Raw genomic sequence first — 144,179 nt, 5'->3', positions numbered from 1 at the left:
TCACTGTGATGGTGTGTGTGCAGAACATCTATGAGCCTCAAGTCGATGGACTGGTGTCTGTTTGACCCGCAGAGTTCAGAGTGCGTCACGGACTACATGGACGCCATGTTCCTCACTTTTGACAGGTGTGATGTCTGTTTGTCTGTTCACTGACAGGTGTGACGTCTGTTTGTCTGTTCACTGAGAGGTGTGACATCTGTTTGTTCACTGACAGGTGTGACATCTGTTTGTCTGTTCACTGACAGGTGTGATGGCTGTGTGTCTGTTGACTGACAGGTGTGATGTCTGTGTGTCTGTTCTCTGACAGGTTTGACATTTGTGTGTCTGTTGACTGACACGTGTGACGTCTGTGTGTCTGTTCTCTGACAGGTGTGATGTCTGTCTGTGTTCACTGACATGTGTGACGTCTGTGTGTCTGTTGACTGACAGAGGTCCAGAAATAACAGAGAGGAGGACTGCTTTCAGAGGTCCAGAAATAACAGTTGGAGGACTGCTTTCAGAGGTCCAGAAATAACAGTTGGAGGACTGCTTTCAGAGGTCCAGAAATAACAGTTGGAGGACTGCTTTCAGAGGTCCAGAAATAACAGTTGGAGGACTGCTTTCAGAGGTCCTGAAATAACAGAGAGGGGAGGACTGCTTTCAGAGGTCCAGAAATAACAGTTGGAGGACTGCTTTCAGAGGTCCAGAAATAACAGAGAGGAGGACTGCTTTCAGAGGTCCAGAAATAACACAGGGGAGGACTGCTTTCAGAGGTCCAGAAATAACAGTTGGAGGACTGCTTTCAGAGGTCCAGAAATAACACAGGGGAGGACTGCTTTCAGAGGTCCAGAAGTAACAGTTGGAGGACTGCTTTCAGAGGTCCAGAAATAACAGTTGGAGGAAATAACAGTTGGAGGACTGCTTTCAGAGGTCCAGAAATAACAGAGAGGAGGACTGCTTTCAGAGGTCCAGAAATAACAGATAGGGGAGGACTGCTTTCAGAGGTCCAGAAATAACAGTTGGAGGACTGCTTTCAGAGGCCCCCCCGCCCTCCTCCTGCTCCAGCTGGGCGTGGTGAGTCGCGAGCGGCTGTCGCCGGGGGAGCTGACCAGGGAGTACCTGAAGGCAGGCCAGCTGGACCAGGCCGTCAGTCTGCTCTCTGCCCTCAGCTGGGACACAGATGGCTCCACCTGCTACTCCTGCCTCTCCGCCATCGTCAACTTCCTTCTCCGACAGCCACTCAATGCCGACAGGGAAGGTGGGGACAGCATGGGGGGGGGGGGGGAGAGCAAGGTAGGGGAGGTGGGGGACAGCATGGGGGGGAGGTGGGGGATAGCATGGGGATGGGGGATAGCATGGGGGGAGATGGGGGATAGCATGGGGGTGGGGGATAGCCTGGGGGGGAGGATAGCATGGGGGGGGTTTGGGAATAGCATGGGGGGGGAGGATAGCATGGGGGGGTGGGGTGGGGATAGCATGGGGGAGACGGGGGATAGCATCGGGGAGAGGTGGGGGATAGCATAGGGGGGGAGGTGGGGGATAGCATGGGGGAGGCGGGGGATAGCATAGGGGGGGAGGTGGGGGATAGCATGGGGGTGGCGGGGGATAGCATAGGGGGGGAGGTGGGGGATAGCATGGGGGTGGCAGGGGATAGCATAGGGGGGGAGGTGGGGTATAGCATGGGGGTGTGTGGTGGGGATAGCATGGGGTGGGGATAGCATGGGGGGAGGTGGGGGATAGCATGGGGGGAGGTGGGGGATAGCATGGGGGTGGGGGATAGCCTGGGGGGGAGGATAGCATGGGGGGGGGGGGGTTTGGGAATAGCATGGGGGGGGAGGATAGCATGGGGGAGACGGGGGATAGCATGGGGGGGAGGTGGGGGATAGCATAGGGGGGGAGGTGGGGGATAGCATGGGGGAAGCGGGGGATAGCATAGGGGGGGAGGTGGGGGATAGCATGGGGGTGGCGGGGGATAGCATAGGGGGGGAGGTGGGGGATAGCATGGGGGGGTGGCGGGGGATAGCATAGGGGGGGAGGTGGGGGATAGCATGGGGGTGGCGGGGGATAGCATAGGGGGGGAGGTGGGGGATAGCATGGGGGGGTGGGGTGGGGATAGCATGGGGTTGGGATAGCATGGGGGGAGGTGGGGGATAGCATGGGGGGAGGTGGGGGATAGCATGGGAGGTGGTGGGGGATAGCATGGGGGGGAGGTGGGGGATAGCATGGGGGGGAGGTGGGGGATAGCATGGGGTGGTGGTGGGGGATAGCATGGGGGGAGGTGGGGGATAGCATGGGGGGAGGTGGGGGATAGCATGGGGGGGAGGTGGGGGATAGCATGGGGGGGTGGCGGGGGATAGCATAGGGGGGGAGGTGGGGGATAGCATGGGGGTGGCGGGGGATAGCATAGGAGGGGAGGTGGGGGATAGCATGGGGGGGTGGGGTGGGGATAGCATGGGGTAGGGATAGCATGGGGGGAGGTGGGGGATAGCATGGGGGGGAGGTGGGGTATAGCATGGGGGGGAGGTGGGGGATAGCATGGGGGGAAGGTGGGGGATAGCATGGGTGGGAGGTGATAATATTAATAATAATACATAGTTTTTCTATGGCGCGATATCCAGTACCAATGCTGCTCAAAGCGCCTTACATCATCCAGTTGACTATAAACATGCCTTAAAAACCACATCAACCACTATCTGACAATGGAAAACATCCAGTGTGTTCATATGAATGAAAAAGTACACTTAAGAGATGAATCAGATTATAAAAGCTGTGAAGTAAATAAGGCTTAGATTAAAACAAAATGCATTTCATAGAACACACACATACACACACACACACACACACACACACACACACACACACACACACACACACACACACACACACACACACACACACACACACACACATATATAGATGTCCCTCCCTTACAGACACACACACAGACACACAAACACACACACGTTGACATTAAATATCAACTGCACTAAAAACAAAATTGCATAAGCATTAAGATAAATCTTATTTTCTAACATAGAATTCTGTTCGGACATACTAACATGCCTACACACTTACACACACATACCAGAGCACTGTACCCTCACAAACACATGCACGCACGCACGCACGCACGCACACACACACACATATTAAAAATAACGAGGGACGCTCACTCAGTCTGGCTCCGCGACTAAGCCATTATTGTCAGTAGTAGGGGGCTTAGTAGGTGGTGTCCTAAGTACGTTAAAACAGAAAAGGCACCACTGAACACCACCGAAGTGACTCAGCAGCAGTGCAGGGTCTCTTCCGGTGTGTGGCCTCCTGGCGACCTAACATCGACAGTTCCCTGTGGACTGCCGACGCTAGAACTGCGAAGGACGAACCCGGGTGTGGCCGTGTATGGGGGAATCTAAATGAGCGGCGTGAGAGTAATGGCACTGAAACGGTGCAGATGATGGGGCAGAAAAAAAAAAAAAAAAAGAGATAGAAAAAATGCCATCACATCTAAGACCAAAACTACATAAAATACACAGTGCTTTAAAACAGGACTATGAAAATACTAGTACAAAGATAGTTGCTCCACAGCCCAGCTAGAGGCAGCCCTGGCCACGTTCTATGCCCCCAAGCCAGCCGTGTCAGAGGTCACCATCATGGAGTACCGTGACCCCATCTCCCGCCTGGCACGACGGTTCTTCCACCACCTGCTGAGGTACGCTCGCTTCGACAAGGCCTTCCTCCTGGCTGTGGACATCGGGGCCAGGGACCTCTTCATGGTGAGTCAGTCACACTTCTTCAGGGTGAGTCACGCCTCTTCATGGTGAGTCAGTCACACTTCTTCAGGTGAGTCGCGCCTCTTCATGGTGAGTCAATCACACTTCTTCAGGGTGAGTCGCGCCTCTTTATGGGCATTCACTCCTCTTCTTGTTGATGCGGGGTGTCAGACGTCTTCAGGGTGAGTCAGACCACTTCAGGGTGAGTCAGACTTTTTAAGGGTGAGTCAGACCTCTTCAGGGTGAGTCAAGGTGAGTCAGACCTCTTCAGGGTGAGTCAGGGTCAGACCTCTTCAGGGTGAGTCAAGGTGAGTCAGCCCTCTTCAGGGTGTCATGGTGAGTCAGACCTCTTCATGGTGAGTCAGGGAGTCAGACCTCTTCAGGGTGAGTCATGGTGAGTCAGACCGCTTTAGGGTGAGTCAGACCTCTTCAGGTGAGTCAGACCTCTTCAGGGTGAGTCAAGGTGAGTCAGGCCTCTTCAAGGTGAGTCAGACCTCTTCAGGGTGAGTCAAGGTGAGTCAGGCCTCTTCAAGGTGAGTCAGACCTCTTCAGGGTGAGTCAGACCTCTTCAGGGTGTCAGACCTCTTCAGGTTGAGTCAGACCTCTTCAGGTGAGCCAGACCTCTTCAAGGTGAGTCAGACCTCTTCAGGTGAGCCAGACCTCTTCAGGTGAGTCAAGGTGAGCCAGACCTCTTCAGGTGAGTCAAGGTGAGTCAGACCTCTTCAGGTGAGCCAGACCTCTTCAGGTGAGTCAAGGTGAGTCAGACCTTTTCAAGGTGAGTAAGACCTCTTCATGGTGAGTCAGACCTTTTCAAGGTGAGTAAGACCTCTTCAAGGTGAGTCAGACCTTTTCAAGGTGAGTCAGACCTCTTCAAGGTGAGTCAGACCTTTTCAAGGTGAGTCAGACCTCTTCATGGTGAGTCAGGGTGTCAGACTTCTGGTTGAGTCATGGTGAATCAGACCTCTTCAGGGTGTCAGACCTCTTCAGGTTGAGTCAGACGTCTTGTTGAGTTGGGTGAGTCAGACATCTTCAGGGTGTGTCATGGTGAGTCAGACCTCTTCATGGTGAGTCAGGCCAGACCTCTTCATGTTGAGACATGGGCCTACAATTTGAATGAGTTTTTAAAAATAATTCTTATACATTTTTAGAGACTTTCTGTTGAGATGATATCAGAGATTGGAGAGCTCTGTGTGTCTGTTGTTGTTGTTGTTACCAGGACTGCAGAGAAAAGACGCATACATGTGAAGTTGACATGGTGTGGAAAGATGGAATGGCACGCTTTGTTGATGTGGTCATGACTGCAAGTGATGTTGACATGGAGTGGAGAGGTGGGATGACGTGTTGTTGATGTGTCATGACTAAACATGACGTTGACCCGTGTTTTTGTGTGTCAGGATTACACGTGACGATGATATGGAGTGGAGAGATGGAACGACACGTGTTTTTGTGTGTCAGGATTACATGTGACGATGATATGGAGTGGAGAGATGGAATGACACGTGTTTTTGTGTGTCAGGACTGCATGTGACAATGACATGAAGTAGACTACACATGATTGACATGGAGTGGACAGATGGAATGACACGTGTTGTTGTGTGTCAGGACTACACATGATTGACTTGAGTGGACAGATGGAATGACACGTGTTGTTGTGTGTCAGGACTACACATGATTGACTTGAGTGGACAGATGGAATGACACGTGTTGTTGTGTGTCAGGACTACACATGATTGACTTGAGTGGACAGATGGAATGACACATGTTGTTGTGTGTCAGGACTACACATGATTGACAGGACTACACATGATTGACTTGAGTGGACAGATGGAATGACACGTGTTGTTGTGTGTCAGGACTACACATGATTGACTTGAGTGGACAGATGGAATGACACGTGTTGTTGTGTGTCAGGACTACACATGATTGACTTGAGTGGACAGATGGAATGACACGTGTTGTTGTGTGTCAGGACTACACATGATTGACTTGAGTGGACAGATGGAATGACACGTGTTGTTGTGTGTCAGGACTACACATGATTGACTTGAGTGGACAGATGGAATGACACGTGTTGTTGTGTGTCAGGACTACACATGATTGACTTGAGTGGACAGATGGAATGACACATGTTGTTGTGTGTCAGGACTACACATGATTGACTTGAGTGGACAGATGGAATGACACGTGTTGTTGTGTGTCAGGACTACACATGATTGACTTGAGTGGACAGATGGAATGACACGTGTTGTTGTGTGTCAGGACTACACATGATTGACCTGAGTGGACAGATGGAATGACACGTGTTGTTGTGTGTCAGGACTACACATGATTGACTTGAGTGGACAGATGGAATGACACGTGTTGTTGTGTGTCAGGACTACACATGATTGACCTGAGTGGACAGATGGAATGACACGTGTTGTTGTGTGTCAGGACTACACATGATTGACCTGAGTGGACAGATGGAATGACACGTGTTGTTGTGTGTCAGGACTACACATGATTGACCTGAGTGGACAGATGGAATGACACGTGTTGTTGTGTGTCAGGACTACACATGATTGACTTGAGTGGACAGATGGAATGACACGTGTTGTTGTGTGTCAGGACTACACATGATTGACATGGAGTGGACAGATGGAATGACACGTGTTGTTGTGTGTCAGGACTACACATGATTGACATGGAGTGGACAGATGGAATGACACGTGTTGTTGTGTGTCAGGACTACACATGATTGACCTGAGTGGACAGATGGAATGACACGTGTTGTTGTGTGTCAGGACTACACATGATTGACCTGAGTGGACAGATGGAATGACACGTGTTGTTGTGTGTCAGGACTACACATGATTGACCTGAGTGGACAGATGGAATGACACGTGTTGTTGTGTGTCAGGACCTGCATTACATGGCTCAGGACAAAGGGGAGACGGCCCTTGCTGAGGTGGCCAAGAGGAAGGCCCAGCAGGCACACGCTGAGGCCATAGGTGAGTTGTCCCCCCTGCCTTCAGGTAGTCATCCCACCTGCCTTCAGGTAGTCATCCCACCTGCCTTCAAGTAGTCATCCCACCTGCCTTCAGGTAGTCAATCGCCCTGCTTCAAGCGAGTCATCCCCCCTGACTCATCTGTAGGTTAGTTTTCCCCTCTGCCTTCATATGAGTCATCCCCGCTGTCTTCAGGTAGTCATCCCCGCTGTCTTCATGTGAGTCATCCCAGCTGTCTTCAGGTAGTCATCCCCGCTGTCTTCAGGTAGTCATCCCTGCTGTCTTCAGGTAGTCATCCCCGCTGTCTTCAGGTAGTCATCCCAGCTGTCTTCAGGTAGTCATCCCTGATGTCTTCAGGTAGTTATCCCAGCTGTCTTCAGGTAGTCATCCCCGCTGTCTTCAGGTAGTCATCCCTGCTGTCTTCAGGTAGTCATCCCTGATGTCTTCAGGTAGTTATCCCAGCTGTCTTCAGGTAGTCATCCCCGCTGTCTTCAGGTAGTCATCCCTGCTGTCTTCAGGTAGTCATCCCTGCTGTCCAGGTAGTCATCCCTGCTGTCTTCAGGTAGTCATCCCTGCTGTCTTCAGGTAGTCATCCCTGATGTCTTCAGGTAGTTATCCCAGCTGTCTTCAGGTAGTCATCCCCGCTGTCTTCAGGTAGTCATCCCTGATGTCTTCAGGTAGTTATCCCAGCTGTCTTCAGGTAGTCATCCCCGCTGTCTTCAGGTAGTCATCCCAGCTGTCTTCAGGTAGTCATCCCTGCTGTCTTCAGATAGTCATCCCTGATGTCTTCAGGTAGTTATCCCAGCTGTCTTCAGGTAGTCATCCCCGCTGTCTTCAGGTAGTCATCCCCGCTGTCTTCAGGTAGTCATCCCTGCTGTCTTCAGGTAGTCATCCCCGCTGTCTTCAGGTAGTCATCCCTGCTGTCTTCAGGTAGTCATCCCTGCTGTCTTCAGGTAGTCATCCCAGCTGTCTTCAGGTGTCTTCAGGTAGTCATCCCCGCTGTCTTCAGGTGTCTTCAGGTAGTCATCCCCGCTGTCTTCAGGTAGTCATCCCTGCTGTCTTCAGGTAGTCATCCCAGCTGTCTTCAGGTGTCTTCAGGTAGTCATCCCCGCTGTCTTCAGGTGTCTTCAGGTAGTCATCCCCGCTGTCTTCAGGTAGTCATCCCTGCTGTCTTCAGGTAGTCATCCCTGATGTCTTCAGGTAGTTATCCCAGCTGTCTTCAGGTAGTCATCCCCGCTGTCTTCAGGTAGTCATCCCTGCTGTCTTCAGGTAGTCATCCCTGCTGTCTTCAGGTAGTCATCCCTGATGTCTTCAGGTAGTTATCCCAGCTGTCTTCAGGTAGTCATCCCCGCTGTCTTCAGGTAGTCATCCCCGCTGTCTTCAGGTAGTCATCCCTGCTGTCCAGGTAGTCATCCCTGATGTCTTCAGGTAGTCATCCCAGCTGTCTTCAGGTAGTCATCCCAGCTGTCTTCAGGTAGTCATCCCAGCTGTCTTCAGGTAGTCATCCCTGATGTCTTCAGGTAGTCATCCCCGCTGTCTTCAGGTAGTCATCCCTGCTGTCCAGGTAGTCATCCCCGCTGTCTTCAGGTAGTCATCCCAGCTGTCTTCAGGTAGTCATCCCCGCTGTCTTCAGGTAGTCATCCCTGCTGTCTTCAGGTAGTCATCCCAGCTGTCCAGGTAGTCATCCCAGCTGTCTTCAGGTAGTCATCCCTGCTGTCTTCAGGTAGTCATCCCAGCTGTCTTCAGGTAGTCATCCCAGCTGTCTTCAGGTAGTCATCCCAGCTGTCTTCAGGTAGTCATCCCCGCTGTCTTCAGGTAGTCATCCCAGCTGTCTTCTTCAGGTAGTCATCCCAGCTGTCTTCTTGTGAGTCATTGTGAGTCATCCCAGCTGTCTTCAGTTAGTCATCCCAGCTGTCTTCAGGTAGTCATCTCTGCTGTCTTCAGGTAGTCATCCTGTCATCCCCACTGTCTTCAGGTAGTTATCCCCCTGTCTTCAGGTAATCCCGTCTTCAGGTAGCCATCCCCCTTCAGGTAGTCATCCCCCTGACTTAAGGTAGTCATCCCCCTTCAGGTAGTCATCCCCCTTCAGGTAGCCATCCCCCTTCAGGTAGCCATCCCCCTTCAGGTAGTCATCCCCCTGTCTTCAGGTAGCCATCCCCCTTCAGGTAGTCATCCCCCTTCAGGTAGCCATCCCCCTGTCTTCAGGTAGTCATCCCCCTTCAGGTAGTCATCCCCCTTCAGGTAGCCATCCCCCTTCAGGTAGTCATCCTCCTGCCTTCAGGCCTTCAAGTAGTCAAACCTGCCTTCAGGTAGTTATCTCCCCGCCTTCAGGTAGTCATCCCCCCTTGCCTTCAGGTAATCATTCCCCTTCAGGTAGTAATCTCCCTGTCTTCAGGTAGTTATCTGCCTGCCTTCAGGTAGTCATCCCCCCTTGCCTTCAGGTAATCATCCCACTTCAGGTAGTCATCACCCTGTCTTCAGGTAGTCATCCCCCTTGTCTTCAGGTAGTCATCCCTGTCTTCAGGTAGTCATCCCCCTGCCTTCAGGACTTCAAGTAGTCATCCCTGCTTTCAGGTAGTCATCTTCCTGCCTTCAGTGCCTTCAGGTAGTCGTCCCACCTGTCTTCAGGTAGTCATCCCCCCTGTCTTCAGGTAGTCATCCACTGTCAAACAGCCCAGCGAGTATTCCAGTGTTGCCAGGATTGTCTGTTTGCCTTGTTGATATTCCTGTCAGTGTTGACAGGATTGTCTGTTTGCCTTGTTGATATTCCTGTCAGTGTTGACAGGATTGTCTGTTTGCCTTGTTGATATTCCTGTCAGTTTTGACAGGATTGTCTGTTTGCCTTGTTGATATTCCTGTGTTAGTGTTGCCAGGATTGTCTGTTTTGTTGATATTCCTGTGTCAGTGTTGCCACGATTGTCTGTTTTGTCAGGTTGATATTCGTGTATCAGTGTTGCCAGGATTGTTTTGTCATGTTGATATTCCTGTCAGTGTTGACAGGATTGTCTGTTTGCCTTGTTGATATTCCTGTCAGTTTTGACAGGATTGTCTGTTTGCCTTGTTGATATTCCTGTCAGTTTTGACAGGATTGTCTGTTTGCCTTGTTGATATTCCTGTTAGTGTTGACAGGATTGTCTGTTTGCCTTGTTGATATTCCTGTCAGTTTTGACAGGATTGTCTGTTTGCCTTGTTAATATTCCTGTCAGTTTTGACAGGATTGTCTGTTTGCCTTGTTAATATTCCTGTCAGTTTTGACAGGATTGTCTGTTTGCCTTGTTGATATTCCTGTTAGTGTTGACAGGATTGTCTGTTTGCCTTGTTAATATTCCTGTCAGTGTTGACAGGATTGTCTGTTTGCCTTGTTAATATTCCTGTCAGTTTTGACAGGATTGTCTGTTTGCCTTGTTGATATTCCTGTTAGTGTTGACAGGATTGTCTGTTTGCCTTGTTGATATTCCTGTTAGTGTTGACAGGATTGTCTGTTTGCCTTGTTAATATTCCTGTCAGTGTTGCCAGGATTGTCGGTTTGTCATGTTGATATTCCTGTCAGGGTTGTCTGTCATGTTGATATTAGTGTCAGTGTTGCCAGATTGTCTGTTTGTCATGTTGATATTCCAGTCAGTATTGCCAGGATTGTCTGTTTTGCCTTGTTGATATTCCTGTATCAGTGTTGCCAGGATAGTCTGTTTTTCATGTCAACATTTCCGTGTCAGTGTTGCCAGGATTGTCATGTTCATATTCCTGCGTCAGTGTTGCCAGGATTGTCTGTAATGTTTATATTCCTGTGTCAGGGTTGTCTGTAATGTTCATATTCCTGTATCAGTGTTGCCAGGATTGTCTGTCTTATTCCTCTGTCAGTGTTGCCAGGATTGTCTGTCATGTTCATATTCCTGTGTCAGGGTTGTCTGTCATGTTTATATTCCTGTATCAGTGTTGCCAGGATTGTCTGTCTTATTCCTGTGTCAGTGTTGCCAGAATTGTCTGTCATGTTGATATTTCTGTGTCAGTGTTGCCAGGATTGTCTGTCATGTTTATATTCCTGTGTCAGGGTTGTCTGTCATGTTTATATTCCTGTATCAGTGTTGCCAGAATTGTCTGTCTTATTCCTGTGTCAGTGTTGCCAGAATTGTCTGTCATGTTGATATTTCTGTGTCAGTGTTGCCAGGATTGTCTGTCATGTTTATATTCCTGTGTCAGTGTTGCCAGGATTGTCTGTCATGTTGATATTTCTGTGTCAGACACTCTGGATCTGCTGGACAATGGACTTGTCCTGGATAATGGATACCCTCGTCACCATGGTGACCAAGCAGATGGACGACAGCCCCATCTTGAGGAGAACATTGTGGATCAGGTCAAGGCCAGGGTCATTTTGATTGGGTTATGTGGGGGTTCAGGGTCAAGGTGTCTGTGATAGGGTCATGTGGGGGTTCAGGGTCAAGGTGTCTGTGATAGGGTCATGTGGGGGTTCAGGGTCAAGGTGTCTGTGATAGGGTCTTGTGGGGGTTCAGGGTCATGTTGACAGGGTCACGTGGGGATTCAGGGTCAAGGTGTCAGGGATAGGGTCATGCAGGGGTTCAGGGTCATGTGATGAGATCATGTGGGGGTTCAGGATCAGTGACAGGGTTATGTGTGAATGACACAGGGTGTGTGTGAAGACGTGTCAGTGATACGGAAGACATGGATGTCAGTGTGTGAATGACACAGGGTGTGTGTGAAGACGTGTCAGTGATACGGAAGACATGGATGTCAGTGTGTGAATGACACAGGGTGTGTGTGAAGACGTGTCAGTGATACGGAAGACATGGATGTCAGTGTGTGAATGACACAGGGTGTGTGTGAAGACGTGTCAGTGATACGGAAGACATGGATGTCAGTGTGTGAATGACACAGGGTGTGTGTGAAGATGTGACAGTGATACGGAAGACATGGATGTCAGTGTGTGAATGACACAGGGTGTGTGTGAAGACGTGTCAGTGATACGGAAGACATGGATGTCAGTGTGTGAATGACACAGGGTGTGTGTGAAGACGTGTCAGTGATACGGAAGACATGGATGTCAGTGTGTGAATGACACAGGGTGTCTGACATTGTCATTGGCATTGATGCATGGTGTTGTGGTTTGTTGGAGCACATTGCCAGTGGTCTTGGGGCAGGAATATCGTAGCTGACCCTCATGTCCGAGATCCCTACCCCTATCCATCACCGGGGACCCACTGGGTTGGGGATGGTTGCCCTGCTACTCAAGTAGTTGTAGCCTGTTCCTGGAAACAGGGTGTGTGTGTGTGTGTGTGTGTGAAGGGTGAATGGTTGGTGTGTCAGTGTCTGAATTAAACAGGGTGTGTGTGTGTGTGTGAAGGGTGAATGGTTGATGTGTCAGTGTCTGAATTAAACGGTGTGTGTGTGCGTGTGTGTGAAGGGTGAATGGTTGATGTGTCAGTGTCTGAATTAAACAGGGTGTGTGTGTGTGTGAAGGGTGAATGGTTGGTGTGTCAGTGTCTGAATTAAACAGGGTGTGTGTGTGTGTGTGTGAAGGGTGAATGGTTGATGTGTCAGTGTCTGAATTAAACGGTGTGTGTGTGCGTGTGTGTGAAGGGTGAATGGTTGATGTGTCAGTGTCTGAATTAAACAGGGTGTGTGTGTGTGTGTGTGTGAAGGGTGAATGGTTGGTGTGTCAGTGTCTGAATTAAACAGGGTGTGTGTGTGTGTGTGAAGGGTGAATGGTTGGTGTGTCAGTGTCTGAATTAAACAGGGTGTGTGTGTGTGTGTGAAGGGTGAATGGTTGGTGTGTCAGTGTCTGAATTAAACAGGGTGTGTGTGTGTGTGTGTGTGAAGGGTGAATGGTTGGTGTGTCAGTGTCTGAATTAAACAGGGTGTGTGTGTGTGTGTGTGTGTGTGTGTGAAGGATGAATGGTTGATGTGTCAGTGTCTGAATTAAACAGGGTGTGTGTGTGTGTGAAGGATGAACGGTTGGTGTGTCAGTGTCTGAATTAAACAGGGTGTGTGTGTGTGTGTGTGAAGGGTGAATGGTTGATGTGTCAGTGTCTGAATTAAACAGGGTGTGTGTGTGTGTGAAGGGTGAATGGTTGATGTGTCAGTGTCTGAATTAAACAGGGCTTGTCAGTTCAGAAGGACTGGTTGGTTGCAGCTTCCGTTGTCACGACAACACCCCTGGCAACAGGAGTACTACAGTAGTCAGGGCGAGCGAGGTCTTTGTCCTACGACCTCTGGCAGGGTTAAAGGTCAGGATCGCACCAAGCCTCTCAGCTCTGTGGCGGTCACGTTTAACAATGGGTAAGTTACACATTGCATGAATGTATAGACTGACGCATATGTCACACACACACACACACACACACACACACACACACACACTTTCACTTACTCGCATGCATACACAGTAATTCCCCCCCCCCCCCCCCCTCCTCGACCCCCCCGACCCCCCCTGCTCTCCCCTCCACCCACTCGATTTTTTTCCTACCCTTGTCTAATATCACTTACAGTGAAAAGACGTTAAACTAAAGAACAAATGAATAGACTTACGCATCATAGAACTATTTATTGTCAGATTAATGTTGAGTTGTTTAAACACAACACACAACACACACACACACACACACACATACATACATAAATAAATATATTACATGTCAAATATCACTGAAAGTGAAAAGATGTTAAAGGAACACACACACACACACACACACACACACCACAAACACACACACACACACACATACACACACACGTCAAATATCACTGAACATGTAAAGATGTGAAAGGGAGAAAGGCACATCCATGCACACACATGCATGTGCATGTGCACGTACACATGCACACACACACACACACACACACACACACACACACACACACACACACACACACACACATTCACTCGCTATTACCCGCAGCTGATTTCAGTGCCCACGCTCCATTCTGGGAAAAGGACTGTAAAACTGTGGCAAGCAATAGGTTAATAGAAAATATTACTGACAGCCCCTTTTATCTTATGAATGATGGTAGTGTTACTAGAATTCCTGACATCTCTAAACACAGACCGACAGCAACTGACCTGACACTGATATCCCCAGAGCTAGTTCCATTATGTACCTGGGAAACACATAAAGACACATTGGGAAGTGACCATGTGCCTATCATCATTACAATAGCTGATGATGATAACCAGTTTGATAATAACGTCGACAGAATTCCAAAATATAACTATAAAAATGCAAATTGGGATTTATTGCAAAACATTCTTACCTCTCATGATTTTGAAAAACTTGAGAATGAGAGTGTAGATGTATTCAAATTTTACAGAAACTTTGTTATCAGCAGCTGATATGTCAATCCCAAAAGGTAAAGGCTGTGAAGTCATGTGACCGTTCAGGCAATGTCTGGTGGAATGATGCATGTGAAAAGGCAGTTAATTACAAGAAAGAAACGTTTAAGAACTACCTCGCGGACAGTGAGCCCCCCCAAACCACAAAGAAATGAAGAAAGCAAACACTCATAGTAATATGACTGTAGCACAAACTAAAAAAAATTATTGGTCATCATTTTGTTCACAAGAAATTTCAGATCATAAAGACTTGAACTCTATCACCGTGTACCTCAGCTGGGAGGATTTTCGCCTCACGCGAGGTGTTCAGTGGCTGTGTGTAGCCTGGAAACGAGCTATTTCTAGTACTTTTCAAGAGGAAATTTGTTACCTTTCATTACAGATTCAGCATTAGTGTTTGGTATCATTGGAAAAAATAATCTTTCATCTATCACACTGTTGTGTTTTTGTTACTGTTTTCTTCCTCTTTTCTATCAGCCATGCAAGGAAACAAAGACACCCAAAGTGGAACAAAGCAAAACTTATAATCTACACAAAACATACCGAGGAATGTGTCACTACATCAGATGATAATGTAATAAAATGTTTCACTCACCTCAAGCCTCCAGAGAGGTAATGTTGAAAAATAATGTAAGATTCAGCTTCACACACAATCACAAAACAAAAGAAGATGATGGGAAGCACACACTGTCACTTTCGGCGCAGAATTGTCTCCTCACTGAAGATTCTCAGTTTGTTTTGCTGTTCTGTTCAGTTTCTGTCCGTCCGAAAAAAGCCCACAAAGTCAGAATTATAAACTGAGTGTGTGTGTGTGTGTGTGTGTGTGTGTGTGTGTGTGTGTTTACTGGCTAACCACATCACAAAGACATAGTGTTATGGACTGATTCAATGATTGTTCACAGCACACATACACTGAGACTGACACACAGAGACTGACTGAACACACACACACACACACACACACACATGGTATGGTCAGAACGGTGCATGATCTAAATTCAGCACCTCACAAAGTAATAATGATAATTCATAACTTTTCTATGGCGCGATATCCAGTACTAATGCTGCTCAAAGCGCCTTACGTCATCGAGCCAGATAAGAACATAACATAAAACATTACGACAGCTCAATCCAGTGCGTTCACAGAATGAATAAAAAAACGTGATCCACCAAACAATAAAAATATCAAGTGAATAATGCTTAGATTAAAAAGAAATACATTCCTTAAAAACACGCATTTTTTAGACACACACATACATGCGCGCGCACACTCACGCTCGCACACACACACAATGACAACATCTTCAAATATATTGTCTTCATTTTCTCTGTCTTCATCTTCATTTTCTGAACAGTACCTTCATTGCCAGAGCCATTCTGAACAACTTCTTGAAGCACTTCTTCGAGTGACATGACCGTCTGACTCATCCGTTGTGACGCCATCCTTGATAGCAAAATGACTGTCTCGAGTCCTTTGTTTCAAGTTGGGGTTCGACCGGATAACGCTGACTAGGTCAGCAGAAACTGGTCTAAAAATAGACGGATGATTGTTATGTGGAATACCATGCGTTTTTTTCCCTCAGACCGTTGACAGGCAGTCTTTGTTTTGAAACAAAAATCAGCACGCAGATGTGCACGCCACATGTTTAACTACAAATGGCGCTACCACGCAGATATGCCTGAGACGTGCATAGCACAGCTTTGGCCTCCGTGCATATATACCTGGTACATTGTTATAGAGTTAATAAAGTTTGGACAAATATGAAAGAAATGGAATAAAGTTACCAAGTTGCCCAATATCAAATGACTCACAAAACAAGTTTCTTTCAAATCAGGAAAAGGCAGAAATCTTTGTTAAAATGTTTGCGAAAAATAGCAGATACGAAGGCTTATCACCTGTGTGTAAAATACACAGAGACAGAGAAGAAAATAGTGCTTTATACAGTGATCCCATTCTGCAAAATGACTTGTGGTTTAATTCTCCTATTACATATGAGGAGTTACAAACCGCTATAGCTTCCCTTAGCAATAAAAACATTCAGTTGGCATTGTTGCACTATCTAATGAGATGCTAAAACACATTTTAAAAAAATTGTATCGTTTTCCTACACAGAATGTTTGGATATCTGGAACTGTACCACAGATATGGAAAACATCAAAACCTAAATGTAATAAAAATAGCTATAGGCCTATTGCTTTGACCTCGCATATCAGTAAATTAATGGAAAAATAGTCCTGTTGAGAATAATCATTCCAGTGAACCAGGCTGGCTTTAGAAAAGGAAGATCAATGGTTAATCACCAAGTAAAGATTACAACTCAAATAAAACGTCAGTTTGCCCACAGAAAAAGTGTCCCAGCAACGTTTTTTGACGTAAAAAAAGCCTACAGTCAGGTTTGGCACAAACATCTGTCATACAAACTGGAATCAGTTGGAATATCAGGTAATCTCTATGGGCGTATAAAAAGCTTTTTATCTAATAGAATTATTCAAGCAAAGGTGGGAACACATTATTCTTTGCCACATAAACTTGACATGGGAATTCCACAGGGCTCAGTTACAGTCGCTATTCTCTTTAATATTCTTATTCAGGATCTCCCAAAGGCATTGTCAAATCGTGTAGTTTTAGTACAGTATGCTGATGATATATGTATGTAGATGGATGTCAGTCCCACAAAGAGCACAGAATTACATATGTCATTTGTATCAATTTGATCTTGATAACCTTGGTAACTATATGTTTGAAAATGGTCTAGCTTTGTTGACTGAAAAAACATGTATGATGTTGTTTAATTCAGGTGGTAACCCATCTAGCATACCCATTTTTAAATTACTTGATGACATCATTGATTATAAACAGGTGGTGACGTTTTTAGATGTTTATCTTACTTCAAAGCTGACATGGAACATTCACTTTGATTACATCTTAAAGGCAAGGAAAAGTATCAATTTTATGAAAAGTATAAGCGGCTTACCTTGGAGAATGGATACAAAAACATTGATTCATCTTTCCATGACCCTTGTAAGATCTAAGAGAGCCTATGCACAAGAAATATTTTTCAGTGCACCTAAATATCTATTACAAAAGATTCAAAGTGTAGACTGTAAGGCTATCAAAATTGCCCTCGGAGTGCCCTCTCATGCAGCCAACCAGGAAACATACAAAACAGCCGAAATTCTTCCCTTAAATGAACATCATGAGTTAGCAACAGCAAAATTTGCTGTGAGATACACTTCAGTGACAAAAAAATTCATTGCTGATGAACTGACAGTAACATCTGACATTGATTTTCCTAAAAGACTAAAGCCATTTCATCACAAGAAACAGTTGCAACTTACGTTTCAGATTTGTTTTAATAAAAATCTGATGTTAACATGAAAGAGTTAGCTGCAAAACCACATCATACTCCTGTTCCTTTTTGGGAAATGTTGAAAGCAGATTTTGATATCAGTTATTCTGAAACAAAAAAAAGAAGAAAACATCAATATCACGACAAGTACTGCCAGAATCCATATAGCAGAAAAATATCAGAATCATCTCCATATATTTACAGATGGATCTGTTTGTGATGACAAAAATGCTGGTGTGGCTTTCTATATTCCTGCCTTTAAAGTTGAAAAATCTTACTTTATTGGAAAACATCTTTCCATAATCACAGCCGAACTAATTGCTATTATACAAGCTCTGAACAACTTAGTGAGCCATCAAATAGTTTTCTCAAAAATAGTATTCTTTGTTGATTCCAAATCAATACTTTATGCTGTAGAATTATTTAGCCTTGAAACAAGACCTGACTTAGTTATTGAGGCAAATCATTTGGTACATTGTTTGAGGATTAAAGGGACTGAGGTCAGTTTTTGTTGGGTGCCTTCTCATGTGGGTATTCATGGCAATGAAACTGCTGATAAAGCAGCTAAAAGAGGAGCTCAAGATTCAGAAAAACTGACAAAAATATATGCCTGTCTTTCTGTAAAAGAGGCATACACTTTGTTAGAAAAATCGGCATGGGGTCAATTTCATAAAGGGACATTATTCCCGAAGAATACTATTAAAGAAAAGATACCAAATCCATCAGCTTGCTATACAAGATTGATAACCTCTACTTTCTTCCGTATAAAACTTGATGCGCTGAAGACAAAGGTTAGTAAAAATGTTACATGCATCTGTGGTAGGCAGTTCAGCTTGCATCATTATTTGTTTCACTGTCAGCAGTTATGTACCTTCTTGCCCAAGTATTTCAAAGAGAATAACTATTCTGCAGATGATTTTTGGAAAGTTATTTCTGACGAGGTTCTTATGGTCGAACTTTCACAGGCATTAGTTCATAGCCCTATTTCTACTTTCCTTTAATGTACTTTAGAATTGCGTTAATGTTTTCTGATTATTATTATCATTATTGAATTGTTACTGTTGAATGTAATTGCATGTTAGTTGTACATTTTTTGGTAGTTATCTACCTTTTCTGTTTTCCTCTTCCCTCTCTCCTCCTCCGTGCCCCCCCACCCCCACCCCCCCAACCACCCACTTTAATTTTTTTTTGTTTTTGTGGATCTAATGTCACTGATAGTGAAAAGACGCTAAACTAAAGAACTCACTCACTGGGCGGTGCTGTGTGTTGCAGGGACTATGCCAGCATCGGTGACATGGACGTGGGGGGAGATCTGATCAGTGACTACACAGCGGCGCTCATGGCCCCCCCACACCCACCTCCACCCCCACAGGGCCCGCCCACACACCCTCACCCCCAGGGAGAGGTCAGCTGCTTCATGCTTTCTTCACTGCTCCACACTTCTGTCATGTCTTCACTGCACCACACTTCTGTCATGTCTTCACTGCACTTCTGTCATGTCTTCACTGTACCGCACTTCTGTCATGTCTTCACCGCACTTCTGTAATGTCTTCACTGCACCGCACTTCTGTCATGTCTTCACTGCACCACACTTCTGTCCTGTCCTGTCATGTCTTCACTTCACCGCACTTCTGTCATGTCTTCACTGCACCGCACTTCTGTCATGTCTTCACTGCACCACACTTCTGTCATGTCCTGTCATGTCTTCACTTCACCGCACTTCTGTCATGTCTTCACTGCACCGCACTTCTGTCATGTCTTCACTGCACCACACTTCTGTCATGTCCTGTCATGTCTTCACTGCACCACACTTCTGTCATGTCTTCACTGCACCGCACTTCTGTCATGTCTTCACTGCACCGCACTTCTGTCATGTCTTCACTGCACCACACTTCTGTAGTCATGTCTTCACTGCACCGCACTTCTGTCATGTCCTGTCATGTCTTCACTTCACCGCACTTCTGTCATGTCTTCACTGCACTTCTGTCATGTCTTCACTTCACCGCACTTCTGTCATGTCTTCTTCACTGCACCGCATGTTTGTTCTTCTGTCATGTCTTCACTGCACCACATGTTCTGCTGTCATGTCTTCACTGCTTCACTGCACCACATGTTTGTGCTGCTGTCATGTCTTCACTGCACCACATGTTTGTGCTGCTGTCATGTCTTCACTGCACCACATGTTTGTGCTGCTGTCATGTCTTCACTGCACCACATGTTTGTGCTGCTGTCATGTCTTCACTGCACCGCATGTTTGTTCTGCTGTCATGTCTTCACTGCTTCACTGCACCACATGTTTGTTCTGCTGTCATGTCTTCACTGCACCGCATGTTTGTTCTTCTGTCATGTCTTCACTGCACCACATGTTCTGCTGTCATGTCTTCACTGCTTCACTGCACCACATGTTTGTGCTGCTGTCATGTCTTCACTGCACCACATGTTTGTGCTGCTGTCATGTCTTCACTGCACCACATGTTTGTGCTGCTGTCATGTCTTCACTGCACCACATGTTTGTTCTGCTGTCATGTCTTCACTGCACCACATGTTTGTTCTGCTGTCATGTCTTCACTGCACCACATGTTTGTTCTGCTGTCATGTCTTCACTGCACCACATGTTTGTGCTGCTGTCATGTCTTCACTGCACCACATGTTTGTTCTGCTGTCATGTCTTCACTGCACCACATGTTTGTTCTGCTGTCATGTCTTCACTGCACCACATGTTTGTTCTGCTGTCATGTCTTCACTGCACCACATGTTTGTTCTGCTGTCATGTCTTCACTGCACCACATGTTTGTGCTGCTGTCATGTCTTCACTGCACCACATGTTTGTGCTGCTGTCATGTCTTCACTGCACCACATGTTTGTTCTGCTGTCATGTCTTCACTGCACCACATGTTTGTTCTTCTGTCATGTTTTCACTGCACCACATGTTTGTTCTGCTGTCATGTCTTCACTGCACCACCTGTTTGTTCTGCTGTCATGTCTTCACTGCACCACATGTTTGTTCTTCTGTCATGTCTTCACTGAACTTCTGTTCTTCTGTCTTCATGTCTTCACCACACTGCACTCGTAGAAGAGACACACTATATCTTAGTTTATAACTAAAACCTTGTAGAACAGACATAGTATATCATCTATATTTTAGTTTATAACTAAAACCTTGTAGAAGAGACACAGTATAATATCTGTATTTTAGTTATAACTGAAACCTTTGTATTTTAGTTTATAACTAAAACCTTGTAGAAGAGACACAGTATAATATCTATATTTTAGTTATAACTGAAACCTTTATATTTCAGTTTATAACTAAAACCTTGTAGAAGAGACACAGTATAATATCTATATTTTAGTTATAACTGAAACCTTTATATTTTAGTTTATAATTAAAACCTTGCAGAAGAGACACAGTATATCATCTATATTTTAGCTTATAAATAAAATCTCATAGAAGTGACACTGCTTATCTATATTTTAGTTTATTGCTAAAACCTTGTAGTAGACACAGTATATCTATACTTTAGTTTTTCACTAAAACATTGTAAAAAAGAAACTTTATCAATATATTTCATTGTATCACTAAAGCATTGTGGAAGAGACACATGCACAGTTTACCAACAGTTCAGTTTATTACTAAAACATTGTAGAAGAGACACAGCATATCTATAATTCAGTGTATCACTTAAAACCTTGTGGAAGACACACAGTTTATCTACATTTCAATTTATAACTAAAACTTTGTGGGAGAGAGAGTTTTGTTTTCACATGTCACTGTTGTGTTGACAGTTTTGTTTTCACACGTCACTTTAGTGTTGACAGTTTTGTTTTCTGTTTTCACACGTCACTGTTGTGTTGACAGTTTTGTTTTCTGTTTTCACACGTCACTGTTGTGTTGACAGTTTTGTTTTCACACGTCACTGTTGCATTGACAGTTTTGTTTTCTGTTTTCACACACCACTGTTGTGTTGACAGTTTTGTTTTCACACGTCACTGTTGCATTGACAGTTTTGTTTTCTGTTTTCACACGTCACTGTTGTGTTGACAGTTTTGTTTTCATACGTCACTTTTGTGTTGACAGTTTTGTTTTCTGTTTTCACACGTCTCTGTTGTGTTGACAGTTTTGTTTTCACACGTCACTGTTCCATTGACAGTTTTGTTTTCTGTTTTCACACGTCTCTGTTGTGTTGACAGTTTTGTTTTCTGTTTTCACACGTCACTGTTGTGTTGACAGTTTTGTTTTCTGTTTTCACACGTCACTGTTGCATTGACAGTTTTGTTTTCACACGTCACTTTTGTGTTGACAGTTTTGTTTTCTGTTTTCACACGTCTCTGTTGTGTTGACAGTTTTTTTTCTGTTTTCACACGTCACTGTTGTGTTGACAGTTTTGTTTTCTGTTTTCACACGTCTCTGTTGTGTTGACAGTTTTGTTTTCTGTTTTCACACGTCACTGTTGCATTGACAGTTTTGTTTTCACACGTCACTGTTGTGTTGACAGTTTTGTTTTCACACGTCACTGTTGTGTTGACAGTTTTGTTTTCACACGTCACTGTTGCCTTGACAGTTTTGTTTTCACATGTCACTGTTGTGTCATGTCACTGTTGCCTTGACAGTTTTGTTTTCACATGTCACTGTTGTGTTGACAGTTTTGTTTTCACATGTCATTGTTGCATTGACAGTTTTGTTTTCACACGTCACTGTTCCATTGACAGTTTTGTTTTCACACGTCACTGTTGTATTGACAGTTTTGTTTTCTGTTTTCACACGTCATTGTTGCATTGACAGTTTTGTTTTCACACGTCACTGTTGCATTGACAGTTTTGTTTTCACACGTCACTGTTGTGTTGACAGTTTTGTTTTCACATGTCACTGTTGTGTTGACAGTTTTGTTTTCACACGTCACTGTTGTGTTGACAGTTTTGTTTTCTGTTTTCACACGTCACTGTTGTGTTGACAGTTTTGTTTTCACATGTCACTGTTGTGTTGACAGTTTTGTTTTCACATGTCACTGTTGTGTTGACAGTTTTGTTTTCACACGTCACTGTTGCATTGACAGTTTTGTTTTCACATGTCACTGTTGCATTGACAGTTTTGTTTTCACATGTCACTGTTGCATTGACAGTTTTGTTTTCACATGTCACTGTTGCATTGACAGTTTTGTTTTCACACGTCACTGTTGCCTTGACAGTTTTGTTTTCACATGTCTCTGTTGTGTTGACAGTTTTGTTTTCACACGTCACTGTTGCATTGACAGTTTTGTTTTCACATGTCACTGTTGTGTTGACAGTTTTGTTTTCACACGTCACTGTTGTGTTGACAGTTTTGTTTTCACACACCACTGTTGTGTTGACAGTTTTGTTTTCACACGTCACTGTTGTGTTGACAGTTTTGTTTTCTGTTTTCACACGTCACTGTTGCCTTGACAGTTTTGTTTTCACATGTCTCTGTTGTGTTGACAGTTTTGTTTTCACATGTCACTGTTGTGTTGACAGTTTTGTTTTCACACGTCACTGTTGCCTTGACAGTTTTGTTTTCACATGTCACTGTTGTGTTGACAGTTTTGTTTTCACATGTCACTGTTGTGTTGACAGTTTTGTTTTCACACGTCACTGTTGTGTTGACAGTTTTGTTTTCTGTTTTCACACGTCACTGTTGCATTGACAGTTTTGTTTTCTGTTTTCACATGTCACTGTTGTGTTGACAGTTTTGTTTTCACACGTCACTGTTGTGTTGACAGTTTTGTTTTCTGTTTTCACATGTCACTGTTGTGTTGACAGTTTTGTTTTCACACGTCACTGTTGTGTTAACAGTTTTGTTTTCACACGTCACTGTTGTGTTAACAGTTTTGTTTTCACACGTCACTTTTGTGTTGCAGGAGGAAGGAGATGGAGCCAGCGGCAACGTCAAAGTGATTCACTTTGGAATTGTCTGACCAACAAACGGCAACGTCAAAGTGATTCACACTGGAATTGTCTGACCAACAAACGGCAACGTCAAAGTGATTCACATTGGAATTGTCTGACCAACAAACGGCAACGTCAAAGTGATTCACATTGGAATTGTCTGACGAACATACAGCAACGTCAAAATTATTCACATTGGAATTGTCTGACGAACATACAGCAATGTCAAAGTGACTCACTTTAGAATTGACTGAATACAGCAGTTCAGTCCAGGATCATAATTTCTTTCCATCTGTAACGAAGAGAGAAGAGAGATCTGAAGGAAAGAATTTGGCAGAAAATGAATGAATGAAAGGAAGAATGAATGGGCAAGTGTGCATTTGTAAAAGTTTAGATATGGACACAGACTGGTTCCCAGTGGGCACAAGAGAGAGGGAGAACCATGTTGTGATGTCTGTGTTGGAAACAGTCTGCATCATCGTATTCAGGCCAACAGACAACAGAGCAGCTTACATTGTGCACCGAGAGAGAAATGTTCACATGGTCGTGACATTGTCAAGCAATATGTCACAGCCATATTTTGTGGAAAATGCATGTCTACAATTGTGCCGAACAGTCTGCTTGTTTGCTGATAAAGCTGATATCAAACCAGGTAGCCGATCATTTTTGGTTAATAGATAATAATGATGATGATAGTAATAAGAAGAATTATGATAATGATATTAATAAATAATTATGAATATATATTCAGCTTTCTCTCAGTTAGAGCTGAAAGAGTGTTACATGTACATAACTCAGTGAACTGACTGATCTGAACTGAACTAGCCTTTCTCCTTTAAAAAAAGTGTTTGTTTGTTTTTGTTTGTTTGTTGTTGTTGTTTTTTAAGGACAGGAGGGAAGCTGTTGTGATAAAGTATCAATTGAATGAAGAAGGTATTTGTCATGTCCATGTTTGTGAGGTTTTATGTATGTTGTTGTGATAAAGCATCAATTGAATGAAGAAGGTATTTGTCATGTCCATGTTTGTGAGGTTTTATGTGTGTTTATGTTGATGTGGTAGTGGTAGTGGTGGTGGTGGTGGCGGCAGTGTGTGTGTGTGTGTGTGAGAGAGAGAGAGAGAGAGAGAGAGAGAGAGAGAGTGGCATGCATATATGTGTGTGCATGTATTGTTATCTCATGGTTGAGCAGCTTGTGTTACAGAATATGAAAGGTGTTTGATAAGCATCTTATATTTTTTTCTTTGTTATTTTTTTTTTTAACTATTATTTAACTGTCCAGTGCCGTTTACTTTTTGAAACATTCCTGAGAATTCAGCTGAGTCATTCCTGTTCGTTTTGAAAAGATGGCAGCCGGACATAAGGGTGTGAGCTCATTTATTCCATATCATGTACAGGATTTCATCTATTGAAGTGAAATTTTACCTATTTCTATTCCATGTAGTGTATATAATTTCATCTGTTGCAGGAAATAGGTACTTGTGACTATTTCAGTATTTGACTATTTGAAAAGTGTGAGGATCAGGTGTTGTGAAAAATTGACTCTTTTAAAATGTGAGCAATAAACGTTTCATAGCTTGTTTCTTTGGTTATTTTATGTTTGTTTTTCTGTGTGTGTGGGCATTGGGGGGTGGGGTGGGGGTGGGGTAACTCTGTGTGTGTGTGTGTGTGTGTGTGTGTGTGTGTGTGTGCTTAATGTTATTGCAGTGAAGAAGAAAGAGTAACTTGTAGACCAGTGTCTTGTTTCATGAAGGCATTTCTCCCGTACTGTTGATCCTGCTCCACATCCCAGTCTTCATGTGTTTATGTCTGTCACACAGTGCAGGTGTTGATCTGTGTCATGTGTCACACAGTGCAGGTGTTTATCTGTGTCATGGTGTCACACAGTGCAGGTGTTGATCTGTGTTGGATGTGTGTCATGGTGTCACACAGTGTTGATATGGTCACACAGTGTTGATATGTGTCATGGTGTCACAGTGCAGGTGTTGATCTGTGTCATGGTGTCACACAGTGCAGGTGTCGATCTGTGTCATGGTGTCACACAGTGCAGGTGTCAATCTGTGTCATGGTGTCACACAGTGCAGGTGTTGATCTGTGTCATGTGTCACACAGTGCAGGTGTTGATCTGTGTCATGTGTAACACAGTGCAGGTGTTGATCTGTGTCATGGTGTAACACAGTGCAGGTGTTGATCTGTGTCATGGTGTAACACAGTGCAGGTGTTGATCTGTGTCATGGTGTCACACAGTGCAGGTGTTGATCTGTGTCATGTGTCACACAGTGCAGGTGTTGATCTGTGTCATGGTGTAACACAGTGCAGGTGTTGATCTGTGTCATGGTGTCACACAGTGCAGGTGTCGATCTGTGTCATGGTGTCACACAGTGCAGGTGTTGATCTGTGTCATGGTGTCACACAGTGCAGGTGTTGATCTGTGTCATGGTGTCACACAGTGCAGGTGTTGATCTGTGTCATGGTGTCACACAGTGCACGTGTCGATCTGTGTCGTGGTGTCACACGGTGCAGGTGTTGATCTGTGTCATGGTGTCACACAGTGCAGGTGTTGATCTGTGTCATGGTGTCACACAGTGCAGGTGTTTATCTGTGTCATGGTGTCACACAGTGCAGGTGTTGATCTGTCATGCTTTCACACAGTGCTGGTGTTGGCTGTGTGTCATGGTGTGACAGAGGAGCAAGTGGTGTTAGTGACATGTTGTCTGTGACACATTGACGTCTGTGACACCTGAGGTCTGTGTCACCCTGAGGTCTGTGTCACATTGAGGTCTGTGACACCCTGAGATCTGTGATACATTGAGGTCTGTGTCACTCTGAGGTATGTGACACATTGAGGTCTGTGACACCCTGAAGGTGTTGACACCCTGAGGTCTGTGACACATTGAGGTCTGTGACACCCTGAGGTCTGTGACACATTGAGGTATGTGACACCCTGAGGTATGTGACACATTGAGTTCTGTGACACACTGAGGTCTGTGACACATTGAGGTCTGTGACACCCTGAGGTCTGTGACACATTGAAGTCTGTCACACCCTGAGGTCTGTCACACCCTGAGGTTTGTGAAACATTGAGGTATGTGACACCCTGTGGTCTGTGACACATAGAGGTCTGTGACATATTGAGGTCTGTGACACCCTGAGGTCTATGACACCCTGAGGTCTATGACACATTGAGGTCTGTGACACTCTGAGGTTTGTGACACATTGACATCTGTGGAGGTCTGTGACACCCTGAGGTCTGTGACACATTGAGGTCTGTGACACATTGAGGTTTAACACCCTGAGGTCTGTGACACATTGAGGTTTGTGACACATTGAGGTCTATGACACCCTGAGGTCTGTGACACATTGAGGTCTGTGACACATTGAGGGCAGTGACACATTGACATCTGTGGAGGTCTCTGACACCCTGAAGTCTGACACATTGAGGTCTAACACCCTGAGATCTGTGACACATTGAGGTCTGTGACACATTGAGGTCTGTGACACATAGAGGGCAGTGAAACATTGAGGTCTGTGGAGGTCTGTGACACATTGACGGCAGTGACACATTGAGGTCTGTGACACACTGAGGTCTGTGACACATTGACGGCAGTGACACATTGAGGTGTGTGACACCCTGAGGTCTGTGACACACTGAGGTCTGTGTCACCTTGAGGTCTGTGACACATTGAGGTGTGTGTGACACATTGACGTGTGTGACACCCTGAGGTGTGTGACACATTGAGGTCTGTGACACCCTGAAGTCTGTGACACATTGAGGTATGTGACACATTGAGGGCTGTGACACCCTGAGGTCTGTGTCATATTAAGGTCTGTGACACCTTGAGGGCTGTGACACATTTAGGTCTGTGTCACCCTGAGGTCTCTGTTACCCTGAAGTCTGTGACACATTGAGGTATGTGACACATTGAGGTCTGTGACACCTTGAGGGCTGTGACAGATTGAGGTCTGTGACACATTGAGGGCTGTGACACCCTGAGGTCTGTGTCATATTACGGTCTGTGACACCTTGAGGGCTGTGACACATTGAGGGCAGTGACACATTGAGGTGTGTGACACATTGAGGGCTGTGACATATTGAGGGCAGTGACACATTGAGGGCTGTGACACATTGAGGTCTGTGTCATATTAAGGTCTGTGACACCTTGAGGGCTGTGACACATTGAGGCCTGTGACACATTGAGGTGTGTGTCACCCTGAGGTATGTGACACATTGAGGTCTGTGTTACCCTGAGGTCTGTGCATGACACATTGAGGTCTGTGTCACCCTGCGGAGATCTGTGACATATTGAGGTCTGTCATCCTGAGATCTGTGACACACTGAGGTCTGTGTCACCCTGCGGAGATCTGTGACATATTGAGGTCTGTCATCCTGAGATCTGTGACACACTGAGGTCTGTGTCACCCTGTGGAGATCTGTGACATATTGAGGTCTGTCATCCTGAGATCTGTGACACATTGAGGTCTGTGTCACCCTGATGTCTGTGACACCTTGAGGTCTGACATCCTGAGGTTTGTTACACATTGAGGTCTGCTGGTGTTTATTGACCTGTTTTCACACACACGCGCACACACAAACACACACACACACACACACACACACACACTGTAACTAACAAACTAAACACACGCACACACATACACGGACACACACACTGACACACACACACTGCATACATACATTTACACATATGTACATGCCAGCTACCCTCCACACATAGGCACACGCACGCATGCACACACACGCACACACACACACACGCGCGCGTGTGCACATGCACACACACTCACACACGCATGCACGCATGTGCATTCAAACATATGAACACACATAAATACACATTTGTGTATGTGTACACATACATGTGTTGTGGAGTGTTGGCCTAGAGGTAACGCGTCCGCTTAGGAAGCAAGAGAATCTGAGCGCACTGGTTCGAATCACGGCTCAGCCGCTGATATTTTCTCCCCCTCCACTAGACCTTGAGTGGTGGTCTGGACGCTAGTCATTCGGATGAGACGATAAACCGAGGTCCCGTGTGCAGCATGCACTCAGCGCACGTAAAAGAACCCATGGCACAAAAGGGTTGTTACTGGCAAAATTCTGTAGAAAAATCCACTTCGATAGGAAAAACAAATAACACTACACGCAGGAAAAAATACCCCCAAAAATGGGTGGCGCTGTAGTATAGCGACACGCTCTCCCTGGGGAGAGTAGCCCGAATTTCACACAGAGAAATCTGTTGTGATAAAAACAAATACAAATACAAATATACACACCTAGGCAAGCACAGCACACACAAAGAAGTGGACCTGCCACAAGTGAACTCGCTGCTGAGGGAAGAGGTGAGTTTTGAGAGCAGATTTGAAGGAGGTGAGGGAGGTGAGAGAAGGATTCAAACCTAGACCCTGATGGACACTGTTAGCAGACAAGCGTCATGACCATGCTGCCACTTCGCTCCACACACACAAACACACACACATGCACGCACGTCGGCACATATCAAAACACACGTGCTCACTCACACACAGTAACAAGTTGGAAAATTTAAATTTACAGAGTGACATCACTACTGAGATACTGAAAGATGTTTTTTTGCATGATGTATCTGCGTCTGTCAGTCTTCAATTTCCCTCCCTCCTAGACTGGCAGCATCTGCATATTTTTTCATCTGATTATGTCAGCATATCAAACAAAATACTTAGAAGCCAAAAGAACCATAAGACACCCAAATATTTACCTTTCATCAAAGACCCCTTTTTAGGCTATTTGAACCATAAGACACCCAAATATTTACCTTTCATCAAAGACCCCTTTTTAGGCTATTTGAATTTGTGCAGTTTACAGATGATTCGCGCGTTTCTGTTCGCATATTCAAATTTCCGTGTGATTTGGTTTAAAAGATAAATCCAACTTTCTACTTCCGGGATCAATGACAACACTGTTTAGCAGCTCCATAGGTGGGTGGAAAATTAAGAGCTGAACGAGACAACGGATTGTTGACTAGATTTGTAGATATCAACCATAGTGACACTACACCCGAATTGTCTTCACTAGGAAGCTTCTGAACTCTTGTGTTTCCGGCCAGCCATTAACGATTAGTTTGATGTGACAGTGAGTGTTAAAAATTAATGTTATGTTCCACAGAATCTGGATGTACAATGATACGTCATGGTACTCCAATACACACACACACACACACACACACACACACACACACACACACACTCGAGCACATTTTCCACACTACTCTGAGACTTTCTATCGCTTTCCCTGTCTCTTAACCCACCACCTCTCCCTCGCCTCCACCCACTCTCTTGCACACGCACACACGTATGTAACGGGGGTGTCGTGCTGTTCCGTGATGGCAAGACGAAATGAGAGTTCTAATTTATGAAGAGGGAAAGCGGTCGTCAGGCAGGCAGACGCAGAAACAAGGGGTTGAGGTGGTATATTCCCTTTCAGGGGATAATGGGGCAGTGCTGATTTGATCAGTTCAGCGTGGAGCAAAGAAACTCTGAAACCAAACAATTATAACTAACTTACACAATTCACAGTCTGGCTCCATTTATAAATACACTAATCCATTTTGAATTCACAGATTGACTCAAAACCATTCAATCAAGATGAGTGCAAACAGCAGAAGTTCAATTTAAAGGAATGTTATTGATAAAACAATTCACTATCAGCTTGATGGTAAGTATTTATGATTACAACAGATTAATTTACTTAAAGAACCAAATGCAGTTGCAATCAAATTAAACAGATTACAGTTGAACCTCAGTTTTAAATCCATTTAAGTGAAAATGAATAAACCATTCAAAAATATGTCAAATACAATAAACTGTAAAAAATATAATATGTCAAATACAGTAAACTGAACGACACAATAGTTCTTCAGAAGTAATGAACTTTCTCATCCAAGAAAATAAGTTTAAAAAGAACATACCTTCTCAAAGTGACAATGGTCTTAAAAAACCAAACTGGCTGGTCCACTGAGATACTATGGTAGAACGGCCCACTTAGAACCGAGATGTGAACTGGTCACTCCAGAATGGAGATTTGATCACCAGAAAATAAGAGAGGCGGCTCACAGTTACAATGTCAAAGTTCACATAACACATGACTCCAAAAGATCATGACAAAAAAGGGACAAAACTACTTCAAAACTATATCTTAAAGCTATGAAATTTGCTCCCCTTTACTTTTACTGATTAAAACAAACTGATTATGAACTACTTTTGACTAATACTGTAATAGCACATAGATTCTTTACTACTAATAATAATGATTTTAACTCTGTTAATACTTCACTTTTAACTCTGCTTCATACTAATTTTCAACTTTACCACACGTATTCCCAGTAAATTGATGGAGTCTCCCGTCGGTCTGACGGATGAGTAGGCAGGCAGGCAGGCTTATCTGTCAGTGTGTGTCCTCATATGGGAGAAAAGTCCTTTGCCCACCACCCCACCCGCTTTCCTAATGAATTTTTCCAACCTGTATTTGTCATATTTGGTCAAGTTCCCCCCCCCCCCCACCCCCAGCACACAGCGCCATGAGTTTAAACGCTGCAGACAACAGATATGTAAAACATTTGGAGCATTTGCTCACATATATTAAAAGAGCTCATTTTTCTGAGGCAGTACATGCGGCTATTGGTCTTTTTAATAAGTGCAGAGGAATTTTCATTCCAAGAAAGCTTATTGTCAGTTATCACACCAAGATATTTGTATGAGTATATTTGTTCAACAGCTTCATTTTTAATGATAATCTTACTTAAACATGGTTTCTTTTTCCTGAAGTCAATTACAAGTTCTTTAGTTTTGCTAACATTCAGTTCAAGGTAATTTTCATCACACCAGTTCACAAATCTGTCAATTTCAGATGATAATGACCAGCCAACACAGTCTCACACACACACACACACACACACACACACACACACACACACCAAAACAAAAACAAACAAAGCGAAAGAACAAAGAGACTTTACTGCACCAATGTAGAGAGACAGGAAATCATTGTGGCGGTGTTCATTCACTCATCCTCACACACCACTGCACATTACCCAAGACTGAAACACACTCAGTGAAACCAACACACTCACAAAGCAGCAAGTAAATAAGATTTTTTATTTATTTATTTTTTTATTAGTGAATGTGAAACAAAAAATAAATACAAAAATTATTTTAATCTTTAATGGTGTTTTGTGTGTCCATTTTTTCTAAAGCAAAAATTGAAAAGAATATTAAATATCATCACACATTTAATTGATTTATCCAGTGTATGAACATACTGGAATCAATTACTGAAGCTGATTGTATCAGTTATCCAGTGTATGAACTTACTGGAATCGATTACTGAAGCTGATTGTATCAATTATCCAGTGTATGAACTTACTGGAATCGATTACTGAAGCTGATTGTATCAATTATCCAGTGTATGAACTTACTGGAATCGATTACTGAAGCTGATTGTATCAATGTATGACTGTGAGAAACATTATTACTTAATCAATACAATGGATTTATTGCAGGGGGGCAGAAGCTGGGGAACAGAGAAAGTTGAGGCAGAGGAACACTGCGTGCACCAGTCCTCAGTGCGCCATGGGCCCTGTACCAAAAGAAAACCAAAACAGCCCTGCCGACAGTGACCATCCCGGCCCCCACTCCGACCCTGAGGAGCTGGAAGCGGCCAATCACATCATTGCAGCTGCCGACGCTTCATCCAGCGACGATGATGGTGGGGGTGACAGCGATGGGGAGGGTCCTGCAGGCCAGGGCTACATGTTGCTGCCCCAGGACCCCGATGAGGAGGAGGGAGGGGGTGAAGGGGAAGGGACCATTCCCTCCTTCCCTCCCCTCTCAGCGCTGGAGGGGGACTGTGTGTCCACACGGTCCCTGACGGAGGTGCGGGGGGCAGGCCTTGACCTCACTCATGCTGTTGCCGAGGGAAACGTCCATCCAGCTTTCGCTGCCAGCTTTCCTGACAACAAGGTACCTGTCCATCTGCAGGTAATTCCTTCACCTGTGTCCTGGAATGTCTGAAGTGATGCCTGTCTGTTGGCTGCTTCAAACACTTAGAGGTGGTAGTGGTGTTAGGAAGGGGTGGTGTGGATTGTAAGGAAGGGGTGGTGTGGATTGTAAGGTATGGATGGTGTGGATTGTGAGGAAGGGGTGGTGTGGATTGTAAGGTAGGGGTGGTGTGGATTGTAAGGTATGGATGGTGTGGATTGTGAGGAAGGGGTGGTGTGGATTGTAAGGAAGGGGTGGTGTGGATTGTAAGGTATGGGTGGTGTGGATTGTAAGGAAGGGGTGGTGTGGATTGTAAGGTGTGGATGGTGTGGATTGTAAGGTAGGGGTGGTGTGGATTGTAAGGAAGGGATGGTGTGGATTGTTAGGAAGGAGTGGTGTGGATTGTCAGGTATAGATGGTGCAGACTGTAAGGAAGGGGTGGTGTGGATTGTAAGGAAGGGGTGGTGTGGATTGTAAGGAAGGGGTGGTGTGGATTGTAAGAAGGGTGGTGTGGATTGTAAGGTAGGGGTGGTGTGGATTGTAATAAAGGGTGGATTGTAAGGAAGGGGTGGCATGGATTGTAAGGTATAGATGGTGTGGATTGTAAGAAGGGGTGGTGTGGATTGTAAGAAGGGGTGGTGTAAGAAGGGGTGGTGTGGATTGTAAGAAGGGGTGGTGTGGATTGGATTGTAAGAAGGGGTGGTGTGGATTGTAAGGTATGGGTGGCTCAGAGTGGTTCCCCACACCATGTCTGACCTTTCAGAGTGGTTCCCCACACCATGTCTGACCTTTCAGAGTAGTTCCCCACACCATGTCTGACCTTTCAGAGTGGTTCCCCACACCATGTCTGACCTTTCAGAGTGGTTCCCCACACCATGTCTGACCTTTTAGAGTGGTTCCCCACACCATGTCTGACCTTTCAGAGTAGTTCCCCACACCATGTCTGACCTTTCAGAGTAGGTCCCCACACCATATCTGACCTTTCAGAGTAGTTCCCTACACCATGTCTGACCTTTCAGAGTGGTTCCCCCCCCCACACCATGTCTGACCTTTCAGAGTAGTTCCCCACACCATGTCTGACCTTTCAGAGTAGTTCCCCACACCATGTCTGACCTTTCAGAGTGGTTCCCCCCCCCACACCATGTCTGACCTTTCAGAGTAGTTCCCCCCCACACCATGTCTGACCTTTCAGAGTAGTTCCCCCCCACACCATGTCTGACCTTTCAGAGTAGTTCCCCCCCACACCATATCTGACCTTTTAGAGTGGTTCCCCACACCATGTCTGACCTTTCAGAGTAGTTCCCCACACCATGTCTGACCTTTCAGAGTTGTTCCCCACACCATGTCTGACCTTACAGAGTAGTTCCCCACACCATGTCTGACCTTTCAGAGTAGTTCCCCACACCATGTCTGACCTTACAGAGTTGTTCCCCACACCATGTCTGACCTTTCAGAGTGGTTCCCCACACCATGTCTGACCTTTTAGAGTAGTTCCTCACACCATGTCTGACCTTTTAGAGTAGTTCCCCACACCATGTCTGACCTTTCAGAGTAGTTCCTCACACCATGTCTGACCTTTCAGAGTGGTTCCCCACACCATGTCTGACCTTTCAGAGTAGTTCCCCACATCATGTCTGACCTTTCAGAGTAGTTCCCCACACCATGTCTGACCTTTTAGAGTGGTTCCCCACACCATGTCTGACCTTTCAGAGTAGTTCCCCACACCATGTCGGACCTTTTAGAGTGGTTCCCCACACCATGTCTGACCTTTCAGAGTTGTTCCCCACACCATGTCTGACCTTTCAGAGTTGTTCCCCACACCATGTCTGACCTTTTAGAGTTGTTTCCCCCACACCATGTCTGACCTTTTAGAGTGGTTCCCCACACCATGTCTGACCTCTCAGAGTGGTTCCCCACACCATGTCTGACCTCTCAGAGTAGTTCCCCACACCATGTCTGACCTCTCAGAGTAGTACCCCACACCATGTCTGACCTTTCAGAGTGGTTCCCTACACCATGTCTGACCTTTCAGAGTGGTTCCCCCCCCACACCATGTCTGACCTTTCAGAGTAGTTCCCCACACCATGTCTGACCTTTCAGAGTAGTTCCCCACACCATGTCTGACCTTTCAGAGTGGTTCCCCCCCACACCATGTCTGACCTTTCAGAGTAGTTCCCCCCCACACCATGTCTGACCTTTCAGAGTAGTTCCCCCCCCACACCATATCTGACCTTTTAGTTCCCCACACCATGTCTGACCTTTCAGAGTAGTTCCCCACACCATGTCTGACCTTTCAGAGTTGTTCCCCATACCATGTCTGACCTTACAGAGTAGTTCCCCACACCATGTCTGACCTTACAGAGTAGTTCCCCACACCATGTCTGACCTTTCAGAGTAGTTCCCCACACCATGTCTGACCTTACAGAGTTGTTCCCCACACCATGTCTGACCTTTCAGAGTGGTTCCCCACACCATGTCTGACCTTTTAGAGTAGTTCCTCACACCATGTCTGACCTTTTAGAGTAGTTCCTCACACCATGTCTGACCTTTTAGAGTAGTTCCCCACACCATGTCTGACCTTTCAGAGTAGTTCCTCACACCATGTCTGACCTTTCAGAGTGGTTCCCCACACCATGTCTGACCTTTCAGAGTAGTTCCCCACACCATGTCTGACCTTTCAGAGTAGTTCCCCACACCATGTCTGACCTTTTAGAGTGGTTCCCCACACCATGTCTGACCTTTTAGAGTGGTTCCCCACACCATGTCTGACCTTTTAGAGTAGTTCCCCACACCATATCTGACCTTTCAGAGTGGTTCCCCACACCATGTCTGACCTTTCAGAGTAGTTCCCCACATCATGTCTGACCTTTCAGAGTAGTTCCCCACACCATGTCTGACCTTTTAGAGTGGTTCCCCACACCATGTCTGACCTTTCAGAGTAGTTCCTCACACCATGTCTGACCTTTCAGAGTAGTTCCCCACACCATGTCTGACCTTTCAGAGTAGTTCCTCACACCATGTCTGACCTTTCAGAGTAGTTCCCCACACCATGTCTGACCTTTCAGAGTAGTTCCCCACACCATGTCTGACCTTTTAGAGTGGTTCCCCACACCATGTCTGACCTTTTAGAGTGGTTCCCCACACCATGTCTGACCTTTCAGAGTAGTTCCCCACACCATGTCTGACCTTTTAGAGTGGTTCCTCACACCATGTCTGACCTTTCAGAGTTGTTCCCCACACCATGTCTGACCTTTCAGAGTTGTTCCCCACACCATGTCTGACCTTTTAGAGTTGTTTCCCCCACACCATGTCTGACCTTTTAGAGTGGTTCCCCACACCATGTCTGACCTTTCAGAGTAGTTCCTCACACCATGTCTGACCTTTCAGAGTTGTTCCCCCCCACACCATGTCTGACCTTTCAGAGTAGTTCCCCACACCATGTCGGACCTTTTAGAGTGGTTCCCCACACCATGTCTGACCTTTTAGAGTGGTTCCCCACACCATGTCTGACCTTTCAGAGTAGTTCCCCACACCATGTCGGACCTTTTAGAGTGGTTCCCCACACCATGTCTGACCTTTCAGAGTTGTTCCCCACACCATGTCTGACCTTTTAGAGTTGTTTCCCCCACACCATGTCTGACCTTTTAGAGTGGTTCCCCACACCATGTCTGACCTTTCAGAGTAGTTCCTCACACCATGTCTGACCTTTCAGAGTTGTTCCCCCCCACACCATGTCTGACCTTTCAGAGTGGTTCCCCACACCATGTCTGACCTTTTAGAGTTGTTCCCCCCCACACCATGTCTGACCTTTCAGAGTGGTTCCCCACACCATGTCTGACCTTTTAGAGTGGTTCCCCACACCATGTCTGACCTCTCAGAGTAGTTCCCCACACCATGTCTGACCTTTTAGAGTAGTTCCTCACACCATGTCTGACCTTTCAGAGTAGTTCCCCACACCATGTCTGACCTTTCAGAGTAGTTCCCCACACCATATCTGACCTTTCAGAGTAGTACCCCACACCATGTCTGACCTTTCAGAGTAGTTCCCCACACCATATCTGACCTTTCAGAGTAGTTCCCCACACCATGTCTGACCTTTTAGAGTAGTTCCTCACACCATGTCTGACCTTTCAGAGTAGTTCCCCACACCATGTCTGACCTTTCAGAGTAGTTCCCCACACCATATCTGACCTCTCAGAGTAGTTCCCCACACCATGTCTGACCTTTCAGAGTAGTACCCCACACCATGTCTGACCTTTCAGAGTGGTTCCCCACACCATGTCTGACCTTTTAGAGTGATTCCCCACACCATGTCTGACCTTACAGAGTAGTTCCCCACACCATGTCGGACCTTTCAGAGTAGTTCCCCACACCATATCTGACCTTTCAGAGTGGTTCCCCACACCATGTCTGACCTTTTAGAGTGGTTCCCCACACCATGTCGGACCTTTCAGAGTAGTTCCCCCCCACACCATGTCTGACCTTTTAGAGTGGTTCCCCACACCATGTCTGACCTTTTAGAGTGGTTCCCCACACCATGTCTGACCTTTCAGAGTAGTTCCTCACACCATGTCTGACCTTTCAGAGTAGTTCCTCACACCATGTCTGACCTTTCAGAGTAGTTCCCCACACCATGTCTGACCTTTTAGAGTGGTTCCCCACACCATGTCTGACCTTTTAGAGTGGTTCCCCACACCATGTCTGACCTTTCAGAGTAGTTCCCCACACCATGTCTGACCTTTTAGAGTGGTTCCTCACACCATGTCTGACCTTTCAGAGTTGTTCCCCACACCATGTCTGACCTTTCAGAGTTGTTCCCCACACCATGTCTGACCTTTTAGAGTTGTTTCCCCCACACCATGTCTGACCTTTTAGAGTGGTTCCCCACACCATGTCTGACCTTTCAGAGTAGTTCCTCACACCATGTCTGACCTTTCAGAGTTGTTCCCCCCCACACCATGTCTGACCTTTCAGAGTAGTTCCCCACACCATGTCGGACCTTTTAGAGTGGTTCCCCACACCATGTCTGACCTTTTAGAGTGGTTCCCCACACCATGTCTGACCTTTCAGAGTAGTTCCCCACACCATGTCGGACCTTTTAGAGTGGTTCCCCACACCATGTCTGACCTTTCAGAGTTGTTCCCCACACCATGTCTGACCTTTTAGAGTTGTTTCCCCCACACCATGTCTGACCTTTTAGAGTGGTTCCCCACACCATGTCTGACCTTTCAGAGTAGTTCCTCACACCATGTCTGACCTTTCAGAGTTGTTCCCCACACCATGTCTGACCTTTCAGAGTGGTTCCCCACACCATGTCTGACCTTTCAGAGTTGTTCCCCCCCACACCATGTCTGACCTTTCAGAGTTGTTCCCCACACCATGTCTGACCTTTCAGAGTAGTTCCCCACACCATGTCTGACCTCTCAGAGTAGTTCCCCACACCATGTCTGACCTTTCAGAGTTGTTCCCCACACCATGTCTGACCTTTCAGAGTTGTTCCCCACACCATGTCTGACCTTTTAGAGTTGTTTCCCCCACACCATGTCTGACCTTTTAGAGTGGTTCCCCACACCATGTCTGACCTTTCAGAGTAGTTCCCCACACCATGTCTGACCTTTTAGAGTGGTTCCCCACACCATGTCTGACCTTTCAGAGTAGTTCCCCACACCATGTCTGACCTTTTAGAGTGGTTCCCCACACCATGTCTGACCTTTCAGAGTAGTTCCTCGCACCATGTCTGACCTTTCAGAGTAGTTCCCCACACCATGTCTGACCTTTCAGAGTAGTTCCTCACACCATGTCTGACCTTTCAGAGTAGTTCCCCACACCATGTCTGACCTTTCAGAGTAGTTCCCCACACCATATCTGACCTTTCAGAGTAGTACCCCACACCATGTCTGACCTTTCAGAGTAGTTCCCCACACCATATCTGACCTTTCAGAGTAGTACCCCACACCATGTCTGACCTTTTAGAGTAGTTCCCCACACCATGTCTGACCTTTCAGAGTAGTTCCCCACACCATGTCTGACCTTTCAGAGTAGTTCCCCACACCATGTCTGACCTTTCAGAGTAGTTCCCCACACCATGTCTGACCTTTCAGAGTAGTTCCCCACACCATATCTGACCTCTCAGAGTAGTTCCCCACACCATGTCTGACCTTTCAGAGTAGTACCCCACACCATGTCTGACCTTTCAGAGTGGTTCCCCACACCATGTCTGACCTTTTAGAGTGATTCCCCACACCATGTCTGACCTTACAGAGTAGTTCCCCACACCATGTCTGACCTTTCAGAGTAGTTCCCCACACCATATCTGACCTTTCAGAGTGGTTCCCCACACCATGTCTGACCTTTTAGAGTGGTTCCCCACACCATGTCGGACCTTTCAGAGTAGTTCCCCCCCACACCATGTCTGACCTTTTAGAGTGGTTCCCCACACCATGTCTGACCTTTTAGAGTGGTTCCCCACACCATGTCGGACCTTTCAGAGTGGTTCCCCACACCATTTCTGTACTGGTTGGTCATGAAATGTTGGCTAAAATGAAATTTTAGGGGAAGGGATCCTTTTGACTATGTTTTCTAATTTGTTGCAAAGCTCTGTCATGTTTTGTTTTTCTAGAAGGGGAGGGGTGAAGTTATGGTCCTGTAAAGTAATTTGTGAAATGACTTGCTTTTACTCATTTTTTGAAATTTCAATAATCAGGTACCAGACCTTCCTCAGACAAAGAAAGACGATGTTCTGTGGAACCAAGCAGTATCCGAGTCAGATCGACTCCAGCTGGATTCTGGTAAGACTTGATTTCCTGCATGTGGGTGGGTAAGGAATCCATGTCAGTGAACACAAGTTTTATTTATATGATCATGAACTATTTGAGATTCCTCCAGATGATAGTGTAAGTTTAATTACACATACTTAACCGTGACCCAACTAGTACAGGAGTCATAATGGCTGCTGGAAAATGTCAGATTTACAGGTAATATACTGTTATGATATTGTATAGTGGAAACTTGCATTAAGTATTTCTACAGGTGAACCTGTCTCACTGTCCTGTGGCAACATGTCTCACTGGCAACATCTCACTCACTGTCCTGTGGCAATACATCTCACTCACTGTCCTGTGGCAATATGTCTCACTGTCCTGTGGCAATACATCTCACTCACTGTCCTGTGGCAATATGTCTCACTCACTGTCCTGTGGCAATACGTCTCACTCACTGTCCTGTGGCAATATGTCTCACTGTCCTGTGGCAATACGTCTCACTGTCCTGTGGCAACAGGTCTCACTGTCCTATGAAAACTTGTCGTCTGTCTCATGGGAACAGGTCTCACTGTCCTATGAAAACTTGTCTGTCTCATGGGAACAGGTCTCACTGTCCTATGAAAACTTGTCTGTCTCATGGGAACAGGTCTCACTGTCCTGTGAAAACTTGTCTCGCTGTCCTGTGGCAACCTGTCTGTCTGCCCTATAGAACAGTGAATGATGATCCCAACCATTGTATATCACAGTGCGTGTTGAATGGAAATGATACCAAAGTACAGAGCAGTGATGACAATTTCAGCTCAGCTGACCAAGGTGAAGTCAGCAATGGTGGGCTTCCAGCTGCCAAAGGCCAACATTCCAGACTGGGCCTGCCAGCTGGATGATGACGCCTGGAAGCAGCAGGTGTTGAGCAGGCTGACCTCCCCTGGGGCTGCCGGCCGCCCGGGTGTGAAGGAGGAAAGGGGGGGCAGTGAGGGTGGTGAGGGCACAGGGACAGCACACAGCCACTGGCCTGGAACCAGTGGTACCTGACTGCTGGGCTGAAGGCTGTGATTGGGGGACTGTGTGACAGATTGTGCTGTCATTGTGTGAGTGACAGATTGTGCTGTCATTGTGAGTGACAGATTGTGCTGTCATTGTGAGTGACAGATTGTGCTGTCATTGTGTGAGTGACAGATTGTGCTGTCATTGTGTGGGAGATTGTGCTGTCATTGTGTGAGTGACAGATTGTGCTGTCATTGTGTGGGAGATTGTGCTGTCATTGTGTGAGTGACAGATTGTGCTGTCATTGTGTGGGAGATTGTGCTGTCATTGTGTGAGTGACAGATTGTGCTGTCAGTTTGTGACATATTGTCTGTGTAACAGACTGTGCTGTCATTGTAAGTGTCTGTGTAACAGACTGTGCTGTCATTGTGTGAGTGACAGATTGTGCTGTCATTGTGTGAGTGACAGATTGTTGTGACATATTGTCTGTGTAACAGACTGTGCTGTCATTGTAAGTGTCTGTGTAACAGACTGTGCTGTCATTGTAAGTGTCCGTGTAACAGACTGTGCTGTCATTGTAAGTGTCCGTGTAACAGATTGTGCTGTCATTGTAAGTGTCCGTGTAACAGACTGTGCTGTCATTGTAAGTGTCTGTGTAACAGACTGTGCTGTCATTGTAAGTGTCTGTATAACAGACTGTGCTGTCATTGTAAGTGTCCGTGTAACAGATTGTGCTGTCATTGTAAGTGTCTATGTAACAGACTGTGCTGTCATTGTAAGTGTCCATGTAACAGACTGTGCTGTCATTGTAAGTGTCTGTGTAACAGACTGTGCTGTCATTGTAAGTGTCCGTGTAACAGACTGTGCTGTCATTGTAAGTGTCCGTGTAACAGACTGTGCTGTCATTGTAAGTGTCCGTGTAACAGACTGTGCTGTCATTGTAAGTGATAGATTACGCTGTCATTGTGTGAGTGACAGATTGTGCTATAATTTAAAAACAAAGCCTGAGGTGGATGTTGGTTGCTATTACATAAACATGCAGAACATTCCACCAGCTGTATCATGATACACTGTGTCCAGTGTCTCTTTCATGGTATACTATGTCCAGTGTCTGTTTCATGGTATACTATTGTCCAGTGTCTGTTTCATGGTATACTATGTCCAGTGTCTGTTTCCATGGTATACTATGTCCAGTGTCTGTTTCATGGTATACATTGTCCAGTGTATGTTTCATGGTATACATTGTCCAGTGTCTGTTTCATGTTTCATGGTATACATTGTCCAGTGTCTGTTTCATGTTTCATGGTATACATTGTCCAGTGTCTGTTTCATGGTATACAATGTCCAGTGTCTGTTTCATGGTATACATTGTCCAGTGTCTGTTTCATGTTATACAATGTCCATGGTATACTATGTCCAGTGGCTGTTTCATGGTATACTATGTCCATGGTATACTATGTCCAGTGGCTGTTTCATGTTATACAATGTCCATGGTATACTATGTCCAGTGGCTGTTTCATGGTATACTATGTCCATGGTATACTATGTCCAGTGTCTGTTTCATGGTATACTATGTCCAGTGTCTGTTTCATGGTATACATTGTCCAGTGTCTGTTTCATGTTATACAATGTCCATGGTATACTATGTCCAGTGTCTGTTTCATGGTATACTATGTCCATGGTATACTATGTCCAGTGTCTGTTTCTGTATCATGGTATACTATGTCCAGTGTTTCATGGTATACTATGTCCAGTGTCTGTTTCATGGTATACTATGTCCAGTGGCTGTTTCATGTTATACAATGTCCATGGTATACTATGTCCAGTGGCTGTTTCATGGTATACTATGTCCATGTCCATGGTATACTATGTCCAGTGGCTTTTTTATGGTACACATGTCCATGGTACACTATGTCCAGTGGCTGTTTTATGGTACACTATGTCCATGGTACACTATGTCCAGTGGCAGTTTTATGGTATACTATGTCCAGTGTCTGTTTCATGGTACACTATGTCCAGTGTGTGATGATAACCTAAGGGAGTATTATGAAAGACTGAAGGCATGAACTTGATAGAGGTGAGAACAGGAGACGTTGGATAATCCGTGTCATCACCTTTGTGTGTTTAATCCATTCCTGAAGGTTGTGTGTTGTGTGGAAGAATTAAAAAAGAGATTACCAATATTTTTTGTTTCAGGGAGATGACCCGAGATAGGCACCTATTTAACTTGCAATCTAAAGTGTTCACCATTTTTGGTAGTGGCTGGTGTGGTTCGAAGACATTTGCACAGATGAATGGGTGTCATGTGTGTGTCACTGAAGTGTAGACGTGTACAGATGAATGGATGTCATGTGTATCTCACTGGAGTGTCGACATGTGTACAGATGAACAGATGTCATGTGTGTCATTGAAGTGTACATGTGTGCACAGTTGAATGGATGTCATGTATCACCGAAGTGAAGACGTGTACAGATGAAAATGTGTCATGTACATGTCATTGAAGTAAAGATGTGTGTGCTGATCAATGGATGTCATGTGTGTCACTTAAGTGTAGAAGTGTATATATGAATGGATGTCATGTGTCACTAAAGTGTACACAGACAAATGGATGTCACCTGCATGTCACTGAAGTGTACATATGAATGGATGTCATGTGTGTCACAGATGAATGGACGTCACCTGTATGTCATTGAAGTGTAGACGTGTACATATGAATGGATGTCATGCGTGTGTGTCACTGACGTGTACAGAGAGGAGTGGATGTCGCCTGTATGTCATTGAAGTGTAGATGTGTACACATGAATGGATGTCGCACGTGTGTCACAGAAGTGTACACAGATGAATGGATGTCACCTGTATGTCATTGAAGTGTAGACGTGTACATATGAATGGATGTCGTGTGTGTGTGTGTCACTGCAGTGTACAGATGGATGTCGTGTGTGTGTGTGTCACTGCAGTGTACAGATGGATGTCGTGTGTGTGTGTGTCACTGCAGTGTACAGATGGATGTGTGTGTGTGTGTCGCTGCAGTGTACAGATGTATGTCTGTGTGTGTGTGTGTGTGTCACTGCAGTGTACAGATGGATGTCATGTGTGTGTGTGTGTGTCACTGCAGTGTACAGATGGATGTCATGTGTGTGTCGCTGCAGTGTACAGATGGATGTCATGTGTGTGTGTGTTTGTGTGTCACTGCAGTGTACAGATGGATGTCATGTGTGTGTGTGTCACTGCAGTGTACAGATGGATGTCATGTGTGTGTGTGTCACTGCAGTGTACAGATGGATGTCATGTGTGTGTGTGTTTGTGTGTCACTGCAGTGTACAGATGGATGTCGTGTGTGTGTCACTGCAACGTACAGATGGATGGATGTCATGTGTGTGTGACTGCAGTGTACAGATGGATGGATGTCGTGTGTGTGTGTCACTGCAGTGTACATATGAATGGATGTCATGATTCAGACACTTTCTCACATCATGCACACACACATTACCAGACCTTTTATTCTCTTGAACTGTTTTCTTTTTCTTTTACTTTCCCTGTTATATTACTGCATTATGTCAACACAAAGTACACATGACATATATACATCAAGTAGATAAGAGAGAGAGAGGAGACATCATGTAAGGCTACAAGAAAGCTGTACAAAGACCACAATATCACTTTCACAAAACTAGCAGTCGCTTTTAACCACTTTCTCACTATCGGGTACAAAATCGGTAATGTAGATAGTAACAATTGCTCCCTCTGACACAAGTGCAGTTGTACTACAATACTGGTACATCTGCCCTTTACAATTGTGACATTGCACTCTTTCACCCGACATGAAGCACACAAACACAGGTCAAACACAACCATTACTGCTGCAGCTAAATACCAAACAAAACCACGGACTCCTGTTGGCTACTCCAATATATGCACACAAGACACACACACACATCTTTGTACAAAGTGTTACCACAATTTCTCCTATGTATGCATTTTTCACATTAAGAACAAAAACAGCAACAACAACAAAAAAAGGGAAACGGCAGCTTCAGTTTGTTGTTGCAAAGGAAAGAACAAGGGGCTTGAACTTAATTCAATTCTGGCAATTCATTGCTCTTTTAAATCCTCAAACTGGTCTAAAAAAAAAAAAGGTGACAAAAGCCCAAACACCTTACACCAGACTTGTGTGTGTGCACTGATGATGGCCATCAACACTGGGTGGTGTTCACACACCCTGCACTTCATTCAACTGACTTCTGGATCCCTTTCTCCCCTGTCTCACTGCCCTCGCCCACACTGACACACAATCCTACTAAAGCTTCATGCATGCACACCCAGGATGCACCACTGACACATCCTTCACACCCACGATGCTTTACTGACACATCCTTGACACGTGTGATGCACCACTGACACATCCTTCACACCCATGATGCACCACTGACACATCCTTCACACCCATGACACATCCCTCACACCCATGATGCACCACTGACACACCCTTCACACCCATGATGCACCACTGACCAACATCAGAGCCAACCTAAGAAAAGTGACAAACCTTTCTGGCCTCAATGACCATCATCAGCTTTCACTTGAAATAAGGCAAAAACAGCAGGACAAAAATCTAAAGATCTTTTCACTCGTCACTTTAGCCATCTATGTTCTATTGAAATTGCAGCAAGTGCCCAATGCTTGCTTACATACAACACAAATTTGGTAAAAAATCTGCTATGAACTATGAAGTTGCAATTTCTTTTAAAATGAATAGTATATTGTATTAAAAAAAGAATAAAATAAAAAAAAGAACACAGGCCCGCATATGATTTTAGGATTCTGTTACAACTGTTAAATATGAATGATACCAACTTGTAAGTATGTATAATACCAACCTTTAATTTAAAAACAAAGAAAAAAAAGGTATATTTAAACGCATAGAGGAAAGATGAATGAGCACATACAGAGCCACAAATTACATTTCACACATAGAGCCACAAATTACACTTCACACACAGAGCCACAAATTACACTTCACACATTACACTTCACACACAGAGCCACAAATTACAGCCACAAATTACACTTCACACACAGAGCCACAAATTACACTTCACACACACACAGCCACAAATTACACTTCACACACACAGAGCCACAAATTACACTTCAGCCACAAATTAAATTTCACACACAGAGCCACAAATTACACTTCAGCCACAAATTACACTTCACACACAGAGCCACAAATTACACTTCACACACAGAGCCACAAATTACACTTCACACACAGAGCCACAAATTACACTTCAGCCACAAATTAAATTTCACACACAGAGCCACAAATTACACTTCACACACACACAGCCACAAATTACACTTCAGCCACAAATTACACTTCACACACAGAGCCACAAATTACACTTCACACACAGAGCCACAAATTACACTTCACACACAGAGCCACAAATTACACTTCACACACAGAGCCACAAATTACACTTCACACACAGAGCCACAAATTACACTTCACACACAGAGCCACAAATTACACTTCAGCCACAAATTACACTTCACACACAGAGCCACAAATTACACTTCACACACAGAGCCACAAATTACACTTCACACACAGAGCCACAAATTACACTTCACACACAGAGCCACAAATTACACTTCACACACACAGCCACAAATTACAATTCACACACAGAGCCACAAATTACACTTCACACACAGAGCCACAAATTACATTTCACACACAGAGCCACAAATTACACTTCACACACACAGAGCCACAAATTACACTTCACACATAGAGCCACAAATTACACTTCACACACAGAGCCACAAATTACACTTCAAACAACATTGGCCACATTCAGGGCATCTTTGAGCAGCTGACGTAAAAATATTGGTTCCTCTGACTGTCACAAGATATATTGCCACCCTCACTCACTCCACAGTTCAATTGCAGGCCATTCTCACAGGCACACACTTAAATTATTTATTAAAATTTTTTTTTTTTAACCCTTTCATTCCAGAACTATTTGTGATATTTGCAAAATAATCACCAACATCTAAAACAAAATCACAAAAATTAAAGTTAAGCTAAAACATATGTAAAAGTATATTTCTTAAAGGAAAATGAATGACAATAATTATAATTACCCTAAGTTCTAGGGATCAGGGAAAGATAAACCAGATTTTCAGAAAAAAATACACAAAATATTTTGAGAAAAGAGAAGAAAATACAGGTTTTGTTTATTTTATGTGTGGAAATGGTGCTAAAATATTAGCAAATGTATTATACACAACAATCAAGTCAATTACATTGTTTCCTCCACTATCATGTTTATTTAAACATAAACACTACACATAACCACTCATATACACTGACACACTTTCCCACCAAAATGTCCACAAACACTATAAGAAAATATTACAACACAAAAACTCACTTTAAACAATATAGTAAATGAACCCCCCCAAATTGAAGGTTTCAAGCATGAAGCTAAAATATTGGGTTTTTTCTATACCCACTTCTGACAAGATCCTGCCCCCTTCCAGCTGGTGGACCTTGTCGCATGTCATCATCATCAGGATAACCACAATCATTTCAGATCATCAACATTTCCTTTCTTTTCTATACAGAAAATCAAACAAAATTCTAGTCACCTATTCTATAAAAAAAAGGCATCAAAATCAAGCCAAAACTTGCTGAGATATTGTTTCAAGCACGCATCAAGGCAGTCGCCATTTGCAACGAAGTATGCTTATGCAAACAAGTGGCAGGACTGTTGATGGTGCAGTTACCCTTAAACCACGGATATATCCGCTGTGGGAAGTGAAAGGCTTAATATCTTAACTGAACCAGACTGAGGTCCTGAACATACTCCTCACTTTCATCTTTCACTTGTGCACCACCACACAGCTGGTCTCAGACCTCTAACACAGTGTACAACCCATCTGAACATGAAAAACAACCCAAGCAATGACAACTGTGGATGCGTAACATCAACTTGCACAGAGGACTGCTGCAGAAAGAGAAGCTGGAAGGTAAGAGACACACACCATCACAGTTCAGTCACTTCAGTTTCTCAACAAGGCGTCACAGTGTTCCGACAAATCCATATACCCTACACCACATCTGCTAAGCAGATGCCTGACCAGCAGAGTAACCCAACAAGCTGTCAGGAGGTGACACCATCACAGCTCTGCTGCATGTCTGGCACAATGCAGTAAGGATCCACCGACAGGATCCATCAACAGGATCCACCGACAGGATCCATCAACAGGATCCACTGACAGGTTCCATCAACAGGATCCACCGAAAGGATCCATAAACAGGATCCACTGACAGGATCCATCAACAGGATCCACCGACAGGATCCATCAACAGGATCCACTGACAGCCAACTTCAATTCTCTTCTGTTCCAAGAAACCAGACGTACTGGCTGACATCTCAAATCTACTTGTGCGCTGTGCATGGCTTGGGTTATCAGTGCATCAGTTCTTCCTCAATGCATTGAGACACCAGGCAGTGAACATCTACCGTGTGCATTGAGACACCAGGCAGTGAACATCTACCGTGTGCATTGAGACACCAGGCAGTGAACATCTACCATGTGCATTGAGACACCAGGCAGTGAACATCTACCATGTGCATTGAGACACCAGGCAGTGAACATCTACCATGTGCATTGAGACACCAGGCAGTGAACATCTACCATGTGCACAGACACCAGGCAGTGAACATCTACCATGTGCACACAGACACCAGGCAGTGAACATCTACCATGTGCACACAGACACCAGGCAGTGAACATCTACCATGTGCATTGAGACACCAGGCAGTGAACATCTACCATGTGCACACAGACACCAGGCAGTGAACATCTACCGTGTGCACACAGACACCAGGCAGTGAACATCTACCATGTGCACACAGACACCAGGCAGTGAACATCTACCATGTGCATTGAGACACCAGGCAGTGAACATCTACCATGTGCACACAGACACCAGGCAGTGAACATCTACCATGTGCACACAGACACCAGGCAGTGAACATCTACCATGTGCATTGAGACACCAGGCAGTGAACATCTACCATGTGCACAGACACCAGGCAGTGAACATCTACCATGTGCATTGAGACACCAGGCAGTGAACATCTACCATGTGCACAGACACCAGGCAGTGAACATCTACCATGTGCATTGAGACACCAGGCAGTGAACATCTACCATGTGCACACAGACACCAGGCAGTGAACATCTACCATGTGCACACAGACACCAGGCAGTGAACATCTACCATGTGCACACAGACACCAGGCAGTGAACATCTACCATGTGCATTGAGACACCAGGCAGTGAACATCTACCATGTGCATTGAGACACCAGGCAGTGAACATCTACCATGTGCATTGAGACACCAGGCAGTGAACATCTACCATGTGCACAGACACCAGGCAGTGAACATCTACCATGTGCATTGAGACACCAGGCAGTGAACATCTACCATGTGCACACAGACACCAGGCAGTGAACATCTACCATGTGCACACAGACACCAGGCAGTGAACATCTACCATGTGCACAGACACCAGGCAGTGAACATCTACCATGTGCATTGAGACACCAGGCAGTGTACATCTACCATGTGCATTGAGACACCAGGCAGTGAACATCTACCATGTGCATTGAGACACCAGGCAGTGAACATCTACCATGTGCACACAGACACCAGGCAGTGAACATCTACCATGTGCATTGAGACACCAGGCAGTGAACATCTACCATGTGCATTGAGACACCAGGCAGTGAACATCTACCATGTGCATTGAGACACCAGGCAGTGAACATCTACCATGTGCATTGAGACACCAGGCAGTGAACATCTACCATGTGCACAGACACCAGGCAGTGAACATCTACCATGTGCATTGAGACACCAGGCAGTGAACATCTACCATGTGCACACAGACACCAGGCAGTGAACATCTACCATGTGCACACAGACACCAGGCAGTGAACATCTACCATGTGCACACAGACACCAGGCAGTGAACATCTACCATGTGCACACAGACACCAGGCAGTGAACATCTACCATGTGCATTGAGACACCAGGCAGTGAACATCTACCATGTGCACACAGACACCAGGCAGTGAACATCTACCATGTGCACAGACACCAGGCAGTGAACATCTACCATGTGCACACAGACACCAGGCAGTGAACATCTACCGTGTGCACACAGACACCAGGCAGTGAACATCTACCATGTGCATTGAGACACCAGGCAGTGAACATCTACCATGTGCACAGACACCAGGCAGTGAACATCTACCATGTGCATTGAGACACCAGGCAGTGAACATCTACCATGTGCATTGAGACACCAGGCAGTGAACATCTACCATGTGCACACAGACACCAGGCAGTGAACATCTACCATGTGCACACAGACACCAGGCAGTGAACATCTACCATGTGCATTGAGACACCAGGCAGTGAACATCTACCATGTGCACACAGACACCAGGCAGTGAACATCTACCATGTGCATTGAGACACCAGGCAGTGAACATCTACCATGTGCACACAGACACCAGGCAGTGAACATCTACCATGTGCACACAGACACCAGGCAGTGAACATCTACCATGTGCATTGAGACACCAGGCAGTGAACATCTACCATGTGCACACAGACACCAGGCAGTGAACATCTACCGTGTGCATTGAGACACCAGGCAGTGAACATCTACCATGTGCACAGACACCAGGCAGTGAACATCTACCATGTGCACACAGACACCAGGCAGTGAACATCTACCATGTGCATTGAGACACCAGGCAGTGAACATCTACCATGTGCACAGACACCAGGCAGTGAACACAAGACACCAGGTAGTTAACATCTACCATGTGTTGCTTATCTGGGGATAATGCAGACATAATGTGTGTATTGTCCTGAGGTCATAATGCAGACATGTATTGTTCTGAAGTCAATGCAGACACTGTGTATGGTTGTCATGAGGTAATAATGCAGATATACTGTGTATGGTTGTCATGAGGTAATAATGCAGATATACTGTGTATGGTTATGGTGAGGTAACAATGCAGATATACTGTGTATGGTCGTTGTGAGGTAATAATGCAGATATACTGTGTATGGTTATGGTGAGGTAACAATGCAGATATACTGTGTATGGTCGTTGTGAGGTAATAATGCAGATATACTGTGTATGGTTGTCAGGTAATAATGCAGATATACTGTGTATGGTTGTCAGGTAATAATGCAGATATACTGTGTATGGTTGTCATGAGGTAATAATGCAGATATACTGTGTATGGTTGTCATGAGGTAATAATGCAGATATACTGTGTATGGCTGTCATGAGGTAATAATGCAGATATACTGTGTATGGTTGTCATGAGGTAATAATGCAGATATACTGTGTATGGTTGTCATGAGGTAATAATGCAGATATACTGTGTATGGTTGTCATGAGGTAATAATGCAGATATACTGTGTATGGTTATGGTGAGGTAATAATGCAGATATACTGTGTATGGTTGTCAGGTAATAATGCAGATATACTGTGTATGGCTGTCATGAGGTAATAATGCAGATATACTGTGTATGGTTGTCAGGTAATAATGCAGATATACTGTGTATGGTTGTCAGGTAATAATGCAGATATACTGTGTATGGTTGTCATGAGGTAATAATGCAGATATACTGTGTATGGTTGTCATGAGGTAATAATGCAGATATACTGTGTATGGTTGTTGTGAGGTAATAATGCAGATATACTGTGTATGGTTGTCATGAGGTAATAATGCAGATATACTGTGTATGGTTGTTGTGAGGTAATAATGCAGATATACTGTGTATGGTTGTCGTGAGGTAATAATGCAGATATACTGTGTATGGCTGTCATGAGGTAATAATGCAGATATACTGTGTATGGTTGTCATGAGGTAATAATGCAGATATACTGTGTATGGTTGTCATGAGGTAATAATGCAGATATACTGTGTATGGTTGTCATGAGGTAATAATGCAGATATACTGTGTATGGTTGTCATGAGGTAATAATGCAGATATACTTTGTATGGTTGTCATGAGGTAATAATGCAGATATACTGTGTATGGTTGTCGTGAAGTTACAAAACACATATATACCAATCTACCTCCCCAGAAAACACTGTCATGTAGAAAAAGCCAAATGTGAAGCAGCAAGGAAATCAATGAAAACACTGCAGAGAAACTGATCATGTAGCCAGTAGGTCAATGTGACACTGACCTGGGGCACATGGTTCAAGTGAGGAAACAAAGAAAGCTAACAATCACTACTCAACTCAGCTGATATCATCTTTCTTCCCTTTCATGCAGAAACCTAAAAACCAAAATTGCAGCAACACCTGAAATTCCTTGTCCACTGTATTGGGGAGAATGATCCAGCATTATATGCTGAAGAGTTTCAAACTACCTGTTTACCACATAAATCCAGCATTACCTGCTGAAGTGTTTCAAACTACATGTTTCCCACAGAAATCCAGCATTACATGCTGAAGTAATCACCACTCAAACTGCACACTGCTGTCAGCGACTGCTCTGCTGGGTCACTCTTTCTAAAACTACCTGGTACATAAGACGGTAGCCATCTTGCTGCATGTATACAGAACAACACATCAAGAAAAAGGAACAATGCCCCAACCTTTCATTTGGCAAAAACAACGACGTTAACCATCACTGTTCTGTCTCAACAGATGTCAACAAAACTGTAGCAACCCACCCACAGGCATACAAAGCAACAACTATGGGAAATAAATGTACCTGTCTCTGTGCGTTATATTCTCTGTGTGTGTACGTGAATGAGAGGTGTTTTTTTTTATGCCAGCTCTGCCGTCTCAATGAATTGAATAAAGATGTATTGGCTATCAACATGGAGTAACACATCTACTGACACCCCTTGTCACCACAGTTCTCAATACCAAATGGCCATGTTGCGCCATCTCTTCCTGCATCCTTCATACACAACAACAAACAACAGTTTTACCACTGATTACAATTTCAACATGATTTAAATACAGACCCCTAAAACCTAGTAGTCTCTTTTTAATTTTAGTGTAAATGTTGGTACAGGGAAAAGTTAACCTTGGCCTTTTAAGCTGATACAGCACAAAACTTGGAAAGAAATCACTCTTTCACTGAAACAGAATGGACACAATGGAGAGGGGGCAGGTGGGGGATGAGGGGAGGGGTCTAAAAACCAAAGTATCCAGCCAACACAAGCAGTGTGCTGATAGTAAGTAGTACAAACTGAACAACAAAACAATTAACACAACAAAGTGATACAAATTGAACAACAAAACAACCAACACAACAAAGTGATACAAACTGAACAACAAACACAACAAAGTGATACAAATTGAACAACAGAATAACACAAACTGAACAACAGAATAACACAAACTGAACAACAGAATAACACAAACTGAACAACAAAACAACCAACACAACAAAGTGATACAAATTGAACAACAAAACAACCAACACAACAAAGTGATACAAACTGAACAACAAAACAACAAACACAACAAAGTGATACAAATTGAACAACAAAACAACCAACACAAGTGACACAAACTGAACAACAGAACAACCAACACAAGTGATACAAACTGAACAACAGAACAACCAACACAAGTGATACAAATTGAACAACAGAACAACCAACACAACAAAGTGATACAAACTGAACAACAAAACAACAAACACAACAAAGTGATACAAATTGAACAACAAAACAACCAACACAACAAAGTGATACAAATTGAACAACAAAACAACCAACACAACAAAGTGATACAAACTGAACAACAGAACAACCAACACAAGTGACACAAACAACAAAACAACCAACCCAACAAAGTGACACAAACTGAACAACCAACACAACGAAGTGATACAAACTGAACAACAAAACAACCAACACAAGTGACACAAACTGAACAACAAAACAACCAACACAAGTGACACAAACTGAACAACAAAACAACCAACACAACGAAGTGATACAAACTGAACAACAAAACAACCAACACAAGTGACACAAACTGAACAACAAAACAACCAACACAAGTGACACAAACTGAACAACAAAACAACCAACACAACAGAATAACACAAACTGAACAACAAAACAACCAACACAAGTGATACAAACTGAACAACAAAACAACCAACACAACAAAGTGACACAAACTGAACAACAGAACAACAAACACAAGTGACACAAACTGAACAACAGAACAACCAACACAACAAAGTGACACAAACTGAACAACAGAACAACAAACACAAGTGACACAAACTGAACAACAGAACAACCAACACAACAAAGTGACACAAACTGAACAACAGAACAACCAACACAAGTGATACAAACTGAACAACAGAACAACCAACACAACAAAGTGACACAAACTGAACAACAGAACAACAAACACAAGTGACACAAACTGAACAACAAAACAACAAACACAACAAAGTGATACAAACTGAACAACAAAACAACAAACACAACAAAGTGATACAAACTGAACAACAAAACAACCAACACAACGAAGTGATACAAACTGAACAACAAAACAACCAACACAAGTGACACAAACTGAACAACAAAACAACCAACACAAGTGACACAAACTGAACAACAAAACAACCAACCCAACAGAATAACACAAACTGAACAACAAAACAACCAACACAAGTGACACAAACTGAACAACAAAACAACCAACCCAACAGAATAACACAAACTGAACAACAAAACAACCAACCCAACAGAATAACACAAACTGAACAACAAAACAACCAACCCAACAAAGTGACACAAACTGAACAACAGAATAACCAACACAACAAAACATGAAACTTTCCATGAAATAATACCATGGCTTGAACAAACCAATATCCAGGCACCACTCAACATGTCTTTCTATCTCCTTTCATGTTGCTGAGTGATGACCTACTTATGGTGTCACCTGTTCCCAGTACAACATCACACAGTGTTGGCAGCACACGACACAACCATTCCTAAATTACACATCTATCTTTTTCTCTCCTGAACAATTATGCCAAACTTAATAACTTCATCCAATAACCTCAATTATCAAAGAATACACACACACACACTCTCTCTCTCTCAATAAGGACTAATGACAGACTGCACCAACACAAAGACAATGTGAACACACAGCACACTGATGTCCACCCCTAAACAAAGAACTGGATCAGTTCAGTCATCACTTAGGACACTGATGTCCATCCCTAAACAAAGAACTGGATCAGTTCACAGTCATCACTTAGGACACAGATGTCCATCCCTAAACAAAGAACTGGATCAGTTCAGTCGTCACTTAGCACACTGATGTCCATCCCTAAACAAAGAACTGGATCAGTTCACAGTTGTCACTTAGGACACTGATGTCCATCCCTAAACAAAGAACTGGATCAGTTCACAGTTGTCACTTAGGACACTGATGTCCATCCCTAAACAAAGAACTGGATCAGTCCACAGTTGTCACTTAGGACACTGATGTCTATCCCTAAACAAAGAACTGGGTCTGTTATCAGTTGTCACTTACACCCAACATTCACTTCAAGTCTGCCCCACACCACATCACTTGTTCCCCTGGGAAGGTCACGACTAATGATGATGACGATGATGATGCTGATGATGATGCATGCACCACACCACCTGTTCCCTGGGGAAGATCAGGGCAGACGATGATGATGATGATGATGATGATGATGCATACACCACCTGTTCCCCTGGGAAATTCAGGACGATGATGATGATGATGATGATGATGATGCATACACCAATCACCCGTTTCCCTGGGAAATTCAGGACGATGATGATGATGATGATGATGATGATGCATACACCACCTGTTCCCCTGGGAAATTCAGGACGATGATGATGATGATGATGATGATGATGCATACACCACCTGTTCCCCTGGGAAATTCAGGACGATGATGATGATGATGATGATGATGATGCATACACCACCTGTTCCCCTGGGAAATTCAGGACGATGATGACCAACCACCCGTTTCCCTGGGAAATTCAGGACGATGATGATGATGATGATGCATACACCAACCACCCGTTTCCCTGGGAAATTCAGGACGATGATGATGATGATGATGCATACACCAACCACCCATTTCCCTGGGAAATTCAGGACGATGATGATGATGATGATGCATACACCAACCACCCGTTTCCCTGGGAAATTCAGGACGATGATGATGATGATGATGCATACACCAACCACCCGTTTCCCTGGGAAATTCAGGACGATGATGATGATGATGATGCATACACCAACCACCCGTTTCCCTGGGAAATTCAGGACGATGATGATGATGATGATGCATACACCAACCACCCATTTCCCTGGGAAATTCAGGACGATGATGATGATGATGATGCATACACCAATCACCCGTTCCCCTGGGAAATTCAGGACAGACGATTCAAACATTTTGAAAAACTACTGACCAGTTTCTAACCTTCCATTCCTGTCCAAACTCCTTGAAAAAGCTGTCCTGAAGCAGATACAACCACCTTTGTTTCAACAATCTCATCCAACCCTTTTAATCTGCCTATTGTGCTGACCGCAGCACCAAAACCACTCTCCTCCACATCCTGAATAATCTACTGGTAGTGTCCAACTCAGGACAATTTCCTTTCTCACTCTTCTTGACTTGTCAGCCGCCTTTGACACAATAGACCATTCAATCCTTCTTTCCAGTCTTCATTTTACATTTGGTATCAATGGCACTGTTCTCAACTGGTTCAAATCTTATCTCACTGATCGATTCCAGTCTGTCATTGTTGATAATTTCCAGTCTGAACCCGTTAAAATCAAATATGTAGTCCAACAGGGATCTGTTTTAGGCCCAGTACTCTTCACACTGTACACTGCTTCCCTCGCTGAAATTATCAACCACCATAATGCAAGTCATCATTCTTATGCTGATAACATTCAACTCCAGAAGAGTGATACCCCTGAAAAACTGTTGTCACTCTTGCAAGAAACATCCAACTGCTTCCTGGACATTCAAAACTGGATGACTCTAAATATGTTACAATTGAATGCGGACAAAACTGAAACAATGATCATAGGAACTAAACAAAAACTCTCTTCCATCACAACTGACACAATCAAACTTGGCAGTATATCCATCCCTCTTTCCAGTTCAGTCAGGAACCTCAACGGTGTCCTTGACAACACACTGTCCATGCAAAAATTTATCAGTCACACATGTCAATCCTGCTACCGTCAATTGCGGCCCATCAGTTGTGCACACACACACACACACCCACACACCATTCACACCAAATCCAATTCACTTACAACACAAGAAGAAAACCCAATGACAGTTCACCGTTTCCATATGTCCACAAACTAACTGTGAAAGACCATTCTGTTTCCACAAGTCAACAAGCTGACAGTTCTGTTTCCATGTGTCCACAAGCTGACAGTTCTGATTCCACATTTCCACAAACTGACAGTTCTGTTTCCATGTGTCCACAAACTGACAGTTCTGTTTCCACATTTCCACAAACTGACAGTTCTGTTTCCATGTGTCCACATGCTGACAGTTCTGTTTCCATGTGTCCACAAACTGACAGTTCTGTTTCCATGTGTCCACAAGCTGACAGTTCTGTTTCCACAAGTCCACAAGCTGACAGTTCTGTATCCACAAGTCCACAGACAATCCTAGGAGCAAGGGGGCGGGGACAAGTGATACAAGCAAGTTTCTGCCACCTGTGGCAAGAATCAAACAGTAGAATAATTAACAATGTTGATACATAATGTCACAATTATTTAAAAAAGAAAACTGTTCTTTTGTTACATGATTCTAAACAAGGTGACCCCATATGAACAGACACCCCCCCTCCCACCTCCCAGTACTGATGAACCAAACAGTCCACATGATATCTCACACCCAGTACTGATGAACCAAGCAGTCCACATGATAGATATCTCACACCCAGTACTGTTGAACCAAACAGTCCACATGATAGATATCTCACACCCAGTACTGATGAACCAAGCAGTCCACATGATAGATATCTCACACCCAGTACTGATGAACCAAGCAGTCCACATGATAGATATCTCACACCCAGTACTGATGAACCAAACAGTCCACATGATATCTCACACCCAGTACTGATGAACCAAGCAGTCCACATGATAGATATCTCACACCCAGTACTGATGAACCAAGCAGTCCACATGATAGATATCTCACACCCAGTACTGATGAACCAAGCAGTCCACATGATAGATATCTCACACCCAGTACTGATGAACCAAGCAGTCCACATGACAGATATCTCACACCCAGTACTGATGAACCAAACAGTCCACATGATATCTCACACCCAGTACTGATGAACCAAACAGTCCACATGATATCTCACACCCAGTACTGATGAACCAAGCAGTCCACATGATATCTCACACCCAGTACTGATGAACCAAACAGTCCACATGATATCTCACACCCAGTACTGATGAACCAAACAGTCCACATGATAGATATCTCACACCCAGTACTGATGAACCAAGCAGTCCACATGATAGATATCTCACACCCAGTACTGATGAACCAAACAGTCCACATGATAGATATCTCACACCCAGTACTGATGAACCAAGCAGTCCACATGACAGATATCTCACACCCAGTACTGATGAACCAAGCAGTCCACATGATAGATATCTCACACCCAGTACTGATGAACCAAACAGTCCACATGACAGATATTTCACACCCAGTACTGATGAACCAAACAGTCCACATGATAGATATCTCACACCCAGTACTGATGAACCAAACAGTCCACATGACAGATATTTCACACCCAGTACTGATGAACCAAACAGTCCACATGATAGATATCTCACACCCAGTACTGATGAACCAAGCAGTCCACATATCTCACACCCAGTACTGATGAGCCAAGCAGTCCACATGATATCTCACACCCAGTACTGATGAACCAAACAGTCCACATGATAGATATCTCACACCCAGTACTGATGAACCAAGCAGTCCACATATCTCACACCCAGTACTGATGAGCCAAACAGTCCACATGATATCTCACACCCAGTACTGATGAACCAAACAGTCCACATGATATCTCACACCCAGTACTGATGAACCAAGCAGTCCACATGATAGATATCTCACACCCAGTACTGATGAACCAAACAGTCCACATGATATCTCACACCCAGTACTGATGAACCAAGCAGTCCACATGATATCTCACACCCAGTACTGATGAACCAACCAAGCAGACCCCGTAACTGTCGACCTAATGAACTGGGAAAGATGACCCATAAGATGACCCCATGACTGTTGACCTAAAGATGACCCCCTGACTGTCGACCTAATGATGACCCCCTGACTGTTGAACTAAAGACGACCCCCTGACTGTTGACCTAAAGACGACCCCCTGACGACCTAAAGACAACCCCCTGACTGTTGACCTAACGACCTGGGAGAGACTGGCGATCAAGGTCAACAAAACAACAGAAGCCCAGGAGTGTAGAGAGAGGTTGGGTGAGGTGACTAACGACATGACGACGTCACTTGCTGCTGCTGCTGTTGTTGCTATTCTCAGAGGAGGTGGTAAGGAACTGGTCGGCACGTTGGTGCGTCTCCAATGCACGCATCATCGACATGTCGTGTGGCAGCTCAGACTTCCGGCGTAGCAATGGCTTGTCGCGCGGCTTCTTCTTCATCTGGGAAACAACAAGAAAAACAACTTTATGTTTCCTCCTCCTCTCAGGGCTTCTTTCCCTCTTTACTACACACCAAACAATCACTTCTTTCCCTCTTTACTACACACCAAACAATCACTTCTTTCCCTCTTTACTACACACCAACAATCACTTCTTTCCCTCTTTACTACACACCAAACAATCACACACTCTGGAAACACTGAAATATTGACACACTGGCAACATTTAAAACACTGACACACTGGCAACACCAAACAGTCACACTGACAACACTTAAACACTGACACACTGTCAACACCAAATCTGTCACACTGGCAACACTTAAACACTGACAACACCAAATCAATCACACTGGCACTACTAAAACACTGACACACTGGCAACACCAAATTAATCACGCTGGCACTACTAAAACACTGACACACTGGCAACACCAAATTAATCATGGTGGCATTACTAAAACACTGACACACTGGTAACACCAAATCAATCACACTGGCATTACTAAAATACTGACACACTGGTAACACCAAATCAATCATGGTGGCATTACTAAAACACTGACACACTGATAACACCAAATCAATCACACTGGCATTACTAAAACACTGACACACTGGTAACACCAAATCAATCATGGTGGCATTACTAAAACACTGACACACTGGTAACACCAAATCAATCATGGTGGCATTACTAAAACACTGACACACTGGTAACACCAAATCAATCACACTGGCACTACTAAAACACTGACACACTGGTAACACCAAATCAATCATGGTGGCATTACTAAAACACTGACACACTGGTAACACCAAATCAATCACACTGGCATTACTAAAATACTGACACACTGGTAACACCAAATCAATCATGGTGGCATTACTAAAATACTGACACACTGGTAACACCAAATCAATCATGGTGGCATCACTAAAACACTGACAACACTAAATCAATCACACTGGCATTACTAAAACACTGACACACCGGTAACTCCAAAACAAACACACTGTCGACACCAAAACACTGTCAACATCAAAACACTGTTGACACTAAAACACTGTTGACACCAAAACAATGTTGGCACCAAAACATTGTCGACATCAAAACACTGTCGACACCAAAACATTGTTGACACCAAAACATCAAAACACTGTCGACACCAAACACTGTCGACATCAAAACACTGTCGACACCAAAACACCGTCGACACCAAAACACTGGCGACAACAAAACACTGGCAACACAACACCAAAACACTGTCAACACCAAAACACTAACACCAAAACACTGGCAACACGACATCTAAATACTGTTGACACCAAAACACTGTCGACACCAAAACACTGGCAACACTAGTAACGCTCACACTGAAACAGCTATACCCATTTCAAAAGCACACTCAAATTCAAAAGCAGTCAAAGAAACAGAAGTGAGAAAACTGCACTTGATCCATGCGTAGCAACAAATTATATTTAACTGTTTTTGTGAGTGAACAAAATTCAAATTGCAAGTTTCCTGAAATTAACAATTGTGTTAAGGACAGGTTTCTGAACTAACACCTGTCAAACCAGCACTGCAGCTATCATATATATACCCAACATAATTTTTTTTCAAGAAAATAATCACAGCTTAACAATATGCCATTCAGTCAACAGATTTATGTAAATATGTCTGCATGAACACAGACACATTCATCAAAACTTTGACTGCAAAGCCACTCAAACGATAAGACTGAATTTGATAAATACATGATGTGCTTGTATCCAAGTTCTCTGAAATACCACATCTATCATCACACTTCTCTAACACTAACAGTACATCTGTCATCACACTTCTCTAACACTTGCAGTACATCTGTCACCACACTTCTCTAACACTAACAGTACATCTGTCACCACACTTCTGACACTAACAGTACATCTGTCATCACACTTCTCTAACACTTGCAGTACATCTGTCATCACACTTCTCTAACACTAACAGTACATCTGTCATCACACTTCTCTAACACTAACAGTACATCTGTCATCACACTTCTCTAACACTAACAGTACATCTGTCATCACACTTCTCTAACACTAACAGTACATGCATCTGAAATCACACTTCTCTAACACTAACAGTACATGCATCTGTCATCACACTTCTCTAACACTAACAGTACATCTGTCATCACACTTCTCTAACACTAACAGTACATGCATCTGAAATCACACTTCTCTAACACTAACAGTGCATGCATCTGTCAACACACTTCTCTAACACTAACAGTACATCTGTCATCACACTTCTCTAACACTAACAGTACATCTGTCATCACACTTCTCTAACACTAACAGCGCATGCATCTGTCATCATACTTCTCTAACACTAACAGTACATCTGTCATCACACTTCTCTAACACTAACAGTACATCTGTCATCACACTTCTCTAACACTAACAGCGCATGCATCTGTCATCACACTTCTCTAACACTAACAGTACATCTGTCATCACACTTCTCTAACACTAACAGTACATCTGTCATCATACTTCTCTAACACTAACAGCGCATGCATCTGTCATCACACTTCTCTAACACTAACAGTACATCTGTCATCACACTTCTCTAACACTAACAGCGCATGCATCTGTCATCACACTTCTCTAACACTAACAGTACATCTGTCATCACACTTCTCTAACACTAACAGCGCATGCATCTGTCATCACACTTCTCTAACACTAACAGTACATCTGTCATCACACTTCTCTAACACTAACAGCGCATGCATCTGTCATCACACTTCTCTAACACTAACAGTACATCTGTCATCACACTTCTCTAACACTAACAGTACATCTGTCATCATACTTCTCTAACACTAACAGCGCATGCATCTGTCATCACACTTCTCTAACACTAACAGTACATCTGTCATCACACTTCTCTAACACTAACAGCGCATGCATCTGTCATCACACTTCTCTAACACTAACAGTACATCTGTCATCACACTTCTCTTACACTAACAGTACATGCATCTGTCATCACACTTCTCTAACACCAGAAGTACATCTGTCATCATACTTCTCTAACACAAACAGTACATCTGTCATCACACTTCTCTAACACTAACAGTACATGCATCTGAAATCACACTTCTCTAACACTAACAGTGCATGCATCTGTCATCACACTTCTCTAACACCAGAAGTACATCTGTCATCATACTTCTCTAACACTAACAGTACATGCATCTGTCATCACACTTCTCTAACACAAACAGTACATGCATCTGTCATCACACTTCTCTATCACTAACAGTACATCTGTCACCACACTTCTCTAACACTAACAGTACATCTGTCATCACACTTCTCTAACACTAACAGTACATCTGTCATCACACTTCTTTAACACTAACAGTACATCTGTCATCACACTTCTCTAACACTAACAGTACATCTGTCATCACACTTCTCTAACACTAACAGTACATCTGTCATCACACTTCTCTAACACCAACAGTACATGCATATGTCATCACATTTTTCTAACACTAACAGTACATCTGTCACCACACTTCTCTAACACTAACAGTACATCTGTCATCACACTTCTCTAACACTAACAGTACATGCATCTGAAATCACACTTCTCTAACACTAACAGTGCATGCATCTGTCAACACACTTCTCTAACACTAACAGTACATCTGTCATCACACTTCTCTAACACTAACAGTACATCTGTCATCACACTTCTCTAACACTAACAGTACATCTGTCATCACACTTCTCTAACACTAACAGTACATCTGTCATCACACTTCTCTAACACTAACAGCGCATGCATCTGTCATCACACTTCTCTAACACTAACAGTACATCTGTCATCACACTTCTCTAACACTAACAGTACATCTGTCATCATACTTCTCTAACACTAACAGTACATGCATCTGTCATCACACTTCTCTAACACCAGAAGTACATCTGTCATCATACTTCTCTAACACAAACAGTACATCTGTCATCACACTTCTCTAACACTAACAGTACATGCATCTGAAATCACACTTCTCTAACACTAACAGTGCATGCATCTGTCATCACACTTCTCTAACACCAGAAGTACATCTGTCATCATACTTCTCTAACACTAACAGTACATGCATCTGTCATCACACTTCTCTAACACAAACAGTATATGCATCTGTCATCACACTTCTCTATCACTAACAGTACATCTGTCATCACACTTCTCTAACACTAACAGTACATCTGTCATCACACTTCTCTAACACTAACAGTACATCTGTCATCACACTTCTTTAACACTAACAGTACATCTGTCATCACACTTCTCTAACACTAACAGTACATCTGTCATCACACTTCTCTAACACTAACAGTACATCTGTCATCACACTTCTCTAACACCAACAGTACATGCATATGTCATCACATTTTTCTAACACTAACAGTACATCTGTCACCACACTTCTGACACTAGCAGTACATCTGTCATCATACTTCTCTAACATTAACAGTACATCTGTCATCACACTTCTCTAACACTAACAGTGCATGCATCTGTCAACACACTTCTCTAACACTATATCTGTCATCATACTTCTCTAACACTAACAGTACATCTGTCATCACACTTCTCTAACACTAACAGTACATGCATCTGAAATTACACTTCTCTAACACTAACAGTGCATGCATCTGTCATCACACTTCTCTAACACAAACAGTACATGCATCTGTCATCACACTTCTCTAACACTAACAGTGCATGCATCTGTCATCACACTTCTCTAACACAAACAGTACATGCATCTGTCATCACACTTCTCTATCACTAACAGTACATCTGTCATCACACTTCTCTAACACTAACAGTACATCTGTCATCACACTTCTCTAACACTGACAGTACATCTGTCATCACACTTCTCTAACACTAACAGTACATCTGTCATCACACTTCTCTAACACAGATCTGTCACCACACTTCTCTAACACTAACAGTACATAGATCTGTCACCACACTTCTCTAACACTAACAGTACATAGATCTGTCACCACACTTCTCTAACACTAACAGTACATAGATCTGTCACCACACTTCTCTAACACTAACAGTACATGCATCTGTCACCATACTTCTCTAACAGTACATGCATCTGTCACCATACTTCTCCAACAGTACATGCATCTGTCATCACACTTCTCTAACACTAACAGTACATGCATCTGTCATCACACTTCTCTAACACTAACAGTACATGCATCTGTTGTCACACTTCTCTAACACTGATAGTACATGCATCTGTCATCACACTTCTCTGATGAACACTTCATCTATCATCGTACTACTCTAACAGTACATTTGTCATCACTTCTCTGACTAACAGAACATCGGTCACCACACTACTCTAACACTACAAGCCTTGTCAGGATTCTCTAACACTAACATTACATGTCTTGTCAGGATTGTCTGACTAACACTAACAGTACATGTCTTGTCAACACTAACAGTACATGTCTTGTCAGGATTGTCTGACAAACACTACATGTCTTGTCAACACTAACACTACATGTCTTGTCAGGATTGTCTGACTAACACTACACGTCTTGTCAACACTAACACTACATGTCTTGTCAGGATTGTCTAACCAACAGTACATGTCTTGGTCAGGATTGTTTGACTAACACTAACAGTACATGTCTTGTCAACACCAACAGTACATGTCTTGTCAGGATTGTCTGACTAACACTAACAGTACATGTCTTGTCAACACCAACAATACATGTCATGTCAGGATTGTCGGACTAACACTAACAGTACATGTCATGTCAGGATCGTCGGACTAACACTACATATTTTGTCAACACTAACAGTACATGTCTTGTCAACACTAACAGTACATGTCTTGTCAGGATTGTCTGACTAACACTAACAATAGAGGTGAAGTCACACACTTGGACCAATCAGCATCTGGGTTAAACAGTGTTTCCCATGAAGATCAAATGTGAGGGTCCCAGGGGCCCTCTGTGTCAATTTTTTTTTTTTTTTTTTTTTGGGGGGGGGGGGGGGGGGGGGGTTCCTTCCAGGATTTTTAAGGGTCCCCAGGATAAATGAAAAATAACCACTTCAACAATGGCAGACATATGCACAAGAAACAGGGAGAATGCCTTGTCAAGTTGAAGACTTTTCTTGCTTTCAGTCAGCCTGTTCTTGGTTTCCACTATACTTTATATGTGATCTTATTGTGAACTGTCACTGTATCAGCCACAGCAATAGTCTGTCATTCAAACAGGATTATAAACTTCATTGTCACTAGCTTTCATTAAGACAGCCCTCTCTGCTGGTTTAAATTTGCCAAGAAAATGACAAGTTTAAATACAACATTAGCAAAATCATTAAACCCCATAAAGCAAATGACTAAAATTTTAAACTTGGACATTTGAAAGACTCTCCTTCGATAAAAAAAAAAATTCATCTTAAAAAGTATTCAGTAAGTGCATGGTGAATCACAGAACTGGTAATTTGTTATATCCATGGACAGAGAGAGGGAGAGAGCAAGAGAGAGAGAGAGAGAGAATTTATAAGTGTATCACTGCATGCTTAAATGTGTATTCTTTTCAGAGCAAGCCTTTGTTTGTTTGTGTACACGTCTCTCTCTCTCTCTCTATATATATATATATATACAAGGTGCGTTCAAAAAGTATCCAACCTTTGTTCATAAAAACTACTCATGTCCAGATACAACTTAATCTCCTTCAAAGTAGTTCCCCTTGGGCTGCCACACACTTCTCCTGACGGTTCTGCCATTGTCAGAAGCAACGCTGGAACGCCTCTTTTGGGATGGCGTGCAGCTGGTCCGTCACATTCTGCATGTCTTCTCTGGACTGAAATCTGGTCCCTTTCAGGGGCATTTTCAGCTGTGGGAACAGCCACAAGTCACACGGAGCCATGTTGGGAGAGTAGAGAGCCTGACAAAGCACAGGTGTGTTGTGTTTGGCCAGGAAACTCTGTATCAAATGTGAAGAATGGGCAGGTCCCACCATTTGTGTCACACAGCATCACGAAGGCGACGCAGAACCTCTTGGTAATACTCCTTGGTGATAGTTGTGCCGTGTGGTGTGTACTTGTGATGAACCACGCCACTGGAGTCGAAGAAGACATTCAGCATGACTTTTGACATTGCTGTGGACCTGCCTTGCTTTTTTTGGCCTTGGGGATGTTGGATGCTTCCATTGTGATGACTGCAATTTGGTTTCTGGGTCATACCCATAAACCCAGGACTCATCGCCAGTGATCACTGTGTTGAAGTTGGGATCGCAGTTCACAGTCTCCAGCATGTCAACTCTGAACACTGGGTATCGTCTGCTCTTCATTTATAGTGTTACTGCCGAGACTGTGGCCTCCAAGATCAACTTAGAAAATAAAACTTGTCAGCAAAATCGCCTGCATCCTTGGATGTACATTTATGAAAACTGGGGGGGGGGGGGGGGGGGGGGGTCCTTTTCAAATTTTTGTGCATAAAGGACTCGCCATACAGATAGTGCATTATGGAAAACACTGTTAAAGCAAGATCCGTTATTCACACATAACTGCACACAATAATAAGTCTGTGGTTATTACACTATCACACACATGCACAAACACACAGACAGAGAAGTTTAGTGGTTTGAATAAGCAGAGTTGATGCAGTGTGGAGTCAGACGTTAAATGCACTCTGGGTACTGTTGCATTCAGACAAAGGATCTTCTGGACTTCTCTTTTCCCTCTCCCTCAATCACTTTCTCTAAACGCCTCCCTCCATCACATTCTCTGTAAATCATCTTTTTCTCTGTAAAACATCTCCATCTCTGTCTCTACAAAACATCTCCCTCCATCTCTACAAAACATCATCTCCCTCCATCTCTGTCTCTACAAAACATCTCCCTCCATCTCTGTCTCTACAAAACATCTCCCTCCATCTCTACAAAACATCATCGCCCTCCATCTTTGTCTCTACAAAACATCTCCCTCCATCTCTACAAAACATCTCCCTCCATCTCTACAAAACATCTCCCTCCATCTCTACAAAACATCTTCGCCCTCCATCTCTGTCTCTACAAAACATCTCCCTCCATCTCTACAAAACATCATCTCCCTCCATCTCTGTCTCTACAAAACATCTCCCTCCATCTCTGTCTCTACAAAACATCTCCCTCCATCTCTACAAAACATCATCGCCCTCCATCTCTGTCTCTACAAAACATCTCCCTCCATCTCTACAAAACATCTCCCTCCATCTTTGTCTCTAAACATCTCCCTCCATCTTTTTCTCTATGAAACGTCTGCCTCCATCTTTGCCTCTTCAAAAAAGCATCTCCCTTCCTCTTTTTCTCGGTAGAAAGACTCCTTTTTTTCTCTATAAAACGTCTGCCTCCATCTTTGTCTCTTTAAAATGTCTGACTCCATTTTTTCCCCTTCAAAAAGCATCTCCCTCAGTCTTTTTCTCCCTAAAATATCTTTCTTCCTTTTTCTCTATAAAACATCTGCCTCCATCCTTTTCTCTGTAAAAAGACTCCATCCTCTTTCTCTATCTCCTTCCATCTTTATTATACATCTCCATCCATCTTTACTATACATCTCCCTCCATCTTTACCTCCATCTTTATTATACATCTCCCTCCATCTTTGTAATACACCATCTTTATTATACATCTCCCTCCATCTTTGTAAAACATTCCCTCCATCTTTATCTATAAAAAAAAAAGTCTCCCTCTCCATCTTTGTTTCTATGAAACATCTCCCTCCATTTATTCTCAATAAAAAAACATCTACCTCCATCTTTGTCTCTATAAAATGTCTGCCTCTCATCTTTTTCTGTGAAACGTCTGTCTCAATCTTCTTCTCTGTAAAATGTCTTCCTCATTTTCTCCATAAAACAGCTCCCATCTTTTTCTCCATAAAACATCCCCCTCCATCTTTTTCTCTGTGAGCATTTCACTGTATTCATCTCCCTTCATCTTTTTCTCTGTAAGCATTTCTCTGTAAACATCTCACTCCATCTTTTTCTCTGTGAGCATTTCTCTGTAAACATCTCCCTCCATCTTTTCTCTGCGAGCATTTCTCTGTAAACATCTCCCATCTTTTTCACCATAAAACATCCCCCTCCATCTTTTTCTCTGCAAGCATTTCTCTGTAAACATCTCACTCCATCTTTCTCTGTGAGCATATCTCTGTATTCATCTCCCTCCATCTTTTTCTCTGTAAGCATCTCCCTCCATATCTCTCTGTAAACATCTCCGTCCATCAATTTCTCCATAAAACATCTCCCTCCGTATTTTCCTCCACAAAACATTTCCCTCCACCTTTTTCTCTCTGAGCATTTCTCTGTAAACATCTACCTCCATCTTTTTCTCCATAAAACGTCTCCGTCCGTCTTTTTCTCTGTAAGCAAATTCTCTGTAAACACCTCGCATCTTTTTCTCCATAAAACATTTCCCTCCATCTTTTTCTCTGTGAGCATTTCTCTGTAAACAATTCCCTCTATATTTTTTTCTCTGTGAGCATTTCTGTGTAAACTTCTCCCATTTTTTTCTCCATAAAACATTTCCCTCCACCTTTTTCTCTGTAAGCATTTCTCTGTAAACATCTCCATCTTTTTCTCCATAAAACATCTCCTTCCATCTTTTTCTCTGTGAGCATTTCTCTGTAAATATCTCCCTCCATCTTCTCTGTAAACATCTCCCTCCATCTTCTTCTCTGTAAACATCTCCCTCCATCCTCTTCTCTATGAGCGTTTTTCTGTAAACATTTCCATCCATCTTTTTCTCCATAAAACGTCTCCCTCCATCTTTTTCTCTGCAAGCATTTCTCTGTAAACATCTTCCATCTTTCTCTGTAAAAATCTCCATCTTTTTCTCTGTAAACATCTCCTCCCATCTTTCTCTGTAAGCATTTCTCTGCAAACATCTCCCTCCATCTTTCTCTGTAAGTGTAAGCATTTCTTTGTAAAAAAAAAAAAAAATCTCCATCTTTCTCTGCAAGCATTTCTCTGTAAAAATCTCCATTTTTTTCCTCTGTAAAAATCTCCATCTTTTTTCCCTCTCTGTAAGCATTTCTTTGTAAACATCTCTCTCCATCTTTCTCTTTCTCTGTAAACATCTCCCTCCATCTTTCTCTTTAAGCATTTCTCTGAAAACATCTTCATCTTTTTCAAAGTAAGCATTTCTCTGTAAACATCTCCTCCCACCTTTCTCAGTAAGCAGTTCCATCAGTCTTTTTCTCTGTAAACATCTATCCGTAAATGTCTTCCTCAATCTTTTTCTCTGTAAACACCTTCTTCCATCTCTGTCTCTCAATATCTCCTTCCACCATTTTCTCTCTCCACCCCAACCCCCACCCCATCTCTGTAAACATACTCCCAGTTTTGCTTTTCAGTTTTATTTTTATCAGTGAACTAGCTTTAAGTTCTCTTAATACAAATAAAGATGAAAACTTCCTTTTTGATTTTTTTTTCTTAACACGTGCCCTTTACGCAGTGAGCAAGTCAGAAAGAAACACACATGCATGTATTCACAGATATGCATGGGTGCATACATGCACACACACACTCTCATCTGAAACTTCACTTTCATTTTTGTCCTTCACTGTTGAAGTTCTAAAAGCAAGGGGGTGGGGGGAATGTGAAATATACTATTTCATCATAAAGGCCGTGCACGGGACTCTACAGGAATCAAAACACTACCCACAAAAAATAACAATAGATAAACTAAATAAAAGGATGCAAGCAGGTGCAGTCCTTCAAAGTACTGCCACATTCATTGTTTTGCACAAAAAAGGAGAAAAAAAAAGCCACTATGCTTTGAACACAGGATTATGTACAACAAAGAAAGAGAGCAAATTTGTACATACATCTTGATTCAAAGTGAAACCCGCCTGTATGGAACAGAAAATACCCCTTGCTTTCAACACACTCAACATTTCAACACACCACGTAACCTGCAGTGAAAACTTATCTGTTATCACCATACTTCTTATCACTGTGGCTTGGTCTGCATATTTAACCAGCACAAGAAAAAAAGACGCAGCTAAATCACTTGGAAATGATGTGTATTAATTCTTCAAACATACATTTCACTGAGTCCTAATTTTAGAAAAAGAATAGAGAGAGCAAACAGCTTGAATTGAAAACAAAAATTAACAAGAACACAAAAACCGAAATGAAAGTGAACAGATGCCAAACAAGTATGAAAAAACAACAACAAAAACCCAAAAACCCGGAAGTCTTAACTTCGGTGATTAGTGTTGAAAGCAAACCACAAAAGAACACAAAAAGCAAGTGAGTGATGGTGGAACGGGACTGGCACAACATACACACACTGCCACATCAGTGCCTCTGCTCTCTGGTTACCATGGCTACTGTATGCATCGCTGCAAGGACAAAGGTCACATGTGGATGCAAGGCACACATAACCGGGGCTGTGATCAACTAACCCAGACATTCACACACACATGCACACCAGTCTCTACCCTAGACATTCACACACACATGCACACCAGTCTCTACCCTAGACATTCACACACACATGCACACCAGTCTCTACCCCAGACATTCACACACACATGCACACCAGTCTCTACCCCAGACATTCACACACACATGCACACCAGTCTCTACCCTAGACATTCACACACACATGCACACCAGTCTCTACCCTACACATTCACACACACATGCACACCAGTCTCTACCCCAGACATTCACACACACATGCACACCAGTCTCTACCCCAGACATTCACACACACATGCACACCAGTCTCTACCCTAGACATTCACACACACATGCACACCAGTCTCTACCCTACACATTCACACACACATGCACACCAGTCTCTACCCCAGACATTCACACACCATCAACACCAGTCTCTACCCTAGACATTCACACACCATCAACACCAGTCTCTACCCTAGACATTCACACACCATCAAAACCAGTCTCTACCCTAGACATTCACACACCATCAAAACCAGTCTCTACCCCAGACATTCACACACACATGCACACCAGTCTCTACCCCAGACATTCACACACACATGCACACCAGTCTCTACCCTAGACATTCACACACCATCAACACCAGTCTCTACCCTAGACATTCACACACCATCAACACCAGTCTCTACCCTAGACATTCACACACACATGCACACCAGTCTCTACCCTAGACATTCACACACACATGCACACCAGTCTCTACCCTAGACATTCACACACCATCAAAACCAGTCTCTACCCCAGACATTCACACACACATGCACACCAGTCTCTACCCCAGACATTCACACACACATGCACACCAGTCTCTACCCTAGACATTCACACACACATGCACACCAGTCTCTACCCTAGACATTCACACACCATCAACACCAGTCTCTACCCTAGACATTCACACACCATCAACACCAGTCTCTACCCTAGACATTCACACACCATCAACACCAGTCTCTACCCCAGACATTCACACACACATGCACACCAGTCTCTACCCTAGACATTCACACACACATGCACACCAGTCTCTACCCTAGACATTCACACACCATCAACACCAGTCTCTACCCTAGACATTCACACACCATCAACACCAGTCTCTACCCCAGACATTCACACACCATCAACACCAGTCTCTACCCCAGACATTCACACACACATGCACACCAGTCTCTACCCTAGACATTCACACACCATCAACACCAGTCTCTACCCCAGACATTCACACACCATCAACACCAGTCTCTACCCTAGACATTCACACACCATCAACACCAGTCTCTACCCTAGACATTCACACACCATCAACACCAGTCTCTACCCTAGACATTCACACACCATCAACACCAGTCTCTACCCCAGACATTCACACACACATGCACACCAGTCTCTACCCTAGACATTCACACACACATGCACACCAGTCTCTACCCTAGACATTCACACACCATCAACACCAGTCTCTACCCTAGACATTCACACACCATCAACACCAGTCTCTACCCCAGACATTCACACACCATCAACACCAGTCTCTACCCCAGACATTCACACACACATGCACACCAGTCTCTACCCTAGACATTCACACACCATCAACACCAGTCTCTACCCCAGACATTCACACACCATCAACACCAGTCTCTACCCTAGACATTCACACACCATCAACACCAGTCTCTACCCTAGACATTCACACACCATCAACACCAGTCTCTACCCTAGACATTCACACACACATGCACACCAGTCTCTACCCCAGACATTCACACACCATCAACACCAGTCTCTACCCTAGACATTCACACACCATCAACACCAGTCTCTACCCTAGACATTCACACACCATCAACACCAGTCTCTACCCTAGACATTCACACACCATCAACACCAGTCTCTACCCCAGACATTCACACACACATGCACACCAGTCTCTACCCTACACATTCACACACACATGCACACCAGTCTCTACCCTAGACATTCACACACCATCAACACCAGTCTCTACCCCAGACATTCACACACCATCAACACCAGTCTCTACCCCAGACATTCACACACCATCAACACCAGTCTCTACCCCAGACATTCACACACCATCAAAACCAGTCTCTACCCCAGACATTCACACACACATGCACACCAGTCTCTACCCTAGACATTCACACACCATCAACACCAGTCTCTACCCTAGACATTCACACACCATCAACACCAGTCTCTACCCTAGACATTCACACACCATCAAAACCAGTCTCTACCCTAGACATTCACACACCATCAAAACCAGTCTCTACCCCAGACATTCACACACACATGCACACCAGTCTCTACCCTACACATTCACACACACATGCACACCAGTCTCTACCCTAGACATTCACACACACATGCACACCAGTCTCTACCCTACACATTCACACACACATGCACACCAGTCTCTACCCCAGACATTCACACACACATGCACACCAGTCTCTACCCTAGACATTCACACACCATCAACACCAGTCTCTACCCTAGACATTCACACACACATGCACACCAGTCTCTACCCTAGACATTCACACACACATGCACACCAGTCTCTACCCTACACATTCACACACACATGCACACCAGTCTCTACCCTAGACATTCACACACCATCAACACCAGTCTCTACCCTAGACATTCACACACCATCAACACCAGTCTCTACCCCAGACATTCACACACCATCAACACCAGTCTCTACCCTAGACATTCACACACCATCAACACCAGTCTCTACCCCAGACATTCACACACCATCAACACCAGTCTCTACCCTAGACATTCACACACACATGCACACCAGTCTCTACCCTAGACATTCACACACACATGCACACCAGTCTCTACCCTAGACATTCACACACCATCAACACCAGTCTCTACCCCAGACATTCACACACACATGCACACCAGTCTCTACCCCAGACATTCACACACACCTCCCCAGCATTCACAGTGACACAATGCTCCAACACACACCTCCCCAGCATTCACAGTGACACAATGCTCCCACACCTCCCCAGCATTCACAGTGACACAATGCTCCAACACACACCTCCCCAGCACTGACAGTGACACAATGCTCCAACACACACCTCCCCACCACTGACAGTGACACAATTCTCCAACACACACCTCCCCAGCATTCACAGTGACACAATGCTCCAACACACACCTCCCCAGCATTCACAGTGACACAATGCTCCAACACACACCTCCCCAGCATTCACAGTGACACAATGCTCCAACACACACCTCCCCAGCATTCACAGTGACACAATGCTCCAACACACACCTCCCCAGCATTCACAGTGACACAATGCTCCAACACACACCTCCCCAGCATTCACAGTGACACAATGCTCCAACACACACCTCCCCACCACTGACAGTGACACAATGCTCCAACACACACCTCCCCAGCATTCACAGTGACACAATGCTCCAACACACACCTCCCCACCACTGACAGTGACACAATGCTCCAACACACACCTCCCCAGCACTGACAGTGACACAATGCTCCAACACACACCTCCCCACCACTAACAGTGACACAATGCTCCAACACACGCCTCCCCAGCACTAACAGTGACACAATGCTCCAACACACACCTCCCCAGCACTAACAGTGACACAATGCTCCAACACACGCCTCCCCAGCACTAACAGTGACACAATGCTCCAACACACACCTCCCCAGCATTCACAGTGACACAATGCTCCAACACACACCTCCCCAGCACTAACAGTGACACAATGCTCCAACACACACCTCCCCAGCACTAACAGTGACACAATGCTCCAACACACGCCTCCCCAGCACTAACAGTGACACAATGCTCCAACACACACCTCCCCAGCACTAACAGTGACACAATGCTCCAACACACACCTCCCCAGCACTAACAGTGACACAATGCTCCAACACACGCCTCCCCAGCACTAACAGTGACACAATGCTCCAACACACACCTCCCCAGCACTAACAGTGACACAATGCTCCAACACACGCCTCCCCAGCACTAACAGTGACACAATGCTCCAACACACACCTCCCCAGCATTCACAGTGACACAATGCTCCAACACACACCTCCCCAGCACTAACAGTGACACAATGCTCCAACACACACCTCCCCAGCACTGACAGTGACACAATGCTCCAACACACACCTCCCCAGCACTAACAGTGACACAATGCTCCAACACACACCTCCCCAGCATTCACAGTGACACAATGCTCCAACACACGCCTCCCCAGCACTAACAGTGACACAATGCTCCAACACACACCTCCCCAGCACTGACAGTGACACAATGCTCCAACACACACCTCCCCACCAGACAGTGACACAATGCTCCCACACACACCTCCCCAGCACTGACAGTGACACAATGCTCCAACAGCACACCTCCCCAGCATTCACAGTGACACAATGCTCCCACACACACCTCCCCACCACTGACAGTGACACAATGCTCCAACAGCACACCTCCCCAGCATTCACAGTGACACAATGCTCCAACACACACCTCCCCAGCACTGACAGTGACACAATGCTCCCACACACACCTCCCCACCACTGACAGTGACACAATGCTCCAACAGCACACCTCCCCAGCACTGACAGTGACACAATGCTCCAACACACACCTCGCCACCACTGACAGTGACACAATTCTCCCACACACACCTCCCCACCAGACAGTGACACAATGCTCCCACACACACCTCCCCAGCATTCACAGTGACACAATGCTCCAACACACACTTCCCCAGCATTCACAGTGACACAATGCTCCCCCACACACCTCCCCAGCACTGACAGTGACACAATGCTCCCACACACGCCTCCCCACCACTGACAGTGACACAATGCTCCCACACACACCTCCCCACCACTGACAGTGACACAATGCTCCAACAGCACACCTCCCCAGCACTGACAGTGACACAATGCTCCCACACACACCTCCCCACCACTGACAGTGACACAATGCTCCAACACACACCTCCCCAGCATTCACAGTGACACAATGCTCCAACACACACCTCCCCAGCACTGACAGTGACACAATGCTCCAACACACACCTCCCCACCACTGACAGTGACACAATGCTCCAACACACACCTCCCCACCACTGACAGTGACACAATGCTCCAACAGCACACCTCCCCAGCACTGACAGTGACACAATGCTCCAACACACACCTCCCCAGCACTGACAGTGACACAATGCTCCAACACACACCTCCCCACCACTGACAGTGACACAATGCTCCAACACACACCTCCCCACCACTGACAGTGACACAATGCTCCAACAGCACACCTCCCCAGCACTGTTTCTTAATTCTTTCTGTTTTTACAATAAGAATACTAGTTATTACCTGCAGTGTGTGGATGTATGTATGAAACGATGTATGTGATATTTTTTACATTTGTATCTTCGTAATATTTGTAGGGGCTGTTGTTGGCTTTTACAGTTATGGTCCCCATGTTGTTTACTTGTTTATGTTGTGATAATGCACCTGACCAAATTTCTCCAGTTGGAGATAATAAAGTTATTCTTATCTTATCTTATCTTACAGTGACACAATGCTCCAATGTGTGCCTCATGATGATGTAATACGACTGTGACTGACTGAGAGTGTAGAACATTTTGCCACATGTGTGTCTCATGATGATGTAATACGACTGTGACTGACTGAGAGTGTAGAACATGATGCCACATGTGTGTCTCATGATGATGTAATATGACTGTGACTGACACAGAGTGTAGAACATGATGCCACATGTGTGTCTCATGATGATGTAATATGACTGTGACTGACACAGAGTGTAGAACATGATGCCACATGTGTGTCTCATGATGGTGTAATATGACTGTGACTGACAAAGAGTGTAGAACAAGATGCCACATGTCTCACACTTGTCAAACTCTCCACAGTCTAATACCTGTCAAACTAATACCTGTCAAACTCTCCGCAGTCTCACACTTGTCAAACTCTCCAGTCTCACACTTGTCAAACTCTCCACAGTCTAATACCTGTCAAATCCTCCACAGTCTCATCTTGTCAAATTCTCCAGTCTCATCTTGTCAAACTCGCCAGTCTCATCTTGTCAAACTCTCAACAGTCTAATACCTGTCAAATTCTCCACAGTCTCATCTTGTCAAACTCGCCAGTCTCATCTTGTCAAACTCTCAACAGTCTAATACCTGTCAAATCCTCCACAGTCTCATCTTGTCAAACTCGCCAGTCTCATCTTGTCAAACTCTCCAGTCTCATCTTGTCAAACTCTCAACAGTCTAATACCTGTCAAATCCTCCACAGTCTCATCTTGTCAAATTCTCCACAGTCTCATCTTGTCAAACTTGCCAGTCTCATCTTGTCGAACTCTCCAGTCTCATCTTGTCAAACTCTCCAGTCTCATACTTGTCAAACTCTCAACAGTCTAATACCTGTCAAATCCTCCACAGTCTCATCTTGTCAAACTCGCCAGTCTCATCTTGTCAAACTCTCAACAGTCTCACACTTGTCAAACTCTCCAGTCTCATCTTGTCAAACTCTCAACAGTCTCACACTTGTCAAACTCTCAACAGTCTCACACTTGTCAAACTCTCCAGTCTCATCTTGTCAAACTCTCAAGTCTCACACTTGTCAAACTCTCCACAGTCTAATACCTGTCAAATCCTCCACAGTCTCATCTTGTCAAACTCTCAACAGTCTCACACTTGTCAAACTCTCCAGTCTCATCTTGTCAAACTCTCCAGTCTCATCTTGTCAAACTCTCAACAGTCTCACACTTGTCAAACTCTCAACAGTCTCACACTTGTCAAACTCTCCAGTCTCATCTTGTCAAACTCTCCATCTTGTCAAACTCTCCAGTCTCATCTTGTCAAACTCTCCATCTTGCCAAACTCTCCAGTCTCATCTTGTCAAACTTTCCAGTTTCATCTTGTCAAACTCTCCATCTTGTCAAACTCTCCAGTCTCATCTTGTCAATCTCTCAGCAGTCTCATCTTGTCAAACTCTCCAGTCTCATCTTGTCAAACTCTCAACAGTCTCATCTTGTCAAACTCTCCAGTCTCATCTTGTCAAACTCTCAACAGTCTCACACTTGTCAAACTCTCCAGTCTCATCTTGTCAAACTCTCCAGTCTCATCTTGTCAATCTCTCAGCAGTCTCATACTTGTCAAACTCTCCATCTTGTCAAACTCTCCAGTCTCATCTTGTCAATCTCTCAGCAGTCTCACACTTGTCAAACTCTCAAGTCTCATCTTGTCAAACTCTCCAGTCTCACTCGCCAGTCTCATCTTGTCAAACTCTCAACAGTCTCACACTTGTCAAACTCTCAACAGTCTCACACTTGTCAAACTCTCCAGTCTCATCTTGTCAAACTCTCAACAGTCTCACACTTGTCAAACTCTCAATAGTCTCACACTTGTCAAACTCTCAACAGTCTAACAAACTCTCAACAGTTTCACACTTGTCAAACTCTCAACAGTCTCACACTTGTCAAACTCTCAACAGTCTCACACTTGTCAAACTCTCAAACTCTCCACAGTCTCACACCTGTCAAACTCTCAAACTCTCCACAGTCTCACACTTGTCCAATTCTCCACAGTCTCACACTTGTCAAACTCTCAACAGCCAAACACCAACGATCCTGAGATGACTGAAATCTGTTTCATGACTGATTCCAATACTTTTCAGTAGAACAACTTCATGCTGCAGGTTCTGTAACACCAGACAGCTGACCCATGCCCCAAACTATGATCAGAGACAGTCCTTAATGCATCAAATACTTACAAAATATGGCAAGAGACAGTCTTAAACGCATCAAATACTTACAAAATATGACAAGAGAGTCCTAAACGCATCAAATACTTACAAAATATGACAAGAGACAGTCCTAAACCAAAGTGAGACAGCATCAAATATAACAAAATATGACAAAAGACAGTCCTAAACCAAAGGGAGATAGACAGCATCAAATACTTACATCCTTTGCTTCTGCTTCCAGTTTTTCCAAGGTGGTCATCACATCACTTTCCTCATCATTGGCCATGCCTGTGGGCGTGCCTGCTGTTCCATTGTTGGTGGTTGTCACTGCTGCTGACTTCAGGTTTTTGAACTGAAACAGTCATCACTGCTGACTTCAGGTTTCTGAACTGAAACAGTCATCACTGCTGACTTCAGGTTTTTGAACTGAAACAGTAATCACTGCTGACTTCAGCACTTCTGACTTCAGGTATTTGAACTGAAACAGTCATCACTGCTGACTTCAGGTATTTGAACTGAAACAGTCATCACTGCTGACTTCAGGTCTTTGAACTGAAACAGTCGTCACTGCTGACTTCAGGTTTTTGAACTGAAACAGTCATCACTGCTGACTTCAGGTTTTTGAACTGAAACAGTCATCACTGCTGATTCAGGTTTTTGAACTGAAACAGTCATCACTGCTGATTCAGGTTTTTGAACTGAAACAGTCATCACTGCTGACTTCAGGTTTTTGAACTGAAACAGTCATCACTGCTGACTTCAGGTATTTGAACTGAAACAGTCAGGGTGGTCAGCAGGAAGGACTGCAAGTGGTCATAAATAATGACGGTTATAACTGTTGTCAATCTTTATCTATGTGAGTAATTACTATTATAACTACCATCAATCTTTCCATTATGTAAATAATGACCAGTATAACTGCCATCACTCTTTCCCTTATGCAACTGTCAGTCATTCAGTGCTACTCTGGTGTAACCAGTCAATGTTACCCAGAGGTAACTACTGTCTACACTGCACTGTCCAGGTGTAACCAGTCAATGTTACCCAAAGGTAACTACTGTCTACACTGCACTGTCCAGGTGTAACCAGTCAACGTTACCCTAAGGTAACAACTGTCCACACTGCACTGTCCAGGTGTAACCAGTCAATGTTACCTGGAGGTAACTACTGTCCACACTGCACTGTTCAGGTGTAACCAGTCAATGGTAACCAGAGGTAACTACTGTCCACATTGCACTGTCCAGGTGTAACTAGTCAATGTTATCCAGAGGTAACTACTGTCCACACTGCACTGTCCAGGTGTAACCAGTCAATGTTTCCCAGAGGTAATTACTGTCCACACTGCACTGTCCAGGTGTAACCAGTCAATGTTACCCTAAGGTAACAACTGTCCACACTGCACTGTCCAGGTGTAACCAGTCAATGTTACCCTAAGGTAACTACTGTCCACATTGCACTGTCCAGGTGTAACCAGTCAATGTTACCCTAAGGTAACTACTGTCCACACTGCACTGTCCAGGTGTAACCAATGTTTCCCAGAGGTAACTACTGTCCACACTGCACTGTCCAGGTGTAACCAGTCAATGTTACCCTAAGGTAACAACTGTCCACACTGCACTGTCCAGGTGTAACCAGTCAATGTTACCCTAAGGTAACTACTGTCCACACTGCACTGTCCTTGTGCAACCAGTCTATATTACCCAGAAGTAATTACTGTCTACACTGCACTGTCCAGATGTAACCAGTCAATGTTACCCAGAGGTAATTACTGTCCACACTGCACTGTCCAAGTGTAACCAGTTAATGTTACCCAGAGGTAATTACTGTCCACACTGCACTGTCCAGGTGTAACCAGTCAATGTTACTACCCTAAGGTAACTACTGTCCACATTGCACTGTTCAGGTGTAACCAGTTAATGTTACCCAGAGGTAACTACTGTCCACATTACACTGTCCAGGTGTAACCAGTCAGTGTTACCTGGTCTCTATTGTTTCGTTTTTTGCATCAGTTTGTTATAATTTTCTCGTTTCAAATAAATAACAAGAGAGGCAAGGCCTTCAAGACTCACTTGTGATAAGTGAAGTCACCTAGCATTAATTACAGAGTACTTTCCCTTTTTTACTATCTGCACCAAAACGTTTGCAAAATAAATAAAAATTCCATGCTTAGCAAAAGAAGTTCCTGTTTCAACAAAAAAATGATAATAATAACTCCTCTTGCTGTTGTGTCAGAATAAGAGGTCAGAGTGCCAAGTTTAGAGATTACAAAAAATATAAATATAACAGTAAATGCAGTTTGCATATAATTAGGCTTCTTTTTTTAAATTTTTTTGTGCCCATCCCAGAGGTGCAATATTGTTTTAAACAAGATGACTGGAAAGAACAGAATTTTTCCTATTTTATGCCAAATTTGGTGTCAGCTGACAAAGTATTTGCAGAGAAAATGTCAATGTTAAAGTTTACCACGGACAGACAGACACACGGACACACACACACACACACAGACAACCAAACACTGGGTTAAAACATAGACTCACTTTGTTTACACAAGTGAGTCAAAAAAGACAAGCTTCTTTCACAGACATGCTATCAGAAATATACAATGTGACTTAAGTGAACTCCTGCAAATATACATGTTCCCAAAGTTTAGTGTAACTGACCTGAGGATTGTCCTTGGCCAACAAGCTGATCTTGCTCCAGGCTTCATCTCGCTGCTTGGCCTTTTCTTTCTCCCTGCAACACCACCACCACCACCTGGTGTTAAACTGTTCCTTTCATCAACACCACCCGGTGTTAAACTGTTCCTTTCTTCAACACCACCCGGTGTTAAACTGTTCCTTTCATCAACACCACCCAGTGTTAAACTGTTCCATTCTTCAACACCACCACCACCCAGTGTTAAACTGTTCCATTCTTCAACACCACCACCACCCAGTGTTAAACTGTTCCTTTCTTCAACACAACCACCACCACCCAGTGTTAAACAGTTCCTTTCTTCAACACCACCCAGTGTTAAACTGTTCCTTTCTTCAACACCACCACCACCACCCAGTGTTAAACTGTTCCTTTTTCTACAACACCAACACCACCCAGTTTTAAACTGTTCCTTCCTTTCCACCTGGCTTCTTTCTTCAACACTACCCAGTGTTAAATTGTTCTTTTCTTCTACCACCACTACCCAGTGTTAAACTGTTCTTTTCTTCTACCACCACTACCCAGTGTTAAACTGTTCTTTTCTTCTACCACCACTACCCAGTGTTAAACTGTTCTTTTCTTCTACCACCACCACCGAGTGTTAAACTGTTCCTTTCTTCAACACCACCCAGTGTTAAACTCTTCATTCCTTTCTTCAACACCACCACCACCACCCAGTGCTAAAACTGTTCCTTTCTTCAACACCACCACCACCACCCAGTGCTAAAACTGTTCCTTTCTTCAACACCACCCAGTGTTAAAACTGTTCCTTTCTTCAACACCACCCAGTGTTAAACTGTTCCTTTCTTCAACACCACCCAGTGCTAAACTGTTCCTTTCTTCAACACCACCCAGTGTTAAAACTGTTCCTTTCTTCAACACCACCCAGTGTTAAAATTGTTCCTTTCTTCAACACCACCACCACCACCCAGTGCTAAAACTGTTCCTTTCTTCAACACCACCACCACCACCCAGTGTTAAAACTGTTCCTTTCTTCAACACCACCCAGTGTTAAAATTGTTCCTTTCTTCAACACCACCAACACCACCCAGTGTTAAAACTGTTCCTTCCTTTCTTCAACACCACCAACACCACCCACTGAACACTGACCAACAGCACTGACACCCAGCTGGAGACAGACAGGACAAAAACACAGACTAACTTTTGCCGCTCCGCCTTGTACTGTTGTGTGCAGTCATCAAACAGTTTCTGGTTCATCTCCATGAACAGCTTAAGGGCATTGTAGATCAAGCCATGGATGGTCCTGCAATGTCCAGCACACTGTGTCAGTCACAGGCTGTCATCTGACGTCATGAGACACATGTGGCATCATGTCCTGCACTCTGTGTCAGTCACAGTCATATTACATCATCAAGAGACACACATGTGGCATCATGTTCTACACTCTGTGTCAGTCACAGTCATATTACATCATCATGAGCCACGCATGTGGCATCATGTCCTACACTCTGTGTCAGTCACAGTCAGTCATATTACATCATCATGAGCCACGCATGTGGCATCATGTTCTACACTATGTGTCAGTCACAGTCATATTACACCATCATGAGGCACACATGTGGCATCATGTTCTACACTCTGTGTCAGTCACAGTCAGTCATATTACATCATCATGAGCCACGCATGTGGCATCATGTTCTACACTGTGTGTCAGTCACAGTCATATTACACCATCATGAGACACACATGTGGCATCATGTTCTACACTATGTGTCAGTCACAGTCAGTCATATTACATCATCATGAGGCACACATGTGGCATCATGTTCTACACTCTGTGTCAGTCACAGTCAGTCATATTACATCATCAATAGACACACATGTGGCATCATGTTCTACACTCTGTGTCAGTCACAGTCATATTACATCATCATGAGACACACATGTGGCATCATGTTCTACACTCTGTGTCAGTCACAGTCATATTACATCATCATGAGGCACACATGTGGCATCATGTTCTACACTCTGTGTCAGTCACAGTCAGTCATATTACATCATCATGAGGCACGCATGTGGCATCATGTTCTACACTATGTGTCAGTCACAGTCATATTACATCATCATGAGGCACACATGTGGCATCATGTTCTACACTCTGTGTCAGTCACAGTCAAATTACATCATCAATAGACACACATGTGGCATCATGTTCTACACTCTGTGTCAGTCACAGTCATATTACATCATCATGAGGCACACATGTGGCATCATGTTCTACACTCTGTGTCAGTCACAGTCAGTCATATTACATCATCATGAGACACACATGTGGCATCATGTTCTACACTGTGTGTCAGTCACAGTCATATTACATCATCATGAGGCACGCATGTGGCATCATGTTCTACACTATGTGTCAGTCACAGTCATATTACATCATCATGAGACACACATGTGGCATCATGTTCTACACTCTGTCAGTCACAGTCATATTACACCATCATGAGACACACATGTGGCATCATGTTCTACACTCTGTGTCAGTCACAGTCATATTACATCATCATGAGACACACATGTGGCATCATGTTCTACACTCTGTGTCAGTCACAGTCATATTACACCATCATGAGACACACATGTGGCATCATGTTCTACACTCTGTGTCAGTCACAGTCATATTACATCATCATGAGACACACATGTGGCATCATGTTCTACACTCTGTGTCAGTCACAGTCATATTACATCATCATGAGGCACACATGTGGCATCATGTTCTACACTCTGTGTCAGTCACAGTCATATTACATCATCATGAGGCACACATGTGGCATCATGTTCTACACTCTGTGTCAGTCACAGTCATATTACATCATCATGAGGCACACATGTGGCATCATGTTCTACACTCTCGGTCAGTCACAGTCATATTACATCATCATGAGACACACATGTGGCATCATGTTCTACACTCTCGGTCAGTCACAGTCATATTACATCATCATGAGACACACATGTGGCATCATGTCCTACATTCTGGGTCAGTCACAGTCATATTACATCATCATGAGACACACATGTGGCATCATGTTCTACACTCTGTGTCAGTCACAGTCATATTATATCATCATGAGACACACATGTGGCATCATGTCCTACACTCTGGGTCAGTCACAGTCAGTCATATTACTCCCTTTGTCATTATAAATGTTCCTCCCCACCACCCTCCATCATGAGAGAGAGAGACACATACACACAGAGGGAGATGGAAAGATAAGATTTTTTTTTTTAAATCATTGGAATCTACATCATTTAGTGATTTACTGTTTTGTCAATCATGAAATGAGTAACCCTTAGTTACTGTAACACTCTACAACTGGCTGAACATAAAAACCCTTAGTTACTGTAACACTCTACAACTGGCTGGGCATAAAAGCCCTCAGTTACTGTAACACTCCACAGCTGGCATGGCATAAAAGCCCTTAGTAACTGTAACAGTCTACAACTGGCAGAACAATAAAGTCCTCAGTTACTATAACAGTCTGCTATCAGTCAAGAACCAGTTCATCCACGTCCTCTCTGCTGCTATCTTTCCGTTTTGCTTGACTTCAATCCCAACTAGAAACTCTCCTGTCCATGCCAACACCAGGTATCTCACACAAAAAAGCTCCAACAATCTCAAAAAGCTTAAAACCAAAACAAAAAAAAAAAAAAAAACCGGCTTCAACTAGATTTTCAAATCAGAAACCTTTCAGTCAAACAAGGTCAGATAAAAAATATAAGCATAAAATTTAAAAGCAATGTCATGCAATACAGCCAAGAAGTTCACTGCATGGGCACACAAATGGCATAAGCTGCCCTGAATGAGATAAAACTCCAGAATAGTTACTCTTGAAAAGGTGGTATTATATATGTATGACTTGAGAAACAAAAGCTGATCAACAGGTGACAGACAGATACCAAGATATACAACACATTTATACAGACAATTATGTGCGGACTGACACACACACAAATCACAACTAGAATCTATGATCTTTTTGTCAGCTGTTCACATTTCAGTTTCTTTCTTTTCTCTCACTCTTTTATTTTTTTTTAAAATTTTATACAAACTTCCAATAAAACCTTTTTACTTCTTCTGCTTAACCCTTACGCCACTTCAGTTAATCAGCCTGTCTGGAGTGAAACTTGGTCAGCTTAGCCAGAGCACAGATGGAAACTGCTGGTGCAAGAGATTGACGGAGACACATGGGGGTTGCTGTACTCTTAACTACTACATATCTTTGGAACCACTCAATCAATCCTGCTGCTTTTTCCTTTCTATTAATGCAAAGAGATTGCAGTATATTGTAAATACTTCTTGTGAAAGTCGATGATTATTTTCGCACACTGCACCCCGCTTGAAGCAGTAACACACTGCCTTTTCTGTGCATGGCTTTCTTCATCTTCACTAGTGCCATCAGTGTCAGTTTTGTCATTTGGCAAATCAACACTGCCATCAAATTCTTCCCCTGAGTCACTATCAGCAGCAAACTGAGAGTGTGGACTTTCATCCATTATAATATTTACAGCGTCAGCTAAAGTATACTGACGTAAAGCACAAATTCCATTAGAAGTACTGTTAAAAAAAAAGAAGGCAATATGATATCCAGGCTGAAAGTGAAGGACTGACATTTCACTTTTTGTAAACATTGTGACTTTGTGTGATTCAGGACAGAGAAGAGCATCGTGGGAAGTCACTCTAATAGTTCTGTAGGTGGGCGTCACCTTCAGGTCGAATCACACTGCCTCAAGTGGCGAAAGGGTTAAGTCTTTTTTTTTTCTGCACCACTGAAAACCCTTTTTTGAGGGGGAAAGTCATAGCAGCCTGGTTTTTTTTTTCACATAATAGGTTTGTCTCAGAAATGGAAAACAACACATCTGAAGGCAAGATTTCTCCACAAAGGGGAAAACTGACACAAATAAAACACCAAGAGAGAGAGAGAGAGAGAGAGAGATGGGGGAAGGCAGGAAGGTGGAAGAAAGCCAGAAGAAGGAAGTCTTACTTGTTCCAGTGCTCTTTGCTTCTGTACAGAGCGGGGAACATGAGGGGCATAACGCTGGACACATTGTCACTGATCAGACTCAAGATGTATTCGTTATTCCAAAAATACAGGGCGCGCTCTGCTACCTGGGGACCAGAACAGAACACACACAACACCGTCACACCACCTCACCAGTAACACCAGGTTTAACATTCACACCACCTCACCAGCAACACCAGGTTGTAACATTCACACCACCTGGCCCACAACCCTGGGTCATGAGATTCATACCACCTGACCCACAACCCTGGGTCATGAAATTCACACCACCTGGCCGACAACATCAGGTCGTGAAATTCACACCACCTGACCCACAACACTAGGTCATGAAATTCACACCACCAGACCCACAACATCAGGTCGTGAAATTCACACCACCTGACCCACAACACTGGGTCATGAAATTCACACCACCAGACCCACAACATCTGGTCGTGAAATTCACACCACCTGACCCACAACACTGGGTCATGAGTCACACCACCTGACCCACAACATCAGGTCGTGAAATTCACACCACCTGACCCACAACACCAGGTCATGAGTCACACCACCTGACCCACAACACCAGCTGTGAGATTCACACCACCTGACCTACAATTCTAGGTTACAAGACCCAGGGTATTTTGTCAGTTTGATCAAAAGCAGAAGCAGGCAGCACAGTGGTGAAACTAACTCAGTCCATACAAACAGAAGCATACAGACACTGATTCAACTGGAAACTGGCAGGATACACTGTGCTGAAAAGAAACCAAACAAGTGACAACACTCCATGAAAAGTGGACTCTGTAAAGAGCATGCCAAGGAAAAAACAACATCTATAAACTGAACTGGACCCTTTCCCTCTTGACCATGACCTTTACACAGGGAAAAACCAACAGCTATATATAGACCGATCTGGATCCTTTCCCTCTTGAGCATGACCTCTACATAGGGAAAAACCAACAGCTATTTGTAGACTGAACTGGGCCCCTTCCCTCTTGACCATGACCTCTACATAGGGAAAAACCAACAGCTATATATAGACCGATCTGGATCCTTTCCCTCTTGACCATGACCTCTACATAGGGAAAAACCATCAGCTATATATAGACTGAACTGGACCCTTTCCCTCTTGACCATGACCTCTACATAGGGAAAAACCATCAGCTATATATAGACTGAACTGGACCCTTTCCCTCTTCACCATAACCTTGACATAGGGAAAAACCATCAGCTATATATAGACCGATCTGGATCCTTTCCCTCTTGACCATGACCTCTACATAGGGAAAAACCATCAGCTATATATAGACCGATCTGGATCCTTTCCCTCTTGACCATGACCTCTACATAGGGAAAAACCATCAGCTATATATAGACCGATCTGGATCCTTTCCCTCTTGACTAGACTGATCTGAACCCTTTCCATCTTGACCATGACCTCTACATAGGGAAAAACCAACAGCTATATATAGACTGATCTGGAACCTTTCCATCTTGAACATGACCTCTACATAGGGAAAAACCAACAGCTTTCCCTCTTGACCATAACCTCTACATTGGGAAAAACCAATGTCTATATATAGACTGATCTGGACCCTTTCCCTCTTGACCATGACCTCTACATGGGAAAACCCAACAGCTATATATAGACTGATCTGGACCCTTTCCCTCTTGACCATGACCTTTACACAGGGAAAAACCAACAGCTATTTGTAGACTGAACTGGACCCCTTCCCTCTTGACCATGACCTCTACACAGGGAAAACCAACAGCTATATATAGACTGATCTGGACCCTTTCCCTATTGACCATGACCTCTACATAGGGAAAAAAACCCAACAGCTATATATAGACTGATCTGGACCCTTTCCCTCTTGACTAGACTGATCTGAACCCTTTCCATCTTGAACATGACCTCTACATAGGGAAAAACCAACAGCTTTCCCTCTTGACCATAACTTCTACATAGGGAAAAACCAACATCTATATACAGACTGATCTGGACCCTTTCCCTCTTGACCATGACCTCTACATAGGGAAAAACCATCAGCTATATATAGACCGACTGGGACCCTTTCCCTCTTGACCATGACCTCTACAGAGGGAAAAACGAACAGCTATATATAGACTGATCTGGATCCTTTCCCTCTTGACCATGACCTCTACATTGGGAAAAACCAACAGCTATATATAGACTGATCTGGACCCTTTCCCTCTTGACCATGAACACAATGCTGACAAGTGAACAATCTCATGTAAATCACCTAACATAATCATTAAAGGTAAATCACCTGACATGTTGAAGTTAAATATTAAAGGTAAATCACCTAAAATTTTAGAGGTAAATCACCTAATATGCTGAAGGTAAATCACACAGAATATTAAAGGTAAATCACCTAACATGATAAAAGTAAATCACCTAACATGTTGAAGGTAAATAAAAGGTAAATCCCCCAACATATTAAAGGTAAATCACCTAACATGCTGGAGGTAAATCACCTAACTTGGATCTAACTATAAAAGGTAAATCACCTAACATATTAAAGGTAAATCACCTCACTGGTGGCATGTAAGCAGTCTACATGCTGTGGTCTACATCAAGAGGGATTTGCCCGACAATATCCTTTATAAGTTACCACTGCACCCCTCAAAGACAAAATCATCATTAAAAATAAATTGAAATAAAATATATCAAATAGAAAAGGATATATGGAGCTAAGAAAATGGGACATGACAGGCCATTTGAAAGCAATGATGTGCTTTCAATAAGGTCAGGAGGGAAATGGTTAAAACTCAACACCACAAGCTGAAATGAAATGACATGCATCAATCAGAAGTAAAGGCAGATAAGCACAGAAAAGCATGGTCAACATATTTCACTGTTAAACTGCAAACCATTCATTTCAGCAGACATCATTTCACCAAAAAATTGTCTTGTACCCATTATCAAACTAACACTGTTTGAGCCAAACTGGGTTATCATGTACAAACATAGTGATGTCACTCATGACATCATCAGAAGAAGCGAAATAATTCTGGAAGGCTGAAAATTCATGTAATTGACCTAGAGTGGTATATATCTCGACCATTTTCTCAGTTTTTGGCTCGACTGTTCTGGATACTGATTTATGACTTGAAACATCACTTTCTATTGGGTTTTTTCTTCCATCTAGAATTGATGGGAACAGTCTTCAACATTTTCTGCTACATTTGAAATAACATACGTGACCAATAGGGAAAAACAAACAGGATCAACCCTGGTTTATTCAAACAATTAAACATTATCTGACTGCTCTTCTCCTGGTTTTTCTTTTCTTAAACTAATCCAGTTTTCTCTCTCCAAAGTCCTCAAAACCTATCTGATCCAAAATTGTTTTACTATGTTTTCATTGATTCCCTTTTGATTATAACTGGTATCCTTTGGACAACCTGGGAAAGGTGACAAAGCAGTAGCCAATGCTATGTAGGCACATAGAAAGAACACACAAGCACACAGACACACATCAGGAAAGGCATGCACAGGACCAACAAAAGACATGGGGGTAGAGGCGCCCAAAATGGGGGCTTACTTATTCCAGTGCTGTTTGGTTTTATACAGAGCTGGAAACATCATGGGCAGAATGGTGCCTACATTGTCACTGATAAGACTCAGAATGTATTCGTTATTCCAGTAGTACAATGCTCGCTCTGCTACCTGCAAAACAGGCAGCATATCAAACTCAGTCGGTTTGTCCCTGCAAAACAGACAGCACACATCACTCTTTCTTTCTTTCCCTTCAAAACAGACAGCACACATCACTCTTTCTTTCTTTCCCTTCAAAACAGATAGCACACATCACTCTTTCTTTCTTTCTTTCTTTCCCTTCAAAACAGACAGCACACACCACTCTTTCTTTCTTTCTTTCCCTTCAAAACAGACAGCACACACCACTCTTTCTTTCTTTCTTTCCCTTCAAAACAGACAGCACACACCACTCTTTCTTTCTTTCTTTCCCTTCAAAACAGACAGCACACATCACTCTTTCTTTCTTTCTTTCTTTCCCTGCAAAACAGACAGCACACATCACTCTTTCTTTCTTTCCCTTCAAAACAGACAGCACACATCACTCTTTCTTTCTTTCTTTCCCTTCAAAACAGACAGCACACATCACTCTTTCTTTCTTTCTTTCTTTCCCTTCAAAACAGACAGCACACACCACTCTTTCTTTCTTTCTTTCTTTCCCTTCAAAACAGACAGCACACACCACTCTTTCTTTCTTTCTTTCCTTCTTTCCCTTCAAAACAGACAGCACACACCACTCTTTCTTTCTTTCTTTCCCTTCAAAACAGACAGCACACATCACTCTTTCTTTCTTTCTTTCTTTCCCTTCAAAACAGACAGCACACACCACTCTTTCTTTCTTTCTTTCTTTCTTTCCCTTCAAAACAGACAGCACACACCACTCTTTCTTTCTTTCTTTCTTTCCCTTCAAAACAGACAGCACACACCACTCTTTCTTTCTTTCTTTCCCTTCAAAACAGACAGCACACACCACTCTTTCTTTCTTTCTTTCCCTTCAAAACAGACAGCACACATCACTCTTTCTTTCTTTCTTTCCCTGCAAAACAGACAGCACACATCACTCTTTCTTTCTTTCTTTCTTTCCCTGCAAAACAGACAGCACACACCACTCTTTCTTTCTTTCTTTCTTTCCCTTCAAAACAGACAGCACACACCACTCTTTCTTTCTTTCTTTCTTTCCCTTCAAAACAGACAGCACACACCACTCTTTCTTTCTTTCTTTCCCTTCAAAACAGACAGCACACATCACTCTTTCTTTCTTTCTTTCTTTCCCTTCAAAACAGACAGCACACACCACTCTTTCTTTCTTTCTTTCCCTTCAAAACAGACAGCACACACCACTCTTTCTTTCTTTCTTTCCCTTCAAAACAGACAGCACACATCACTCTTTCTTTCTTTCCCTTCAAAACAGACAGCACACATCACTCTTTCTTTCTTTCTTTCTTTCCCTTCAAAACAGACAGCACACACCACTCTTTCTTTCTTTCTTTCCCTTCAAAACAGACAGCACACATCACTCTTTCTTTCTTTCTTTCTTTCCCTTCAAAACAGACAGCACACATCACTCTTTCTTTCTTTCTTTCCCTTCAAAACAGACAGCACACACCACTCTTTCTTTCTTTCTTTCTTTCCCTTCAAAACAGACAGCACACACCACTCTTTCTTTCTTTCTTTCCCTTCAAAACAGACAGCACACACCACTCTTTCTTTCTTTCTTTCCCTTCAAAACAGACAGCACACACCACTCTTTCTTTCTTTCTTTCCCTTCAAAACAGACAGCACACATCACTCTTTCTTTCTTTCTTTCCCTTCAAAACAGACAGCACACACCACTCTTTCTTTCTTTCTTTCTTTCCCTGCAAAACAGACAGCACACATCACTCTTTCTTTCTTTCCTTCTTTCCCTTCAAAACAGACAGCACACACCACTCTTTCTTTCTTTCTTTCCCTTCAAAACAGACAGCACACATCACTCTTTCTTTCTTTCTTTCTTTCCCTTCAAAACAGACAGCACACATCACTCTTTCTTTCTTTCCCTTCAAAACAGACAGCACACATCACTCTTTCTTTCTTTCTTTCCCTTCAAAACAGACAGCACACACCACTCTTTCTTTCCCTTCAAAACAGACAGCACACATCACTCTCTTTCTTTCTTTCTTTCCCTTCAAAACAGACAGCACACACCACTCTTTCTTTCTTTCCTTCTTTCCCTTCAAAACAGACAGCACACATCACTCTTTCTTTCTTTCCTTCTTTCCCTTCAAAACAGACAGCACACATCACTCTTTCTTTCTTTCTTTCCCTTTAAAACAGACAGCACACATCACTCTTTCTTTCTTTCTTTCCCTTTAAAACAGACAGCACACACCACTCTTTCTTTCTTTCTTTCTTTCCCTTTAAAACAGACAGCACACATCACTATTTCTTTCCCTGCAGAACAGACAAGATTAAAGGAAAAACATCAGCAGTAACTGCTGATTCTCTTATATCAGTCAGTCACACAAATTCCCTCTTTTTCATCAACTCGCTCTGCAGATTAGCAATCAGTCTTGTACAAAATACAAATTACATTCTTCCAAAAACATTGGAAACCATAATGAAAAACAATGCACTTTCTTAAAATAATCACCAATTTCAAACTCTTTTGGTTTATTTCACAATACGAATTACAAATGTTTACACAGGCAAAACACCTATGCATACAGGTATACTGAATTAAAGACAAGCAGAGCGTACTTCAACAGAAGCAGGGACAGGGGACAGCAGAGTTACCTGGAAGTGAGGACTGGACACACACTTGGCCAGCTGTTTGAAGAGAGGAACCATCACCTTGCTGAACTCGGCCGGCTCTATCACGTCCAGGATCTCCTCCAGTTCGTTCAGAAACATCACCTGTCATGTGACACCATTCACACACCTGTCATGTGACTCCATTCACACACCTGTCATGTATCATTCACGTACCTGTCATGTGACATCATCTATCGAGTGACATCATTCACACCCATCATGTGACATCATCTATCAAGTGACATTCACACACACCCTGTCATGTGACGTCATCCACACACCTGTCATGTGACATCATCTATCGAGTGACATCACTCACACCCATCATGTGACATCATCTATCAAGTGACATCATTCACACACACCCTGTCATGTGACATCATTCACACACACACACACACACCCTGTCATGTGACATCATCCACACACACACACACACCCTGTCATGTGACATCATTCACACACACACACACACACACCCTGTCATGTGACATCATCCACACACCTGTCATGGGACATCTATTGAGTGACATCATTCACACCCCTGTCATGTGACATAATTCACACCCCTGTCGTGTGACAATTCACACCCCTGTCATGTGACATAATTCACACCCTGTCATGGGACACCATTCAACACCTGTCAAAAACATCTTTAGGGCAGTAACAACACAACAAACTGCTCACCTCTTTAGGACAGTGACAACAAACTGCTCACCTCTTTAGGACAGTGACAACAAACTGCCCACCTCTTTAGGACAGTGACAACACAACAAACTGCTCACCAAACTGCTCACCTCTTTAGGACAGTGACAACAAACTGCTCACCTCTTCAGGACAGTGACAACACAACAAACTGCTCACCTCTTTAGGACAGTGACAACAAACTGCTCACCTCTTTAGGACAGTGACAACACAACAAATCTCACCTCTTTAGGACAGTGACAACAAACTGCTCACCTCTTTAGGACAGTAACAACACAACAAACTGCTCACCTCTTTAGGACAGTGACAACACAACAAACTGCTCACCTCTTTAGGGCAGTGACAACAAAACAAACTGCTGACCTCTTTAGGACAGTGACAACAAACTGCTCACCTCTTTAGGACAGTGACAACACAACAAACTGCTCACCTCTTTAGGACAGTGACAACACAACAAACTGCTCACCTCTTTAGGACAGTGACAACACAACAAACTGCTCACCTCTTTAGGACAGTGACAACAAACTGCTCACCTCTTTAGGACAGTGACAACACAACAAACTGCTCACCTCTTTAGGACAGTGACAACAAACTGCTCACCTCTTTAGGACAGTGACAACACAACAAACTGCTCACCTCTTTAGGACAGTGACAACACAACAAACTGCTCACCTCTTCAGGACAGTGACAACAAACTGCTCACCTCTTTAGGGCAGTAACAACACAACAAACTGCTCACCTCTTCAGGACAGTGACAACAAACTGCTCACCTCTTTAGGACAGTGACAACACAACAAACTGCTCACCTCTTCAGGACAGTGACAACACAATAAACTGCTCACCTCTTTAGGACAGTGACAACACAATAAACTGCTCACCTCTTTAGGACAGTGACAACACAACAAACTGCTCACCTCTTTAGGACTGTGAACCTTGGGCCAGAACTTCAACAACCCCATGATCACCTGTTGACCAGAGCACAACTACATGTATACCATATGACAAAAATCACTAAACTGTGTGACAAACATCACTAGACTGTGTGACAAACATCACTATACTGTATAGCAAACATCACTGGACTGTGTTACAAACATCACTATGCTGTGTGACAAACATCACTGTGATGTGTGAAAAACACCACACTGTGTGAGAAACATCACTACACTGAGTAACAAACGCATCACTATGCTGTAATATCACTATACTGTTTGACAAACATCATTATACTGTACATCAAATACAGCATATTACACTGACAAACACAATATTACTATTCCGTTTGACAAAATCAATATACTGTATGATAGATACACCACTATACTGTATGACAAACATACTGTGTGACAAACACCACTATACTGTGTGACTATCATTGCTATTCTGTATGACAAACATCACGAAATTGTGTGACTATCGTCACTACACTGTGTGACAAACATAGCTATACTGTATGACAAAAATCACTATACTGTATGGCAAACATCACTATACTGTGTGACAAACATTGCTATACCCTCTGACAAACAATGAAACATCACTAAACTGTGTGACAAACATTGCTGTACTGTATGACAAAAAACATTATACAGTGTGAAAAACATTGCTATACTGTGTGACAAACATAGCTATACTGTATGACAAAAATCACTATACTGTATGGCAAACATCACTATACTGTGTGACAAACATCACTAAACTGTGTGACAAACATTGCTGTACTGTTTAACAAACATCATTACACAGTGTGAAAAACATTCCTGTACTGTGTGATAAACATCACTATACCATGTGACAAATATTTAACTATACTGTGTGACAATCACATCACTCTACATGACATGCACAGTATCACTATACTGTAAGTATCCAAATCATATACGACAAATAACCACTGTGCTATAAACCAAACACATCACTATACCGTACATCAAACACAGCTATACTGTATGACAAACACAGCTACTGTCTATGAAGTACAGCACAGTACAATACAAGGTTAGACCAGACCTGTGTGAAATACAGTACATGAGTACAGTACAAATTACAATAAAATACACCACAGTACAATAAAGCACAACACACCACAAGACCAGACCTATGTGAAGTACAGTACAATACAGCACACCACAACACAAGACCAGACCTGTGTGAAGTACAATACAGCACACCACAAGACCAGACCTGTGTGAAGCACAGTACAATACAGCACACCACAAGACCAGACCTGTGTGAAGCACAGTACAATACAGCACACCACAAGACCAGACCTGTGTGAAGTACAGTACAATACAGCACACCACAACACAAGACCAGACCTATGTGAAGTACAGTACAATACAGCACACCACAACACAAGACCAGACCTATGTGAAGTACAGTACAATACAGCACACCACAACACAAGACCAGACCTATGTGAAGTACAGTACAATACAGCACACCACAACACAACACAAGACCTGTGTGAAGTACAATACAGCACACCACAACACAAGACCAGACCTGTGTGAAGTACAGTACAATACAGCACACCACAAGACCAGACCTGTGTGAAGTACAGTACAGCACACCACAACACAAGACCAGACCTGTGTGAAGTACAGTACAATACAGCACACCACAACACAAGACCAGACCTGTGTGAAGTACAGTACAATACAGCACACCACAACACAAGACCAGACCTGTGTGAAGTACAGTACAGTACAGCACACCACAACACAAGACCAGACCTGTGTGAAGCACAGTAAAATACAGCACACCACAACACAAGACCAGACCTGTGTGAAGTACAGTACAATACAGCACACCACAACACAAGACCAGACCTATGTGAAGTACAGTACAATACAGCACACCACACCACAAGACCAGACCTGTGTGAAGTACAGTACAATACAGCACACCACAAGACAAGACCAGACCTGTGTGAAGTACAGTACAGCACACCACAAGACAAGACCAGACCTATGTGAAGTACAGTACAAGACAGCACACCACAAGACAAGACCAGACCTGTGTGAAGTACAATACAATACAGCACACCACAACACAAGACCAGACTTGTGTGAAGTACAGTAAAATACAGCACACCACAACACAAGACCAGACTTGTGTGAAGTACAGTACAATACAGCACACCACAAGACCAGACCTATGTGAAGTACAGTACAGTACAGCACACCACAACACAAGACCAGACCTGTGTGAAGTACAGTACAGCACACCACAAGACCAGACCTGTGTGAAGTACAGTACAATACAGCACACCACAACACAAGACCAGACCTGTGTGAAGTACAGTACAATACAGCACACCACAAGACCAGACCTGTGTGAAGTACAGTACAGTACAATACAGCACACCACAACACAAGACCAGACCTGTGTGAAGTACAGTACAATACAGCACACCACAACACAAGACCAGACCTGTGTGAAGTACAGTACAATACAGCACACCACAACACAAGACCAGACCTGTGTGAAGTACAGTACAATACAGCACACCACAACACAAGACCAGACCTGTGTGAAGTACAGTACAGCACACCACAACACAAGACCAGACCTATGTTGAAGTACAGTACAGCACACCACACCACAAGACCAGACCTGTGTGAAGTACAGTACAATACAGCACACCACAACACAAGACCAGACCTGTGTGAAGTACAGTACAACACAGCACACCACAACACAAGACCAGACTTGTGTGAAGCACAGTACAGTACAGCACAAGACCAGACAAGGGCAGACCTGTTCAGTGAGACTGGGGTCCTTCTCCAAGAACTGCACGACACAGTATGCCAGCTGAGGGTGGTAGACGCTGAGGGACTTCACCTTGTGAAGGGGCAACAGCACCTTCAGCAGGAAGATCTTGTGCTCCTCCTTCAGTGGCAGTGCAAACCCGTTGATTATACTGAAACACCCAGTGCAAACCCGTTGATTATACTGAAACACCCAGTGCAAGCCAGTTGATTATACTGAGACACCTAGTGCAATTCAGTTGATTAAATACAGATACACCCATTGCAAACCAGTTGATTATACTGAAACACATATTGCAAACCAGTTGATTAAACTGAAACACCCTGTGCAAATCCATTAACCCTGTCACTGCCAGGAAAATAAGATTTAAGTGAAATCTGTTTGCCAGGGTTTTTTCACAAAAACGGGTATATATTTTTTTCAAAAAATTCTGTGCTGTTTGTTATTGGAGAAAGACCCATAAAAGTCTATACTTTCTGAAAGGTAAATGAATAAAGAATACAACACACATTTTCCCATTTTATATATTTTCAGTGACATACTGTTGTTTTTAAATCAGTGTTTTATTTTTTGTCACATTTTCAACTTGTTCATTACAAACATTAGTCATGTAATTTGCACTATCATATTTTCTGGACAAATGGATAATCCCTGCACACACAAATTATACTAGAACAACCAAAAAAATAAAATATATAAAAAGAAGAGACAGATACACAATGCACTGTGACTTCTCCAAGTGATATGGATGTGGGGCTACGCCCCCTTGGTCTCCATCCCTCTCCTCTTCACCCCTCTCATACGGTCACTTCATCCAGTTCTCACCAGACCGCGTTGGCCGAGTGCCAAGAAAATTGCTCACACTGTGACCTGCTAATAATTCAGTTACTTTATGTCATCTACTACAGCTGTACAGTCAGCACCACTCACTGATAGTCGCATCTTGGCCAGTCTCTTCATTGCTCCTTTATTTTCTATCAAATCATCCTATAAAAGTTTATCACTGTCTTCTCCTTCAAATTTTTTTTGTTTGTTTGTATTTTTCATGCATGCAGTTTTATTTGTTTTTCCTACTGACGTGGATTTTTCTGCAGAATTTTGCCAGGAACAACCCTTTTTTTGCCGTGGGTTCTTTTACGAGCGCTAAGTGCGTGCTGCACACGGGACCTCGGTTTATCGTCTCATCCGAATGACTAGCGTCCAGACCACCACTCAAGGTCTAGTGGAAGGAGAAAATATCGGCGGCTGAGCCGTGATTCGAACCAGCACGCTCAGATTCTCTGAATGAGTAATCAGCTCCAGCCAGAATGGCAAGTGGCTAGCTGATGGCACATAAATGGCAGAACATCTTTTTACTGAGTTAGCTACCAATTTTGGCCAAAGATAGCAAACCAATAGACCTAGTTTAAGTTTGACTTGGTAAAGTATTTTAATTTTTAATCAGCACAGAAGTGTGCATGCTCCATCTCAAAGCAGACACTGTGTTCCCCCCAATCTCCCACCTTCCATGTCCACCTCTTTTTACAATATTTTCCAAAGCCTAGGTCCTCTGCTTTTTGTCATTTATACTTCCTGAGCAAATTCAGTCCAGTATACTAATTTTAAGTTCACTATCATTCAAAGACAAAATTCTAAAATGCATCTTCTGATAACTTTAACTATACAAGGTGAGTTATGAAAAAAAACAGAAGAAGAAGAATTAGCATTACTGATATACTGACTCTGTTCCAATAATACTAAAACAGAAAGAGGTACCAACCTTCCTAGGATTTCCAACAATTCTGCGATGCCGTTATGATGTTCTGTTTCATATATAAAGCTGAAAAATAACAAAGTGTAAGCATCACATGTTCCTACAAATAGGAAGAAAAACAAAAACTGCTACTCTTTTGGTGTTTAATAAAGGTAAACTGAAACTATGTCAAAGGGATCATGTCCATTCACCGATTCCTGGACCACGTGACACTGAAATGAGGGATCATCAGTCACTGATTCCTGAGCCACAAGCCATTAAAATGATCATCAGTCACAGATTCCTGAACCACTGGGCATTAAACTAAGGGATTATCATTTACTTATTTCAGGACCATTGGGCAATAAACCATGGGATCATCTCCATTCATGGATTCCAGGATCTATGGGCATTAAACCAAGGGATTATCATTCACCGATTTCTGGACCACTGGGTATTAAACCATGGGATAATCTCCATTCATGGATTCCAGGATCACTCGGCATTAAACCACGGGATTATCATTCACTGATCGCAGGACATTAAACCAAGGGATCACCATTCACTGATTACAGGACATTAAACCAAGGGGTCATCATTCACTGATTACAGGACATTAAACAAAGAGATATCATTCACTGATTGCAGGACATTAAACCATGGATCATCATTCACTGATTCCTGGACATTAAACAAAGGGATATCATCCACTGATTGCAGGACATTAAACCATGGATCATCATTCACTGATTGCAGGACATTAAACCATGGATCATCATTCACTGATGGCAGGACATTAAACCATGGATCATCATTCACTGATGGCAGGACATTAAACCATGGATCATCATTCACTGATGGCAGGACATTAAACCATGGATCATCATTCACTGATGCCAGGACATTAAACCATGGATCATCATTCACTGATGGCAGGACATTAAACCATGGATCATTATTCACTGATTGCAGGACATTAAACCATGGATCATCATTCACTGATGGCAGGACATTAAACCATGGATCATCATTCACTGATGGCAGGACATTAAACCATGGATCATCATTCACTGATTCCAGGACATTAAACAAAGGAATGATCATTCACTGATTGCAGGACATTAAACCATGGATCATTATTCACCGATTCCAGGACATTAAACAAAGGGATGATCATTCACTGATTGCAGGACATTAAACCAAGGGATCATTATTCACTGGCTGCAGGACATTAAACCAAGAGATCACCATTCACTGATTCCAGGACATTAAACAAAGGGATGATCATTCACTGATTGCAGGACATTAAACCAAGGGATCATTATTCACTGGCTGCAGGACATTAAACCAAGAGATCACCATTCACTGATTGCAGGACATAAAACCAAGGGATCATCATTCACTGATTCCAGGACTACTGGGCTTTGAACTATCTTGGTTTCCATCAATTACATATGCTCCTTCTGTGCCAAGCTTCAATCAATACTGCACCACTGGCCACTTTAAGGTTTATCCCAATACAACACACTGTTCGATGTTCAATGTCCCTCTCAATACAACACACTGTTCAATGCCCCTCTCAATACAAAACACTTTTTAATGCCACTCTCAATACAACACACAGTTCAATGTCCCTCTCAATACAACACACTGTTCAATGTCCCTCTCAATACAAAACACTTTTTATTAGTCTCAATACAACACACTGTTCAATGTCCCTCTCAATACAACACACTGTTCAATGTCCCTCTTACAACACACTGTTCAATGTCCCTCTCAATACAAAACACTGTTTAATGTCCCTCTCAATACAACACACTGCTCAATGTCCCTCTCAATACAACACACTGTTCAATGTCCCTCTCAATACAACACACTGTTTAATGTCCCTCTCAATACAACACACTGTTTAATGTCCCTCTCAATACAACACACTGTTCAATGTCCCTCTCAATACAACACACTGTTTAATGTCCCTCTCAATACAACACACTGCTCAATGTCCCTCTCAATACAACACACTGTTTAATGTCCCTCTCAATACAACACACTGCTCAATGTCCCTCTCAATACAACACACTGTTTAATGTCCCTCTCAATACAACACACTGCTCAATGTCCCTCTCAATACAACACACTGTTTAATGTCCCTCTCAATACAACACACTGCTCAATGTCCCTCTCAATACAACACACTGTTTAATGTCCCTCTCAATACAACACACTGCTCAATGTTCATCTCAATACAACACACTGCTCAATGTCCCTCTCAATACAACACACTGTTTAATGTCCCTCTCAATACAACACACTGCTCAATGTTCATCTCAATACAACACTGTTCAAGGCCCCTCTCAATACAATACAGTGTTCAACTCACTTCAAGGTCAATTAAAAACAAAAACAAAAAAAAACCACACAACCAAACAGCTATGCATTCTTTTCATTTTTATTTTATACCTTCAAGTTCCATATACTGACGCACATTTTTTTCCTCTCTTTTTTTTTTCCTGCATTCAAACAAGATAATTCTTTACTTGATGCAAAGAATTATACTCCAAAACACAAGTGTGAATCACTGACATGTTCTGACAGCACAGACATCCACAGCACACACTGTGTCACATCCTAACAGACATCCACAGCACACACTGTGTCACATCCTAACAGACATCCACAGTACACACTGTGTCACATCCCAACAGACATCCACAGCACACACTGTGTCACACCCCAACAGACAATACAGCACACACTGTGTCACATCCCAACAGACATCCACAGCACACACTGTGTCACACCCCAACAGACATCCACAGCACACACTGTGTCACATCCCAACAGACATCCACAGCACACACTGTGTCACACCCCAACAGACAATACAGCACACACTGTGTCACACCCCAACAGACATCCACAGCACACACTGTGTCACATCCCGACAATACAGCACACACTGTGTCACATCCCAACAGACAACACAGCACACACTGTGTCACACCCCAACAGACAATACAGCACACACTGTGTCACATCCTAACAGACAATACAGCACACACTGTGTCACATCCAAACAGACATCCACAGCACACACTGTGTCACACCCCAACAGACAATACAGCACACACTGTGTCACATCCCAACAGACATCCACAGCACACACTGTGTCACATCCCAACAGACATCCACAGCACACACTGTGTCACATCCCAACAGACATCCACAGCACATACTGTGTCACATCCCAACAGACATCCACAGCACACACTGTGTCACATCCCAACAGACATCCACAGCACACACTGTGTCACATCCCAACAGACATCCACAGCACACACTGTGTCACATCCCAACAGACAACACAGCACACACTGTGTCACATCCCAACAGACATCCACAGCACACACTGTGTCACATCCCAACAGACATCCACAGCACACACTGTGTCACATCCCAACAGACATCCACAGCACACACTGTGTCACACCCCAACAGACAATACAGTACACACTGTGTCACATCCAAACAGACATCCACAGCACACACTGTGTCACACCCCAACAGACAATACAGTACACACTGTGTCACATCCAAACAGACATCCACAGCACACACTGTGTCACATCCCAACACACATCCACAGCACATACTGTGTCACACCCCAACAGACATCCACAGCACACACTGTGTCACATCCTAACAGACATCCACAGCACACACTGTGTCACATCCCAACAGACATCCACAGCACATACTGTGTCACACCCCAACAGACATCCACAGCACACACTGTGTCACATCCCAACAGACATCCACAGCATACACTGTGTCACATCCCAACAGACATCCACAGCACACACTGTGTCACATCCTAACAGACAATACAGCACACACTGTGTCACATCCCAACAGACATCCACAGCACATACTGTGTCACATCCCAACAGACATCCACAGCACACACTGTGTCACATCCTAACAGACAATACAGCACACACTGTGTCACATCCAAACAGACATCCACAGCACACACTGTGTCACATCCAAACAGACATCCACAGCACACACTGTGTCACACCCCAACAGACAATACAGCACACACTGTGTCACATCCTAACAGACATCCACAGCACACACTGTGTCACATCCCAACAGACATCCACAGCACACACTGTGTCACATCCCAACAGACATCCACAGCACACACTGTGTCACACCCCAACAGACATCCACAGCACACACTGTGTCACATCCCAACAGACATCCACAGCACACACTGTGTCACATCCCAACAGACATCCACAGCACACACTGTGTCACATCCCAACAGACATCCACAGCACACACTGTGTCACACCCCAACAGACATTCACAGCACACACTGTCACACCCCAACAGACATTCACAGCACACACTGTGTCACACCCCAACAGACATTCACAGCACACACTGTCACACCCCAACAGATAATACAGCACAGACATCCACATCAGATCAAAGAAGACTGACCTGTAGAAAATGTTGTTGATGTGTTTGCGAATGAAAGCACGCAGGCCAAGGAATTTGCCGTATATCCTGTGTAGTATTGTCTTGAGGAAATCTCGCTCCCTGGGGTCTTCACTATCAAACAGGTCCAGAAGCTGAAAAAGGTCCACAACGTTCATTGTCAGGTCTTACCATCAAACAGGTCTTCACTATCAAACAGGTCTTCAGGTCTTCACTATCAAACTGGTCTTCAGGTCTTCACAATCAAACAGGTCCAGAAGCTGAAATGGTCCACACCTTTCATTATCAGGTCTTCACTATCATAGTATCAATCAGGTCGTCACTAACATGCCACACAGTTCATTGTGGGGTCTTCACTATCAATCAGGTCTTCACTATCAAACATGCCACACTATTCACTGTCAGGTCTTCACTATCAAACAGGTCTTCACTATCAAACATGCCACACCGTTCACTGTCAGGTCTTCACTATCAAACATGCCACACTATTCACTGTCAGGTCTTCACTATCAAACAGGTCTTCACAATCAAACATGCAACACTATTCACTGTCAGGTCGTCAATATCAAACATGCCACACAGTTCATTGTGGGGTCTTCACTATCAAACAGGTCTTCACTATCAAACATGCCACACTATTCACTGTCAGGTCTTCACAATCAAACATGCAACACTATTCACTATCAGGTCGTCAATATCAAATATGCCACACAGTTCATTGTGGGGTCTTCACTATCAAACAGGTCTTGACTATCAAACATGCCACACCGTTCACTGTCAGGTCTTCACTATCAAACAGGTCTTCACTATCAAACATGCCACACCATTCACTGTCAGGTCTTCACTATCAAACAGGTCTTCACTATCAAACAGGTCTTCACTATCAAACATGCCACACCATTCTCTGTCAGGTCTTCACTATCAAACAGGTCTTCACTATCAAACATGCCACACCATTCACTGTCAGGTCTTCACTATCAAACACGCAACACTGTTCCCTGTCAGGTCTTCACTATCAATCAGGTCTTCACAATCAAACAGGTCTTTACAATCAAACATGCCACACCATTCACTGTCAGGTCTTCACTATCAAACATGCCACACCATTCACTGTCAGGTCTTCACTATCAAACATGCAACACTGTTCCCTGTCAGGTCTTCACTATCAATCAGGTCTTCACAATCAAACATGCCACACTGTTCATTGTCAGGTCTTCACTATTAAACAGGTCCACAAAAAACATGGACAACAGGGTAGGATGAAGACATGGGTCAGACAAAACATGGACAACAGGGTAGGATGAAGACATGGATCAGACAAAACATGGACAACAGGGTAGGATGAAGACATGGGTCAGACAAAACATGGACAACAGGGTAGGATGAAGACACGGATCAGACAAAACATGGACAACAGGGTAGGATGAAGAAATGGATCAGACAAAACATGGACAAAAGGGTAGGATGAAGAAATGGATCAGACAAAACATGGACAACAGGGTAGGATGAAGAAATGGATCAGACAAAACATGGACAACAGGGTAGGATGAAGACATAGATCAGACAAAACATGGACCAGAGGGTAGGATGAAGACATAGATCAGACAAAACATGGACTAGAGGGTAGGATGAAGACATAGATCAGACAAAACATGGACAACAGGGTAGGATGAAGACATGGATCAGACAAAACATGGACAACAGGGTAGGATGAAGACATGGATCAGACAAAACATGGACAACAGGGTAGGATGAAGACATAGATCAGACAAAACATGGACCAGAGGGTAGGATGAAGACATGGATCAGACAAAACATGGACTAGAGGGTAGGATGAAGAAATGGGTCAAACCAACGAACAAAACAAAAACTCCAAACACAATCATAATATGATGACAATATACAAGAAGCCAGCAAGCACTTACTTGCAAAACAAACTTCTGGTCTATATAACGTTTGGCTGTGTTGGGCTGGAAATCTGGAGACTCCAAAAACCTCAAGAAGAACTCATACACCAACTGCACACAAATACATTTCAAATACAGTAGTACATTTCTAAAAGCAATATTCATAGCTCTCAACCACAAACATGCAAACACACACATGATGATTCATAATACATTTTCCTGTTCTGAATAAGCACAATATTCACACAACGAAGTAGGAGAAGCAATAGGACCAAGATGCAATACCATAAATAGGCATAATATTTTTCAGCCTGAAGATGAGCACCACACTGCTATGTCATTACAGCTCATATCCGATATAATGTATAGCTGGCACCAAAACACATGTAAACTGCTATGTCATTACAGCTCATATCTGATATAATGTATAGCTGGCACCAACACACGTAAACCACTATGCCATCACACCTCATATCTGATATAATGTATAGCTGGCACCAACACACATGTAAACTACAATGTCATTACACCTCATATCTGATATAATGTATAGCTGGCACCAACACACATGTAAACTGCTATGTCATTAACCCTCATATCCGATATAATGTACAGCTGGCACCAACACACATGTAAACCACTATGCCCTCACACCTCATATCTGATATATATATATAACTGGTACTAACACACATGTAAACCATAATGTCATTACACCTGATATCTGATATAATGTTTAGCTGGCACCAACACACACGTAAACCACTATGCCATCACACCTCATATCTGATATATATATAACTGGCACCAACACACATGTAAACTGCTATGCCATCACACCTCATATCTGATATATGCCATCACACCTCATATCTGATATATATATATAACTGGCACCAACACACATGTTAACCATTATGTCATTACACCTCATATTTGATGTATAATATCATTGACACCAACACACAAGTAAACCATTATGTCATTACACCTCATATCTGATATATAATAATATAACTGGCACCAACGCACAAGTAAACCATTATGTCATTACACCTCATATCTGATATATAATAATATAACTGGCACCAACGCACAAGTAAACCATTATGTCATTACACCTCATATCTGATATATAATAATATAACTGGCACCAACACACAAGTAAACCAATGTCATTACACCTCACATCTGATATATAATAATATAACTGGCACCAACACACAAGTAAACCATTATGTCATTACACCTCACATCTGATATATAATAATATAACTGGCACCAACACACAAGTAAACCATTATGTCATTACACCTCGTATCTGATATATAATAATATAACTGGCACCAACACACAAGTAAACCATTATGTCATTACACCTCGTATCTGATATATACACCTGGCACCTGCGGTGCAAGCAGAGAGACCTACTCAAGCCTGAGATCTTTTTCTCTGCCCAGACCGAAGCCTCAACAAAACACAGAGATGCCAACCCCTGTCAAGTGTTTGTAAGAACAACCAGGAAATTTGGTAGGTACATTCTGAATATGGTAGGATCACTAGGACTCCAAGCCACAGCAAATGTACATTTTATCTACAAGCTTAATCCACTGGGCACAGACGCTGTCTGACTGAAACGCAACTTGATTTAACCACTCCTCTCTTGTTCAGGCAAATGATTAAGCTAATTGGTCCACTCAATGCTGTTTCAATGTAAACACATGGGATTAGCTAAGCATCATCACATGAGACCAAGGTTAGTAGTGACTGCCCTGGCCCCTTGATTGATAAGTCTAGAGCACCTGGGTATTGTTACAACAGAAAAGCATGTGACCATGCTATGCAGTCAACTTGTAGGAATAATTTTGACATTGGCATAACACCTGAACAAACTGCGATCAAGTGTAACAAAATACGGTGAAATCCTAACAGTTGGAATCTCTGAAAACAGAGCATCACGCCTGAACACAATTACCGTACTGTTATTTTTTAAAGACTGTCATTAGGGGGAGAATAACAGGATTCTGGGAAACACAAAAAGTGGACAAAAAAGAAGGGGGTTTAACCTATAAACACTGAAACACATTTTTGAACAGTAAGATCTGGCAGGCATACCGAACATTCTCACAGGATGGGCCTTTATCAGACTGCAGTAACAGTCTCACAGGATGGGCCTTTATCAGACTGCAGTAACATTCTCACAGGATGGGCCTTTATCAGACTGCAGTAACAGTCTCACAGGATGGGCCTTTATCAGACTGCAGTAACATTCTCACAGGATGGGCCTTTATCAGACTGCAGTAACATTCTCACAGGATGGGCCTTTAACAGACTGCAGTAACATTCTCACAGGATGGGCCTTTAACAGACTGCAGTAACATTCTCACAGGATGGGCCTTTATCAGACTGCAGTAACAGTCTCACAGGATGGGCCTTTATCAGACTGCAGTAACAGTCTCACAGGATGGGCCTTTATCAGACTGCAGTAACATTCTCACAGGATGGGCCTTTATCAGACTGCAGTAACATTCTCACAGGATGGGCCTTTATCAGACTGCAGTAACATTCTCACAGGATGGGCCTTTATCAGACTGCAGTAACATTCTCACAGGATGGGCCTTTATCAGACTGCCGTAACATTCTCACAGGATGGGCCTTTATCAGACTGCAGTAACAGTCTCACAGGATGGGCCTTTATCAGACTGCAGTAACATTCTCCACAGGATGGGCCTTTATCAGACTGCAGTAACAGTCTCACAGGATGGGCCTTTATCTGACTGCAGTAACATTCTCACAGGAGGGGACTTTATCAGACTGCAGTAACATTCTCACAGGATGGGCCTTTATCAGACTGCAGTAACAGTCTCACAGGATGGGCCTTTATCAGACTGCAGTAACATTCTCACAGGATGGGCCTTTATCAGACTGCAGTAACAGTCTCACAGGATGGGCCTTTAACAGACTGCAGTAACATTCTCACAGGATGGGCCTTTATCAGACTGCAGTAACATTCTCACAGGACAGGCCATCAGACTGCAGTATCCAGCATAGCAAAAGACCTAATAATGGAGGGAAAAGGTATAAATACAATATATCAAAGTAAAACAAAAGTGAATAACAGTTTTATTCACAGCAAAAGACAAATCACACTATTTTTGTTATGAAAACAAACTACATACATGTCTGTATCTTATGTAAGAAAAATATGCACATGTCTGTATCTTATGTAAGAAAAATATAGTCTGCCTTGTGCAGCATCGGCATCAGCCATTTTGCTCCAGCACCAGTCGAAGTTACAGCGCCACAATACACCAGCCATTTTGCTCCAGCACAAGTCGAAGTCACAGCGCCACCAACTCAACTCTCGTTTCGCATCAGTTTAAAACTGGGGCTTATAATTGTAGCAATTTTGTTGCAAAAGGATCGATCTACAAACTGACTGGTTGCACACTTTATATGTTGAACCGAAGAGATTTAAAATCATCTTCAAACATTTCACTTATCTTTAAACATTGTAAAAACAGCGCAACCACAGGCAAATAGGTGTGAAAATGAGGCTAATTTTATCCTCTTTCACCTCACTGGATATTTTGGGAACTGACCACTTATGAAAAGCAGCAGAGCAATATATTAAGCTGGTGTGATGCAAACGACATGAAGACGGCATGACATTATGCGATCGCGGCTCTGGTGGGGTTGTTCACAATCGAATATCAAAGTAATTCAGTTAAACAGATAAAAATTAACATATTGATCAAACAACAGAAAGTTAAGCTTTATTTCACAGTTGTTTTTATTTCATTCTAGTTCATATTATATAAAATATTGGCAAATAAAAAATTACATAATTCGGTTATGGTCGCCGATTTTCCGGCTTTTGGCGTCAGTTTGGAGTACCTAGTAACAGACAGTAATATTTGGAAGTTGTGAGGAAAGTTTTCTGTGTGACAGAGAAAGAATCAGTCCTGACAGTGTGTTTATTTATCAGGTAGTGTTAAACAGTGTCCTATCAAAGTGTGCTTATTACAATTACAAATTTATCCAGTAGTGTGACACAGAGTCTGTCCTATCAAATGTGTTCATTACATTATCAGGTAGTGTGACAGAGAAAGAATCCACCCTATCAGTATGTCTTTATTACATATTCATCAGGTAGCATAACAGAGACAGAGTCCTGTCATATCTGGTATCAAGGTGTGTTTATAACAAAAAAAACTTTATTATGCAGTCTTCTACCTGTAAGTGTGGCCAGGCAGCCTCCAACGTTGGTTCATCTTCCTCTGGATCAAACTCAGCACCACTAGGATTTGAGGATGGAGGTAGTGTCCGAAACAAGTTGACTGCATACTGCGAACAAAATCAGATCTTTTGTTAAACCACACATTCTCCTTAAAATCATGGTCCACAAAGAGTGACAAAAAAATCAATGAATCAGTCTTCAGCATCATCATTATCACCAGCTGACTAAAGAGAAAGAAACCTCAGCATTGCCTTTAAGTTTCATGCTATGTCATGCCAGGACATCACTTCAACCCGCCTTTCACTTTTTAAAGGCAAATTTTCCATTCACCAATTCAGAGACCATTACCATTTTCAGTATTTCACACATCATCTTCAAACCCACAGAATTTACTTCAGTGAAGTACAGGTGGTTCCAGTGTTTTGGGAGAAAGAGATCACATCAAATGAGCTGATGTTCAAAGTTCTCATACTAAATATAAAATCATAAATTTATCAACAGGAGTTTCAACACCATCAAACAGCTGATGTTCAACAGGAGTTTCAACACCATCAAACAGCTGATGTTCAAAGTGTTTGCTTGCATGCTGTTATCAATCACACAGAAGTTTCAACATCATCAAATGATACAATGTTCAAAGTGTTTACACACACACCATGCATTCATCACACAGACGTTTCAACATCAAATGATCTGACATTCAGTGTTTACACACACACCACATATTTCTCACACAGGAGTTTCAATATCGTCAAATGATCTGACATTCACAGTGTTTGCACACACACCACATATTTCTCACACAGGAGTTTCAATATCGTCAAATGATCTGACATTCACAGTGTTTGCACACACACCACATATTTCTCACACAGGAGTTTCAATATCGTCAAATGATCTGACATTCAAAATGTTTGCAAACACACCACATATTTATCACACAGCACACACAATGGGCTTTGAGTGAACAGCACAGAGTGTACAAGTAAGCAAAATCACAAACATTGCTCTTTTGGTGCCTGCTGCTACCTGCTTCTCTTTGGGCTTTGACAGATGTTACAAACAATGTCTGTGGTTTGCAATCCACTTGCACTAGCTGCATTAAAAAAATAATCCTGCATGATCCCTTTTATTTTCACAATATTTCAAACTTGCAGTTGTACACAGCTGCATGTAGCTGAAGTTTAGCACACAGACCAATGCTTGTGTCACTCAAGTTAACATTTTTATGTGAAAATGGTATCAATGTTTCTTTTGAATTCAGTAACTATCCACAACTTGGCACAAGTGAAAAGTCAATAACTACAGCCCAGGTGTATGGAGCAATGACTAGCAATTAGCATGCAAGGAAAAAATTGCTCTTTTCTTTTGTTGCACAATGGCTGTGTCCTAAAACTTTGTATCAACCCAAAGTGGCAGCAGATCAAGTGGAGAACATTTTTCTTTCCTCTCTTTTCATTGGTATTCATAATCCTGACCCCTCAAATCTGAAAAATAATCACATGCAAGACTGCAAACACTCAAACACTATGCCATGTCCTTTTTCTGACAGTCTCTGCATGGCTGAAGGAGACTGACAGGTCAAAAAGACCCCATGTCATTTTCCCAACAGTATGCACAGTTCAGAGAGACTGAAACTGAGAGACAAACACAGAAACAGACACTGCACACAGGGCACATTATCGTTACCATGGTAATGACAGAAAGAAAGAGACAAGCAGTACACACAGTGATGAGCAGTATATACATAACACAGGATATGACATTATCATTACCATGGTAGTGACAGAAAGAAAATGATGAGCAGTATATACATAACACAGGACATGACATTATCGTTACCATGGTAGTGACAGAAAGAAAATGACGAGCAGTATATACGTAACACAGGACATGACATTGTCGTTACCATGGTAGTTACAGAAAGAAAATGACAAGCAGTATATATATATATATAACACAGGACATGATATTATCGTTACTAGTAATGACAGAAAGAAAATGATGAGCAGTATATACATAACACAGGACATGACATTATCATTAACATGATAGTGACAGAAAGAAAGAGACAAGCAGTACACACAGGATATATGACAATATTGTTACCACCAGGATGACAAAAAGAAAGAAACAGACAAACAGTGCATACAGGACATGACATCATCGTTACCATGGTAGTGACAGAAAGAGACGAGCAGTATATATACGTGATGAGCAGTATATATACATAACACAGAACATGACATTATCATTACCATGGTAGTGACAGAAAGTGACAAGCAGTATATATATATATATATATATATATATATATATATATATATATATATATATATATATATATAACACATAACATTGGACATGACATTATTGTTACCATGGTAGTTACAGAAAGCGACGAGCAGTATATACATAACACAGGACATGACATTATCGTTACCATGGTGATAACAGAAAGAAACAAACAAACAGTACACACAGGACATGACATTGTTAACACGGTGATATCAGAAAGAAAGACAAACAGTGCACACAGGATACAACATTATCACTGCCATGGAAATGACAGAAAGAAAGAGACAGGCAGTACATGTATACAGGATATGACGTTGCCATGGTGATGACAAGCAGTACACACAGGACATGACATTATTATTATCATAGTGATGATAAAGAGAAAAACAGTGCACACAGTACATGTCACTATTGTTACCACTGTGATATCAGAAAGACAGACAGTGTGCACAGGACATTACATTATTGTTACCATGGTAATGACAGAGACAAACAGTTCACACAGGACATGACATTATTATTACCACAGTAAAGATAAAAAGAGACAAACAGTACACACAGGATATGTCACTATTGTTACCACTGTGATATCAGAAAGAAAGACGGTGTGCACAGGACAGGACATTATTGTTACCATGGTAATGACAGAAAAAGACAAGCAGTACAAACAGGACATGACATTGATTATTATTACCATAGTGATGGAAAAACATACAAACAGTGCACACAGGACATGTACCTACTGTTACCACTGTGTTATCAGAAAGGAAGACAGTGTGCACAGGACAGGACATTATTGTTACCATGGTAATGACAGAAAAAGACAAGCAGTACAAACAGGACATGACATTGATTATTATTACCATAGTGATGGAAAAACATACAAACAGTGCACACAGGACATGTACCTACTGTTACCACTGTGTTATCAGAAAGGAAGACAGTGTGCACAGGACAGGACATTATTGTTACCATGGTAATGACAGAAAAAGACAAGCAGTACAAACAGGACATGACATTATTACCATAGTGATGGAAAAAGATACAAACAGTGCACACAGGACATGTACCCACTGTTACCACTGTGTTATCAGAAAGAAAGACAGTGTGCAATGGACAGGACATTATTGTTACCATGGTAATGACAGAAAAAGACAAGCAGTACAAACAGGACATGACATTGATTATTACCATAGTGATGGAAAAAGATACAAACAGTGCACACAGGACATGTACCTACTGTTACAACTGTGTTATCAGAAAGAAAGACAGTGTGCACTGGACAGGACATTATTGTTACCATGGTAATGACAGATACAAACAGTACACACAGGACATGTACCTACTGTTACCACTGTGTTATCAGAAAGAAAGACAGTGTGCACTGGACATGACATTATTGTTACCATGGTAATAACAGAAAGAGACAAGCAGAACATACAGGACATGACACTATCACTGCCATAATGATGATCGACACTGAGATAGATACAGACATACAGTATACACTGGACATGACATTATCATTACTATAGTGATGACAAAAAGAATCACAAACAGTGCACACAGGCCATGACATTACCACTGCCAAGGTGATGATGACAAAGAGAGACAAATGGTGCACACAGGATATGACATTATCATTAGCATGGAGAAGACAGAAAGAAAGACAAACGACAGACACACAGACATGACTTTTAATTACCATGGTGATGGCCTCTGGGTAGATGGCCTCAGTAATGACGCTCCTGTTCTGAGTCACATACTCCACCATCTCGTTCAAAGCTGCTCGCTTCACCTCCTTCCATTTCAAGTCACTCAGAGGGTCTTGTACAAAGTCAAACAGTACTATACACTGCCGGATCTTCTGAATGAACAAATCCTCCCGCTCTGCTGGCGTTGCATCTGATGGTGGCAGCAAGTGTGCACACACAGACCACCCACACACACATGCACACCAACAAGCACACACCCATGCACACATACAAATATTAAAATAATATGTGTAAGTGTACATGTATTAATATACAAGACTGCATACCACAGAGTAAAAATTAACTACTCCAGGCATTAGCAAATCAAATAAAATCAACTGCACAGTCATGACAGTGTCAACACAATGTTCTTCAAAAGAACTCCACCACTCCACTGGAAAAGCGCAAATAATCTTGAAATGTCACTGAAAGAGGATCTATTTTTTAACAGTCTGCATGCACATGAACAACTTCTATCTACCATCTGATGGTGTTAACAGTTTTACTCAGTAAATATTTTAGTATCCATATTGATATTCACCTGTGTTAAATCCAGAGACAATGTCTTTAGCAAATATATGTGTGTGTGTGTGTATGTATATATATATATATATATATATATGTGTGTGTGTGTGTGTGTGTGTGTGTGTGTGTGTGTGTGTGTGTTCATCTTTGCAAAATCTAAAGACAACACTTTCAGAATCTTTATTCACCACTGTAAAATCTAGAGGCATTTTCAGAATCCATATTCTGAAATCTTATGGGCAGCACAAAACAGAAATCATCTGCAGACACTTTGTGTGTGTATCGATTTTACTCTACTTGTTTTCAATCTTTACTATCTAACCTACCTGAACATTTGGTTGATCATAAGTAAAGGTAGGTACCAATGGTACGCACAGCAGAACATAACATATCAGCTCTAAATGCTGTACTGGTGACCAACAACTTGAGAGCGAAAGCTAGTCAGGGTGAAGATGAGAAAATCTACACCTGCCGAGGCTGTCCTACACGTGGCAGTATCTGCACCTGTGGGACTGTGAGCGTCGGTAGGCGAGAGAGTGGGGAAGGGACTGCACAACTCCTCCTCACTAAAAAAAGTCACCTGTGCTGGTCAGGCAATCAGGCTAATGTCGGAACGACGAGCTAGCCCTTCAACACCCAGCTTTCCCAAGCCCTGCGCCGATGGAGAAGTGGTAATGCGGACAGGCAGAGGATGCTGCTGGCAGTTCCTAGTCACGACTCTGCACGCAGGCGGCTGTGGGGTGATGGTCGTCCACCGTAGACAGGGGCAGATGCGGCGCCCGTATCCTCCCACAGTGTCAGAGCAGCCCTTTTTAGGGACAGCACTGCTCTCCCCACATGGGGAAGGGGAGATAAAAGGATCCCCAAACAAAGCCTGCCTCACCTAGTACCTAGTAGGAAACCGCACCTACTTGGACATCCAACAATAGCGGTCGAAAACAACTAAAGAAAAGAACCAGGAGTCATGCCCTGACTCTGGGTGCCTTGAATGTTGGCACCCTCTTAGACAATGACGACAGACCAGAAAGACGCACAGCGCTCACTGCTAGAATGCTTGATCGCTACCAGGTGGACATAGCAGCCCTGAGCGAAACCAGGTTTGCGGGTGAAACCCAGCTGGAGGAAGTTGGAGGGGGCTACACCTTCTACTGCATTGGGAAGCCAGATGGCACCCCAAGAACCTCAGGCGTGGGCTTTGCCATGCGAACCAAACATGCACGACAGCTTGACAGCCTTCCACGTGGGATAAACGACAGGCTGATGACCCTGCGTCTGAAGCTGTCCAATGATCGCCTCGCCACAGTCATCAGCTGCTATGCCCTGACGATGACCAACCCTGTTGACATCAAAGAAGCTTTCTACGAGGAGCTCAGCCGCACCATTTCAGCGGTAGACAGAAAGGACAGGCTGATCATCCTTGGGGATTTCAATGCCTGCGTTGGCGTGGACTTCTCCTCGTGGCCAAAAGTCCTACGACAGCACGGCACTGGCAAGTGCAACTCCAACAGACTGCTTTTGCTCTCGCTCTGTGCGCAGCATGGACTGACCATCACCAACACCCTCTTCCAACAAGCGGACAAGTACAAGAACACATGGATGCACCCCCGCTCCAAGCAGTGGCACATGCTGGACTATGTGATTGTCTGGCAGAGGGACAGAGGTGATGTTTCCATTACACGCTGCATGAGAGGAGCAGTCTGTTGGTCGGACCATCGCCTGGTACGCAGCAAGATGAACATCAGACTTGCACGTAAGCTCCAACCAGCCAGGCAGAAACCCCCTAGGATGCTGAACATCCACCGCCTCCCTATCACCAAGGATGTGCTGCAGCAGCAAATTCAAGTAGCTCTCCAAGAAATTCCTGCACTGACCGATATAGAAGAGGTATGGAGCACCTTTAGAGATGCTGTGTACACAGCAGCAGCTACACACTAGGCTTTGTACAGAGGAGCCACAAAGACTGGTTTGACGAGAACGACTCTGAAATCTCCAAGCTCCTGAACACACTGCATATACGGCATCAGGATCATATTTCCGATAAAGACTGCCAGAGGGAGAACCAGTTCTTGCAAACCAAGCAACTCGTACAGAAGAGGCTGTGTGAGATGAAGAACACCTGGTGGGATAGAAAGTCCGAAGAGCTTCAGTCCGCTGCTGATGCTCACATGAAGACCTTCCATGATGGTCTCCGAGCTGTGTATGGGCCGAGAGTCACAGGATCAACCCCTGTCTGAGCCTCAGACCAGACCACCCTCCTGACAGACAAGAAAGACATCCTTGCCCGCTGGGCAGAGCACTTCAACACCCTCCTCAACAGGGACTCGTCCGTATCTGACGAGGCAATTGCAGCCCTCCCACAGTTACCAGTCAATGACTTGCTAGCTGCCCCTCACACCAAGGTTGAGACCCGGAAGGCCCTGAAGCTGACAACGTCAGGAAAAGCACCAGGAGTGGATGGAATCCAGGCTATCTACAAGTATGGAGGTGATGTGCTGACAGACAAGCTGACCGCCCTGTTCCAGTCTATCTGGGAGAGAGGGGAGGTCCCCCAGGATTTCAAGGATGCTTCTATTGTCCACATTTACAAACGGAAGGGAGACAAAACATCCTGCGATAACCACCGTGGAATCTCTCTCCTCTGCATCGCCGGCAATATCTTCGCCCGCATCATACTGAACAGACTGGTTGACCATGTCTCCAACACAGTCATCCCTGAAGCACAGTGCGGCTTCCGCTCAGGCAGGGGAACATGTGACATGGTGTTTGCTGTACGCCAGATGCAAGAGAAGTGCCGTGAGCAGAACAAGGAGTTCCATATGGTCTTTGTAGACCTGACTAAGGCCTTTGACACGGTGAACCGCCATGGTCTGTGGAAGATCCTCCTAAAGTTTGGCTGCCCAGAGAGCCTAATCCAGCTGATTGCGTCTTTCCACGATGGCATGCAGGCGAGAGTACAGGAAAATACTGACATGTCGGATCCGTTCCCTGTGGTAAATGGAGTGAAGCAGGGCTGCGTCTTGGCAAAGGCATCAGGCTCAGCACCAAGATGATAACCAACGGGAGACTCCATCATCTATTACTGCATAGCAACAAATCCAGTCTGATCTTCAGAAATTAATTTTGGAAGTATTTTTTTCAATCCTATTTGATAATGCATGTGGATGATTTTGTTTTCCTTGGGAGTACTTTTTAAGCACAGCAAACAGCTGTCATAATACACTGACTGCCCCAAGGTCTGTGTCAGTCACCCCATAGTAGGATTCACTGTCTAGACAGCAGTACAGCCAACAGCTGTCATAGTACACTGACTGTCCCAATGTCTGTCAGTCACCCCACAATAGGATTCACTGTCTAGACAGCAGTACAGCCAACAGCTGTCATAGTACACTGACTGTCCCAATGTCCGTCCGTCACCCCACAGTAGGATCCACTGTCCAGACAGCAGCACTGCAAACAACTGAACAAGTCTACAATATTCTCACTGTCCTGGTACACTTCCTTGTGCAATGCAGCCAGCTCAAAAATACTAGTTCCTCATTAACCCCACTATCAAAGTAAAATAAAGGAAGGCCAAAAATAACACTTCCTTGATGACCCCACCACCAAAACATATCTGAGGCTAAACAAGCATGTTCTCATGACATCATTATCTAAGTCATCTAACTTGACAGCAGTGTCAAACAAGCACTTTCTCATGACATCACTATCTAAGACATCTAACTTGACAGCAGTGCCAGTCCAAATTAAAGCTTTGGAACAGTACAAACTGCACCAGTGGATGAAACAACAGATGACAGAAGACAGAACATAACAGAAAGATATAGCCAACTTGACAGCAGATGATCTTGATTAGTGTTCCAATCATGATGACACTACTGAGTAAACAACATATGGGGATTAACAAAACTATTCTGGCCCAATGTATGTTGATTACAAAAAAGTTTGAAAAAAAACAAAACAAAAAACAAACAAACTTTCAAACAATTTTTTTTTTCTTCCTTTTTTTTTTTTTTTTTTAAACAGATGTGATTAACCGGATGCTTAATAACTTATACTAGTTACAGTTACACATTTGATAAGCTACATTATCTGTTTAATATTTATCACTATAACTTAGTTTTACTTTTATACATAATGTTCAAATTCGTTTTCTTCCAGTTAGTTTAGGGACTGCACTACTTTGGGTACTTAATGTGCTCTGTCACAATATACATACAGCATTATGAAAATACATCCAAGTTATAGGGAAGGTATGCCTAATTGCGAACAGCATGTAATTGCAAACGGTTTGTGTACCGCCCTACTTCCAGCGTTTTCACCACACACATTTTACAATTTAACGTCTGCTCCCACCTCTTCTGATACCTTCATGAATATCCATTTGCAAAAAACAGTCAAACATCAGCTATATCCATCTATTTCTGCGCACTTTCTTCTCTTCGTGCACCATTGCCGACAAAGTTCACAAACATGCTCTCAAAATCCTAAAATCAAGGGAAGCAAGTAGTAAGACTTTAACTCTGACACGGTTTAGAATAGCTAATTTGACTGGATATGTTAAATGAATTGTGCATTTCCAGTGCTGGGAGAATTTAATACAGCATTCTGGTGACAGATCAGAATGTCAGTTGTGACAGGAATTTCCAAAAGTGTCGTTTGCAATCAGACCATACAATATTTTGATGTGGGTCTATTTGCAAGCGATGCTGCACAGCTACTGAGCGATCTAAAATGGGTGTGTTTGTGTGGGATGTGTGTGTTTAAATGTGGGTTTGTGTGTGTGTGTGCATGTGTGATCAAAACCAACAACAGTCTTTTAAACTTTTCTCCATCAGCAAACTCATCACAACAACAATAATAATAATACATAGTTTTTCTATGGCGCGATATCCAGCACCAATGCTGCTCAAAGCGCCTTACATCATCCAGTAGACTATAAACATGCCTTAAAAACACATCAACGGAAAACATCCAGTGTGTTCATATGAAAAAAGCACACTTAAGAGATGAATCAGAATATAAAATCTATGAAGTAAATACGGCTTAGATAAAAACAAAATGCATTTCACTGAACACACACACACACACACACACATATAGATGTCCCTCCCTTTCAGACACACACACACACTCACACACAGACACACACACGCTGACATTAAATATCATCTACACTAAAAACCAAACTGCAAAAACATTAAGATATTTCTTATTTTCTAACATAGAATTCTGTTTGGACATACTAACATGCCAACACACAAACACACATGTACCACAACCCTAACCCTAACAACACAGAAAATAAAGAAATAATTATACTGAGATGCTTATATTCAAATCACTGCACAACCATATCTTAAAGTTGAAAAAAAATCTCCCCTTTCCAAAATCTCAATCAACTGAACATTAGCCGCGCGAAATTTGGCCAAGCAGAGCAAACCAATAGGCCTAGTTTGCATCAGTTTGACATGGTACAGTATATGACACCAAACATTTGTTATGCAAAAAGAAACACCAAATGACCAATCGTTTTGATTTTGGCTAAATAGGCAATTTTTGGCTATGTCCACATTTCTCCTCCTCCACTCATCTGTGTAACTGGTGGAGTGAACACTACTCATTCCGTCCTGAGGGGAAAATTTGTGGATATTGCCCAACTTTTCCTTCAGACGGAATGAGTAGTGTTCCCAACAGCTGAACAAGGCATGAAGTTCACTCTACCAGTCACACAGAGGAGTGGAGGGGAAGATATGTGGCAAAAGCCCCGATTTCCTTGTATCAAAGAACAGAAAATTCAAGACAGGTCACTAAAAGGCACAACATAACAGGTCAACTATCTTTCTACCAACTAACAAAGTTTGCAAACTGTGACAAGTAAACTGACTGCCCACACAGTACATAACACATGAAACAGTAAAGAGAGACAACAACGTTACACTTGTTATAAAATGTTTCAAATATTTTAACTGTTATATCCACCTTCATATGAATTTGAATTTTGTTTCCAAAGGTTATTCACACATGCCCATTCACAGTAACACAGTTCAAAATCAATAACAGTACCATAACCGATAACTGTGATAGATCTGTACTGCTTACCTTTCAAGAGTGCCAACTTCTGCAGCTCTCTGTTTTTGGACACATTGAAGCGGGAAGAGTTTTGCCTTTTGTCTTTCTTTATATGTGGTGGTCCTTGGTACTTCAGCTTGGATATAGCCGTTGGTGGGGGGTGTGTTTCTGCATTCTGTGATTGAGATGAATTTTTTCGTTTGGCTGCCTGAAGTCAATAACAACAGAAACAACACACCAATGCTTCAGTACGTTGTCACATTTGCCCTAATATGCTTCGTCTGCTACAAAAATTGTGGGGTGTTACTTTACATTTATATTTACCAGTGGCTATTATTTGTCAGAATATAAGCTTGGGGGCCCTTTACTCAAGTCTAAAGACATGAGGTAACTCGAAAGAAAACGTTTTAGCCGCCATCTTGGATATCGATGTCAACATGGCTGCTTACAGAGAAACGAGACAAAACCCAGACGTACCTCTGCGTCTGCATTTTCCGCGCTATCCTTCCCCGTTGATTTTGCACTTCCTGTCGTTTTAGTGGTCGTCTGAAATGAAAAACCATAGCTGATCACCTATGGAACACCTGATTACCACGCACGACAACTGGCTCGCTCTTCAAATTTTACTCATTCCACAGCACGGTGACCCATGTTTCCTTGTTACAAAAAGGCACAACACCATTCGCGATCGAGCTGAAGAGCATTATGAGCCCAAAATGTTCACTGAAATGAACTTACCTTCTCTTTTTTCGGTCTATTTGGCATGTCGAGTGCTGCACTGTACCCGGGGAATGGTTGATACAGTTTATCGACAAACTTGATCACTTCGACACTAAACAAGACAGTTGATTGGCTGAAGCTGGTCACATGGTCTCGGACTTCATTTTGATCATGTGACCTTCACTGTCCGGGGGGGGGGACGGACAACATGGGCAAAACTGTTTTCGCCACGCCAGTGAACATTTTGCATTTAAGTCCATAAAATACTGTGGTTAGCCTCTGTGTTTTGTCCGTTGCCGACTGTACTTTTATAGCCTGACTAAGCGCGTTGGGTCACGCTGCTGGTCAGGCATCTGCGTGGCAGATGTGGTGTAGCATATATGGATTTGTCCGAACCCAGTGACGCCTCCTTCAGCTACTGAAACTGAAACTTTATAGCATGCTTGCTTCATTGCCCTGATTAGTTTTCCAACATGATTCCTTCTGCAAACCTGAAGCACACATCAATTTGTGCGACTCGAAAACAACAACAAAAAAACTACGCAAACCAAACAAAAATATCTTCTTCTTTTCAATAAATGCAAAACAAGTTCACACAATATTTCACCCATACTGTATCATAATAGTTCAGTTTGCTACGATTCAGTTCAGTGTATTGATCTTTTTCGTCAGTATTATAGACGATGATAGCAAACTCAGAATTCACACTCAAAACCATGTGTCTCTGTCTCTCTCTTTCTCTGTCTGTCTGTCTGTCTTCCCTGTCTGTCTGTCTGTCTGTCTCCAGCCTGTCCGGCTGTTTCTCTGCCACACATGGAGTATATTTCAGTGATATGTAGAACTATATACTTGTTTAGATAAATTTGTTTTTCCACAGATTTTTATTTTCATGTCATATCTAATCAATGACATCAATTTCGTTTTTTGGTTATTGTTTATTTTTGTTTCTTTGTTGTTTGTTTTTACATTTTACTGCATGACCCTCTCCCCCCCTTGATCCCCCCTTCCCCCCCGCACACACACACTGCACTGACACCATCATCCCCACCCCCAGCACACACACACACACACGCACACACACACACACACACACACACACACACACACACACACACACACACACACACACACACACACACAGAGCCATTTATTTCTAAACAATCAATGTCAACCAACAATGAACTCGTTGAGGAAGGGGCAGGGGGAAGCCATTTCTAAACAATGAACGTCAACCAACAATGAACTTGTTGAGGAAGGGGCAGGGGGAAGCCATTTCTAAACAATGAACGTCAACCAACAATGAACTTGTTGAGGAAGGGGCAGGGGGAAGCCATTTCTAAACAATGAACGTCAACCAACAATGAACTCGTTGAGGAAGGAAGGGGCTGGGGGAAGCCATTTCTAAACAATGAACGTCAACCAACAATGAACGTGTTGAGGAAGGGGCAGGGGGAAGCCATTTCTAAACAATGAACGTCAACCAACAATGAACTTGTTGAGGAAGGAAGGGGGAAGCCATTTCTAAACAATGAACGTCAACCAACAATGAACTTGTTGAGGAAGGGGCAGGGGGAAGCCATTTCTAAACAATGAACGTCAACCAACAATGAACTCGTTGAGGAAGGAAGGGGCAGGGGGAAGCCATTTCTAAACAATGAACGTCAACCAACAATGAACTTGTTGAGGAAGGAAGGGGCAGGGGGAAGCCATTTCTAAACAATGAACGTCAACCAACAATGAACTCGTTGAGGAAGGAAGGGGCTGGGGGAAGCCATTTCTAAACAATGAACGTCAACCAACAATGAACTTGTTGAGGAAGGGGCAGGGGGAAGCCACTTCTAAACAATGAACGTCAACCAACAATGAACTTGTTGAGGAAGGAAGGGACAGGGGGAAGCCATTTCTAAACAATGAACGTCAACCAACAATGAACTCGTTGAGGAAGGGGCAGGGGGAAGCCATTTCTAAACAATGAACGTCAACCAACAATGAACTTGTTGAGGAAGGAAGGGGCAGGGGGGAGCCATTTCTAAACAATGAACGTCAACCAACAATGAACTTGTTGAGGAAGGGGCATCGTGAGAAAGATGGGATCGAGGGGTTGAGGGAGTGAGGGCGGCGGGCGGGGGTGTGTGTGTGTTGGGGTGTGTGTGTGATCATAGGCAGAAGTTCAATAAAGAACGTAAAACAACATTGAACTAATCAAATATTTAGGTACAATAACTGACTTCAAACTTTATTTCAATTAGCACATTGGCACGATTGCTAGGAATGTCCATCAACTACGGGCTTAGGAAGCTTAGAGCATTTGAGGTTAGCCCGGTCCACATACACTTCACATCAAACATGTATGGAAGTCTTATCAAAATCATTTTAATTTAGGGAGGGGTCTTGGTCAGAAGTTCTATAAAGAACGAAAACCAACACTGAACTGATTGAGGGAGGGGGGCGAGGGGGTCTTGGTCAGAAGTTCTATAAAGAACAAAAACCAACATTGAACTGATTGAGGGAGGGGGGGGGGGATCTTTGTCAGAAGTAAACGAAAACCAACACTGAACTGATTGAGGGAGGGGGGGGGGGATCTTTGTCAGGAGTTCTATAAAAACGAAAACCAACACTGAACTGATTGAGGGAGGGGGGGGAGGGGATCTTTGTCAGAAGTTCTATAAAAACGAAAACCAACACTGAACTGATTGAGAGGGGTTGGGGGGGAGGGGGTCTTGGTCAGAAGTTCTATCACTCACTCACTCACTCATTCCCTCGACCGCTGGGGTCGTTGGGGGGACATGGGGAAAATGTCATAGTTCGCCACGCCGTTCTGTTGGCAGCTGTCGTGAGGAGATCTGGCATCGTCATTTTGGTCCATTCTTTCACGTTGTCGGACCAGCTCTTTCTCTGCCGTCCCCGTCTGCGCCCTCCCTCTACAGTCCCTTGCAGGATGGTTTTGGAGAGGGTGTTATGTCGTATGACGTGACCAAACCTTGCCATCAGAAGTTCTATAAAGAACGAAAACCAACACTGAATTCATTGATGGAGGGAGGGAGGGGTCTTGGTCAGAAGTCCTATAAAGAACGAAAACCAACACTGAACTGATTGAGGGGGGTTGGGGGGGGAGGGGGTCTTGATCAGAAGTTCTATAAAGAACGAAAACCAACACTGAACTGAGGGAGGGAGGGAGGGAGGGATCTTGGTCAGAAGTTCTATAAAAAACGAAAACCAACACTGAACTGACTGAGGGAGGGGGGGTGGGGGGGGGAGATCTTGGTCAGAAGTTCTATGAAGAACGAAAACCAACACTGAACTGACTGAGGGAGGTGGGGGGGAGATCTTGGTCAGAAGTTCTATAAAGAACGAAAACCAACACTGAACTGACTGAGGGAGGGAGAAGGGATAGTGGGAAGAAGTTCCAAGACTGACTCTGAGCAAGATGGTATGGTCTTATTCTTTTATTTCATTTTTTACGATGAATTTAATTTTATTCATTCATTAGTTATTCATTTGTTAATGCTATTATCTTATTTATGTATTCATGTATTCATTATCTTATTCATGTATACATATTCATTCATTTTGGTTGTGTGTGTGTGTGTGTGTGTGTGTGTGTGTGTGTGTGTGTGTGTGTGTGTGTGTGTGTGTGTATTCTGGACTGGTAAGTTTTCTTGTCAGTCTCAGCAGCTCAGTCAACATCGTATGCACAAAAACCTGTTGTTAGAATTAGCACACCTGTCACGTTATAGTGGGAGGTGAAAAGATCACACTGTTACATATTGTGTTCAATACATTGTCACATTGTACAGGGAGGTGAAAAGATCACACTGTTACATATTGTGTTCAGTACATTGTCACGTTGTACGGGGAAGTGAAAAGATCACACTGTTACATATTGTGTTCGATACATTGTCACGTTGTACAGGAAGTGAAAAGATCACACTGTTACATATTGTGTTCGATACATTGTCACGTTGTACAGGAAGTGAAAAGATCACACTGTTACATATTGTGTTCGATACAGCTGTCACGTTGTACAGGGAAGTGAAAAGATCACACTGTTACATATTGTGTTCGATACAGCTGTCACGTTGTACAGGGAAGTGAAAAAATCACACTGTTACATATTGTGTTTGATACAGCTGTCACGTTGTAGAGGGAAGTGAAAAGATCACACTGTTACATATTGTGTTCGATACATTGTCACGTTGTACGGGGAAGTGAAAAGATCACACTGTTACATATTGTGTTCGATACAGCTGTCACGTTGTACAGGGAGGTGAAAAGATCACAATGTTACATATTGTGTTCAATACAGCTGTCACGTTGTACAGGGAAGTGAAAAGATCACACTGTTACATATTGTGTTCAATACATTGTCACGTTGTACAGGTAGGTGAAAAGATCACACTGTTACATATTGTGTTCAATGCATTGTCACGTTGTACGGGGAAGTGAAAAGATCACACTGTTACATATTGTGTTCAATACATTGTCACGTTGTACAGGTAGGTGAAAAGATCACACTGTTACATATTGTGTTCGATACATTGTCACGTTGTAGAGGGAAGTGAAAAGGTCACACTGTTACATATTGTGTTCAATACAAGGAGGAGAAATGATGGCACAATTACAGTGCAGTAGCGGGCGTGCTTTGCCCAGGTTCTTGTAGGCTGCTGGATCATTATTATGTCCGTGTCCCGTGCACAGGATGAATTGTGAGTGCATGCTAATTTTGTGCCAGCGCGAGCGTGCACACACAAATGAACAAATGCGCGCGCACACATACACAGCGCGTGCCAATACCCGCGTGGGAAACAGCGTCCACACATTGACCTGATTTCTGCAAAACATGATACTGACATGTTTGTGCATAACACACACACACACACACAGACACACACACACGCACGCACGCACGCACACACACACACACACACACACACACACACACGCACGCACGCACACACACACACACACACACACACACACACACACACACAGGGAGGAGGGATAGAGTGGGACCAAACGGTTGTGTGTTAAAGTTACTAAATTATTTAACTGAACTGGCTGGGGTATATAACTGTTTTGGATTCTTAACGTTTTCAGTTTGGGAAATCGACAGTGTTTCCCTGAAGGTAAAAGTTCGTAGTATTGATCTTTGTTGATTTTTTTTCTTGTACAGCTCATTCAGATGTTCTTGTTTGACACCAACTATTTTGGTGGACACGTTCACAATTTTACTCAATATGTTCTTGTTCTTCACGTTTAAACCGGCTTCAGTGCCAGCAGATCAAAGAGAAAGTTAAAGCCGATTCAATGAAGCATCGGTAAAAACCCTGGAGAGTTTTAGGATTGACTTGAATATTTCTGACCTTCTGTAAACAGTAAACTGGTGTGATAGGTAGCTGTTTATCATCAATTGTTGTACCAAAATATTTATATTTACTAACTCTTTCGACTTTTCTTTCAATGATATAAAGATGCTGGACGGGGGACGGGCTTTTCCTGAAATCAATAACAATTTCTTTTGCAGTATTTTGAACATTTTAAATCTAAGAAGTTGTTCTTGCACCATGAAGAAAACATCTCAACTTGTACAAAATAGACAGTGTCAGAGTTAGAAAGATCTTCAAGTGCAGTGTCATCAGAATATTTAATCAAGGGAGTTGTGTCTGTACCAGCGCAGTCGTTGGTGTATAATGTGAACAGGACAGGTGACAGAACTGTACCTTGGGAAGCACCAGTTGAAGTTGTTTTGAAGGAGGAAAGAGCTTGAAGAAAACGGGCAGACTGAGTTCTGTAAACGAGAAAAATGGTGATACATAGAACGGGCTTTGGACAAACGTTAAGAGAAAGAAACTTCAGTGCCTTCAGATGTGGTTGTATAGTATTGAACGCAGATGAAAAATCTATGAACAGAATACGAACAAACGAATTTGGTTTTTAAAAGGTGGGTGTATGCGTGATGAAGGAGGGTGAGTGTAGCATCAGCAGTACTTCGCTTGGCTCTGTAAGCAAACTGATGTTGATCATTGTGTGGAACAGTGTATGACATAATGTATTTGAGGATTATACGTTCAAAGCACTTCATCACAATAGGAGTAAGGGTAATGGGGCGATAGTCGTTCAGGGAGACAGGTCTTTCGTTTTTCGGAACAGGGCGAATAATTTATTTCTTCCACAGGTCAGGAACACAACAATCTTTTAAAGACCAGATGTAGAGGCTGCACCACATGACTGTGAGGCACACGTCTTCAAAAGATAAACACTGATCTCATCAGGACCAATTGCTTTTTCACATGCAGTTGGTTTTTTTAAACACAGATTCAACAGCACAGGAGTCAACAAAAACATAAATTTCATCATTAAGAGCACTTTTCTGAAGGTCAGCAATTACTTTTGCTTCGTCATTTTTCAAGTCGTCGCGTTTAAGGCGACAGTAGAAGTCATTAAATTTCTCTGAAAAATGTTTTGTTCATCACATGGCATTGGTGACGCAGACACCTGCGTCTTGTATTGTCCAGAAAGAAATTTAAACCTTTCAATGCATCAGCCATACTGTCTCTTTCAAACTGCTTTTCTATCTTCTCTTCATAAGCGTGTTTAGATTCCTTTATTCGTTTTTTGAGTTTGTTTTGTACAAATTTCTTTGAGTCCTACAGCGGCTCTGAAAAGCGATTTTCTGTTTGTCCAGAGTGGATTTAAAGGCCTTTGATCTACAGGGCTGTTGTTTGGGAAAATCTTGACGGTTTTCTTGGGAACAATCATGCCTTCACAAAAAGAGATATAATCATACTGACATTAACGTTCTTGCCAAAAACAAACAAACAAACAAAAAACAACAACAAAAAACAAAACAAAACAAAAAAAACTTACAAGAAAGTACTGATTATTTCATTAAATGGACCAACGTCATCACATGTCATTTCACCCCCCAAAAAAACTAAAGCATGTTAATCACAACCAAACATCTTATTTTTCATTTCAATTGTCAGCACAGAACATACATTTGTATTTTGTTTGTATTTGTATTTCTTTTTATCACAACAGATTTCTCTGAGTGAAATTCGGGCTGCTCTCCCCAGGGAGAGTGCGTCGCTACACTACAGTGCCACCCATTTTTTTTTACTTTTTCCTGTGTGCAGTTTTTATGCTTTTCCCTATCAAAGTGGATTTTTCTACAGAATTTTGCCAGTAACAACCCTTTTGTTGTCGTGGGTTCTTTTTCCGTGCGCTAAATGCATGCTGCATACGGGACCTCGGTTTATCGCCTCATCCGAATGACTAGCATCCAGACCACCACTGAAGGTCTAGTGGAGGAGGAGATAATATCGGCGGCTGAGCCGCGATTTGAACCAGTGTGCTCAGTTTCTCTCGCTTCCAAGGCGGACGCGTTACCTCTAGGCCATCACTCCACTTTGTGTCGATATTTGTGTATGTAGGTTTGCGCATACATTATGTGGGTAGTCTTCCCCTCTCCTACACCAGGAACAAAATGTCTCGTTCAATTCGATCACCTCCCCTCCCTCTAGTTCTCTGTCTCACTTTCCGTCTGCTTCCTTCCCGCTCTCTCTGTCTCCAGCCCATACACTTCTCTTTATGTAGAAACGTTCTCTCATTATTGCTAGCTGTTTCTACGAGTATTAGTAAACCTATGCATCATTGCTCGCAGTGCAACAAAATTCTTACATTTTGATGTGTATGCTTCTTATCTGTAGCTACGTACCTTTTTTTTATGTTAAAAGCATAATATTTCTGCCTCGTGTTACTTAGTATCGTGTAGAGTAGATCCTATTAAAGGCGAAGATTGGATGGAAAAGAAAAGCGTCAGTGCTTATATATCATCCTCGGCAATAAAGAATTTCTCTCTCTCTCTCTCTCTCTCTCTCTCTCTCTCTCTCTCTCTCTCTCTCTCTCTCTCTCAAGAATTTCAGGAAAGAATTATTTTTGCAATTGGTTTAATCGATATTGATATCAATCGTGCATTGAAAGTATTTAATACATGATTAAAAGATGCTGTCATTTGTATGAAGAAACCTGTACATTATAAGAATGATTCGAAAACTAAAGGCTGGTTTGATGCAGAGTGCCGTGTTTCGAAAAGAAACATTCGTAGACTACTGTAGTACTTAATAAATTTCGACGTTCATTGGACAAGGATGATGGTGACTGTCATTGTAGAGGTAGACGAGAGTATAAGCATTTACAAAAGAGAAAAAAGAAAGCAATTTAACAATGCGCTGTTGACAGAGTTAGTAGCATAAAAAAGAAACCAGAAATAATTTTGGAACACCGTACATAAGATATCAATGAAAAGAAAACAACCAACTAACAATATCAGTATCGAAACTTGGTTTGATCATTTTAAGGCACTCTTAATAACAAATGACATCTGTTTGGATAATACATTGCAACTTGGGAATGAAGAAGAAGAGGAAATTAGTCTAAACCGTCCAATTTCAAAAGAAGGGGTGTTCTTTGCTTTAGGGAAATTAAAAAATCGTAAAGCTGCAGGGCCCGATGGCATTCTTGGAGAACTGTTGAAAATTGCATGTAAATTTTCACCAGAGATGCCTACGAAAGATACTCAGCATAAAGTGGCAAGACAGGGTCTCCAACCTCCAGGTCCTAGAGAGGAGCGGCCTGCCCAGCATCGAAAGCCTGCTGATTCAGTGCCAGCTACGCTGGACAGCATGACAGACAGCAGGATCCCTAAGACGCTCTTTTATGGCCAGCTGAAGGAAGGCCACCGCGAACTTGGAAGACCCTGCAAGCGCTTCAAGGACGCTTTGAAGACAAACCTCAAAGCCTGGGAAACTGATGCCCTTGACCGCTCTCGCTGGAGGATGCTGTGCTCTAGTGGCATAAAGACGTTTGAAAACAAGAGAACGCTGGCCATTAAGGAGAAGCGTGAACGAAGGAAGCAGGGCTCAACTTCTGGATACGTTTTCCCTTGCAACACCTGTGGGAAGTGCTGCGCATCCAGAATCGGCCTTTCTTCTTCCATAAGAGGACACACACCGACAGATAAGCCTGCCTGCTTACTCACCCATCGGTCCGACGGGAGACTCCATCATCAGCACATTACTTATATAAAGCTTTCAAAATCAGAAGTACAATATGCAGTTAAATGATATGTGCTTGTATATGCATAAAAAAGTTGGTATTTGTGTTATTTATACCTCTGTATAACTTGTTTAGATCACCCTTCATGAGGGGCCATGGCCTATATTGAATAAAACATCCGCATCCATATCCGTATATCTCTCTCTGTGTCTCTGTGTGTTTGTCTGTCTCTCTCTCTCTCGCACACACACACACACACACACACACACACACACACACACACACACACACACACACACACACACATACACATCGTGACACCCTTCAGTCTCTCTCCATTCCCCTGACCCGCCTCAACTACAGAATATCACGAACAGAGTGCTGAACGTTCCCAAAATAGCTTCCAATCCATACTGAAAATTCCCCAGTTTGCAAACATGACACGAACTATCGATCAGTCACGGTCCTGTGCATAACCCTACCTTGCCTTTATTGTATCATTTCGAGAACTGTCATCTTGTAACCGCAGATGTATGCTCTTTCGGTCCCATCCTTCCATACACACCCCTCTCTTCCCATTCAGTGTTTTTAAGACGCTGGCCACGCCCTTATCCAAGCCTGACATTTGGACCACAATCAGCAAACGTGACAGAATCTAGCCTCTTGTCGAGTTGCCATGGCTACTTGGTTTAGATATGTACACATCCACCTTTTGACGATTGTATCGAAGTGGATTTATCTACAGAATTTTGCCTGGGGCAAATTCTTTGATGCCGAAGGTTCGTTTACGTGCTCTAAGTGCATACTGCTTACAGGTCCTCGGTTTATCGTCTCATTTGAAAGACTTGCACCCAGAACACAACTCACGGTCTAGTGGAAGGGGTGGTCGGTGTATGGTCTCGAACCCGTTGAACGAGCTTTATCTGGCGCATTACAACAAGGCCAGCACTTCCTTGGGTCGTCACTGAGCTGTGTGCAAAACGCCCCGTCTCTCTGGCTGTCAGACTGTGTGTCTGTCTTTGGCTCGCTTCCTCGTTTCACTTTCTCACCGTGTCCCTGTCTTCCCACTTTTCCCTGTATCTCTGTTCTATATTTGTATGATCTCCAACAACAGCCTTTGCTCCCCATCCCTCACACACTCCCCAGCCCTCACACACTCCCCAGCCCTCACACTCTCCCCATCCCTCACACACTCCCCAGCCCTCACACACTCCCAATCCCCTTCACACTCCCCAGCCCTCACACACTCCCAATCCCTCACACACTCCCCAGCCCTCACACACTCCCCAGCCCTCACACTCTCCCCATCCCTCACACACTCCCCAGCCCTCACACTCTCCCCATCCCTCACACACTCCCCGTCCCTCACACACTCCCCAGCCCTCACACTCTCCCCAGCCCTCACACACTCCCCAGCCCTCACACTCTCCCCAGCCCTCACACACTCCCCAACCCTCACACACTCCCCAGCCCCTACACACACCCCATCCCTTACACACACCCCATCCCTTACACACTCCCCAGCCCCTACACACACCCCATCCTTTACACACTCCCCATCCCTTACACACTCCCCAGCCCCTACACACACCCCATCCCTTACACACACCCCATCCCTTACACACTCCCCATCCCTCACACACTCCCCATCCTTTACACACTCCCCATCCCTTACACACTCCCCAGCCCCTACACACACCCCATCCCTTACACACACCCCATCCCTTACACACTCCCCATCCCTTACACACTCCCCATCCCTTACACACTCCCCATCCTTTACACACTCCCCATCCCTTACACACTCCCCAGCCCCTACACACACCCCATCCCTCTGACACTCCCCAGCCCCTACACACACCCCATCCCTTACACACTCCCCAGCCCCTACACACTCCCCAGCCCCTACACACACCCCAGCCCCTACACACTCCCCAGCCCCTACACACACCCCATCCCTTACACACTCCCCAGCCTTTACTCACTGCCTATCCCTTACACACTCCCCATCCCTCTGACACTCCCCAGCCCCTACACACACCCCATCCCTCTGACACTCCCCAGCCCCTACACACACCCCATCCCTTACACACTCCCCATCCTTTACACACTCCCCATCCTTTACACACTCCCCAGCCTTTACACACTCCCCATTCCCTACACACTCCCCATCCTTTACACACTCCCCAGCCCCTACACACACCCCATCCCTTACACACTCCCCATCCCTTACACACTCCCCAGCCTTTACTCACTGCCTATCCCTTACACACTCCCCATCCCTCTGACACTCCCCAGCCCCTACACACACCCCATCCCTTACACACTCCCCATCCTTTACACACTCCCCAGCCTTTACACACTCCCCATTCCCTACACACTCCCCATCCTTTACACACTCCCCAGCCCCTACACACACCCCATCCCTTACACACTCCCCATCCCTTACACACTCCCCAGCCTTTACTCACTGCCTATCCCTTACACACTCCCCATCCCTCTGACACTCCCCAGCCCCTACACACACCCCATCCCTTACACACTCCCCAGCCTTTACTCACTGCCTATCCCTTACACACTCCCCATCCCTCTGACACTCCCCATCCCAAACACACTCCCCATCCCTCTGACACTCCCCAGCCCTCACACACTCCCCAGCCCTTACACACTGCCCATCCCATCGCTACACTACAGCGCCAGCTTTTTTTCTTTTTCTTTTTTTTCCTGCGTGCAGTTTTATTTGTTTTTCCTACCGAAGTGAATTTTTCTACAGAATTTTGCCAGGAACAACCCTTTTGTTGCCGTGGGTTCTTTTACGTGCGCTAAGTGCATACTGCACACGGGACCTCGGTTTATCGTCTCATCCGAATGACTAGCGTCCAGACCACCACTCAAGGTCTAGTGGAATGGGAGAAAATATCGGCGGCTGAGCCGTGATTCGATCTAGCGCGCTCAGTTTCTCTCGCTTCCTATGCGGACGCGTTACCTCTAGTCCATCACTCCACATGTATGTGCGTGCGTGCGTGCGTGCGTGCGTGCGTGTGTGTGTGTGTGTGTGCGTGTGTGTGTGTGTGTGTGTGTGTGTGTGTGTGTGTGTGTGTGTGTGTGTGTGTTCTGACGTCAAGGGAATGACCAGAAATGGTTTGGCATCAGAACTGTTTCCGTGGTAACGGTCCACGGCAGAGAGTTGAATGTTGTTTTTTTTCCTGTGATTGCTGACCCTTTTTTTCCATGACAGACATGTTGGGGGGAGGGGAGTGGGGGTTGGAGAGAGAAATACAGCATACAGCAAGCTTGCAATTTTGTGCTTTTTTGTCACACAGCACACACACACATACACAGATAACATAGTGTTTATGTGAAGTGTTTGTCAAACAATCATAGATGCTCCCGAACGAGTCCTGTGTGTGTGGACTCAGAACTCATTTATTGATTGTCCCTTCTCTTATTTATCCCAACATAGATATCACCATCAGCCAAATCACCAACATGTTTTTGGCTGATATCTTGACATGCGTCCCTTCTCTTCCGGCACAGGTATCACCATCAGCCAAAAACCCAAACGCAAAGCCATCACCAACACGTAAGTGTTGATTTGTTGCTTATTGACCAAGTACACAAAACACAGAGTGTACCTCCAAAGACAACAACTAAGTGGGTATCAAAATCTTACTGACAGTAATGTCGAACAGCAATGTGAAAAAACTGAAGACTCTTCTTGAAATACATGCCATGACCCAACTTATCACCAAGCCAACACAAAAGAAGGGACACACTGTGGAATGGCTGATAGTGGGTGAAAGTAAACTGGATGCCATTCTAGAACTTTCTGTGTCCGATGAGTTGGTGTCAGACCACTACCCTGTGACCTTCTCTTTGAACCTCAAGAAACCTGGCCTCAACAAGCGCACAGTGACTTCACGAAACCTGCGTGCAGTGGACATGGCGGCCCTAAAAGCTGATGTCACGGCGCTCCAGTTTGGTTCACATGACCCTGTGGCAGACTACAACTGGGGCTTGCATGAAGTCATGGACAAGCACGCTCCTCACCACACAACACGTGACGGACCGCCCTTCAGCTCCTTGGCTGACACTGCAAGTGAAGCATGACAAACAGGACGGACCGCCCTTCAGCTCCTTGGCTGACACTGCAAGTGAAGCATGACAAACAGGACGGACCGCCCTTCAGCTCCTTGGCTGACACTGCAAGTGAAGCATGACAAACAAGACGGTCCGCCCTCCAGCTAACACTGCAAGTGAAGCATGACAAACATGACGCATCGCCCTGCTGAACGGCAGTGGAGACAAATCAAGGACTTGAGTCCACGTCAGATCTTGTGTATCACAGGAGATGAAAAGGTCAAAACGCTTGTCTTCGTGATGCCAAACAGCTCAGTACACCAGCTCTATGATACAAGAGTGTACTTCAGACAGGGGTCTCTTTCAGGTTGCGGTTAGTACACTGCAAATAAGATGACAAGACTCTGCCCTAAACTGCAATAAGCCAGCAAAAGAACTGCCGTGCCTTAGTGAGTTCTAGTGAGAACAGACAGGCGTGCAAACTGGTAAGCATCAGACGGACGACCCCCAGAGTACAGTGCATTGACTGGCACCACATGAGGATCAGCCTGTCACAGAACTCAAGTGAAAGAAACTTAGTTAGTTGGCTACCATGCAAGTGTTGACACTGGACATCCCACCTTAGCTGTTTGTCGAATGCTGATGAAGACCCTGACGCCGCGCTGAACGGCGGTGGAGAAAATCAAGACTTGAGTCCACAGACAGATCTTTGTGTATCACAGAGAAAAGGTCAAAAGGTTGATTCGTGATGCCAAAGCTCAGTACACCAGCACTAAGATACAAGAGTGTACTTCGAGCAGGGGTCTTTTTCAGGTTGTCGGTTAGCTTACAGGCAAATCAAAGGACAAGACTCTGCCTAACTGTATCCCAGCAAAAGAACTGCCTGATGCCTTTAGTGAGTTCTTTGTGAACAGACAAGGCGTGAACTGGACCAGTCAGACGGCACACCAGAGTTCAGTGTCTTTGCTGGCACCTCAATGTGTGATTTCAAGCCTGTCACAGAAGCTCAAGTGAAAGAAATCTTAGTTAGTGCACCATGCAAGTCGTGTGCTCTGGATCCCATCCCAGCATCTGTGTTGTACGAATGCCTGGATGAACTGACCCCTGTCATTACAGATGTTGTTAATCAGTCTTTGTCTTCAGGAGTTGTGCATCCTTCATTCAAACACGCTATTGTCACACCTCTGTTGAAAAAGTCAAATCTTGATCCCAATGTTTTGAAGCACAATAGACCAGTGTCAAACCTACCATTCCTGCCAAAGGTTCTTGAAAGGGCTGTGTTGCGCCAGCTGCTGGATCACTTGACTCGATCGGTGGGACATGCTGGAACCTTCTCAGCCTGCATACAGAGCTTTTCATTCCACAGAGACAGCCCTACTTCAGGTTGTGAACGATCTGTTGTCTGCTTGTGATCGAGGTGATGTGTCGGTTTTGTCTTTGCTGGATCTTTCAGCAGCGTTCGATACACTTGCTCCATAGATTGCAGACTTCATTTGGCATTTCAGGCACAGTTCTGAGGTGGTTTGCATTTTACTTGCAGGAGCGCACGCAGACAGTTGTTGCCCAGGGTCACAGGTCAAAGGCAACCACGCTTAACTATGGCGTACCCCAGGGCTCAGTTCGTGGGCCTGTTTTGTTTGCTATGTATGTACAGTCACTGAGTCAGGTCATCAGATGACACACAGCTGCAACAATCTGCCCCTCCTGCTCAGTTCTCACAAGTCCTTGAAACGGCACAGGAGACGATGGAATCAGTGAAGAAGTGGATGACTGTAAATAAGCTTAAGATGAATGATGAAAAGACTGAAGTCATGCCAGTTGGAACTGGTCACAAATTCAAAATGGTCTCAAACTGTACTTCATTTTCTCTCAGTGGCACCCGAATTGAGTTTTCTCAAACTGTCTGCAATCTAGGCGTGCATATTGACTGTTCTCTCACCATGGAAAGCCATATAAACAAGCTGTGCAAATCCATTTATTTGGAACTGCTCCGTATTGGTCATATTCGTCCTTTTCTGTCTGTAGAGGCTGCAAAGAAACTCATGTCTGCCTTTGTGTTGTCCAGAATGGACTACTGTAACTCACTGTTTGCTGGTCTCCCTGATTGCTTGCTTGGGAGACTTCAGAAAGCCCAGAATCATGCAGCACGCATCGTTCTCCGCAAAGCGTAAATTTGACCATGCCAAACCACTTTTCAGGCAACTTCACTGGCTGCCAGTGCGTGCACGTGTGGAGTATAAATTAGCAACACTGTTACCGTTCCCTTCATGGTCAGTCCCCTGCATACATTTCTGATCTCTTGACCCTGTATGTGCCATCCAGATCATTGCGGTCTTCAAATGCCGGTCACCTCGCCATTCCCCGATTCCATCTTGAGAAATATGGCAGACGTTCTTTTTCATTTGTTGGTCCTTCAGCTTATAACGCACTCTCCCACACGCTTAGAAAGGCTCCCACATTGTCAGTCTTTAAGGCTGGGCTTAAGGCCCACCTTTACAAACTTCATCTGACCGAATAAGTTAACACCAGGTGTAGCCTACGCCATAGGTTTTAAGTGCTGAAACCTTTTAATGTTTCATGTTTCTACTTATATATGTGCGTGTATACTTTTTTGTTGGTAAGTGTATATATATACTTGTGTGTGGATGAGCATAGTTTTGTGGAAGTGTGTAAATATTCTTGCCTTCTTAAGAAATTGTAACGGCGCTTAGAGCTCTCCAAGGGAATAAGCGTCTTGAAATATATATTATTATTATTATTATTATTACAGTAGTCTGACACCATACTAAAGGCAGCCACCAAATGGGCATCATAATCTTACTGACAGTAGTCTGACATCATGCTGAGATGGAAACGTAGGGTGCGTTAATTAAAAAAACCCGAGTGACTAAAAAAAATCGATTTGAATTGAAATGAAAATCATTCCAATCAGTTCCAGTTTCATTGATTCAGTCCTTGTTTATTAATTCTGCCCGCCAGACCTTCTGCCTGGGTGACCAAATCTGCCGTTGTTTGTTCCTTGGCGAATTGCAGTGCACACAAGACCTGAAGGTGAAACTGACCACATGACAATCATAATAAACTTACCAATGAATACTGTCGTTTCCAAACGCCGCATGTGGAGCAAGCGTTGCCATGGTGACATGCGTCAGACGTGATAAGCGGAGGACGTAATTGATCACCAGGATGTCGTGATCAATTTGGACTGACCAGAAATAATTGCTGACGTCAACTGACTGACGTTTTCTCGGTGACTGTGGGGGAGAAAATGTTATTGTACACAGCAGGAGGCAGGGTGAGTAACTGCGTGACAACTTGGAAGTCGGTTTCCACTGGCAACAAACATATCTATTTTTGACTGGTAACAACTATAGGACTTGTTTTGATTTGGTGACAGCACGGACTTTGTTTCAACTGATGACAAATTGGACTTTGTATTTTGTAGGAATCGGCCTATGTTTTTTTCAGCTGGTAACAAGTAGGACTTTGTTTTCAGCTGGTACCAATTATATCGGGTGTCTCAAAAAAACAAAAAAAAAAAAAAAAAAAAAAAGTGAACCGCTGTTTGACAAGTATTTTTTCCAGTGATACAGAAACTGGATTCATTAAAAAAATTATTTAAAAAAAAAAAAAATACACAGTAACCTTCGGGTATCATCAAGTCTGCAAAATATCTAAAAGTTCGGACGCAAATTATGCAAGTATTGTCAAATTCAAAACAGTATGTCAAAAAATCCAATATCAGAGATGTGCAATGTGACCTTCATCATGTTCATGCCAGCTGCCAAGTGTTGGCATCTGTCAGTCAGTGTCAGTCTAAAAATAGCCTGTCTGGGTGTCAAGTCTATTGATTTTTTTTATTGTCGTCTGTATCCAAAATCAGTTCTGTCAAAGGAGAAAGGCTGGGGTGGAAGAAGGATCCTAAAGGAATTTCCAGGCAAGGGATGGAGTCATGTCACTGTAAATAGACTTATCACTAAAATACGCACTACAGGGTCAGTAGCACGTAAAATTGGCAGTGGGAGACCAAGACTGCATGTTCGGAGGAGAACAAGGACCGTGTTGAGGAACTGATTCAATCCCAGGAGGATGCTTTCTATTTCACTGGTGACAGCTATATAGGACTTTGTATTTCACTGGTGTCATACATATATATATATATATATATATATATATATATATATATATATATATATATATCAGTCATCCTTAATGACCTTTCATCTTTCATCCTTTCATAACCCCCAAGTCCTGTGGCGACAGGCGAGCGACGAAACGACAGGTGTGGGTACACTGGCAGTTGCAGACGCGGACCTGCACGCAGGCGGCTCAGGCCATAAGGTCGTTCTTCATCGACAGGAGCAGCGATGGAGCTCGGCAGCCGTCTGAGCGTCTGAGCAGCCCTATTTAGGAATGCACTGCTCACCTCCCTGGCATGAGGAAGGGGCTAGAAAAGGTGCCCTAAAAATTGCCTGCTCCATATCACCCTGGCCAGCATACCGCGGCTGGCGGGGACCCTACATCAGCGGTCGAAACAAAGAGAAAGAAAAAAACAAGGATCGTTCCTCTCACCATTGGTGCTTGGAACATAAGGACTCTCCTGGACAGAGATGACGCGGACAGACCCCAAAGGAGAACGGCACTTGTTGCATCCGAGCTCGCCAGATACAACATCGACATCGCAGCCTTGAGTGAGACTCGGCTTGCAGGCGAAGGCGAGCTCTATGAACGGGGATCAGGTTACACCTTCTTCTAGAGTGGACGAGGAAGCGAAGAGCGACGCGAGGCTGGCGTTGGTTTTGCAGCAAAAACAGCACTTGTCAGCAATCTAGCTGGAATCCCAAAGGGAGTCAACGATAGGCTTACGACCATGAAACTCCCGCTGGCATCTGGCCAGAAGCACCTCACCATTGTCAGTGCTTCGCCCCAACCATGACCAACCCGGATGAAGTGAAGGCGAAGTTCTACGAGGACATTCACTCTGTCATTGCTGCTATCCCGAAAGCAGACAAGCTCATCATTCTTGTGGACTTCAATGCTAGAGTTGGCTCTGACTACATCTCCTGGGATGAAGTGATTGGAAAGCACGGCGTGGGCCACTGCAACCCAAATGGACTGCTTTTGCTTCAGACCTGTGCAGAGCACGAACTGCTGATAACCAACATAGTTTTCTGCCTCCCTACCCGTAACAGGACGTCATGGATGCACCCTCGCTCAAAGCACTGGCATCTCATCGATTACGTCATCGTCAGGAAAAGGGATAGGCAAGATGTACGTGTGACAAAGACCATGTGCAGCGCCGAGTGTTGGACAGACTATCGCCTTGTAGTCTCGAAGCTGAATATTCGAATCCAACCCAAGAGACGCCCCCAAGGCCAGAAGGCTCCAAAACGGCTCAACATCACTAAGCTGAAAAACATCACCATCAAACAGGCCTTTGTGGAGCTGCTGGAAGATCGTCTGGAATCCGCCTCTCTGGACAACCAGAATGTGGAGTCTGACTGGAGGACCCTGAGCGAGCTGATCTATAGTACAGCTTCAGAGATCCTGGGACCCATGACCAGAAAGCACAAAGACTGGTTTGATGAAAACTGTGATAAAATCAAGCAGCTTCTGGATGAGAAACGCCGTCTGCATCAAGCCTATCTGAGCAACCCAAAGTCCACATAAAAAAAAAAGGATGCGTACAATGCCATCCGCAGGACTGTTCAGCAAAAGTTACGTCAGATGCAGGATAAGTGGCTGAGTGACAAAGCTGATGAGATCCAGGGATATGCTGACAGGCACGATATGAAGAGGTTCTATGATGCCTTAAAAGAAGTCTACGGCCCCACATCCTCAGGATCATCCCCCCTCCTCAGTGCAGATGGGAATACCTTGATCACCGAGAAGGAGAAAATTATCGAACGCTGGGCTGAGCACTTCGACAATGTCTTAAATCGCCCTTCCTCCATAAATGATGAAGCCATAGACCGTCTCCCACAAGTCCCCATCAACGAAGCACTGGACGATCCGCCAACACCTCTTGAGACCCAGAAAGCAATCCGTCTGCTATCCAGTGGCAAAGCACCTGGCTCAGACTCCATACCAGCAGAGGTCTACAAGGATGGAGGCACTGTGCTGACTGAGAAGCTCCATCAGCTGTACTCACTCATGTGGAAAGAAGAGACGATCCCCCAGGATTTCAAAAATGCCTCTATCATTCACTTGTACAAGCGAAAGGGGAACCGGCAAGCCTGTGATAACCATCGGGGCATTTCCTTGCTCTCCATCGCAGGCAAGATACTTGCCAGGATCCTACTAAACCGCCTCACAGCACACCTTGATCAAGGTCATTTGCCTGAGAGCCAGTGTAGATTCCGGAAAGAGCGCGGAACCATCGACGTGGTGTTTGCTGCAAGGCAGCTGCAAGAGAAATGTCAGGAGCAAAATGCTGATCTGTTCTCCACCTATGTCGACCTCACCAAGGCCTTCAACACCGTGAGTAGAGAGGGTCTGTGGAAGATCATGGCCAAGTACGGATGCCCTCGGAAATTTATTTCCTTGGTCAGCCAATTCCATGAAGGCATGCAGGCTCGAGTCCAGGACAATGGGGAAACATCTGCTCCTTTTCCAGTCACAAATGGTGTCAAGCAAGGCTGCATCCTGGCTCCAACACTGTTCAGCCTCATGTTCTCTGCAATGCTTACTGATGCCTTCAGAGATGGCAATGTTGGAATCAGCCTAAAGTACCGAACAGATGGCAAGCTGTTTAACCTCAGAAGGCTGTAGTGAGGGGGGTGCTGTAGTGAGGGGGGTGCTGTAGTGAGGGGGGTGTTGTAGTGATGGATATAATGTAGTGAGAGGGGTGCTGTAGTGAGGGGGGTGCTGTAGTGAGGGGGGTGCTGTAGTGAGAGATAGACAGACAGGGAGAGACAAAGATGGGGAAGGAGAGAGAGAGGGAGGGAGGGAGGAAGAGAGAGAAGGAGAGAGAAAGAGAGAGACAGAGACAGACAAAAAGACAGAGAGACAGACAGACAGTGCTGTTGGTCCTCTGTGCTACAGAACCCTCCTCACTACAGCACCCCCCTCACTACAACACCCCCCTCACTACAACACCCCCCTCACTACAACACCCCCCTCACTACAACACCCCCCTCACTACAGCACCCCTCTCACTACAACACCCCTCTCACTACAGCACATACATCACAACACCCCCTCACTACAGCACCCCCCTCACTACAACACCCCTCTCACTACATCATATCCATCACTACAACACCCCCTCACTACAGCACCCCCCTCACTACAGCACCCCCTCACTACAACACCCCCCTCACTACAGCACATACATCACTACAGCACCCCCCCTCACTACAGCACCCCCCTCACTACAGCACCCCCTCACTACAGCACCCCCCTCACTACCACCCCTCTCACTACAGCACCCCTCTCACTACAGCACCCCCCTCACTACAACACCCCTCTCACTACAGTACCCCCCTGACTACAGCACATCCATCACTACAGCACCCCCCTCACTACAGCACACCCCCTCACTACAGCACCCCTCTCACTACAGCACCCTTCTCACTACAGCACCCCTCTCACTACAGCACACCCCTCACTACAGCACCCCCCTCACTACAGCACCCCTCTCACTACAGCACCCCCCCTCACTACAACACCCCCCTCACTACAGCACCCCTCTCACTACAGCACCCCTCTCACTACAACACTCCCCCTCACTACAGCACACCCTTCACTACAACACCCCTCTCACTACAGCACCCCCTCACTACAGCACCCCCCTCACTACAACACCCCTCTCACTACAGCACCCCCCTCACTACAACACCCCTCTCACTACAGTACCCCCCTGACTACAGCACATCCATCACTACAGCACCCCCCTCACTACAGCACCCCCCCCCCCTCACTACAGCACCCCTCTCACTACAGCACCCCCCTGACTACAGCACCCCTCTCACTACAGCACCCCTCTCACTACAGCACACCCCTCACTACAGCACCCCCCTCACTACAGCACCCCTCTCACTACAGCACCCCCCTCACTACAGCACCCCTCTCACTACAGCACACCCCTCACTACAGCACCCCCCTCACTACAACACCCCTCTCACTACAGCACCCCTCTCACTACAGCACCCCCCTCACTACAGCACCCCTCTCACTACAGCACCCCCCCTCACTACAACACCCCCCTCACTACAGCACCCCTCTCACTACAGCACCCCTCTCACTACAACACTCCCCCTCACTACAGCACCCCCCTCACTACAGCACCTCCATCACTACAGCACCCCCCTCACTACAGCACCCCCCTCACTACAGCACCCCTCTCACTACAATACCCCCCCTCACTACAGCACCCCCCTCACTACATCACCTCCATCACTACAGCACTTCCATCACTACAGCACCCCCCTCACTACAACACCCCCCTCACTACAGCACCCCCCTCACTACAGCACCACCACCCCTCACTAGCACCCCTCTCACTACAGCACCCCTCTCACTACAACACCCCCCTCACTACAGCACCCCCCTCACTACAACACCCCCCTTACTACAGCACCCCTCTCACTACAACACCCCCCTCACTACAGCACCCCTCTCACTACAACACCCCCCTAACTACAACACCCCCCTCACTACAACACCCCCCCTCACTACAGCACCCCCCTCACTACAGCACCCCTCTCACTACAACACCCCCCTCACTACAGCACCCCTCTCACTACAGCACCCCTCTCACTACAACACCCCCCCTCACTACAGCACCCCTCTCACTACAACACCCCCCTAACTACAACACCCCCCTCACTACAACACCCCTCTCACTACAACACCCCCCTCACTACAGCACCCCCCCTCACTACAGCACCCCCCTTACTACAGCACCCCTCTCATTACAACACCCCTCTCACCCCCCCTCACTACAACACCCCCCTCACTACAACACCCCTCTCACTACAACACCCCCCTCACTACAGCACCCCCCCTCACTACAACACCCCCCTAACTACAACACCCCCCTCACTACAACACCTCTCTCACTACAACACCCCCCTCACTACAACACCCCCCCCCCCTCACTACAGCACCCCCCTCACTACAGCACCCCCCTCACTACAACACCCCCTCACTACAGCACCCCCTTACTACAGCACCTCCATCACTACAGCACCTCCCTCACTACAGCACCTCTCTCCTTCACTACAGCACCTCTCTCCCTCACTACAGCACCCCCCTCACTACAGCACCCCCCTCACTACAGCACCTCCATCACTACAGCACACACACCTCCTCCCCCCACTTCAGCACCTCCATCACTACAGCACCTCAATCACTACAGCACCTCAATCACTACAGCACCGCCCCCCCTCACTACAGCACCTCCATCACTACAGCACCCCTCCTTACTACAGCACCTTCATCAATGCAGCACCCCCCTCACTACAACAACCTCCTCTCTCGCTGCAGCAACTAGGTGGTGGAGGGTGGTGTCACTGCAGGGAGAGGTGGTGTGGAGACAGGGTGGTGTCAGGGAGACGTGGTGTGGAGACAGGGAGACAGGGTGGTGTCAGGGAGAGGTGGTGTGGAGACAGGGTGGTGTCAGGGAGAGGTGGTGTGGAGACAGGGTGGTGTCAGGGAGAGGTGGTGTGGAGACAGGGTGGTGTCAGGGAGAGTCGGTGTGGAGACAGAGAGACAGGGCGGTGTCAGGGAGAGGTGGTGTGGAGACAGGGAGACAGGGTGGTGTCACTGCAGGGAGAGGTGGTGTGGAGACAGGGAGACAGGGCGGTGTCAGGGAGAGGTGGTGTGGAGACAGGGTGGTGTCAGGGAGAGGTGGTGTGGAGACAGGGAGACAGGGTGGTGTCAGGGAGAGGTGGTGTGGAGACAGGGTGGTGTCAGGGAGACGTGGTGTGGAGACAGGGAGACAGGGGACAGGAAGTGGTGGTGTGGAGACAGGGAGACAGGTTGGTGTCAGGGAGAGGTGGTGTGGAGACAGGGCGGTGTCAGGGAGAGGTGGTGTGGAGACAGGGAGACAGGGTGGTGTCAGGGAGAGGTGGTGTGGAGACAGGGTGGTGTCAGGGAGACGTGGTGTGGAGACAGGGAGACAGGGCGGTGTCAGGGAGAGGTGGTGTGGAGACAGGGAGACAGGTTGGTGTCAGGGAGAGGTGGTGTGGAGACAGGGTGGTGTCAGGGAGACGTGGTGTGGAGACAGGGAGACAGGGCGGTGTCAGGGAGAGGTGGTGTGGAGACAGGGAGACAGGGTGGTGTCAGGGAGAGGTGGTGTGGAGACAGGGTGGTGTCAGGGAGACGTGGTGTGGAGACAGGGAGACAGGGCGGTGTCAGGGAGAGGTGGTGTGGAGAC

The 144,179-nt window shown here is 44.1% G+C and overlaps 4 protein-coding genes across 11 annotated transcripts in view; 3 read left to right on the top strand and 1 right to left on the bottom strand.

Annotated features, from left to right (window-relative positions):
• LOC143295674 (WD repeat-containing and planar cell polarity effector protein fritz homolog) overlaps positions 1–24,575 on the top strand; it is a 77,502-nt gene extending 52,927 nt beyond the window's left edge. For both annotated transcript variants that reach the window (XM_076607288.1, XM_076607287.1), the window contains exons 17-24: positions 24–125; positions 1,017–1,237; positions 3,565–3,752; positions 6,649–6,739; positions 10,975–11,087; positions 12,882–13,027; positions 18,701–18,833; positions 23,299–24,575. In XM_076607288.1, the coding sequence (XP_076463403.1) occupies positions 24–125; positions 1,017–1,237; positions 3,565–3,752; positions 6,649–6,739; positions 10,975–11,087; positions 12,882–13,027; positions 18,701–18,833; positions 23,299–23,355 (1,051 nt within the window). In that variant the 3' untranslated portion in view covers positions 23,356–24,575. The remainder of the gene's footprint in view (positions 1–23; positions 126–1,016; positions 1,238–3,564; positions 3,753–6,648; positions 6,740–10,974; positions 11,088–12,881; positions 13,028–18,700; positions 18,834–23,298) is intronic.
• A 4,670-nt stretch (positions 24,576–29,245) lies between these two features.
• On the top strand, positions 29,246–42,620 carry LOC143296002 (uncharacterized). Of its 2 annotated transcripts, none has more exons than XM_076607738.1 (4): positions 29,246–29,295; positions 31,875–32,352; positions 39,056–39,140; positions 39,913–42,620. In XM_076607738.1, exons 2-4 carry the CDS (start codon positions 31,945–31,947, stop codon positions 40,143–40,145), a joined length of 726 nt encoding a protein of 241 aa, XP_076463853.1. In that variant the 5' UTR covers positions 29,246–29,295; positions 31,875–31,944; the 3' UTR covers positions 40,146–42,620. The 2 variants fall into 2 exon arrangements, with proteins under 2 accessions (XP_076463853.1, XP_076463854.1); XM_076607739.1 differs by lacking the exon at positions 29,246–29,295 and adding an exon at positions 29,302–29,449.
• A 965-nt stretch (positions 42,621–43,585) lies between these two features.
• LOC143295908 (uncharacterized) lies at positions 43,586–47,928 on the top strand. 3 transcript variants are annotated; one of them, XM_076607591.1, is made up of 2 exons: positions 43,586–47,655; positions 47,796–47,928. In XM_076607591.1, exon 1 carries the CDS (start codon positions 45,028–45,030, stop codon positions 45,973–45,975), a length of 948 nt encoding a protein of 315 aa, XP_076463706.1. In that variant the 5' UTR covers positions 43,586–45,027; the 3' UTR covers positions 45,976–47,655; positions 47,796–47,928. The 3 variants fall into 3 exon arrangements, with proteins under 3 accessions (XP_076463706.1, XP_076463707.1, XP_076463708.1); XM_076607592.1 differs by lacking the exon at positions 47,796–47,928 and having other exon boundaries at positions 43,586–47,390; positions 47,469–47,758; XM_076607593.1 differs by lacking the exon at positions 47,796–47,928 and having other exon boundaries at positions 43,586–47,390; positions 47,443–47,758.
• A 10,352-nt stretch (positions 47,929–58,280) lies between these two features.
• Positions 58,281–120,807, bottom strand: LOC143296524 (serine/threonine-protein phosphatase 2A 56 kDa regulatory subunit gamma isoform-like). Of its 4 annotated transcripts, XR_013057152.1 has the most exons (18): positions 120,680–120,807; positions 120,419–120,487; positions 119,972–120,149; positions 113,299–113,498; positions 109,292–109,402; positions 105,074–105,166; positions 103,152–103,282; positions 98,667–98,726; positions 96,896–97,058; positions 94,048–94,098; positions 92,411–92,530; positions 86,053–86,177; positions 82,203–82,304; positions 81,007–81,079; positions 78,567–78,698; positions 69,867–69,890; positions 58,645–58,947; positions 58,285–58,592 (listed from the first exon to the last, which is right to left on the bottom strand). XR_013057152.1 is itself a non-coding variant. In XM_076608525.1 (17 exons), exons 1-17 carry the CDS (start codon positions 120,704–120,706, stop codon positions 58,792–58,794), a joined length of 1,782 nt encoding a protein of 593 aa, XP_076464640.1. In that variant the 5' UTR covers positions 120,707–120,807; the 3' UTR covers positions 58,281–58,791. The 4 variants fall into 4 exon arrangements, 3 of the variants coding, with proteins under 3 accessions (XP_076464640.1, XP_076464638.1, XP_076464639.1); XM_076608525.1 differs by having other exon boundaries at positions 58,281–58,947; positions 119,972–120,116; XM_076608523.1 differs by having other exon boundaries at positions 58,285–58,947.
• Positions 120,808–144,179: the final 23,372 nt, after the last annotated feature.

This window comes from Babylonia areolata, chromosome 21 (assembly GCF_041734735.1).
Source record: "Babylonia areolata isolate BAREFJ2019XMU chromosome 21, ASM4173473v1, whole genome shotgun sequence".
Classification (NCBI taxonomy): domain Eukaryota; kingdom Metazoa; phylum Mollusca; class Gastropoda; order Neogastropoda; family Buccinidae; genus Babylonia; species Babylonia areolata.
The sequence above is the reverse complement of the archived record's forward strand: the minus strand, read 5'-3'. Positions and strand labels throughout refer to the sequence as shown.

What these genes read in the sequence shown, in the direction of transcription:
- LOC143296524 (XM_076608523.1), bottom strand. Translation starts at nt 120,706, where the DNA reads ATGCCAAATAGACCGAAAAAAGAGAAG. An exon ending in ATCAACAACATTTTCTACAG is followed by an intron (nt 98,727 to 103,151) that starts GTCAGTCTTCTT and finishes GTTATTTTTCAG; the next exon opens with CTTTATATATGAAACAGAAC. An exon ending in GTTTCACTTTGAATCAAGAT is followed by an intron (nt 58,948 to 69,866) that starts GTATGTACAAAT and finishes GTTGTTTCCCAG; the next exon opens with ATGAAGAAGAAGCCGCGCGA.
- LOC143296002 (XM_076607738.1), top strand. Translation starts at nt 31,945, where the DNA reads ATGGGCCCTGTACCAAAAGAAAACCAAAACAGCCCTGCCGACAGTGAC. An exon ending in AGGTACCTGTCCATCTGCAG is followed by an intron (nt 32,353 to 39,055) that starts GTAATTCCTTCA and finishes TTCAATAATCAG; the next exon opens with GTACCAGACCTTCCTCAGAC. An exon ending in TCGACTCCAGCTGGATTCTG is followed by an intron (nt 39,141 to 39,912) that starts GTAAGACTTGAT and finishes TGACAATTTCAG; the next exon opens with CTCAGCTGACCAAGGTGAAG.
- LOC143295908 (XM_076607591.1), top strand. Translation starts at nt 45,028, where the DNA reads ATGAATGAGCACATACAGAGCCACAAATTACATTTCACACATAGAGCC.